The sequence below is a fragment of the Megalobrama amblycephala genome, linkage group LG10 (assembly GCF_018812025.1).
Source record: "Megalobrama amblycephala isolate DHTTF-2021 linkage group LG10, ASM1881202v1, whole genome shotgun sequence".
NCBI classification, from domain to species: domain Eukaryota; kingdom Metazoa; phylum Chordata; class Actinopteri; order Cypriniformes; family Xenocyprididae; genus Megalobrama; species Megalobrama amblycephala.
This window is the reverse complement of record NC_063053.1, coordinates 34,787,504-34,931,682: the sequence shown is the minus strand read 5'-3', so window position 1 is coordinate 34,931,682 and position 144,179 is coordinate 34,787,504. Positions and strand designations below refer to the sequence as shown.

At 39.1% G+C, this 144,179-nt stretch overlaps 5 protein-coding genes and 2 long non-coding RNA genes across 8 annotated transcripts; 4 read left to right on the top strand and 3 right to left on the bottom strand.

The window, feature by feature from the left end:
• Positions 1-14,331: 14,331 nt before the first annotated feature.
• Positions 14,332-22,046, top strand: psmb1 (proteasome 20S subunit beta 1). Its single transcript, XM_048205873.1, has 6 exons — positions 14,332-14,507; positions 15,723-15,830; positions 18,498-18,579; positions 18,671-18,800; positions 19,518-19,624; positions 21,750-22,046. The coding sequence occupies exons 1-6, from the start codon at positions 14,407-14,409 to the stop codon at positions 21,933-21,935; spliced, it is 714 nt and encodes a 237-aa protein (XP_048061830.1). The 5' UTR covers positions 14,332-14,406; the 3' UTR covers positions 21,936-22,046.
• A 5,003-nt stretch (positions 22,047-27,049) lies between these two features.
• Positions 27,050-28,436, bottom strand: LOC125277660 (heat shock protein 30-like). The gene has a single exon (XM_048206123.1). The coding sequence runs from the start codon at positions 28,160-28,162 to the stop codon at positions 27,638-27,640; it is 525 nt and encodes a 174-aa protein (XP_048062080.1). The 5' UTR covers positions 28,163-28,436; the 3' UTR covers positions 27,050-27,637.
• Positions 28,437-47,985: 19,549 nt separating this feature from the next.
• On the top strand, positions 47,986-49,915 carry LOC125277659. Its single transcript, XR_007186961.1, has 3 exons — positions 47,986-48,603; positions 49,196-49,238; positions 49,312-49,915. It is a non-coding gene; the product is annotated as an uncharacterized LOC125277659 (long non-coding RNA).
• A 7,031-nt stretch (positions 49,916-56,946) lies between these two features.
• Positions 56,947-85,704, top strand: LOC125277482. 2 transcript variants are annotated; one of them, XM_048205870.1, is made up of 6 exons: positions 56,947-57,008; positions 57,611-57,718; positions 78,371-78,462; positions 79,753-79,891; positions 83,629-84,674; positions 84,853-85,704. In XM_048205870.1, the coding sequence occupies exons 5-6, from the start codon at positions 83,703-83,705 to the stop codon at positions 85,183-85,185; spliced, it is 1,305 nt and encodes a 434-aa protein (XP_048061827.1). In that variant the 5' UTR covers positions 56,947-57,008; positions 57,611-57,718; positions 78,371-78,462; positions 79,753-79,891; positions 83,629-83,702; the 3' UTR covers positions 85,186-85,704. The 2 variants fall into 2 exon arrangements, with proteins under 2 accessions (XP_048061827.1, XP_048061828.1); XM_048205871.1 differs by lacking the exons at positions 56,947-57,008; positions 57,611-57,718 and adding an exon at positions 77,131-77,241.
• A 5,112-nt stretch (positions 85,705-90,816) lies between these two features.
• LOC125277658 (heat shock protein 30-like) lies at positions 90,817-91,954 on the bottom strand. The gene has a single exon (XM_048206121.1). It carries the CDS (start codon positions 91,664-91,666, stop codon positions 91,142-91,144), a length of 525 nt encoding a protein of 174 aa, XP_048062078.1. The 5' UTR covers positions 91,667-91,954; the 3' UTR covers positions 90,817-91,141.
• A 16,523-nt stretch (positions 91,955-108,477) lies between these two features.
• LOC125277481 lies at positions 108,478-109,888 on the bottom strand. The gene is made up of 2 exons (XR_007186912.1): positions 109,600-109,888; positions 108,478-108,601 (listed from the first exon to the last, which is right to left on the bottom strand). It is a non-coding gene; the product is annotated as an uncharacterized LOC125277481 (long non-coding RNA).
• Positions 109,889-126,571: 16,683 nt separating this feature from the next.
• On the top strand, positions 126,572-130,253 carry LOC125277480. The gene is made up of 2 exons (XM_048205869.1): positions 126,572-129,714; positions 129,912-130,253. Exons 1-2 carry the CDS (start codon positions 129,124-129,126, stop codon positions 130,197-130,199), a joined length of 879 nt encoding a protein of 292 aa, XP_048061826.1. The 5' UTR covers positions 126,572-129,123; the 3' UTR covers positions 130,200-130,253.
• The last annotated feature ends 13,926 nt before the right edge of the window (positions 130,254-144,179 follow it).

Below are 144,179 nucleotides of genomic sequence, written 5' to 3'. Positions count from 1 at the left end.
AAGGAGCTTCTTCCTGGGTTAGTGACATCACTAACACTAAAATTTACATAAACCCCGCCCCCGAGAACACACAACAAAGGGGGCGGGGCCATGTTGGGCTGCTTTAGAGAAGAGGAAGAGTTGTTGTAGTAGAGTGTTGTTGTCATGCCGTCATTTTACGCCGGACTGCTTCACAAACGAGGGTCAATTCAACACAAAAGATGAACATGACGGCACATGCTAGTCGATGAGCTGAATCAACTCCACAGCAACTACATCAATTTATCCACTAACCATTCAGAAACGTCCGGTTTCATTCTAAAAGTTGTAACTTCTTCCTGAGTCTCTCCATCAGTGTCGACTCCGGTTTGAACAATGTAAGGCTGAACACTTTCGTCATTTTGGCTGCGTGAGATTCTCCAGCTTTGTTGTTGTTGAGCTGTTAAAGCTCCACCCTCTTCTGGAAAGGGGGCTGGGTGCAGCAGCTCATTTGCATTTAAAGGGACACACACAAAAATGGCGTGTTTTTGCTCACACCCAAATAGAGACAAATTTGACAAGCTATATTAAATGATCTGTGGGAGATTTTGAGCTGAAACTTTAGACACATTCTGAGGACACCAGAGACTTATATTACATCTTGTGAAAGGGGCATAATAGTTCCCCTTTAATTTAACAGATATTTATTGCAAGACTGCAAGTCTTTCTAAATGCCCGTTCACACTCTACAATATTGTTTGTCGTCTGCAGCTTTGAATGCTCAAACTTTTTAAAGCAAGATGAATTCTGATTGGCTATCAATGTTTTTTATCATTCATCAGTTGGAAAAGAAAACATTCCATGTTGTGGTGTGGACTCTCTTATTCTTTTAGAATGATTTTTAGAACTATATCTTTGTCGTTATCATTTTAGTAGTTATTGTTCAGCTCTTCCCAAAATATAGTCTTTGTAAAAACATGTGCGCTGTGTACAGAACGAACAAACATGACTACGATCTTGTGCATGCTTTCTATTCTGAGACATCTACTAATGTATAATAATCTAGTGAATTTTGCAGTGTTTGCATGAATCAAAGGGCGTACTCATTAAGTCCTGAAACTGCATAATCAGAATAATTCAAGGGAAATCATGTCCACCCTTTTCATACGCCCATGAAGAAACGACAGTGCTGTCTGATCCCCGTGCTCACTATTTCACGTGAATCAGAGATGAGCAGTTTATGGGGTGCATTGTTGGGTGTGTTTTTTCTTAATGCCAGCTGATGAGACACGGCTCTAGACATCAGCTAATTTACAGACTGAATTTTCGAGTGACTCAAGAAACATTACTATTTCAGCAAGGTGGGTGAAGAAACATCGCCTCACACTCCCTGGATGGACAGGTTTTGAAAACACAGGTGCCTGCGGGCAGGGCTGACCCAAGCACGGGGTGGGGCGGGGCACAGTGAGAGTTAGAGGAAGCGGCCCCCCTCGGTCGGGCCCTGCCTGCAGGTGTCCGTCACACCCAACACTGAACTTCACTGCATGTTCACAGGGTGCAATGTGCATATACACTGTAAAAAAAAATCCCGTTGTTTCTACGGAAAAATACCGGCAGCTGTGGTTACCAGAACAATACTGTAAAAATGACATCAAACCGTAAACATACTTACGGAGTTACATGTGAATTTTACATTTTAAATCTGTTAAATTTACGGTAAAATAACGTATTTCATTAACTGATATAATGTTAATTTACTAACCTAATGAAGTACTAATATCTGTTTTGTACCTTTATAATACACTGACAGTCACCAAACACAGTGGTGATGAGAGTCACTGTCACGGGAAATAAAGATAGATGCAATAGCAAGTGGTAATATCTCATTTATTGAGCTTCACTCCAGAAAGTCAGAGAAACATGTGACACAAGCAGGAGAGCGGTGACACAGGGACTTAGATGAGCCGTGACGTGGAGATGATGAAAATCGAGCTGTAGTCCGGGTGAGAGGTGATCGTGTCGGAGTCCAGGTGATCTGTAGTCGTGAAACATCCAACGAGGAACACAAGATAGGGAACACTGAGACGAAGAACTCCAACGAATGCACACACGAGGAACGAGGAACAAAACAGGGAACTCCAACAATGCACACACGAGGAACGAGGAACAAAACAGGGAACTCCAACAACGATCTGACAAACATGAAACGAAAGACAAGGCATTAAATAGGCTGGTAGAGATTAGAAACAGCTGCCGCTGATCAGACAATCAGCGGCGACGCCCACATGAAACAATTAACGTGACAGCACAACGTAAACACAGACAACAGAGTGAGACAGCGGATCCACAACCGTGACAGTACCCCCCCTCCTAGGAACGCCTCTCGGCGTTCCCAGGAGCACCTACCTGTCGATTGTAATCATCGATAAGGGAGTGATCCAGGATGTCCCTGGCAGGAACCCAACTTCTCTCCTCTGGACCGTAACCTTCCCAGTCCACCAAGTACTGAAATCCGCGTCCCCTCCTTCTCGAGTCCAGAATGCGGTTAACCGAATAAGTGGGTTCCCCGTCTACGAGACGCGGCGGTGGAGGAACCGGGGTAGGCGGATTAATGTGTGAATGAAACACAGGCTTGATTTTAGACACATGGAAGGCGGGATGAATTCTCCTGTACGCTGGAGGAAGTTTGAGTCGGACTGCCACCGGACTAATGATCTTGGTGACAGGGAACGGGCCTATGAATTTAGGAGCAAGCTTATTGGAAACGGAACGGAGAGGAATGTTCTTAGTAGAAAGCCACACTTTTTGACCTACGACGTATACGGGAGGCTTCGACCGGTGGCGATCAGTCTTAGCCTTGGTGCGCGCCCCCACTTGGAGAAGAGTCTCGCGGGCTCTAGTCCAAGTGCGGTGACACCTCTGGATGAAGGCGTGAGCGGAGGGGACCGCAACTTCGGATTCCAGACTGGGAAAGATAGGTGGCTGGTACCCTAAACTACATTCGAACGGTGAGAGGCCCGTGGAAGACACTGGTAACGAATTATGTGCGTACTCAATCATAGAGAGTTGCTGGCTCCAGGAGCAAGGATTCTTGGAAACCACACATCGCAACATTCTTTCCAAATCCTGGTTGGCTCTCTCGGTTTGACCATTGCTCTGGGGATGGAACCCAGACGAAAGACTAACGGTCGCCCCCAGCAACTTACAAAACTCTCGCCAAAATTTGGACACAAATTGGGGCCCCCTGTCGGAAACCACGTCCACCGGGAGGCCATGTAACCGAAAGACGTGGTCCACGACAGTTACCGCTGTCTCCTTAGCAGAGGGTAATTTAGGCAAAGGAATAAAATGAGCCGCCTTCGAGAACCGGTCCACTACGGTCAAAACAACCGTGTTACCCTGGGAGGGTGGGAGGGCGGTGACGAAATCTAGCGCGATGTGGGACCAGGGTCTCGAAGGGACAGACAGCGGTCGGAGTAACCCATCTGGGGGTCGATTGGAAGTCTTACCAGTGGCACAAACCGAGCAAGCCAAAACAAAACTGCGAATGTCACGAGCCATGGCAGGCCACCAGAACCGTTGTTTGACCAAAAAACTGGTGCGATTAACCCCTGGATGACAGGCCACGTTGGAACAATGATCCCACTTGATGACATTGGACCTTAACCTCTCCGGCACAAACAATCGATTCGGTGGGCACCCGGGCGGAGGCGTTACCCCTTCTAAGGCCGACTTGACCTTCGATTCGACCTCCCATGTCAGAGTGGAGACCACTAATGTCTCGGGAAGAATACACTCGGGAGTAACCGGGCGTTCGGAAGGATCAAAAATACGAGAAAGGGAATCGGGTTTGATGTTCTTAGAACCCGGGCGGTACGAAAGAGAAAAATCAAAACGTCCGAAAAAAAGTGCCCACCGAGCCTGCCTGGAGTTAAGTCTTTTAGCCGTTCTGATATATTCTAGATTCTTGTGATCAGTCCAAACGATGAAAGGTACCCCCGACCCCTCCAACCAATGACGCCACTCCTCCAACGCTAACTTGACTGCCAGCAACTCTCTGTTACCAATGTCATAATTGCGTTCGGCTGGAGATAAACGATGAGAAAAAAACGCGCAGGGGTGAACCTTATCGTCTGCGGGAGAACGCTGGGATAGAACTGCACCTACCCCCACCTCTGACGCATCGACCTCCACCACGAACTGACATGAAGGATCAGGGGCTATGAGGATAGGAGCCGAAACAAAGCGGCTTTTAAGTTTGGCGAATGCAGCCTCAGCTGCATCGGACCACCTGAACGTCGTTCTGGGGGAGGTCAAGGCGGTCAGAGGCGAGGCTAGTTGGCTGAAATTGCGAATAAACCGCCGGTAGAAATTGGCGAATCCCAGAAACCTCTGTAGGGCCTTACGGGAATCTGGACTTGGCCAATCCACCACAGCCTTAACCTTGTCAGGATCCATGCGAACTCCCTCAGACGAGACGATGTACCCTAGGAAAGAAACAGACTGTGCATGAAAATCGCATTTCTCCGCCTTGACAAAAAGCCCATTCTCTAGCAGACGCTGAAGCACTCGCCTGACGTGTTGAACATGTTCCTGGAGAGATGAGGAGAAAATCAATATGTCGTCCAGGTAGACATATATGAACTGGTCAACCATATCTCTCAACACGTCATTGACGAGTGCCTGGAAGACCGCCGGGGAGTTGGACAGCCCGAAGGGCATGACCAAGTATTCAAAGTGCCCCCTAGGGGTGTTAAAGGCAGTCTTCCACTCATCCCCCTTCCTAATGCGGACCAAATGATAAGCGTTCCTCAAATCCAATTTAGTGAAAATGGATGCTCCCTGCAACCTCTCGAAAGCTGAAGACATCAACGGCAAAGGATAGGTATTCTTTACCGTGATGTTATTCAACCCTCGGTAATCAATGCAAGGTCGCAAGGAGCCATCCTTCTTTCCAACAAAAAAGAACCCCGCCCCCGCTGGAGAAGAGGAAGGGCGAATGAACTTAGCTGCTAGAGAATCAGAAATATATTTCTCCATGGCCTCCCTCTCGGGAACGGACAAAGAGTACAACTTGCCTTTAGGCGGAGACTTACCGGGAACTAAATCTATAGCACAGTCATAGGGACGGTGCGGAGGAAGAGAAGCAGCCCGGGACTTACTGAACACTTCCTTCAGGTCTAGATACTCCGCGGGCACGTTTGACAGATCCGCTGCCTTCTCCTGTAACACAGAAACAGACACAGAAGAACAAGCAGACACAAGACAAGACTCATGACACTGAGTGCTCCATTCCAGGACGGTGTGAAGTCGCCAGTCCACCCTGGGATTGTGCTGTGTGAGCCAGGGGTGCCCGAGTACGATGGGAGCCAGAGGTGAGTCCATGAGAAGGAACTGGATAGATTCAGAGTGATTGCCAGAAGTGACGAGAGTGACAAAGTTGGTGGTGAGAGTGATGTTCGGTAGATTCTGGCCATTGAGAGCGTTGACGGAGATCTGTCTGTTGAGGGGAATGATGGGTAATAGAAACTTCTGTGCAAAATGAGTGTCAATGAAGTTACCTTCAGCTCCTGAGTCCAGTAAGGCTTGACAGGTGAGTGTGTGATTGGCCCATCTCAGTCTTACCGGAAGGAGAGTGGATGTTGAGGACTTCTCAGCGGAGATCCCACCCGATAGTAGCCTCAAACGTACTACCGGGCTCGATCTTTTACTGGACAGGCATTAAGGAAATGGCCCGCCCCTCCGCAGTAAAGGCATAGTCCTTGGGATCTCCGCCGTTCTCTCTCCTCCCGGGAAAGCCGAGCTCTCCCCACCTGCATGGGTTCAGGATCGAAAGAGGGACCGACCGTGTCCCTTGCGTTGACCCCTCGAGCCTCTGCGCCCCGAAATCCCAGGCCTGGTCGAGGGAGATTCTCCAGCTGATTAATACGGGTATCCACCCGCAGGGCCAGGTCAATAAGTCCATTAAGACTCTGTGGTAAATCCAAAACGTAGATTTCTCTTTGGACACGGTCGGCCAACCCATGCAGGAAGACGTCCCACTGCGCCTCCTCGTTCCACTTGCACTCCGCCGCCAGAGTCCGGAACTCAATAGAATAATCCGCCACCGTGCGATCTCCTTGCTTCAACGCCGTCAATCTGCGGGCTGCATCTCTTCCAGAGACCGCACGGTCAAATACTCTTCTCATCTCGGCGGCGAGTGCCAGGAACGAGGAGCAGCATGGATCGCGACCCTCCCACACCGCCGTTCCCCACAATGCCGCCTGTCCGGTGAGCAGAGTCAGCACAAACGCCACCTTGGCCTCCTCTGCTTCAAAGGTGCGTGGCTGGAGAGAAAAGTATAATGAGCACTTGTTCAGAAAAGCTCGACAGAAACTTGGCTCACCGGCATAAGTCTGTGGTGTAGGTAGACGTGGTTCAGGCTGATCCGTCAGCGATGGTAGTGGGGGAGGAACGGGCGGCGTGGGTGGCGCAGCGGGACTACGCAGTTCTTGTAGCTGTTGGGAGAGCTCGGACACCTGTGTCACCAACGCCTGTACGGCGCGACCGGTAGATGAAATGCTCTCCTGCTGTTGATCCATCCGCGCAATGCTGTGGTTGATGAACTCCGTTAATGCTGCGGAACTTGCTGCATCCTTAATGTTGGTCAGATCGTTCTGTCACGGGAAATAAAGATAGATGCAATAGCAAGTGGTAATATCTCATTTATTGAGCTTCACTCCAGAAAGTCAGAGAAACATGTGACACAAGCAGGAGAGCGGTGACACAGGGACTTAGATGAGCCGTGACGTGGAGATGATGAAAATCGAGCTGTAGTCCGGGTGAGAGGTGATCGTGTCGGAGTCCAGGTGATCTGTAGTCGTGAAACATCCAACGAGGAACACAAGATAGGGAACACTGAGACGAAGAACTCCAACGAATGCACACACGAGGAACGAGGAACAAAACAGGGAACTCCAACAATGCACACACGAGGAACGAGGAACAAAACAGGGAACTCCAACAACGATCTGACAAACATGAAACGAAAGACAAGGCATTAAATAGGCTGGTAGAGATTAGAAACAGCTGCCGCTGATCAGACAATCAGCGGCGACGCCCACATGAAACAATTAACGTGACAGCACAACGTAAACACAGACAACAGAGTGAGACAGCGGATCCACAACCGTGACAGTCACATGATGAATCAAAGTTCATCACAAGCAGCTTTTCCACAAGCTAAGGAGGACAATACTAATATATAGAAGGAGCACACAGTGTCATTCACACACACACTAAACACCATCATGGTAACATGCATGAAATTTTAAAAATGCAATAAACATTAATTTAACAACATTAGATGTAACATAAAACCCTAATGTACATAACTGATTAGAAAAAAAATGAGAAAAACTAAGAAGAAACAGAGTTATTTCAACGAAAATATATCAAATGTGAAGTGTCACGCAGGGAATTGTGGGAATGTCAATATACGGTTTTTCACTGTAAATTTTACAATGAATTGTTATTTTTCACTTCCAAAAACTGTGAATTTAACGGTATTTTACCGTAAAATTACATTAAACGTACTATTAGATCTATTACAGTTATTCACCGTATATAGTACGGAAACTTTCTGTAAACCAATTAACAGTTTTTCACCGCAGCATTTTTACAGTCTTTTACTGTTAAAATCACGGTCATTTTTTACAGTGTATGGTTGTTTTCATCAGTATTTAATGCACATTTCAGCACAATCATTAGGTCACGAATGACATACAGCCTTCTTTATCTTACAACAAAGAGGAGACCACGTGTGCTGCGTGTTGATCTGTTCGATGATCATATGGGATATTATCTTCCTCCGATTATAATTGCTTCTGCTTGTGTTCTCTGTTGTGGTTTTGAATAAATGTGTCCGTTAAGTGTCAGTTTCTCTGAAACATTCTCCTGACATGATACCACAACAGTACTAAAATATGTAAAATGAGACGCTAAAATACACTATTTCAATGCTTTTTGCGTTCTCTCGCAAATGTATTTTATTCCCAGAGTAACTTCGAACTCAAAAGTTTTGCGAGCGAACGCAAAGTTGCTCGGGGGAACGCAAAACATTTGCGAGAAAACGCAAAAGCATTGACATTTCCTATGCCATCTCATATTTATTTAAATCACCATGTCCCTTGTGTTTTGTGATTGGTTCAATGTTTTTTCCCCTTAGAAATGTAATGTTTGATTATCCTTTATGTCAGGTAGTAGCATAATAAATAAATGGGGAAGTTGAAGTGGTTACAGTGGAGATCTATTCAATCTGAATAATATAAATAAAGAGTTTATGAATAAAGTTGAGTTGAGTTGTTGATGTTGTTTTAATGATTTAATGTTAAATCAAGTTATTATTATGCAGCTACTTATGCAACACAACAGGCTAGAGTGACTTACTTTGTTTATCACATATCTCACAAGTTCACATAAATATAATCATTAACCAATGGAACAAATGAACATGAATAATTACAGATACATTAATTTATTAAAATGAAGAAAATTAGAAATAGGCCTATATCGACACCCTTTCAAAACGTACACTACTCCTTTGTATATTATTTACCCCTAGGGTATTGTCACGTAAGCACACAGTAAAGATGTAAATCCAGAAAAAAGGCAAGGGTCAAACACCAAGGTAAACGGTCCACAAAAAACAGAAAACCAGGGATACACAGTGCACGTAACACAAAACAACGAACCACAAACAAAGGCAGAAACAACTGAGTATAAATAGACACTAATGAACATAACACAAGACAGCTGGGTGCAATGAAGAGGTGATGAGTCCAGGCAGTGGGTTATGGGAAATGAGTTTCTCAAAAGGGGTGAGGAACAGTCCGGGTTGGAGTGCCCTCTAGAGGCAGACAAGGGCACTCCCAGTAATGATCATGACAGGTATATAGTACCTATGGTAGATATCAGTACCCTTTTTAAAGGCTACCACCCCTGTGACAGCTTTTGTACCTTTCTTTTCGATAAAATTATATTTAGGTGCAATTTTTAATTTTGTTGTAATTCACTGTAAAACCAAACAGTGAATGTAATTAAATGAAATGAGTTTGTTTCACTCAAATAATAATGAAAGTTCATTGTACTTAATAGAAAAAAGTTGCATGATTGTAGTAAACTGAACTTAATATGATTGAGTTTCTTGAATTGAGAATTGAGATTTCTAATTCCCAGCATGCTTTGAAAATAAATGTTGAAATTAAGTTTTATTTTGTGTGTTTTTGCACAAGTTTAACATAGGGAGACATAAGTTAGTGTTTAATGTTGTGTTATGTTAGTTTTGTAGGGTTGTGGTGAAGAGCCTGTGGTTAGGTTGAGGATGCAAATCTTTTAAAACCACATATGTTGTTTGATTATACACATGCAAGTACATAATGACAGTCTTTTTGATAGTTATAATAGTATGTGTTATTTGCTGTCTAACATGATCTGAAGTTTATGTAAATGAACTGTATTCACATTATGATGAGTTGGGCGAGGCTGAGAACTGTGGGAGTGAAGGGATTCTGGTGACGTGATTGTTAATGAGAGACACCTGCGCACCACACTGGCCTTGCTCCGTTTCCAAGGCTCTCGGCCCCGCCCCACTTGTCACAGAAAATGTACGTTCTACTAACTTAAAAACAAAAATGTTATTTTACTTCAGTGTTTTGAGGTAATAAGTTTCCTCAAATGTTTTGAGCATTCTGAACTTACTGAGTTTTACAGTGCTCCTGTTCCGTCATCATTGCTTTGTATCAATGTTAGTTTCTGCTTAGTCTTATGGAACTTTATTACTTTGAGTTTGATGAACTTAAAATTTAAGGCAATAGATTCCTCAAATCATTTAATAGTGGAGTAAGTACATTTTCAAAAACACTGTTTGGAAGTTAGTCAGGCCAAGGTTTTTAGACGCAAAGACACGTTCTGTGTGAATGGCCCCTAAAATGACTGAATTTGCAGCGGCCTTTCTTAAAATCTGCATTTCTTGTTGTTTTGCAGTGAAAATATACTACAGACAACATTCTTTTAACATCATTATTACTTTTCTGACCTCAAAAACCATTGCAGGGCTCCGGATGTCATGATCACAGTCAGTTCCTGGACTCTAATTCCCATAATCCTCCCTGCCAGTCACATGCACATATTCCAAACCAATCACCAATTGCCACACACAGCTGTAGCTCATCACCTGGACTATAAAAGACTCTCACACACACACCACCTCATTGCGAAGTCTTGTTTACCCCGGTTGCAATTCTGAGCATTTGTATCCTGTCTGCCTATTTGTTACCGATCCTGCCTGTTACCTGTTTACGATCCTCTGCTGCCTACCCCTGACCTGTGCTTTGTGTACTGATCTGTGAACGATATCTGCCTGCCCTGATCTACTGCCTGTATCCTGACCACGACTCTGCCTGTCCCTTGCTGTTTGTTCCTGTTTGACCCTGCCTGTACGACCACGCTCACGTTTAATAAAAGCTTTGCATATGGATCCCTGCCTGAGTCTCGCTCTGTTAAACCGGACACATTCACACAGAACGTGTCTGTGCGTCTAAAAACGCGAGACACAGCGCTCAGGAATGGTTTTAAAAAGAGCGCAGCTAAGACGCGAGGGTCTCGAGACGCGCTTTTGAGACATGATGCAATAACGGAAATAATAGAAATAGGCAAACAGCAGAAGTTTTGACATGGAAAAAACGAAAATAAGATAATAATGAGTGCCTCCTCCACCATGTTGCCATCGAATAAAAAAGTTGTCATGCCAACTTGCTACTGTAAACAGAAGCTTGCAACGCTTGCCCTGCCTGTTTCTTAATATTCTCGTTGCTTTATAATATTAATATTGAACCACTGTACTCACATGAACTGATTTAAATATGTTTTTAGTACACTAATGGATCTTGAGAGAGGAAATGTCATTGCTGGCTATAGAGGCCTCACTGAGCCATCGGATTTCAACAAAAATATCTTAATATGTGTTCTGAAGATGAATGAAGGTCTTACGGGTGTGGAACCGCATGAGTGTGAGTAATGACAGAAAAGCACTGAGCTTGAGTTGAGATGCAGATAATATTAACTTTTATTTTATTATTAATAAATATTAAAAATATGAGTGTAGAAATGGCTCATAAGCCAATAAGTGCTCCTCTGCAGCATCTACTAATGTGGTCTTTTATTGTCGTTTTTATTTCTAAATAAGTGTTTGCTTTTCTACATCGTGAAAGTTTTATATGAACTATGAAGGATGAACAAATAATGTTTTGGACATCACATTAAAAATAACATTTAAATTGGGCAATATTGAAATGCTGGGAAAAGTTGTGTGAAGCACTTAAAAGCTCTTGAAAACATTGAGACCATTTCGGCCACAGTTATTTCTGTTAGTGGCACAATGTTTCTCATGGTTTCCAGATTACACAGCGCTTGAATTCACCGCAGAATTAATGACATCGCTGTGAAATCTTGTGATAAGCTTTGCATTCGTCGCAGAACTCTCTGTTAAACCACAGATATCAGATCAAACCGTTTCCACGTCGGCACTGCTGATCTTATTACATTCAGTCAGATAATGGACATTAGCCTATATTTCTGGTAGTGAGTTTGCGCTCTCTGGAGAAATCAAAATAAACGAGTAACCGCACACATACTCACAGAAGACATACTGGGGTAAAAAATTCAAAATTATGCGTTTTTTTTATTTTTATCATATGATTTAAGTGACATAGTGTGCTGTTCTGCTGAATATTATCACGACTGTAAATGTTAGGCCTGCATTGAATTTATAGTTTAATAAACAAGTAGGCCTAGCCTAGTTCATATGAAGTTACTTATATTTTAGACACAATATTGACTGTTTTTGTTGTATTTCACCGTTGAAAATAGTTCAAAAAGAAAAGCAACACTCAGTGCAGTGTTTGTTATTGAATGATTCAGCTTGATTGAACGATTCTGAATGAATCGTTTGAATGAATGACTCAATGACTCACTTATTAACACGGTCACTTGCTGCCACCTATTGGCGGTTTAGTTTCATGTTTAAAAGTATCATTGCATTTTTTTCTTAATTGTATATTTAAATATTTGTTTAAACATCAATCTCATTGCAATATTTATTGCAGTTGTGATTTTTCAGTGTAAATTATTAATTTGATTGGTAACAACAGCCCTTTATAGTGTCTTATTATTAAAACTGAATTTATTGATCAAATGTAAGAATTTGATAGAAATGTAATTGACCCTTCGCAAAGAACCCCTTAGTTACTGTTGCTTTTCCGACAAGCCATGGCGCTGTCACGAAAAATACATCGCGGAGCAAAGAGGACACTGACAACACGTCAACAGACAAGACAGAGCAGGTTACTTATGATATTAAACAAAGTCCCAGCTTTCAAGTTGTGTACTTTTTAAAGATATTCGAACAATAAAAACCATTTTGTAGCTCTTTAATGTGCCGTGACAGATTGCTGTAGCGCCTCAGATCAAGCGGCTCGTGAACCGATCATCTCTTCCTACTAGATAATTTATAGCATCAAATAAACATGAATGAACATGAAAATGAATGTTGTTTCAAATGCGGAAAGATGTAAATACACACCATTTTTCAAGTTCAAGTCCACCGAGGTTAATCTTCTAACTCCTGACTGCTTTGTCGGACAATTATGCTTGGTTAGATCGCTTGTCAATCAAATCCCTGCGAAGGGTCAATTAGCCTGTCATTAAAAATGTATTATAACGTTATTTTTTATTTATTTATTTATTTATTTATTATTAGGAGTCTTCAAAACAGACAACATACGGTGAACACAAAACACAAAAATAACAATAAAACAGCAATGATAGCAACAGCAATGAAAAATAAGCAGAAATGACAAATGGGTAATAGTAGAAATATTTAAGTAGGAATAGCATAATATTAATGATAATAATATTTTGTGATTACGGCAACAGTAATATCAATAATAATATAATAACATTAATAATAATAATAACAATAATACCAATACTAAAGATGGTGATGATATTTTGTGATGATGGCAATAGTAATAATAATAATAATAATAACATTTATATCAACAATAATAATAACAATAGTAATACTAATACTAAAGATGGTGATAATATATTTTGTGATGATGGCAACAGTAATTAATATCAATAACAGTAATAATAACAACAATAGTAATACTAAAGATGGTGATGATGATAATGTTTTGTGATGATGACAACAGTAATATCAATAATAATAACAGTAATAATAATAATAATAACAACAATAGTAATACTAAAGATGGTGATGATGATAATATTTTATAATGATGGCGACAGTAATATCAATAATAATAACAGTAATAATAATAATAATAATAATAATAATAATGACGATGATGATAAAATAACAATAGCAATACTAATAATAATGTAATAATGAAATAATGACACATGCAACACATACCACACCTATCCTAGCTTCTGTGTCAGTATGCATGTTTGTTTATTTATTTATTTATTTATTTATTTATTTATTTTCTCATTCCCAGTACGATTATTATTTGTATATATATGTATGCCTAAGCTGAGGTGGTGCATTAAAATCATGTGTGGTATGTTGGGTGTTGATTTGATTTAGTTATATTTATATATTTTAAATATATATATATTCAATTATTTAAACTATTAAAGATATCCATTAAACCGTTACCATCCTTATACAAAGCAAAATATCATCCCATCAACATCATCGTATCACTGCTCAATGTATTATAATGTTATTATAAAAACTCTCTTATGTGTAATTTAAATGTAAGTAGTCTAAAAATCAATCATTTTAACCTTTAATATTATAAAGATGTACCAACTGGGTTCCTTATAGTGTACAGCATTAGTTGAACAATATTTTTTTCTTTGAGTACATTTGCTATGTACCTGATAAGGCCCCAATTTGTGTCAATGCCCAAGGCCAGATAATTTTTTTTTATTTTTTTTACTTGAAGCAAATGTTGTCTTTTCCCTTTGTTTTCTTGTCAGAGTGCACCAGAATGCTTCATTCACATGTTGAAATTACATGATGAGTGAGAGAATGAAGGGCAGAATTGTCATTTTTGGGTGAACTAACCCTTTAGCTAATAAGCTAACCCAGTTCACCTCAGTGAGTCCAGCCTAACTTTCTCTGTCCTTTTTCACCTGAGCGCGATGAAACACACTGGGAACTTGTTTACGCATAAATAATACAGGTTATACACAACTGACTAAAGTTTATGATGATTACCCAGCACCTGTGAGTAAATGAGGCTACCAGCAGACGGCGGTATAAGCTACCACGTGACTTCAAACTCTGTGACGTGAGCGCACAGGAAACAAAGAACCTGTCAACTTCCGGCGGCCATATTGCGGTGATACAGCGAGTTTTGCTGAGGGAGCTCCATCATGATTTCTTCTCAAGCTTATGGAGATAATGGAAAGATGAAGGAATATCACTACAGCGGTCCAGTGGAGCATAAATTCTCTCCTTATGCCTTCAACGGGGGGTAAGAAGCAGCAGACGCGCGCGAGTTTCTGTCTCTTCATCATCTTCCTCACGCGCCGAACATGACAGTTCATTTCACCGCATAAATTCACTGAGAAACTCTATATAAAGTCTGTTTTCACCGCAATTTCACTGCAGTTTCCACCGTATAATAAGCTAGGCATTCTGGAGTTAAATTCAGCCATAATAGTAGAATAATAAGTTGTTTTGAACGGTGTGTTTTTTTTTTACTTTCACTATCAAAACTGCAGAATATGACGGACAATTAAAGAGACTGATTTACACTTTCTTAAAGTCAAAAATATAAGTCAAAACTGCTGATATCTGCATAATAATATGTGTATATTTCATGGTGTATTGATGTTGCTGCCTGATTTCTGCAGATTCATTTCAAACTTACTATTATGGGCTGTGTGTGTGTGTGTGTGTATATATATATATATATATATATATATATATATATATATATATATATATATATATATATATATATATATATATATATATATATATATATATATATATATATATATATTTATATATATATTATATATATATATATATATATATATATATATATATATATATATTATATTATATTTATTTATATATATATATATATATATATTTATATATTTATATATATATATATATATATATATATATATATATATATATATATATATATATGTGTGTGTGTGTGTGTGTTGGTTACACTAAAAGTATTTAATTACTAGCTACTAATTATATCTTCAACAGTGTAATTCGATTACTGTACTAATTACTCTCTGCTTTACCTTTTATAATAGAAATGAAACTGCTCTTTTAATTTCCAAATAAATAATATACAGTTGCATAAATTATTTTTGAACTGACCAAAGTATATAAGGGAGAAGATCACATTAAAAACATACATTTTAACATTAGACGTTAAATGTTGATGTTAAATACATTATTGTTTTATACAGGATTGTTCTATAGTCTATAAAGTATTAAATTCATTTACATTAGAAGTAACTGTAATAAAATTCAGAGTAATCTCTTCACTTTTTCAAGCGAAAAGTAATTTAATTACAGTATATAATTATTTAGTAATGCATTACACCTAACAGTAACACTATGTATAATTTTAAGTACAGTGTTGAGATCGTCCTGTCTGTTCTCGTCACTATAAATGTTAAAAGGTTAAATATGCATGTTTTACTGTGTTTCTCAGGACTGTGCTGGCGGTGGCTGGGGAAGACTTTGCTCTCGTGGCTTCAGACACCCGTTTAAGTGAGGGATACAGCATCCACAGCAGAGACTCTCCCAAATGCTACAAACTGTGAGTTATCACATCAATCATTCATGTAAAATGAAATCTGTATCTGTATGGTTTAGTGTATATATAATCTGTCATTTATTATATACACCATTATTTTTAACCAGACTTTGCACAGTAAAATAAACTATAGTAATTTAATTAAATATAACCAAGGCATGATAAATGCCACATGGATCCATCTGTGAACATCATATATTTGTGTCAGTGTTTTGGATCTATTTTTTTTAAATGATTGGAAATTAAGGACTGATTCAACCAGCCGACCAAACAAACAAACTTAACACAGGACTCCAGAATGGGCCTAAAACGGTTGCATTTGCAACTAAATATATTCATTTGTGAGTGTTATTTTTGCTGAAAATAGTGACATTTGCATGTTTTTTGCGTGTTCTGTGCCCAGTAGCTTATCGCATCATTTGTTGTAATTAAATGAGATGCAGCTTGTGAAAGTTTCAAAATATGAACGGGTAGGGAAAATATCACATACCAAACAGACGCCAAAGAACTAGCATTGATAAAAGCCGAATGTGTTGTCGCCTGCGTCGCTGCATTTTCGTTCTGCTCCTGCGTAAAGGAGAAACTGCCTATTTCTTCATATAAATTCGTCTATATTCATAATTCAGAATGGGAAACCGGCGCTACAGACTGCAGATACACACACAATGCAGCGCGTGTTTACCGTTTGAATATCAATCATGCTGATCACTTTCATTATTCCACTCCGCTCATGCTCATCAGATCAATTTAAGGTCATTAAAAGTCTTCAGTGCCTTAAACAGTATAACAAGAGTATTAATGATCATTTTAAGACGTCTTATATTTTGTGGAGGGAAAAACTAATCGTGATACTCCCTAATGTGATGATTAACATTAATTTCATTAAATGTGAGTGCTGCATGTTTTAAAGTCAGAAGATGGCGCTGTTGCGCTTTCTTCAGGCTCTTGAAGCAGCGCTTCAGTTCAGAGCAGCTCACAATCAATGATTAGAGAACATTAGTCAAACAATTGCTTATGAATGCTGATCAATAATGACAAAGTTTACTTTATATTATTCATATTGTAATGTGTTGTAATGCTTGTAACAACGTAGTTTTTTTTATCTTCCTCATCTGAACTTGAATGAGCAGCAAAAGTAAAGTATATGCATTTCAAAATAAGAGTCCCGCTGTATTTTGGCCTGTTCATTAAAGTCCACGTGAACTGGAAGTTGCAAACGACTTTTCTCCAGTGTTGTGACGTATTTCCAAGTGAAACGGAATAGGGTTTTACTTTAGCGCTCCTCCTCTCCATCTCTGGCTCATAGCAGACTAACGGTTGCAGAGGAGTGGTCGTTTTCAACCCAAGCCGTCAAACTGACGTCATCAGAGAAGGAACTCCATTCCAGACCGGAAGTAACTTTTCAGATTTTGATTAAAGATTGCCACGACAAACAATTTTTTCTGTGTATTAACTTGCACGGATTAATTGTTCACCACAAGACTATTAATATGCACTAGTAAAGTTAATAGGGTCGATTTTGATTTCATGCCGACTTTAATCAAAGTCATATGTATATCAATTTCCCTTGTTTGTTATTTCGTTACACAAACCAAATTTAATATATTTATATATTTATTTCCATATATTTATATTTATTTTCATTTGATTCAAAATAAACTATTGTAGCTTCAGGAAGGAAAGACTAAGAACATTATTTGATGCATATTATTCAATATAAAGATTATAGTTAATTAGTTATAGTTCATTGCTTGAAATAAATGTTAATACTGAAATAAACATTTATAAAAACTAAACAGCCATGTTTAAAAACAACCAAAAATAAAACTAAAAACAAAACACACAAAAAAAATTAAAACTTTATGAAAAATAAAAGCAGAAAATATAAAAATCTAATAAGATTCAAAATAATAACTGAAACTATAATAGTGAATAAAAGTGAAAATAGTGACATTTCCCAGAAAAATCACAAGATGAAAATGCTGAAATATATATACAGTACAGTCCAAAAGTTTGGAACCACTAAGATTTTTAATGTTTTTAAAAGAAGTTTCGTCTGCTCACCAAGGCTACATTTATTTAATTAAAAATACAGTAAAAAACAGTAATATTGTGAAATATTATTACAATTTAAAATAACTGTTTTCTCTTTGAATATATTTCACAAAGTAATTTATTCCTGTGATGGCAAAGCTGAATTTTCAGCATCATTACTCCAGTCTTCAGTGTCACATGATCCTTCAGAAATCATTCTAATATGCTGATCTGCTGCTCAAGAAACATTTAATGTGTACAATTGTACAAAATATTTGTGTACAATATTTTTTTCAGGATTATTTGATAGTTGGATTATATAGTTTAAATCAGAGATATTTAATAAGCCATCTCTGTCTCAATGTTCTTGTTCCTGCAAGTCACACGACAAGGAACGGTTAAACTAGTGACACTGATTGATTACTCTGCCTTTAGGAAGCAAATATATAGTGAATATTCATATCATCGCTGTCAGGAAAAAATCTCTCATGTCCAAAAACAGGTTTGACTGACAGTTTGGAGATAGCAGGTTTCTGCCCGTCTTCCAGTGCTTTCTGTGAGACTTTGATCTAACTGTAAGTGTTTGGAGAATTTAAAGACGGCTGAACCTGATCTCTCTGGTTCATTCCCATACAGGACAGACACTACAGTGATTGGCTGCAGTGGTTTCCATGGCGACTGCTTGACGCTAACCAAAATCATTGAGGCGAGACTGAAGGTGCGTTTGACAACAGAAGCTAGAAAGGAAAATGTCATAGTATTTTCTGGTCAGATCATGTTCAGTCACATAATGATTCTTTCCCTTATAGATGTACAAGCACTCAAACAATAAGAGCATGACCAGCGGAGCCATCGCAGCCATGCTGTCCACCATCCTGTACGGCAGGCGTTTCTTCCCGTACTACGTGTACAACATCATTGGTGGTCTCGATGAGGAGGGTGAGTTTGTCAACGGGATTGAAGTGTGTCAAAAACATTATCTTGTTTTTCACTAGCTCTGAAATGTGTGATCGACTTTTAAAGCAAGACACCTCAGGTGAACAGGGTAAAAAATTTACTTATAGACATCACCCTACTTCCTTATTTGATTGATTACATTAAGAATTGCAAACATTTTTTGTATTACAAGTTTTCTGAAATGTTATGTTTCAGTATTCAAATGAGGTAAAAACAATTAAATATGCAGACATTTGCATATATTTACAGAACAGAAATCTGAGCGCTGGATAAAGCCAGGATTAATTTGATTTTGTTTGAGTTCAAAGTTTTTACAGAGCAGATTTTGGGTCTCACTTTTTATCACTCCATAAAATCAGAAAGTTCTGTCAGCAGCCAGAAAAGAAATACATTTCCACCATATTTTTAGGAATAAAATATTCTGTAAATCAGGTGAATGATATATGAATGAATCTTCTGAATATAGACAGGAATAAGGCTGAATTTGGTGTGTGTAAGTACACTGACTCAGCCTTTAAAAATGTGCGTTGAAATCAAAATCAACAAATGCAAACATAAAGTGCAGTAAAAAAAATATAACTTGTGTATTTTGGATATTTTTCTTCTAGTAGTCTGAAACAACACATCATGAAAAGCCAAATAGGCCAAAATCATTTCAATCGATTGTTTTTCAGTAGCCAGTCTGTTTTCTCATTCCAGGTCGAGGTGCCGTTTATAGTTTTGATCCGGTTGGCTCTTACCAGAGAGACTCTTACAAAGCAGGTGGATCAGCCAGTGCAATGCTGCAGCCTCTTCTTGACAACCAGGTAAGACAGTCCAGGTTAGGTCAGATGAGATTCTGTCCACCTTATTTTTACTGTAAAAGCGATGCAGCCATTTGAATGTGTGAGTCTTCCAGTTATTTCAGCTGCACATAACAGCTCATTATGCTGCTTGATATAGCAATGCAAACTAGTATTTCTTTTATGTTTTGTAATTAAAAACACACTGGTTTGTTTTTTACCGTTTTCTGCATTTTGTTATTATTTTAGCTCTCTACCTGTAGCTAGTGAATTAGGAAGTGTTGCACATTCACAGAAAATAGCATCTGTGTTTCTAAACAAGATGGATTTAATAGTCGGGTGATTCTTACAACACCTAAATACAGGGAGACATTCTCATTTGCCCCGTGCAGTACATAATTTTATCTTTTAAAAATCATCTTTGATCAAAATGACATATTTAGATGTTCTTACTTGTGGAAATAATTTATTCATGCCTTAAAACAGCTTGAATGTAACTTGACACCCTTGCTTCATTTAGTATATGCAATCCATGAATATGCAAATTAGCCTCCGCCTCCAGTCAATCACAGCAGCTCGGACTGCCTGATCCTCTCGTTCAGCTGTAGTAAACGCTACACAATTCAGACATATGTGTTTGAAGCAGAAACTGATTGAGAAGAGCGAATTACACAGGCTCGTCTACAAGTCAGTGTTTCAGAATGGTGAGGCATTTTATGTATCGCTCTCTACAACATCAGACACATGACGGTAATTGATATGATTAGCCTTTGGCTTGACGAAGTTATCAAACGGCTAATAATGTGTTGCTAATGTTACACAAACCATGTTCCTGTTCGCCATCTCAGAGTCAAACAGTGGCCTCCTTAGAAACGCTTTGAACATCATAGAAAGTCAGTGGAGAAAAGCCCCGCCCACATGCTGATAGGATTGATGTTTGTGACTGCAGGAAACGGGCGGTTTTAGACTCCATTTTTGAGCATATTAAAAACATCACATAGACACAAACAACATTAAAACTTGATACTCACCACTTTGAAGAAAATGAAGGTTGTTTTTAGGACATTATTTTCAACACCACCCCAAATTCTCATTGCTTTTAAAATGGTGAGTGGTCGAAGTTGGGTTCATACTGGTTTGAAATATACTTGCAGTGGTAGCCAGGTGAAAAATCCTCCTATTACCCATGGCAAAAAAAAAACGACCTTCTGCATGTGACAAACAAATAAAGTGTGATTTTTAACAGTATTTTTATTTATTGAAATTAATTTTAATTACATAGCATACCATTACATTTAATTACATACTAATATTATGCATTATTATGCATTGTAAATTATGCAAAATTACAGCATTTAAATGGTTCTCCTTTTCCTATGTTCTCCTTGCTGTCATATAGTGTCTCTCTCAGTGAATGGGACACAGATTTTACTAGTAAAATTTATAAAATGAATAATAATATGTGTAAAATATTGTTCTTAGTCTTTTCTTCCTGTGGGGGAGACTACAATAATTTACTTTGAATTAAATGGAAATCAAATTAAATACAATTTATTGTGCAACCAAAATACCAGTAATGCCCAAAAGAAAAAGAAAAAACTTAGCGTGTGACTTTTAATTATAAACAAGCCTGAAATACACCGGGACTCTTATTTTGAAATGTATACACAATTGCAGGCTGATCCTTCAGATTCTTACAACCGTCTAACATTTTATATAAAGGCCATAAAGTAGACAGTCATAATTCATCAACTCGAGTTCATTAGCAATCGCTTTGCATAAATCAGAAAAATTATATATATATATATATATGTATATGTATATGTGTGTGTGTGTGTGTGTGTATGTATGTGTATGTGTATATATATATATATATATATATATATATATATTTTAGTGTTACTATTTGGAAAATTTGCTTATTTGTCATTTGTCACAATGTCACCATTCAAGAAATCTTAATGGTCTTAAAGGAGGTTTAATTTTTCATTGAGCAAAATTATTGGGTGAAATGTATCCTGGACACATTTGACCTTATTAGTCTATAAAATGAAAGTAATTCTCAAACTCACGATGTAATCACTGTATGACTGGTGTAAGGGAGCTAAACGGGAGGAAGTTTTCTTGAACTAGTTTCTCTTGTGCTCAGATCGGATTCAAGAACATGGAGAACGTGGAGCAGCTGCCCCTGACCCTGGAGAAGGCCGTGCAGCTGGTGAAGGATGTTTTCATCTCAGCCGCTGAGAGGGACGTCTACACAGGAGATGCTCTCAAGATCTGCATCATCACCAAGGAAGGCATTCGAGAAGAGCTCGTGCCACTCAGGAAAGACTGAGACGTCTTCTCTGCCATGCCAAAATTAGCCTGTTTTTGTTTTTCTCCAGTTGAATCCTTCACTCTGCTGTTCTTTTTATATTCCTTCTCAAGAATAAATACATTAACAGTATCAGTATTGTCTTTCTTTTGTCTTTTAATTCAGTGTTTTGTCAGTTTGCGAACAACATTTATGAGACATTTTTTATTGAAACTTCATGTTTGCATATTGATAGTGCAAATGGTAAAGGTTTTGAGTTGACCCACAGGCATGAACAACTGATTTCCATCTGTTACTGTTCCCTGAGTGCTTGTTTTCTCTGTTGAAAACTGATATACGGCTGTTACAGTCATTACTTGAGCAAAAAAATCCTCACTATTTTACAGTTCTCTTCTCCAGTGCATCCAGTGCTTTGTCATTCTATTATTTTTTTATGCTTTAAGGTCACATAAACAGTGTTTTGTTTAAAACAATAACCAATATACACTCAAAAATATTTAGGTAAATTTAAGAATTGCATATAAATTGCATTCAATTGTATTAACCCATTTGTGCCCAAATTTTTCTGAATGGTTTTATGCATATAGTCCTGTTAATAGTGTCCTATGTGAACATGTTCTGCATTTATTTTTCCCAGGTTTTTGTTTTTTTTCTTAAAAAACGTGTTTGAATGTGCGGCAACTATAGTTGCCGGTGGGCAAATATGTTGTATGCACCCCTCAATGTAAAATTTGAATAGGAGGAGAACATTTATGCATCTAACTCAAAATAACTGCTTTCAACAGATCAACAGATCCATCAAAGTTGAAGAACATTCGATGTGAACACAAAAAAGCTGCATCTAGCTTATAATCTCTTGAATATGAAAACACAACAAACAACAAATCCGTTTGTTTTAAAGTGGTGGAACATAGTGCCGAACAAAGTTCAGCCATTAAGTTGCTCCAACAGAGCATTGTGAATTAAAATGTTAAATTACATTGTTCATTAGAAAAAATGACATCTATATGTGACCCTGGATCACAGACCCAGTCATAAACTGCACGGGTATATTTGTAGCAATAGCAAACAATACATTGTATAGGTCAAAATTATTGATTTTTTTTCTTTAATGCCAAAAATCATTAGGATATTAAGTAAAGATCATGTTCAATTAAGATATTTTGTAAATTTTCTACTGTAAATATATAAAAAAATATTTTTGTAAATGGATATACATTGTTAAAAAAGCGTCTGCCAAATGAATAAATGTTAAGGACTTCATTTGGTCAACTTTAAGGCAATTATCTCAATATTTCAATTTTTTTGCACCTTCAGATTCCAGATTTTCAAATAGCTTCAAAGCTTATATATATTCACCTTTCAGATGATGTATAAATCTTCATTTCAAAAAATTGACCCTTATGACTGGTTTTGTAGTCCAGGGTCACATATAACAAACAAACAAAAAATAAATAAATTAAAAAATAAATAAATTAAAAAATAACAATATATAATATATAACAATATAAAATATTATGAAAGCAAAAAAGCACTAAACAAGACCAATAACCTTGATTTATTAACTCATTAAACACAGTATACCCCATTTCCCCATGATATATGTACTTACAAGTCATTTGCCCACCGGCAACTATAGTTGCCGCTTGGACTTTTGACTAAGTATACAAAAAACTATAGATCTCTTGTGAGATTTGTTTTGTTTGGATGATTCTAGAGACCCTCATGATTACGTAGATATATATATGTCAACAAAAAAATTCTAATATTAACATTAAAATTACTTTTCTTTGGGAGGGTTTGCCTTCACTATGCTTCCTGGAAGTAGAGGTAGGAAGTTGACAGCCTCATGTCACAGGAAGGAAGTGAATACCTTTTTTTTGTTCTTGAAATCCTTTATTTGGATGTTTTCTTGCATGTCATTGAGAAATAAAACATGGAAAACATCTAGAAAAAAACCTACAAAAGGAAAATGACAACCATACACTGCGGCAACTATAGTTGCCGGTGGGCTAAAATGGGTTAATTATTTTTTATTTTATTTTTTTTTATGAAAATAGAACAATTAACAAACAGAGCATAGCATAAGACAGTCAGTGCAATACAAAGTGTGACATCAGTTCTTCAGCTCGAGACTCCTGCACTGCGCTATGATGTCATAATGCTCGCTCCACACATCTGCGCGCGCCAGCAGAGTCGCGCGGGTTATCGACCGCTGTAAAGATAGTTTGCGTTTCGATACTCAGATTTCGTTTGGCTATAAACCCGCAGTGCGCTGTCGTAGACATGCAAATAATATCGCATGTCTCTCATGATCTGTGAATTCGTGTGACGCGGTCCTCCGGTCCGAATTTTTTTTTTTTTTTTAGGTGACATTTTATAATGCGTATAGTTCCAAAAGATGGACACTTAGAACATTGAAAGCAGTGTAATCTTGTCCTGCTTGATTTGTGATTATTATTTTTTTCACAGCAAAATCTCTTGTCCATAACCCCTTGGTAAGTTCTCTAGTCAGGAATGTGAGAAATATGCGTTCTTCATGTTTAACATTATAATAAACACATAGACCACTGGAATACAAAATCACTTGTTTTAGATTGAGCCTGGTTTGTGAAATCTTTCACAGTGCAGTGTGGGTCAGTTAACCCTTCCCTGAGTCTTTAACTTCACTATTCTGATTTGTGAAAACTTTCACAGTGCATTTTGGGCAGTTAATCCTTCCTAGAGCCCTTATATCAACTATTGTGATTTTTTTGTTGTGAAAGATTTCACAAATCAGAATAGTGATATTAATGACTTAGGGAAGGGATAACTGACCAAATCTGTACTGTGAAACCTTTCACAAATCACAATAGTGAAGTAAAGGACTCTAGGAATGGTTAAAGGCCAAAAACTGCCCTATAAATTTATATAAATCAGAAAAGTGAGGTTAAACACTAAAGGAAGGGTTAATGGCCCAAAACTGCAATGTGAAAGTTTGCACAAATCACAATAGTGAATTAAAAAACTTGTGTACTGTAAAATGTACTGTAAAAGATTCCACAAATCAGAATTAAAGGGTTAGTTCGCCCAAAAATGAAAATTCTGTCATTAATTACTCATCCTCATGTCGTTCCACACCCGTAAGACCTTCAGGAACACAAATTAAGATATTTTTGATGAAATCCAATGGCTCAGTGAGGCCTCCATTCACAGCAATAACATTCCCTTTTTCAATGCCCATAGAAAGACATATTTAAAACAGCTCATGTGACTACAGTGGTTCAACTTTAATGTTATGAAGTGACGAGAATACTTTTTGTGTGCCAAAAATAACAAAATAGTGATTTATTCAACAATATCTGATGGGCGATTTCAAAACACTGCTTCATGAAGCTTCAAAGCTTTACGAATCGTTTCAAATCAGTGCTTTGGAGCGTGTATCAAACAGCCAAAGTCACGTGAACCATTGAAGTGTCGAAACACTTATGATGTAACGAAGCCTCGTTGACTGAAATCAACTGAAACCACTGATTCGAAACAAAAGATTCATAAAGCTTTGAAATAAAGTCTTTTGTGACTTTGGAATAAAGTCACTATTTTGTTATTTTTGGCGCACAAAAAGTATTCTCGTTGCTTCATAACATTAAGGTTGAACCACTGTAGTCACATGATCTGTTTCAAATATGTCTTTAGTAGCTTTCTGGGCATTGAAAGAGTTAATTATCTTGCTGTCAATAGAGGCCTCACTGAGCCATCAGATTTTATCAAAAATATCTTAATTTGTGTTCTGAAGATGAACGAAGGTCTTACGGGTGTAGAACGACATGAGGGTGAGTAATTAATGACAGAATTTAAATTTTTGGGTGAACTAACCCTTTAAGGACCCAGGAAAGGGTTAACTGACAAAAGTGACACTGAAATATTTCATTAATCACAATAGTCTATTTTAGCCTAGCCTAAGACCTTGCTAGATGACCATGCTTTAAACACATAAGCTGGTTTATATGTCTTGGACTGCTGAACAACACCGTATGACACTATTAAACAAAAAAGGGGACAGAGCAATCAGAAACACTGATATGATTGTGAAAGTTTTCACACACCAGGCTCAATATAAAATAAGTGATTTTGTATTCCAGTGGTCTGTGAAGAGACGTTAACCCTTATAGGGTCTTTGTGGTCTTTTTAGACCCCAAACAACGTTTGCTCAAATAAAAATAAAAAAATGTTCTCTTTGTCCAAATGACATGAAACTTTGTACAGTTGTTAACACTTTCTATATCTACAAAGAAAAAAAATTGGAGCGATAGCTTGTTTTTATGTTAGTGTAAAAAATATATAATCTTATATAGGTCTCCACAGACCCCAGGCAACAAAATGTAATTTTGTAACAAAATAATTGTTTTTTAAAAAACAAATTTAATTTTACTCTGTTTATTAATGGTTGTGCAGTTTTTGGAGGATTTGTCATATCTTTTAAATTTATATAAATAAATAAAAAAAATTAATTTTTATACAAAAACAGCTTTTTATGTAAAATTCACTTCATAAAAGACCCACATTTCTAACTTTCATTCATGGGGATAACATGGATAATTTGACATGGTTTAGTGTAAGATTTTTGCCCATCTTTTGGAAAATGCAGTTTTAAAAGTAAAAAAAAAAAAATCACGTTAACCAGTAGATGGCAGCAGAGCTCCACTATTTGCTTTGTGTTATTTGACTGACTGAAAGTTTTTTTGTTTGTTTGTTTTTGGATTCATATCTAAATGTTATGAAATCACAATTATAACAATAAAAATTACTTTTTGTCAAAGTTTTGCATTTTTTTGTACTGAAAAAAATAAGTTTTTCAAAAATGTTGATTTTGAGGATGAATTTTGTACGATTTCTAAGTGGAGTCTCATCATGTAACAATATTGAAAATATTTGGGTTTTTTTTTTCCATTACAAAAAATACTAAACCCCGGGTAAACGGGCAACTAATAATTGACCACACGTAATAATCAAAGGTAACACATGTCATTGATAGGCATTACAATCATATTTAAAATGCTGCAGCAAAATGTTATTGGCACTAAAATGCCATTAGTGTGAAGGATGAAAATGTGTTTTTAAACACTAGCAGAAGAGAACAACACAAACCATTGAACTTCATTCTTCTAAAAATACCTGTTTCAATTTAATTTTTAGCTGCACCATTTCTTTAAGATGAGTTTCAGTACAAGCTCTAGCATTGATTCATTACATTTGGTTTCTGCACATGATATTTCAGTAACACTTTACAATAAACTCCCATTAGTAAATGTAAGTAAATGCATAACTAATATTAAATGAGCAATACATTTGTCACAAAACAGCGTTTAAAAATACAGAGCAATACAGTTTCATCTTTTAAAATAAATAAAAATACAACTGTTTATTGTTAGCTCATGTTCGCTCAGGTGCATTAAATGATCAGATACAATTTTTTATTTCAATATATTAAGATCAATAAATGCTTTAGAAGTTCAACATTTTTGTTCTTGTTAAAGTTAACAATTGGAGCTTGTGTAAAATGTTACTAATATTTTTCATAGTAAATGTGAGGAAAAGTATCGCACTGTATATCCATGTTAAATAAACTATAGGCTACATGGAGATTAAATAAATAAATGTGATATTTTACTCAAACTGTACAGGATTTATATAAAAACGAAGCATCATTTGAGTCAGTCCAGCAGAGCTGATCAGTCGTGGCTTCATGTTGTGTCTCGACTGTCTTCATCTTCACAGTCAGTGGAAATCTTCCTCTCAGCGTCTTCAGATCTCTGATTCACTGGCGCCTGTATGTAGAGCTTCCCACCATCAGCCATGGAGCAGGACAATCCCTCAGGATTCACTCCTTCAGGCAGGTCAAACACCCGTCTGAACTCCTGGATTCTGCACGAGTACGAGCCTTTCCCAGGATCCTCCTGCTTCTTCTGGGTCTTTCCGCAGACCTGCAGCTTCCTGCCCACCTGCCTGACCGACAGCTCCTCCGGGGAAAAGTCGCGAGTGTCCAGCGTCAAAGCAAAGCGGCTTCCGTCTCTCTCCACTGCGCAGGAGACTGGATAGATCTCCTCAAAGATCTGCTGCTGCAGTTTCTCCAGGCTGCTCCTCTCCTCCTGCAGCACTTCTGCGTGTCTGTGAAGAGCTGTGATCTCCGGACAGAGACTGCGCTGTACTGGCCACTCGGTTCCCATCAGTGAGCTGAAGGAAGGCTGGAATCCATGCGGGATCAACATGTTCAGGGTTTGTGTTCTCGAGTCTCTCTGGTTCGTCCGCTCGTGAGGCGTTTAGATTTGACTCGAGTGCTGCGAGTCGCTCGGCTTTATAGCGCGTGTTCTTCAGCACCAGAGAGTTCATGAACTTTCCAGGCAGTTCCGGATTCGTCCAGTGGGGGCAGAAGAGAGAGGACTGATGACATCATACCTGTCACAGTCTCATTTTAGATGAGGATTGGACATATTAGATATGTTAGACTACTCAGATATAGACAGTGATGGCGTCATTTTCTTTTTAGATTATTAAAGCTTTTGACACATTGGAACACAATTTTTTATTTCTGACTCTACAAAAATTGTCTTTGACAATTCCTTTTGCAGGATGGTCCAAATGCTTTACAGAAACAGAAACAGCAAATTAGGTAATGGTCCTTCACCTAGATTCTTTCTAAAACGAGGAGTTCATCAAGGATGTCCAGTCCTAATTACAACACTGTTCCTCAGCACACACATCAATAATAGTCAGTTAAAGGGTATCACAATTGGCAACACTAAAATAAAAATTAGTCAATTAGCGGACGATACCGCTTTATTAAATGATTCGTCACAAATTCAATTGGCTTTGAGTATTAAATTTAAACTTTAATAAATGCAAATATTGGTAGACTAATTACTAAAGATGAAGTTCAGCAAACTTCAAGGCTATTACCAAAACACAAAAAATGCAATTGCTGGTTTCAAAGGGATTTTTCAATAAAAGGCAGAACACGGCTCACTGAGGCAGAAGGTCTGTCTCGTTTGGGCCTGCAGCTCAGTCTCTTTTTGTGAATAAGCCTATGTCTAAATTAATTAATGAGGTTTTAATAAAATTCCTATTGAAAAATAAATCTTATTATTTGATAAAATAAGTCATATTAAACTCATATAATAATGGCGGTCTGAATTTTATTGATTTTGATTCCTTCAACAATATTAATTGGCTGAACTCTAGCCAAACCATCTTCTATTTGGAATGTTTTTCCTCACCTTGTTTTTTCACAACTTGGTGGCATTCATTTTCTCTTAAACTCCCTATCAAACTCCAACTTTCATCAACAGGTTCTCTTATAGCATGGGCTCTAATTTATAAGCATAACTTTTCACCACAAAGATGTTTAATTTGGAACAATAAGAACATTTTATTCAAGAATAAGTCTCTGTTTTATGATAGTTGGTTCAGTACTGGTTTATTTTTGGTCGAGCTGTTGTTCAATGAGAAAGGTCTTTTGTTCAGAATTTCTTTCCAAATACCAATAACCCCAAAATAATTAGCTGCAGTTATGGGAGCTATTCCCTCTGGGTTATGTATGCTTTTTAAAAACTGTAATGACTCCTCAGTATCTATTGCATCCTTTCCTAAACCTTGTGATATTCCTGTTTGTCAAATTTGTTTCTCAAAAGTCAAAAGCCAAAAATTATAAAATAAGATCTTTATTTCTTATGAATTTGATTTCCGTTCCACCTGTGATTCCTTTTTTGAATAATGTGTTTGTTAACCTTAATTGGAAAAGAAAATCTGGTCATCAATTTGATGAATGACTGCAGAGACCTTCTTTCATCAAATTAAGACCAGGAATGTGTAATAAGAAAAGAAAAATTGTTTCTGATTTCAATTTGACTTAAAGGGGTCCTATAATGCCCCTTTTACAAGATGATAATAAAGTCTCTGGTTTCTCCAGAATGTGTCTGTGAAGTTTCAGCTCAAAATAACCCACATTTTATTTATTATAGCTTGTCAAATTTGCCCCTATTTGGGTGTGAGCAAAAACACACCGTTTTTGTGCGTGTCCCTTTAAATGCAAATGAGCTGCTGCTCCCGCACCCTTTCCAGAAGAGGGCGGGGCTTTAACAGCTCAACAACAACAAAGCTGGAGAATCTCACGCAGCCAAAATGAGGATTGTCAGTAACGGTGTTCAGCCTTACATTGTTCAAACCGGAGTCGACACTGATGGAGAGACTCAGGAAGAAGTTACAACTTTTACAATGAAACTGGACGTTTCTGAATGGTTAGTGGATAAATTTATGTAGTTGCTGTGGAGTTGATTCAACTCATCCACTAGCATGTGCCGTCATGTTCATCTTTTGTGTTGAATTGATCCTCGTTTGTGAAGCAGTCCGGCGTAAAATGACGGCATGACAACAACACTCTACTACAACAACTCTTCCTCTTGTCTAAAGCAGCCCAACATGGCCCCGCCCCCTTTGTTGTGTGTTCTCGGGGCGGGGTTTATGTAAATTTTAGGGTTTGTGAAGTCACCAACCCAGGAAGAAGTTAGTTGTAGTCCCTACCAGCCATTTGTTGTAGTTCTTAAAAAGTGATTTCTGTAAAAAAAAATATCTCCCTTTGCATTGGAGTGTCGTAACTTTGCAGATGTTGTTTATGCTCAAACAGCAACATTACACACTAACTAAAGTTAAAAAAGTCAAATCATAATCAACCACCCCTTTCAATTTAAAGTGAACATTCATCACAGTTGAACTGAAACTTCTTACAGACAATCTTATATATAAAATGTACAAAAATCACACAAATGCTTACTGCCTACTGACTGTTCTGGATCAAATTTAGCACTCTTTCAAGCAGTGACGTCACTTAAACTCAACAGCACCAAGACACAATTGTTAAGACTAGACTGCACCAGCCTGTCACATGACCCACGCAATGTTCCTGGCTGGACCCCTGCGATGAAAGTCCTGTGTTTGACTGATAGTATTTTATTTTCTACTAAATTTACTAAAATGATGCTTTGTTATTCTTATTGAAAAACACCATCATATTAAAAACAGATTTTTTATATCCTATAATTATAACATAATTGAATAAATAAATATTATGTAATTGACCATATGCATGGAACATTCTTAAGAACTTCCGCTATAATATAATCCAGCTGGAAATCTTCCGGTGAAATGTCACTTGTTGGTGTGTCTGTATCTTCAATGACCTGAGGCTTTAACAACATCAATAGTGTAATACTTAGTTTATAATCAGAATATAGTCTTGAATAGTCAGGCCTAGTGTTAAATTAGTTATTTAAATGTAAGACAACATAAAAAAAGAAAGAGTTGTCTCAGTGATTTTCTCCTCAGCAAAATTCATATCTACCATCAGGTTTCATACTTTCTTGTGAAGAAAAGTATCTACATATTGTAAATTAAAGATTTATTGAGCACTTTAGTTAGATTCATTGAATAAAATGTGAGTTTTCACAAGTGTGCTGAAATCATTGAGCTTGTCCTGCACTGACTGACAGCTTCTGAAGGGAGAGCGTGGTGATCGCTTTCTGTGTAATTCATTCACAAGAAAAGTTATTGTTTTTCATGAGATTTTATGAGTACTTCATACTTCACCTTGACATTTTATTTTTAAACCTAGTTTATATTGTTTAATATTTATTCAAAAGCGAAACAGTAAAAAAATTACAGGAAATGGCTAATATGAGCCAATAAATGCTCCTCTGCCACCATCTGATGGTTATAGTGGTGATTAATGTCTTTTTTATTTTTTAAATAAAAGTGTTTCTATTAAATGTTGATAGATTTGTAGGATTTCCTACATCTTGAAATGTTCAGTTTTGAAAAGGATGGATGAACAAATAATGTTTTAGGTCATCACATTAAAAATGACATTTGAAGTGCGGGAAAAATGTTGCATGTTCGTGTCTAATTACAGACGCCATGTTTCTTATTCCAACATTCACAGTAGCTTCAACTCTTTATTGTAATCAATAAAACTGGTTTAATGGCAAATTAGGCAAGTGTAATAACTGCATTAAAATAATAATACAACAATAAAAAGTCGGATGGTTTTGTGCCAGTGTACACCAAATACAGAACAGTTCACCAGAAATACCCAAGCTGGCTTAACGAAAAACAGGAAGTAATCGTGCATATGGTCAATTGCATAACATGTACGAAAAACTTTCATATATGAGTGTTGAAAAAATTGTGGAAGCATTACATTATAAATGTTATTTAAACACCTCCAGATCCCATTTAGTAAACAATATAAATATTCAAAATAATTTTTAACTCTCAGAGAGCTGCACTGAGATGAACGTATATGTGTATATATATATATATATATATATATATATATATACACACCGATCAGGCATAACATTATGAGCACTGACAGGCGAATAACACTGATCATCTTTTCATCACGGCACATATTAGTGGGTTCATATATTAGGCAGCAAGTGAACATTTTGTCCTCAAAGTTGATGTGTTAGAAGCAGGAAAAATGGGCAAGCGTAAGGATTTGAGCGAGTTTGACATGGGCCAAATTGTGATGGCTAGACGACTGGATCAGAGCATCTCCAAAACTGCAGCTCTTGTGGGGTGTTCCCGGTCTGCAGTGGTCAGTATCTATCAAAAGAGGTCCAAGGAAGGAACAGTGGTGAACCAGTGACAGGGTCATGGGTGGCCGAGACTCATTGATGCACGTGGGGAGCGAAGGCTGGCCCGTGTGGTCCGATCCAACAGACGAGCTACTGTAGCTCAAACTGCTCAAGAAGTTAATGCTGGTTCTGATAGAAAGGTGTCAGAATACACAGTGCATCACAGTTTGTTGTGTATGAAGCTGCATCACTGCAGACCAGTCAGAGTGCCCATGCTGACCCCCGTCCACCGCCGAAAGAGCCAACAGTGGACACGTGAGCATCAGAACTGGACCACGGAGCAATGGAAGAAGGTGGCCTGGTCTGATGAATCACGTTTTCTTTTACATCACGTGGATGGCCGGGTGTGTGTGCGTCTCTTACCTGGGGAACACATGGCACCAGGATGCACTATGGGAAGAAGGCAAGCCGGCGGAGGCAGTGTGATGCTTTGACCAATGTTCTGCTGGGAAACCTTGGGTCCTGCCATCCATGTGGATGTTACTTTGACACGTACCACCTGCCTAAGCATTGTTGCAGTCCATGTACACCCTTTCATGGAAACGGTATTCCCTGGTGGCTGTGGCCTCTTTCAGCAGATAATGCGCCCTGACACAAAGCAAAAATGGTTCAGGAATGATTTAAAGAGCACAACAACGAGTTTAAGGTGTTGACTTGGCCTCCAAATCGAGCATCTGTGGGATGTGCTGAACAAACAAGTCCGATCCATGGAGACTCCACCTCACAACTTACAGGACTTAAAGGATCTGCTGCTAACATCTTGGTGTCAGATACCACAGCACACCTTCAGGGGTCTAGTGGAGTCCATGCCTCGACGGGTCAGGGCTGTTTTGGCAGCAAAAGTATCATAAACCAAGATTCCACATACATTACAAAATTCTTTTATTTTGCTTGTTGCTGTTGTTGATGTTGTTTTTAAGTCAAGAGTTCATTAACCATTTAAAAGGCATCTTTACTACCTGATTAAACCTGTGGCTTTCTGAATCAGAAATATACTTAAAGGTCCCATGGCATGAAAATTTCCCTTTATGAGGTTTTTTAACATTAATATGAGTTCCCCTAGCCTGCCTATGGTCTCACAGTGGGTAGAAAAGGCGATAGGTGTAAACCGAGCTCTTGGTATCATACTTCGCCTTTGAGAAAATGAAAGCTCAGATGGCCCAATCTGAAATCTTCCCTATATGTCGTCAGGAAATACAGGAAAGGTTACCTCCCCTTTCTCTGCTTTGCCAGCCCATGAGAAAATGAGCTACTTCAGGTGACTGTAGTCAATGCACAGCCTCAAGCCTCCATCCTTCTTGGCCACGAAGAAGAATCTTGAAGCAGCAGGGGATGTAGATGGTTGAATGAAACACTGTTTTAAAGCCTCCTGTATGTACTCCTCCATGGACTTCTGTTCCAGGATGGACAATTGGTAAACTCTACCCTTAGGTAGAGTAGCCCCAGGCAGCACGTCAATGGCGCAGTCCCATGGCCGATGTGGTGGAAGTTGCGTTGCCAACCGCTTGCTGAACACATCCTGAAAGCCCGGTATTCAGGAGGAATTTCCACTTTGAGGTCAGTTTCAGGGCTTTCGATAGTAGTTGAGAAGACTGAAAGAACATTGGAGTCAGGAGAAGAAGATCAGGAATTTGAAGAAGACTTTCTGACCGAAGATAAACAGTTCTTAAAGCACTCGTTGCTCCATTTGAGGATCTCACCCGTATTCCACTGGATGTCTGGCTGGTGTTGTGTGAGCCAGGGGCATCCCAGGATGATGTCCGCGGTGGATCCTTCCAGCACCATGAATGTGATCTCCTCCATGTGCAGACAGCCGATGCGAAGTGTCAGTGTGGGGGGGAGTGCCGGATGTGACCACGGCCCAGTGGCTTTCCTTGGATGGTTTGTATATGGAGATCCAATTGGCAGCGTTTACGACATACATTTAGTTTCTGGAGAATCTGGTTGCTGATGAAGCTCCCTGCGGAGCCGGAGTCGATGACAGCTTGCACTGAAACACAGACATGAGCATTTAGAATTTGTACAGTAGTTCTAGTAAGGGATGCAATCCGAGGGGCCAGTTGAGACAGGCAGTGATGACATGGTCCTCTCCACCACAGTACAGACAGAGATGTAATTGAATTCTTCTCTGATGCTCTGCACGAGTTAAACTATACACAGTAAAAAATGTTGGGTTATTTTTTTAACCCAACCATTGCGGTTACACTTATTGGGTCACTGTGTTGGGTTATCTCAAAATTTGTTGGGTTATTTTTAGTTATAACCCAATTGTTGGGTTAAATAATATCCACTCCAGTTCAAATTCTAACGGTCGAGTCAGCGACTCAGCGGACATCAGTGGCAGCCTGCCTTGTTATGAAAGGTAGTAGCAAGTAACTGTTAATATAATTTTAATATGTATATATCTGTTATAACATTAAGTAATATGTACCGAAACGTTAATTGAATCCTAAAACTATTTTAAAAACGAGGTTTAGTCAGTTTTTTTTTCTTCCCCAGAGAATCAGATCGATTGTAAACGAATAACGTTACGCTATTCCGTTTGCCTGCTAGCATTAATAAATTAAAATATTAGCTGAAAGACTCGCAAAACAGTTAAGAGAAGAAGTATTACTTAACGTTAATAAAAATGTCTGGTGAAATGTGAAAGATCGCCGAAATCACTAGTATTAGGCTAGAAAAGCCGCACGGACCATTTATAGGATCGGACCAGTGAATGAAGCAGCTCGAGTGACAGACACCAGAATCAGTGATTCAGTCATACGACAGACACCAGATTCAGTGAGAAGCGTTTGAATACGCTTAATTTTCTGTTATGAAAGTTCAAAACCCTGACGAAAGAGCACAGTCGTAAGGCAATCCGCTTTTTCAGCGGAAATTTGTACCAGCTCCCCAAACTTACATATGCCTAACAGACGTATAAAAGGGGAGCGTAAAACAGAAGCTATTCGTCTTATTAGAAGTCAGTGTATCAGAATGTTTTGAAAGTGATTTTAAGGTAAAAAAAAAAAAAGCTTTCATGCATACAGTTGTTTTAATATAGCCATGTATTGTATTAAATCCATTGCAGGAATAGGCCTAATGGAATAGCCTGTAATTATGGTCATTTTTTTCTTATGAAGCTATAACAATTTTGCATTCATATTAAATGTGTTATACTAACCACGTTTATACTTATGTTTTAGATAAATGGATTCCTTTGTAAAGGAAAGATTACAACAGTGGAACCTCTGCGATTTAATAGAAACATTTCAAGGTAAGTAATTATTTAATTTAGTGATGTATAAGAGTTTTTTTTAAGACTTTTGTTTGTTAAAGGTAATGAACTGCCTCCTCTGGTGTAGCCTGGTTTCTCCCTAGACTTTTTTCTCCCTCTACCACCAAAAAAGATTTCTTTGCCTCAGTTGCATGTGACTTGCTCAAAGGATCAAAGCATTAAAGGGTCTGTTCACCCAAAAATAAAATTTCTGTCATTAAAGGGATAGTTCACCCAAAAATGAAAATTTGATGTTTATCTGCTTACCCCCAGGACTTCCAAGATGTAGGTGACTTTGTTTCAACTGAAGTGATGTCTCACACTCATTGAAGCAAAGCGCGAGACATCACTTCAGTTGTCTCATTCGGTTACCTCACTAACCGAGTGCTGAACGTGTCAGGTTTGGTGGTGGTGAAAGGAGCGAGGACTCAATTGCAGGAAGAAAGGGCTTTTTATTAATAATAAAAATAAAACAAAAACACAACAAAAACAACCCCAAGGGGGAAAACAGACTAGAACACTTGACTTGACTTGACTTGACAACACACAAGGAGAAATACAACAACGAACCAGCCCAGGACTGCAAACACAAGGAGAATAAATAGGAGAGCAAATAAGGCAGGTAACGAGGGAGGACAGGTGGGACAAATCAACCAATAATGAGGTAACAAGGTGGGCGGGGTCAAGACAATAGACATGAGAGCACATGGCACAAGAAACACATGACAAGCCATGTGTTCACACCAAACAAAACAAAGACACAAGCACATGGCCAATGAAGACAAAATCACAAGCCATGTGCTTACACAAGACGAGACACGAACACGTGACTATGAAAACTCATAAGCCACGTGTTCACACAAAACAAGACAACATGAGAGCACGCAGCCCGTGAAACACAGACTGCGTGCTAACACAACATGAAAGCACGCGGCAGGTGGAAATAACCACGTGCTACACAAAACATGAGACAAGAGCGCACGGCAAGTGAAAGTACACACAAACCGTGCGCTCACAATTAAGACAGGACTGCGAGCGCGAGTATCCGAATCCCGACACGAAACCGAAACCAAACTAGACACGAGTGCCGGGATCCGAACGCCACGCTCCCAACATGAAACAAGGCACGCAGACAAGAGCGCACAGCCCCGAGAACACTCGAGACTGTACGCTCACACAAAAACACGACAAGAACGGGAGTGTCAGAGCTCTGTCACAAAACCAAGAAATAAACTAGACCGAAGTGACAGAACCCTGACACTACCCCCCCTCTAAAGGGACGCCACCTGGCGTCCCTTACGAGGGACACAAGACATGACAAAGCAAGACCAACATACACGACAACACAAGACAAAACACACCGGCAACACAACAGAACATCAATACACAAAGACAAAGAGGGGAGGGAGGGAGGGAGGGAGGGGAGCCAAGTCAGTCAGCAAAACAAAACAACAGGATCAAAATGTCTTTAAAAGAAACAAGGGAGGGACGGGAGGGTTGAGCCAGGGAGGCTCAGGCAGGTCTGGGGTCCCAGCTGAGGGCCAGGGAGGAGCCGGAGGGACAGACCAGGGCGGGACCGGCGGGACAGACCAGGGCGGGACTGGCGGGACAGACCAGGGCGGGACCGGCGGGACAGACCAGGGCGGGACAGACCAGGGGGGCTTCAGCTGGTCTGGGGTCCTGGCTGAGGACCAGGGCGGTACTGGAGGGACCATCCAGGCAGGCTCCAGCAGGGCAGACAGCTTGGCAGGCGGCGGCAGGGCAAGGCGCTCGGGTGGCGCCGGCAGGGCAGACAGCTTGGCAGGCGGCGGCAGGGCAAGGCGCTCGGGTGGCGCCGGCAGGGCAGACAGCTTGGCAGGCGGCGGCAGGGCAAGGCGCTCGGGTGGCGCCGGCAGGGCAGACGGCTTGTCTGGCGCCGGCAGGGCAAGGCGCTCGGGTGGCGCCGGCAGGGCAAGGCGCTCGGGTGGCGCCGGCAGGGCAAGGCGCTCGGGTGGCGCCAGCAGGGCAAGGCGCTGGGGACGCGCCGGCAGGGCAGACGGCTTGTCAGGTGGCGCCGGCAGGGCAAGGCGCTCGGGTGGCGCCGGCAGGGCAAGGCGCTCGGGTGGCGCCGGCAGGGCAAGGCGCTCGGGTGGCGCCGGCAGGGCAAGGCGCTCGGGTGGCGCCGGCAGGGCAAGGCGCTCGGGTGGCGCCGGCAGGGCAAGGCGCTCGGGTGGCGCCGGCAGGGCAAGGCGCTCGGGTGGCGCCGGCAGGGCAAGGCGCTCGGGTGGCGCCGGCAGGGCAAGGCGCTCGGGTGGCGCCGGCAGGGCAAGGCGGCTTGACTGGCGCCGGCAGGGCAAGGCGCTGGGGAGGCGCCGGCAGGGCAAGGCGCTGGGGTGGCGCCGGCAGGGCAAGGCACTTGGGCGGCACAAGAATGGCCTCTGGGGTTGGAGCGGGCTCACGGGCTGGAGCGGGCTCTGGGAAGGCCAGCCTCTCTGAGTCGGAGGAAGCCTTCCTTCTCTTCCTCCGCTTACGTCGACGAGGTGATGGCTTGGAAATCTCTACCTCTGTGGGAACAGCAGCATCTTCAGCTGCCAACGGGAACACTGCAGTCTCCTCAGCCGCCAACGAAAGTGCTGCAGCTTCTTTGAACACCTTTGGGGAAGCTTCAACAGGAGGATTCCCATTCCAATCAAGGAATTCCACAAATTCCCCAAAAGTCAGGTTCTGTCAGGTTTGGTGGTGGTGAAAGGAGCGAGGACTCAATTGCAGGAAGAAAGGGCTTTTTATTAATAATAAAAATAAAACAAAAACACAACAAAAACAACCCCGAGGGGGAAAACAGACTAGAACTTAAACTTGACTTGACTAGACTAGACTAGACTAGACTAGACTAGACTAGACTAGACTAGACTAGACGACACACAAGGAGAAATACAACAACGAACCAGCCCAGGACTGCAAACACAAGGAGAATAAATAGGAGAGCAAATAAGGCAGGTAACGAGGGAGGACAGGTGGGACAAATCAACCAATAATGAGGTAACAAGGTGGGCGGGGTCAAGACAATAGACATGAGAGCACATGGCACAAGAAACACATGACAAGCCATGTGCTCACACCAAACAAAACAAAGACACAAGCACATGGCCAATGAAGACAAATCACAAGCCATGTGCTTACACAAGACGAGACACGAACACGTGACTATGAAAACTCATAAGCCACGTGTTCACACAAAACAAGACAACATGAGAGCACGCAGCCCGTGAAACACAGACTGCGTGCTAACACAACACAAGACAAAAACACAACATGAAAGCACGCGGCAGGTGGAAATAACCGCGTGCTACACAAAACATGAGACAAGAGCGCACGGCAAGTGAAAGTACACACAAACCGTGCGCTCACAATTAAGACAGGACTGGGAGCGCGAGTGTCTGAATCCCGACACGAAACCGAAACCAAACTAGACACGAGTGCCGGGATCCGAACGCCACGCTCCCAACATGAAACAAGGCACGCAGACAAGAGCGCACAGCCCCGAGAACACTCGAGACTGTACGCTCACACAAAAACACGACAAGAACAGGAGTGTCAGAGCTCTGTCACAAAACCAAGAAATAAACTAGACCGAAGTGACAGAACCCTGACAGAACGCAGTTGGATATAGTGGTGTATTAGAGGTAAAAATTATATAAATACTGTTTGGTTTCTCGCACAAACCGATCGTTTTGCGTTTTAGGACATCAGTGTGCCGTCATGAGCTGCAGGGTTTAATTTGGATTTGTCTATGCATGTTTTTTGACTCTTATAAATTGTGTTACCATTGACACGCATTATAAGACTGACAGACGGCAATGGTTGAAGTTGAAAATCATCATTTGTGTTCTACTGAAGAAACAAAGTCACCTACATCTTGGATGCCCTGGGGGTAAGCAGATAAACATCAAATTTTCATTTTAGGGTGAACTATCCCTTAAGTACTCACCCTCATCCCAAACCTATAAAATAGTCAACATGACTACAGTGGTTCAAACTTAAAGCTGCAATATATGATATTTTTGCAGTAAAATATCCAAAAACCACTAGGCCAGTGTTATATATTTTGTTCAGTTGAGTACTTAAATATCCCAAATGTTTCCATAAATTTGTTGCTCATTCTCGGTGGGAAAGTGCCCAAGCAACATTGCCCGGCAACATTGCTCAAAATGTTGCCACGTGTATCATCACCTTTAGACATGTGCCCAAGTCATTGATATATATTCTAGACAACACTAAAAATATTAGCTAGTTCTAAATCCAGAGGATATTGTCATATCGTTAACTTAATTTGACTATTTTAATTATCTTAAAATAAGAGTAGTTTACTTTATTATGGTGTAAATGTTTCTTTTTCTGCTTCATCTTATCACAGAGGAAGGAGTGGATGAGGAGAGCTTTCATGCTATTGGATGAAGTCAGCATTGCTGCTTTAATTCCAAGAATTGGTCTCAGGGTTAAATTCAGCAAATTTCATTCTGAACTTTTGGGAGTAAGTTTGCACTAGATAAATTGATGATTACATTTTTGCTCACTTGTTTGTTAACATGTTTCAAGTGCAGTCAGGAAATTTCAGGGGAAACAAAACAACTTTTTGCACATCTAAATTTGATTCATGGCATTAACAGTGCTAGCACTTACTTCAGATGTTGTGAAAAAGGCTGTAACAGAACATTCAATTACTTATGGTCATATAAGAGACACATATTAAAAGAACATATTTGTCAAACCAGTATCATCCACAACAGATACAGATTTGCACAGCCAACATGTTCCAACACAGTCACGATTAGAAAACATGACAATATTGACAACACTTACAGATGACTCTGGGGGTAACGAAGACACAGAGGATTGGGAAGATTTAACAGAGGAAGATATAACATACAGAGTGGCATGCTTCCTTGCAAAGCTTAAAGCCCAATCGAATCAGACCTATTCTGCAATTAATTACATGGTCAAGCAAACATCCTCTTTGATCAGTGATATTGTAGGTAACTTGCAGACTAAGACAATGGCTCTGTTGCATCGGCTTGGTCACTCAGATCACCCTGATGTCAGTACCTTAAAGAATCACTTTAACAGAGCAGCTGAACCGTTAATGAACTTGGATTCTGACTATAAACAGATGAAGTATTTTTCTGAAACAGGGTTTTTCATTAAGCCAGAGACTAAGCAGTTTCCAGGCACTTCATATGTCCAGCGTTTGGATGCACTGACTGGCAGCGTGAAGCAGGTAGCAGTCCAGGACACTTTTCAGTATGTTCCGTTACACCCTGTCCTTAAAAAAATACTAGAAAGTCCAGGTACCATTGACAAAATTCTCTCTCAGGAGCAAAATAAAGACGGTGCCCTCATTGATTACATTGATGGAGAGCAGTACAAAAGCAGCCACCTGTTCTCCAAAGAAATCTCTGTTCCGCTGACGCTCTATAATGATGATTGTGAAATTGTAAATCCCATCGGTTCCAAGACTTCAATCCACAAACTGGGGGTAATTTACTTTCAAATTAAATGCTTACCAACCTGAGCTGCTTTCTTCATTGTCAGCATGTTTTTTGTTGGCTCAGTACAAGTCAGACGACATCAAGACTTACGGCATGGACTCGGTTCTAGAATGTATAGTTCATGATTTGAGGGATTTGGAAAATAATGGCATTCAAATTGAGACTGAACAATTCAATGGTACCATTAAGTTTGGAGTTGCACAGGATGTGTGGGGACAATCTTGCTCTGAATTCTCTTCTTGGCTTTTCAGAGAGTTTCTCAGCAAACAGCGTCTGTCGCTTGTGCAAAATTAACAAACAAGTCCTCCACAGCCAGACAGCAGAGGACCCAAATTTGCTGCGCAATGCACTGAATTATAGTCAGGATTTACAGAGTAACAATCCCACAGAAACAGGACATAAAACGGAGATGTGTCCTGGACAAGCTTGCATTCTTCAGTGTTGTTGACAATGTTACACCTGATATCATGCATGATATTTTAGAGGGTGTTGGCCCTCTGGAGGTGAAACTAGTGCTGTCTGAACTTATAGCTGAAGGTCATGTTAGCCTGGAAACTCTAAACTACAGGATAACAAGCTTTGATTATGGTTTTGTTGATAGGTGCAATAAGCCATCAGTCCTGTCAAGTCATGAACTCAGAAACCCCAGCAGGTGCCATGCGTCAGACTGCAGCACAAATGTGGTGTTTTGTTACGATTTCTTCCGCTTCTAATAGGTGACTTAATTCCACATGACAACAAGTACTGGGAACTGCTGCTTCTACTGTTGTCTTGTATGGAAATGATCTTTTCCCCATCCATGACTCCTGATGCCACAATATACCTCCAAAGTCTCATTCAGGACCATCACACACTCTTCCTAGAGTTGTTCCCTAATTTGAACTTTAAGACCGAAACACCATTTCATGGTTCACTATCCTTCTGCTTTTAGAAAGATAGGCCAACTTGTCAACTTCTGGACAATGCGATTCGAGGCTAAAACATCGCTTTTTTAAAAGACTAAGCCACGTCACTTGTAATTTTAAAAATGTCACAAAGACTATGGCATACGGGCACCAAATGATGCTGTGCTTTCAGCTGTTAACAGACGGGTTGTTCAAGAAGGAAACTGAGATCGGATCAGGTCAAAACTCTGTTCTTCATTCAGTTGAGGGATTTCAAAATATTACTGGTAGCTTGGATGATTTTCCCCGTTCCAGTGAGGTTTATATCCCCTCATGGGTCAAGATTAATGGCACTGTATATAGACCAGGGATGACTGTTTTCATGTCCTGCAATACTGATGGGAGATACCCAGTTTGGCTGTATTAAGAAAATTGTCACTCTTGGTGACAAAGTGAAACTGATAGTTCAGAGATGGACAACAGTTTGTTTCAGTCATCATTACTTTGCCTACACTGTTGTTCCTGACCAAGTTTTGGAAGCACGTAGTGTCAGTGAACTGTATGATTTTCACCCGTTACATGCAGTCAAGTCACTTGACTGTCATGATGACCATTACTACATTCCATTGCGGTATCGGCGGTTTTAAGTGTTCCAGGCACTAAAACTCATATTTGTTTGTTTGTTTGTTTTACTATTTATTTATTTATTTGGCAATACTGATATATTCACTTCCTCTGTAGGCTTCCTTTCCCCCAGACTCATGTACCACAAAATGTGCTTGCAACATCTCAGTCATAACATTTTCACAAATTAGACACAGTGGGTAGGGTAGGGTAGAAAAATACACATGTATGAGAATTGGAAAGGGTGAGACCAATTCTCCACAGCTGCAGTAGAATACAGCTGCAGTGCATAGAATCTTCTGTACAGGTACAGTTAAGTCACTGGTAGGTGATTGCTGGTACTGTAGGATATTTACTACTACTTCTTTCTCTTTTTTTTTTAAAATAGTCTCTGGATCATAGACCTGTTAACAATCAGTCATGTCGCAATCAGTCACCTATAAGGAATGACCCACCAACCCCAACTCAGACAGCAGTGGAAAGCTGCCAGGCGAGAACAACAAACAATCTTTGTAATGACATGTCTTTTGATACTCTTGAACTTGAATTTTTGGCAATATTTGTATTATTTTTAAGAATTAATTGAATGAAAATTTTTAGTGTGCATTTTTGCTTTTCACAGGATATACGAGAAAACTCATAAAATCTGGAGGATTGGCATTAACAAACTAGACGGAGACGGACACCTTGACGTAAGATGGTGCGGTTGTTGGTTTCTCATTTGATAAGGTTTGGGAAAGAGTGAGTAAAAGTAAAATAACTTGACAAATGCATTTGACATGTCTTTTGATACTCTTGAACTTGAATTTTTGGCAATATTTGTATTATTTTTAAGTCCCCATCTTTTTTTTAATAAAAATTAATTGAATGAAAACCCTGCAACAGGTTTTTAGTGTGCATTTTTGCTTTTCACAGGATATACGAGAAATACTCATAAAATCTGGAGGATTGGCATTAACAACATCCTTAGACGGAGACGGACACCTGAAGCGACAAGAAAGCCTTAAGGAGTGTTTCCGTGTTTACATCCGAATGCTGATTGGCTGGCTCCTGCGTAAGATGGTGCGGTTGTTGGTTAGAACACGGAAGCGCTCTCATTTGATGGAAAGGTTTGGGTATTCTCTTCACGAAAAGTGAGTAAAAGTAAAATAACTTGACAAATGCTTAATATAATGAGAATGATGTCTCTTTGAATAAGTAAACATGAAAGATTTAGTTATTTAAAAAAATCCATATTTGAAATGGGTGGCGCCATTGTTTGCATTCTTCGATGACGTCAAATGTGAACTTCTGCCATATTGCATTTTTAACACAAAACACTTGGAATATAATATACTGCCACATTGTGCAGCTTTTGCAACTTCCCATTCTCTTCTCCTCTTATCGCTAGTAAAGCAATAAAGACTTACATTGCTTCTCTTGTGGCTCATCGACTGAAAATTACAACCAAAAGCTGTTGTGTTGTGTTAAAAATAGCAATAGTGTGTGGTTCAGAAACCCTCGGATTTCATCAAAAATATCTTAATTTGTGTTCTAAAGATGAACAAAGGTTTTACGGGTGTGGAACGACATGAGGGTGCCCAGTATTAAATGACAGAAATTTCATTTTTGGGTGAACTAACTCTTTAAAGGGGCAAGGGAAACAGATTTGTACTTGCCCGACTGGAAAAGTAGCCAGTACAGGGCTCGACAATAAGTGTTTCCGGCAGTGTTTCCCATACATTAACTAGACTGTGGCAGTTCTAACTGTCCACATTCTAATTTGTCCTACCACAGTAGTTTGAATTCTCCGCTGTAATCAAGGGTTGAATCCGAAATCGCCCCCTATAACCTCAAATAGGGCATTATTTGAGGCGACAGCCATTTGTAGTGGTGTCCGAAACCATAGTGGACGTTATTGAGTGCACTCATTCAATCTCACATTGCACCGCAATAACGAGTGCAGGCTACAGCCGAATACACACAACGGCTATTCGAATTCACTCACTCGTTTTCATTCACTCTGTCAAGTGAACAATATAAGTGGATAACGTCGGGAATAGTGAATGAGGCTTTAGGGGGTGATTTCGGACTTACCATAGGCTGTGATGCGATTTCAGCTGTGCTCTCACTACAATACAACAGTGAAACGGGACGCTCTCAAACAGTGACGGGCTGCGCCGCATTTCGAACGCTGGTTAAGCGACACATACCGGTATTGCGGTATCATCAAAATTCATATCATAACAAAAATAAATACCGGTATTCGGTGTGAACCGGTATACCGCCCAGCACTAATTGTCATTTATTACTTACCCTCATGCCGTTCCACACCCATTAGACCTTCATTAATCTTCAGAACACAAATTAAGATATTTTAGTTGGAATACGATGGCTCCGTGAGGCCTTCATTGGGAGCAATGTCACTTCCTCTGTCAAGATCCATTAATGTACTAAAAACATATTTAAATCAGTTCATGTGAGTACAGTGGTTCAATATTAATAAAGTTTCGTCTGCTCACCAAGGCTGCATTTATTTAAATAAAAATACAGCAAAATTAGTAATATTGTGAAATATTATACTTGTAACGGGGCAGCAGACTCAGTGGGATCCATATGCAGCTTTATTAAGTAATCGTAGTCGTACAGGCAATGGTCAGAAAACAGCAACAGGAACAACGGAGAACAGACTGAGACAGGGTCAATACCAGGCAGTGGGTCAGGACAGGCGGCAGACAGTGCAGAATAGTCCAGAGAACAGGCAGGGGTAATACAAGGCAGGCGGCAAACGGTAAACGAGGTAGTCAGGCAGTCCAAGATCATACACAGGATATCAACACACAGGGAAAACGCTCAGTAATGAATGCAATGCAAAACAAGACTTCGCGAAGCATGATGGGTTATGGAAGTCCTTTTATAGTCCAGAGAATGCACTGCAGGTGGGAGGAGGAATCAGTCCAGGTGTGTGTGTGGGAGTTGTAGTTCTTAGGTGGGTTAGTATTCCGGTGACGGCGCCCTCAGGTGGCGATCGGAGGGGACCACAGAGACCGTCTCTGTGACAACACTATTTAAAATAATATATTTTATAAAGTAATTTATTCCAGTGATCAAAGCTGAATTTTCAGCATATAGTCTTCAGTTAGATTAGATTAGAATATCATGTAAAAGTTTTTTTTTCTGTAATAATTCAAAAAGTAATACTTAATTCAAAAAGTAAAACTTAAATATATTCTAGATTTATTAGACATAAAGTAAAATATTTTCAGACTTTTCAGACATTTTTTGTTTTCATTTTGATGATTACAGCTTGCTGTTCATCAAAATCTAAAAATCAGTATCTCAAATTATTAGAATATTTAATTTCAAGTTCTATTAAATTACCATTCTCAGGGTATAAATACTGGGTTTAGGTCAGTAATCCCAACAGCAGTCACTTGACAGTTGTCCAGAAGACGATCATCAAGACCCTCTACAATGAGGGTAAGCCACAGAGGGTCACTGCTGAAAGAGCTGGCTGTTCGCAGAGTGCTGTGCCAAAGAATATTCATGGAAAGCTGACTGGAAGGAAAAAGTGTGGTAGGAAAAGGTGTACAAATGAAAGGAATGACTGCAGGCTTGTGAAGATTGTCAGGCGAAGCCTATTTAAGAAGCTGGAATCAGTGCATCAAGAGCCACCGCACACAGACGTCTTCAGGAAACCAAGCCACTTCTGAACCAAAGACAACGTCAGAAACGTCTTACCTGGGCTAAGGACAAAAAGGACTGGACTGCTGCTGAGTGGTCCAAAGTTTTGTTCTCTGATGAAAGTAAATTTTGCATGTACTTTGGAAATCAGGGTTCCAGAGTCTGGAGGAAGAGAGGAGAGGCACACAATCCACGTTGCTTGAGGTCCAATGTAAAGTTTCCACAGTCAGTGATGGTTTGGGGTGCCATGTCATCTGCTGGTGTTGGTCCACTGTGTTTTCTGAGGTCCAAGGTCAACGCAGCCGTATACCAGGAAGTTTTAGAGCACTTCATGCTTCCTGCTGCTGATCAACTTTATGGAGATGCAGATTTCATTTTCAAACAAGACTTGGCACCTGCACACAGTGCCAAAGCTACCAGTACCTGGTTTAAGGACCATGGTATCCCTGTTCTTAATTGACCAGCAAACTCGCCTGACCTTAACCCCATAGAAAATCTATGGGGTATTGTGAAGAGGAAGATGAGATATGCCAGACCCAACAATGCAGAAGAGCTGAAGGCCACTATCAGAGCTCTCATAACACCTGAGCAGTGCCACAGACTGATTGACTCCATGCCACGCCGCATTGCTGCAGTAATTCAGGCAAAAGGAGCCCCAACTAAGTATTGAGTGCTGTACATGCTCATACTTTTCATGTTCATACTTTTCAGTTGGCCAAGATTTCTAAAAATCCTTTCTTTGTATTGGTCTTAAGTAATATTCTAATTTTCTGAGATACTGAATTTGGGATTTTCCTTATTTGTCAGTTATAATCATCAAAATTAAAAGAAATAAACATTTGAAATATATCAGTCTGTGTGTAATGAATGAATATAATATACAAGTTTCACTTTTTGAATGGAATTTGTGAAATAAATCAACTTTTTGATGATATTCTAATTATATGACCAGCACCTGTAAACCCAATTGAGCATCTCTGGAGAGACCTAAAAATTGCTGTCCACCAACGTTTACCATCCAACCTGACAGAACTGGAGAGGATCTGCAAGGAGGAATGGCAGAGGATTCCCAAATCCAGGTGTGAAAAACTTGTTGCATCTTTCCCAAAAAGACTCATGGCTGTATTACACTGTTAAAAATAAATGTAAATTTACAGGTAATGGTCTGTATTTTTTTACAGATTTTTCCCGTTTTGTCATTATACACTGAAATGCCTGTTGTTTTACAGATATTTCCTGTAATTTAATTTTCCACTATTAAATTTACAGGGAATTGCATGTATTTTAGTATTACATTAAATTTCTGTTTTTTAAAATAAATGTTCTGTATTTTTACAGAAAAATTTGTAAATTTACATAAAATGTTGATTAATATTTTACAGATTTTTTCTATAAAAATAGAAAAAAGGGAAAAAATTTATAACTACAGAAATCAACAGTCATTCAACATGTTTTTTCTTCCTCCATTTAAGATAATGTGTTGGTGAAAGTTAGTTTTTAAAGGTTCAATTATAGTATTGGTACATATAGTATGTGTGTAGGCCTTCTATATATTATGCATTGTTTATTTTACTAATATTTTAACCTCAACTTGCACATTATGCTTATTTTGAAACTGCTGATTGGCCTTGACTTATTCTCCTCTAAATTTCCTGAACACTATTTTTGATATGTACATTTTATGTTTTTCCAAATCGAGCTGCAAATGCGTAGCTGTGTGTGTGTGTGTGTGTGTGTGTGTGTGTGTGCGCGACGCAGATTCAAATTTGCCGCCGATTACTTTTCCGTTAGTCCCGCCCACAACAGTTCCAGGTCGGAGCCGTACAGTGATGGAAGGGCGACTGCGAGCGCCGCGGGTAATTTGAATTTATTTCAGGCTATGCTTGTGGGTCGTGAGATTAACAGTAGTGTAAAGCAATCGTAAAGAGCAGTCTGACTGGGCAGGAGAATTTATTTGAACACATCCGTCTATCCATTCTTCGGAACAGTGTGAGGAAAAACGAAAAACTAACGTCCTTTCAGCGAGAAGACCACAGCGGACATCATACCAACCGATCACTGGCAGAGGTAAGAGTTAAATTCTACATGTGTGTGATATTTTATATCGTGTGGCTACACATTTATATTGTTTATAGTTTTGAAAAAGCTAATGTTAGTATTTCTAAACGGTGTTCAGACACATAACTTAAGGTAACTGCCGTTGAAAGCAAAACTGCAGCAGGTATCTTTCAATTTTCCATCTGTTTTAAACCAAGAAAGATTAGTTATTCATAAAGTCCAATCAAGTGTTTATGTCTTCGTTCAGATGTGGTAGTATTTCAATCTGCAGCCTGCCCTGTACAACTCATACTACAGGCAAAATGAAAGCAGATGAGAGTACAATATGAACAACATTATAAATTAAATATTCTGAGCGCATCTGCTTGCAAACACGAGTAGTATGCATATATTAGTGTTATAATAAATACTAATAATAGAAAAAAATATTACATGACCTGAGTAAATTGTCAATACTGAATCATAAGATACATTGGATAGTTGGATATAAAAATTCCAGACCAAAGAAGGTTGAGGCTTTGCATTGTCTCAGTAAAACATATGCTGGCATGTTTGAATTAATGTAATAGCCAACTAATTTTTATTTCTTTATGATTTCAAGTCATGTGGAAAGACTGGAGATCTACAGCAGCATTGCAGTCCAGGTGTGGAAAGATTCAGAAACATGGCTTTTCCTATCACTGCTATCCTGACACACATCTCTACTTTTCATTTCAGCCAGATGATCAACCAGTAGCTGCTCGCATCTCAGCCTGCTTGATGGAAATTTCCGACTTTCACCTGGATGACCTTTACCTTCAACTCCACCTTGCTAAGACAGAAGTGCTCATGGTTTCAGCCACCCATCCTTTGTGTTATAATCAATCAGTTAAACTTCACAGACTACAGTGCTGGAACTGCCCGATCTTGCAGATTTGCCCAGTACAACATTGGGAAGACCAGGCCATTCCTATCGGAAAATGCTACACAACAGAACAACAACTGGCTCTGCAAGCCTGTACCTATACACCCTCCAGAAGCTTGCGCTCTGAAAGTGAACAGCATCTTGTGGTGCCATCCCAAAGGGGCACAAACCCACTTTAACTGACCTTTACCTGGACTGTTCCCTGCTGGTGGAATAACCTGACTAACTCAAACCATTTTCAAGAGATTGCTAAAGATGCATTTTTTTGTGTGTGAACAATTGTCCTGATGATACTATCTGTTTAACTGGAAGAAAGAAAAAAAATTCTATGCATACTGTGCTAGACTAACTGGAAGTTGTCATTGTACTTATTGTTGCATCCATTCCCAGGTGAAAAAAGTACATTTCTATAATATACTTAAAGTGCTCTTTTTTTCATGCACTAATTTTGTACTTAATATACTAAAAATTAATCTTTAGTACTTCTTAAGATCATCTTAAGAACATCTAAAGGCATCTTTACACAGCCGATTTATGGCTGTTCTGAAACGGGTCTGTACCTGCTCAGAATTCAGTGTAAAGACGCAATGCCGTGTTAAAGAAAACCTAAAATACGCCGGGTCTGACCCACCTCAGCCCCTAGTATCAAAGGCGAGTCTGATACTGTTCTGGTTCAGTGTAAATGAACATGGAATATAGCCGTCTAAACTACGTCATTGTCATGACAACCAAAAGCATTCCAGTCAGCTCAGGCGGCGCGAGATTCAAGAAGCAGGAGACGAAACATATAACTTACGGCAAATAATAAAAATAATGTCTTCCAACAAGGGGCATTGAAGTAAAAGAGTCCTGTACTCACATCGTGAAGCAAAACCACCAAAATAACAGCAGAGAATCGTCGTGTGTCATCAATTGGCTTTCGCCGTTTGTAATCTTCCCATGAAGAAACTGTCAGATCAACGCGCTGCTACATTTTTCTCAGATAAGGTAAATGCTTAACACAATCGGCGTCACTGTGATTGTGTACTGTTATATTATATTCCAAAAATCATCTCCTTGAGGACGATATTTATCTATCTATTTATTATCTATTTATCTATCTGGTGATCTGCTGCTGCCTGATACACGCAAATGCTAGCATCATTTGTTGTTTCTGTCTCTTTGAAAAAAAAAAAAAATGTTCGACCTCTTTTAACCCTGTTGTGAACTACCCGGTGTAATAATGTATAATTTTTTGTTACATCGTTCAATTTTTATTACGACAAACATCAAAGCGTGAGATATAGCACGCAGTTTACTACTTTAATTTTTGTATTTTTTTTATTTTGAGTTATATTTCATTGTTTATTATTTAATTATTTTTAAATTAATTTTGTTAAAACTTAGTTTTGAAATACTTATGTTCAAAGCATTGTTTCCCGCCATTTTAATTCCTGTGTAAATGCATTTATGCCGCTTCAGAACAGCATTAAACGTTCTGTGTAAATGCACATTTTTGTGGTATTATGCCGCTTCAGAGCTTTTTCTGTGTAAAGATGCCTTAAGTGTACTCAACTGTGCTATTTTGAGACACCATTAAATATGAACTAAAATGTGCTTTTAATATACTATCTGTATTTAAAAATATATTTAATTACCACTTGTAGTACACTATGGATTCAAATGTACTATAAGTGGCATCTAAATACATTTTTTTTTTAAATACAGAGATAGTATATTAAAAGCACATTTTAGTTTATATTCATACTGTCTCAAAATAGCACAGTCAAGTACACTTAGATGTTCTTAAGATTATCTTAAGTACTAAAGATGATTTTTTTAGTATATTAAAAAACAAAATTAGTGCACGAAAATAGAGCACTTTAAGTATATTACAGAAATGTACTTTTTTTTTCACCTGGGTTGTACTCCTTGTAGTCACTTTGGATAAAATGTAATCATATGTATAAAATAACAGCAATATTACAGTATAAAAGTATACAGAAATTGTCTTTTAATGTAGATGTTCTATATACTAAGCTTGTATTTCCTATAATTTAAGTAACTTGACATACAATGTCTTACATACAATGACTAATACCGTGCATGTGCATGTTCCTTTGATTAAATGTATTCGGTACTATATTTTGTTAATTTAACAGAAATTGGTCATAAAGGTTTTTATTTTTATGCGTTTCTAAGTAATTTATAGACTGATTGAAGTTGTGAGTGGTTCTGTAAAAATAAAAATTAATACTGTAAAATGCAAACATTTGTTTTTGAATTTATGTGCTAATTGCATTTTTATAAATAATTTTTTAGTTATTGTACATGGAAAAATCTATATTTTAAAAGTAAATAACTGTAGATTGACAGAGCAGCTTGATAAAATAACTCATAAAAACCTTCAATTTGCAGAGATTAACCTGAAAGTTAGTCGTTTTCTATGTAATCTGACATAATTTATCAGTTTTTCCACGTTTTAATAAATTATTATCAACAGTAATATACTGTAATTTAATGAATTTTGACTGTAAAGTCTGTTCTGTATTTTTACAGTTTTTGCATGTAATTTTGTGAAATGGTTATTTGCTGTAATTTAATGGGATTTCTCTGGAAACTCTGCTGCCAGACTTTTTACCGTTTTTTTTACAGGATTTTTTTTTTACAGTGTAGATCAAAAGGGTGCTTCTACTAAATACTGAGCAAAGGGTCTGAATACTTAGGACCATGTGATATTTCAGTTTTTCTTTTTTAATAAATCTGCAAAAATGTAAAAAAAATTCTGTGTTTTTCTGTCAATATGGGGTGCTGTGTGTACATTAATGAGGAAAAAAATGAACTTAAATGATTTTAGCAAATGGCTGCAATATAACAAAGAGTGAAAAATTTAAGGGGCTCTGAATACTTTCTGTACCCACTGTATAAGCTTGTAGCGGGAATCTCATAAGTGAGAACGAGAACTTTAAAGCTTGCAGGCTTCCGTATGTCGGACCGCCCGCAGCGTCTTCTGGGATTTTATGGTTAATGGTTCGATTCTCTCAAGTCTGCATTCGATGCATCCTCAATATCAAGGACACATCCGGGTACTTTCATGCGTCCTCTGTTTTTTGCGTTCTTGAGTATTGGAACTGAACTTCGACAGTTGATGATGATGTAGAGCAAGAGCACTTAGGATCGCTTAGGAATGCATATTGAGAAACAGCCATAGTAACGTTGTAAAGTCACAGAAGTAATGGCAGGACTACAAATAATAAATTTCAGGCAGTTCAAGTTGGATAGAAAGACCTTTGGTTTATACTTTGTAGCCTAAAGGAAAAGTAAAATTCAAAAAAGGATAATATAGGCCCATTAACCCTTGTGCGGTCTTCGTTTGGGGACTACACTCTGGAGACCCCAGGCAACAAAATGTAATTTTGTAACAATATAATATATTTTTTAAAAACCAATGTAATTTTACTCTGTTTATTAATGTTTTTACTCAACATTTGTGCAGTTTTTGTAGGATTTGTGAGATCTTTAAAATTTTTATAAATAAATAAAAAAAAAAAAAAGTTTTATGCAAAAGCAGCTTTTTATGTAAATTTCACTTTATAAAAGGCCCAGATTTCTAACTTTCATTCATGGGGATAACATGGATAATTTGTCATGGTTTAGTGTAAGATTTTTGCCCATCTTTTGGAAAATGCAGTTAAAAAAGTAAAAAAAAACCTATCACTTTTACCAGTAGATGGCTGCAGAGCTCCACTATTTGCTATGTGCCATGTGACTGACTGAGAGATGTCTTTTCACAAGTTTTTTTCAGTTGGATTCATATCTAAATGTTATAAAATCACAATTATAACAATATAAATTATTTTTGTCAAAGTTTAGCATTTTTGTACTGAAAAAAAATCAGTTTTTCAATAATGTAATAATGTAATCTCCAGAGACCCCGCTTTGGGGACAAAATCCATTCTCAAAATCAGAAACAACGCGGAACACACACAGACAGAAATGAGGTGGCACACTTCCAAAAATGCAAAACAACATCCTCAGTACAAAATGGACATGCTCACACACACACACACGCGTGCACACAAAAATAAAAATTATTTATTTTATTATTTTTATTATAAAATTATTGAAAAACTCCTTCAGTCAGTCAAATGGCAAATAGTGGAGCTCTGCAGCATCTACTGGATAAAGTGATAATTTTTTATTTTTAAAACTGCATTTTTCAAAAGATGGGCAAAAATCTTACACTAAACCATGTCAAATTATCCATGTCATCCCCATGAATGAAAGTTAGAAATGTGGGTCTTTTATAAAGTGAATTTTACATAAAAAGCTGTTTATGCATAAAACCTATTTAAAAAAAATATTTTAATTTATTTATATAAATTTAAAAGATATCACAAATCCTCCAAAAACTGCACAAATGTTGAGAAAAAACACTAATAAACAGAGTAAAATTACATTGGTTTTTAAAAAATATATTGTTACAAAATTAGATTTTGTTGCCTGGGGTCTCCAGAGACCCTGAAACCATTTGGACAAAGAGAACTTTTTTTTTTTTTTAATTTGAGCAAACGTCCTTTGGGGTCTCAAAAGCCCCCTAAGACCGCACAAGGGTTAAATTACACTGCTCTGTACATGAACTCTTTCCTTCAGTGATTCTGCTTGTTATCCACAGGTGTCATGACTGTTGGTCATTCATCACTTTTAGAGTTAACCTATTTTAATTCACTACAACACTGCTTCAGTTTTACTTTTACACAGTTACACTTTAACTTGATTAATTTGTAAACATGTATTGAATCCCTAGAATGTTTGTCATATATGCCAACTAAAGTTTATTTATTTGTTCAAGGTTGGTACTAATATGGTGCAATACCTCCACAATGAGACAAGCCAGGATCCACATGTCTTGGTGCTTGGAGACAAAGGAAATTCCTCCCAAGTTTTTATCATTTTCAATGGAGAGGCAGTTGAAAAGGAGACCTTACTTCAAGCTGTTGATGTATGCTTCAAAATGTTCTATATCTATGATATAAACTTCCCAAAGCCCTCTGCTCCCATTTGGGAGTTCTTGCAGCATGCAGTCTATAATATTCCTGGAGGAGTTCCTTCTACACATTGCCGCCTCCTAAAAAACTTTGTATTCAATGTTACTGATCATCAGTAGATCCAGTAGCCAAAACACACATCAAGGTGTTTATAACACAATGCATATGGTGTACACTGTAGCCTTTTATTAAGGATATGTTTAGTTCTTTAAGTATTATAAAGGTATGTTCTTGGTGTACACATTTGCGTAGTTTTTGAATTGGTATACTGAATTCCTGATTTTAATTTGTATACCGTATGTGCACAAATGTTTAGATTGTACATTTCTGTACTGTATGTGCACATCTGTGTTTTAAATGCATACTATATGTGCACCTGTGTAGGTTATGAATTAGTATACTATATATATGTGCACAAATGTTTAGATTGTATATTTCTGTACTGTATGTGCACATGTGTTTTAAATGTGTATTTATGCACCTGTGTAGGTTTTGGATCGGTAAACCGTATGTGCACATTTGTTTGAATATGTATACCGTATATGCACATTTGGTTTGAATTGGAATATGTGCCTTTTTTTTTTTTTTTTTTTTTTTTTTGTGTGTGTGTGTGTGTGTGTGTGTGTGTGTGTGTGTGTATACCACACATTTTGAATTTGAGATTTAAGATACATTTAAAAATGTCATGTAAAAGTTAAAACCTGTTTTTTAAAAATAGAATTTTCACTTGAATAAACAGTCTGTATTTGAAAACAGTGTATTTTATCCATTAAATTAATCTCACTAGTAAAAGTAAATAGTTAACCCAACAGTTGGGTTAACATAGCACCTTCCCAACTGTGGGTTATTTTTAACCCAACTGCTGGGTTATTATTTAACCCAACTGGCTTTTAACCCAACCATTGGGTTAAAAATAACTCACTATGTTAACCCATAGTTGGGTTATCTGTTGTGTTATTTTTAACCCAACATTTTTTAGTGAGTAGGAATCCACTTGCATGCATTCAGGTGCTTGAAAGGGTGACAGATTGTGTGGCAGGCAGAGGATTGGCAGTGGGAGTGTGGAGCACACATGCTGACAAGCATTGAGCCACATGGATGTTTTTTTGAATTAAGCTTTCCAACCCCATTGTGTCATTGTACACGACAATTAACTGCTTTACGTGAGGATTCAAACCCTGGTGGAAAGCTGTTATCAGGGCCGTTTCGTTCCAGCCACTAGCGACTGCTAGTGTACGAAATTGGAGGGCATACATACTCACAGTTTCATCACCTTCACATAAGTTGAAGATCTGGTCGTGTACTGATAGATTGGTGGTACTCTGACTGAATACCTCTCGGAAATGGCTGAAGAAGGTGGCGATAGTGGCTGTTCCTGGGCATCGGTTTCCCAGAGGGGTTGAGCCCATTGTAGTGCTTGTCCTGAAAATAGGGAGATGACGACTGCCACCCGGGCGCGCTCAGAAGTGAAGAGTTGAGACTGGGCTTCTAGATAGAGCGAGCACTACCAAGGTGGCAAACGGGTCTGTGTCCGAGGTGCTCTGCATGAGGTCTGGTCTTCTGTCACTCTTCTGACTCTGTGACAGACAGATAGGATATTTGGCCTATAATTGTACTTAATCTTTTGATCGAGGTATACTTAAAAATATAATTAAGTATTGTATGCAAGTAAACTGGCTTGTACTTCAGTTTACTCTTTTGATTGAGTATGCAGCTTAAAAAAGTACAAATGCACTATAAAACTTTAATTAAAGTAATCCATCCTATTTGTGTGCTATATAGCACATCAAAAATATGACTGCTCGCTGTGATGGAGATAATAATTTAACTGTTTTCTTTATGCACTGATAATCATATCAAAACTGCACTTAAATTCTGCAGTTTGCATTCATTTAAACAGTACAAATTGTCGCCTCAAGAAGTGTTATGACACAAGCTTGACATCATATTAGTAATGGCAAATGCCATTGGTTTTTGTGTGGCGTGACAGAGGGGATCAGGAGATGTTTTTCTGCAATTAAATTTAATTTTATTCTCTTTTTGGATAGAGTATCCCTTGACAACAGTTGAAATCCTCAGAATCTAAGCAGCACCAAAGGCCCACTTTAAAGGCTTGCCTGATTCTGCCTGTGGATCTGTATATTTGTATTGATGGTGATTATTTGGCAAAAAATATTGTAAGACTTTACAACAAGATTACATTAGTTGAAATGGGACCTTATGTTACTAAAAATATTATAATGTGTGTTCCACTGAGATTTTCTGTTTGCATTGATGGATGTGAAGATTTCATGCCCATGAAAAGTGGCACTGAATCAATCCAACATCAGGCTGTGCCAATGTGACTGCAAAAAGAAAGGAGGAGCAGTTTGAAAGGATGTGGTTTAACATTTTCATAAAAGATAATATGTAGCTACATGTAAAGAGCTGTGCTGCAGAATCTGAAAGTTGCATACATTGAAGTGAATTCAAACCGGTTGAAGGTAGGCTGTTATTCAAGATTTCATATTGCATATTGGCATATTGCAAAAATACTGTTATAGTAAATACTATAGTGCTTTTGAACTATACTATAGTAAAGTACTTGAATACATTTGTTGTGGTAATTCTGTAGTTGTGGTAGTATAACAACTATAGTAATATAAACAAATTTCTTTACCCAATACTGTACTAGCCTAAGTTTTCTACAACTATAGGGTATAATATACTACAATGCACTACAGTTTAGTAACAACTAAAGTATACTACAGTATTACAGTTTATCAGTTATGCTGTAAGTATGCTGCAGCATTCGTTAACAAAGTGTTTTTATGCTCATCAGAGTGCCCCCCATAGATGTAGAAGACTTATGCTAATACAGTATTGGGTAATTTGTTTATATTGCTATAGTTGTTATATTACCACGTCATTCTGTGCCAGACTCTACATCTGGGTTCATTCGCGACAAAATGTTGCAACGGAAATGCTCTTGCGTTGAACACCCTTTTCTGATGATGCAAGAGTTGCAACTATGGCTTTTTTTCAGAGCCTGCTAAAATCAGTATAAAGACGTGTTTAATACTGCAAAATACACTCAATATTACAGTCACTGCCCTTGCTGTCCAGAATAAAAGAGAACATCCCAATCGAGTGAAGGGATTTGTGGAAACTGTGGTTCCTAATTATTGTGATCCAACATTTCCTCATATTTCAGGTGAAGTATAATCCACTTCTTACCTCAGAGACGGTGCTATGATCTATATGACCTTATTATTTTTTATTGTCAGTATTAGGCTTATCATTATTGCTGATGACTGTTGTTGTGTTATGATATTGTAATATTTACCATTATCTTACCATATATTACCATATCCATCAGAGGAGTCTAGAAAGGTTTATGAAAGTGTCACTCCACAATACAATAGCAATATATATATATATATATATATATATATATATATATATATGTGTGTGTGTGTGTGTGTGTGTGTATATTTAATTACCATTGTGTATGAAATTTGGTATATAAATAAACTTGCCTTGCAATGAAGCTAAAAATATAAACTACATCATCATCTTGATTTTATATTTTTACTATAAAACTCTTACGACAAACATGTCTAATAATATCTTCAGATGTTGCGTATACCGAGGTGCAGCATCTCTTAATCTCTTTAGTCTCTTTAATACCGCGTGGTTTATATGTTTACATGTTGCTGCTGATTGGGCTGACATTTTTGACACACCCACCAAACAAGAGATAATGTATCTCAAACCCTGTTGGAAACCATTTCCAGGAAATATGTCGTTCAACCTGGAAACCGTGGCAAAATGTTGTGCACTGGTTTGAGCTTGAACGTGCCCCAGGTGCTGTGCCAAATCTTAACCCGCTACTGCACAAATATTGATGGCATATGAAAAAAAAATCCACATAATTTTTGGTTCATTTGGGGAAATTTTATTGCTAAAATATTTTTTTCACCCCCCACCCCAAAATATTTTTTCGTTGCCTCAGGGCAACATTGTGCAACAATGGTACAGAATCATAGAGAAAATTATCCAAAGACAATGCTCAAAGAGTAATGCATAATCAATATTTTTTTTAATTGTCAAGAAATCATTAAGTAAAAAGGGAAAAACATGTGAAAGACATTGATATACTGAATTTGATACATGTATAGGTTTGTATCATGTAGTGTGTCATGTCATATAATGTACTTCATGTAATAAGATTTCACTCCATACAAAACTTCAAAAAGCAGTTCTTCTCTGCTGTGAAATAGTGGTGTACGTTACACTTTTTGCACATCGCACATTCGCACACAGGAAGCCACACATTATTGCCAGTGTGAGGTACTGTCAAAAACATCCTCGTAAAGTACCCCTTATCGCACAATGTTGCTCTGAGGAAACGAAAAGAAAAACTGAATTTCTGAACATGCAAAATGAATATAAAAAAAATAATAAAACCTGACAGAAGGCTTCTCTACACCTTCATACACACACACATATTTTTTTTATGTACAGTTCATGTCATTTTAAATAAGATTACTAAAGCAAATTATCTTGCCTTCTCACATCATTGGACACACAGTGTTGCCCTCAGGCAACGGAAATTTTTCTTAAGCCCTGTGTTTAGTACATTTTTCTTTAAATGATTACAATCAATTAGAAAGGTCGAGAAAGTACCAAAGAACAGTCCAGTAAGGTGTTGGAGTCAATATCAAGCACCATTTAAAGGTGGGACGTCCTGTTCTGACACATGGTCACAGGAGCACATGGTGTGAGAAGAAGGCAAGATAATTTGCTTTAGTAATCTTATTTAAAATGACATGAACTGTACATAAAAAAATATGTGTGCTTGTATGAAGGTGTAGAGAAGCCTTTTGTCAGGTCTTACTAAGATTTATTTATTTATTTATTTTATTTTTTGCATGTTCAGAAATTCAGTTTTTCTTTTCGTTGCCTCAGAGCAATATTGTGCGATAAGGGGTACATTTCGAGGATGTTTTTGATAGTACCTCACATTGGCCACAATGTGTTACAAGAAGGGAAGATGCAGCTTCCTGTGTGAGCAGGAACAACCAAAGTGATGTGCAAAAAGTAACGTACACCACTATTTCACAGCAGAGAAGAACTGTGTAGTAGTATTAAAGTTTGTGTGTGTGGGAAGGAAGCGGTCGGGGACGGCGAACAACTGCTGACTGAGCTTTTATTGAGAATAAAGTTCAACAGAAAGACTGTTGAACGCACAACAGCATCAACAGAAATAATCCACAAAGGGCTTCACTCCAGATTCGGTAGACACAATCCACAAGGGCTTCACTCCAAGTAACGCGCTGTGCCTCAGTCAGCAGTTCCCCTCTCTCTCACCAACTCCTGCTTCTCACGGCGTCTTATCCCATCTCCGCGCCAATCACTAGAACGAGACACAGGTGTTTGTGATTTGTATTCAACCCACTCACTTACCAAGTGTCTCCCGCTATTCTCTCCGGTTGCAGACCTCGCTGAACCACGCCCCCCTCGCCACAAACTGCTTCTTGAAGTTTCATACGGAGTGAAATCTCATTACATGAAATACATTATATGACATGACACACTACATGATACAAACCTATACATGTATCAATTTCAATAGATCAATGTCTTTCAAGTGTTGATGATATCTTGACATTTAAAAAAAAATTGATTTTGCATTGCTCTTTGAACATTGTCTTATGATCATTTTCTCTATGATTCTGTACCATTGTTGCACAACATTGCCCTGAGGCAACGAAAAAATATTTTTGGGGGAGGGGGGGGGGGGGGGGGGGAAGTTATCAATACAATGTTCCCAAATAAACCAAAAAATGATTTTTTTTTATGTGCCATCAGCATGTGTTCAGTTGAGGGTTAAGCTAGAGCTTTTTTTTTATATTATTATTTTATTTGATTTTATTTACTTGAACAAAATTTATTTACATTTACAATTCACAGTCATTTACAGTGTGTTTACACCGCAAAACAAATTCTCTCCTTGCCATTTGCACACTCTTGGATTCTCCGACTTGCTGTAGAGTCCTCAAACCCAGTAGAGGAGACACAAAGGTGTCCAGCCAGGGGGATGATTTGAACAATAAATAAAAAAGTTATGCATGGTCCACCGACTATAAATTCAAACGGTTATTAGTTTTATTTCGGCCAATCTCTATTCTGGACTTGCAAACAAACTGCTTTATAGTCATTTCCCAAACTGTAATTTGAAAATATTACAAAGTCTGTAAACAGGATGTTAACACAGCCACATGCTGAATATGGACACAAAGAGAAGAACACAGATGTGCCAGGAGAGCAAATACTGTACCAAGCCAAGCTAACTATTCGTGAAATATAGGAAGAAAAATATAAATACTGAAATGGGTTTTATATGAATGTATCTTAAAAAGGAACTGTCTTCAGAAATGTTTCGATCTCCGTATAAAGGATTAGTCCACTTTTAAATAAACTTTTCCTGATAATTTACTCACCCCCATGTCATCCAAGATGTCCATGTCTTTCTTTCTTCAGTCGAAAAGAAATAAAAGTTTTGGATGAAAACATTCCAGGATTATTCTCCTTATAGTGGACTTCAATGGGCACCAAACAGTTGAAGGTCATAATTAGTTTCACTGCAGCTTCAAATTGTTCAACATGATCCCGGATGAGAAATAAGGGTCTTATCTACTGAAACCGTCTACACTGGTGGAATTTTAAAGGTCCCGTTTTTCGTGGTTTCTTGAAGCTTTGATTGTGTTTATAGTGTGCAATATAACATGTGTTCATGTTTCGCGTGTAAAAAAACACAGTATTTTTCACATAATTTACTTATCTGTATACCGCTGTTTCCACTGTCATAAAAACGGGCTGATGACTTCCTTGTTCTATGAAGTCCCTCCTTCAGAAATACGTAACGAGTTCTGATTGTGCCAGCGGTTCCTGTGTTGTGATTCGACAGCAGCTTAGCGGATCTTGCCCGGAAAGGTCACGCCTCTTACCATAACGTGGAGATGCACGCGCTCAGTGTTATTGTAAACATGTCTTTAATTTTACCCTATCAATCTGAGCCGGTATCAGACCCGGTGATTGGACTGCGGGATGAAAATAACAGCGTTTCGACGACATGGCGACAAACACACTCTACAAACGCAACTCTTGTGTATTCCTGTGGGCGGAGGTTAGTCAAAAAACTGTTTTAGTGACGTCATTAAAGAAGGAAGTAGAGGGATGTAGTCCAAACTGGCCGTTCGATGTAGGCGACTTCTGTTACATAAAATATCTCGCTTGACATTGAACTTTGAGCTTTAAAATTTTACAGATTTTATTTATACTCTAACAACAACATTACACACTAACTAAAGTTTGAAACATGGGATCACGAAGAACGGGACCTTTAATAGAGGAGAAGAAGAAGAGAGCTAGTTCAAGATGAGCATTTCTGGTTAAAACTAATCATTTTCTATTTTTTTTTCAGAAAATGAGCGATGGTTTCACTAGATAAGACCCTTATTTCTCATCTGGGATCGTGTTGAACAATTAATTAATTAATTAATTGTTACAATAATTAATTTCTTTTTGACTGATGAAAGAAAGACATGCACATCTTGGATGACATGGGGCTGAGAAAATTATCAGGAAAAGTTTATTTAAAAGTGGACTAATCCTATAAGTAGCCTATTTTATAAGCGCAGCGCTGCTTTGTGTACAGCGCTAACCAAGGAAACGCTATATTGCTGCTGTTCCACAAGTGTCACCTACTGACAGAGAGTGAATTTGCATTTTCTTTCATTCCATCTGCTATTTTTGTTTTGTGCAGGTGTCTTTTGTAGCATAATTTCACAAAGCTGTTAAGTCAGACCATGCTGTTTTTGCAATCTTGAAATTATACAATCTAATTTAAATCAAAAACAACTGATCATGCTGAAAATGCAATGGTAGCTGTATACTAAATGGCTAGACATATTTTTTGTTTTAAGTCAGTTTGGTCTGATATAGAACTAATTAATTAATTAATTAATTAATTAATTAATTAATGGAAATGACATACAGTGGGTACAGAAAGTATTCAGAACCCCTTAAATTTTTCACTCTTTGTTATATTGCAGCCATTTGCTAAAATCATTTAAGTTACATTTTTTCCTCATTAATGTACACACAGCACCCCATATTGACAGAAAAACACAGAATTGTTGACATTTTTGCAGATTTATTAAAAAAGAAAAACTGAAATATCACATGGTCCTAAGTATTCAGACCCTTTGCTCAGTATTTAGTAGAAGCACCCTTTTGATCTAATACAGCCATGAGTCTTTTTGGGAAAGATGCAACAAGTTTTTCACACCTGGATTTGGGGATCCTCTGCCATTCCTCCTTGCAGATCCTCTCCATTTCTGTCAGGTTGGATGGTAAACGTTGGTGGACAGCCATTTTTAGGTCTCTCCAGAGGTGCTCAATTGGGTTTAAGTCAGGGCTCTGGCTGGGCCATTCAAGAACAGTCACGGAGCTGTTGTGAAGTCACTCCTTCGTTATTTTAGCTGTGTGCTTAGGGTCATTGTCTTATTGGAAGGTAAACCTTCGGCCCAGTCTAAGGTCCTGAGCACTCTGGAGAAGGTTTTCGTCCAGGATATCCCTGTACTTGGCCGCATTCATCTTTCCTTTGATTGCAACCAGTCCTGTCCCTGCAGCTGAAAAACACCCCCACAGCATGATGCTGCCACCACCATGCTTCACTGTTGGGACTGTATTGGACAGGTGATGAGCAGTGACTGGTTTTCTCCACACATACCGCTTAGAATTAAGGCCAAAAAGTTCTATCTTGGTCTCATCAGACCAGAGAATCTTATTTCTCACAATCTTGGCAAGCTCCATGCGGGCTTTCATGTGTCTTGCACTGAGGACAGGCTTCCGTCGGGCCACTCTGCCATAAAGCCCCGACTGGTGGAGGGCTGCAGTGATGGTTGACTTTCTACAACTTTCTCCCATCTCCCGACTGCATCTCTGGAGCTCAGCCACAGTGATCTTTGGGTTCTTCTTTACCTCTCTCACCAAGGCTCTTCTCCCCCGATAGCTCAGTTTGGCCGGACGGCCAGCTCTAGGAAGGGTTCTGGTCGTCCCAAACGTCTTCCATTTAAGGATTATGGAGGCCACTGTGCTCTTAGGATCCTTAAGTGCAGCAGAAATGTTTTTGTAACCTTGGCCAGATCTGTGCCTTGCCACAATTCTGTCTCTGAGCTCTTCAGGCAGTTCCTTTGACCTCATGATTCTCATTTGCTCTGACATGCACTGTGAGCTGTAAGGTCTTATATAGACAGGTGTGTGGCTTTCCTAATCAAGTCCAATCAGTATAATCAAACACAGCTGGACTCAAATGAAGGTGCAGAACCATCTCAAGGATGATCAGAAGAAATGGACAGCACCTGAGTTAAATATAAGAGTGTCACAGCAAAGGGTCTGAATACTTAGGACCATGTGATATTTCAGTTTTTCTTTTTTAATAAATCTGCAAAAATGTCAACAATTCTGTGTTTTTCTGTCAATATGGGGTGCTGTGTGTACATTAATGAGGAAAAAAATGAACTTAAATGATTTTAGCAAATGGCTGCAATATAACAAAGAGTGAAAAATTTAAGGGAGTCTGAATACTTTCCGTACCCACTCTACAGTGAGTCTCAAACTCCATTGTTTCCTCATTCTTATGTAAATTTGATTTGTGAAAAAGACCTCAGAAGAACAGGCGAATCTCAACATAACACCAACTGTGACTCAACAGTCTGGATCATTTATATGTGTTATTTGCATATGCCAGCCCATGTTCAAGGCATTAGACAAGCCAGTATTAACGTGTGGAGCTGCACAGCCGAATCAACAGACTTTATGCAGGTAAGCAAGCAAGGACAACAGCGAAAAATGGCAGATGGATCTATAATAGTTCATTATGCATGATGTCATATTTTTAGTGATATTTGTGAATTGTCTTTCTAAATGTTTCGTTAGCATGTTGCTAATGTACTGTTAAATGTGGTTAAAGTTACCATCGTTTCTTACTGTATTCACGGAGACAAGAGAGCCGTCGCTATTTTCATTTTTAAACACTTGCAGTCTGTATAATTCATAAACACAACTTCATTCTTTATAAATCTCTCCAACAGTGTAGCATTAGCCGTTAGCCACAGAATTGGATACTATCAAACTCATTCAGAATCAAATGTAAACATCCAAATAAATACCATACTTACATGATCGGTTATGCTACATGATGAACACTTTGTAAAGATCCATTTTGAGGGTCATATTAGCAGTTTGAACTTTGTTTATGCAATGTATTATAGAGTTGCGAGCTTGTGGGCAGGGAGCGCGAGCATTTAAAGGCCAATTCACACTGCACCGACAACAGCCAACAAACGGTGTGATACCCCTATTGGCGTTTGTTGGGGTTGGTCGGAGTCGGTTTTCACCCAACTGAACATGTTTAATCGGTGTTTGTTGGGTCGTGGAATGTCTGCACAGTGTGAACAGTTTTCCAACAAACGGCAACCAACTTTGACGTAATCTGACCTGACTACGAACCGTTGCCATGATGATGATGCAAGTCCTGCAAATACGTACAGTTGTTTGATCGCGCCCAGGCCGCGCCTCACGCACACACAACAAAGCAGTGGAAATGTTACATCGCAGCTTGTTCATTATAAAAAATAAAATACAGTTAAAAAAAAAAAAAAAAAAAAAAAAAATATATATATATATATATATATATATATATATATATACACACACAAAAGGTACAATAGTCCATAGTGCAATCCGTGCCATTCAGTATTTCTCCGAAAGAGAGAGGTAACGTTATAACCACCATGAGAGCAACACAGGTTTACCTTCAGTTTTTTTAATAATTTGTTTTGACTTGTTTAGCTACATGGTTGTATATGCTTATGGGTCTCATTAATAAAAAGGGTCGCGCCTTTTTACAAGTTTAAAAAAAATGGTGTAAACCAACCACAGCGCAATAAGTTATGATCAGATCGATGGTGGATTTCAGATTAGTATTTTTGTTTTGCCTCAATACTTTAATACAATGAAAATATATATGATACTATATTATTAATATAATAAATTTGCCTGACAATATTGTTAGCATGGTTACATATGTAGTTGTAGAATTTTCCAAGTCAGACTCTGACTCGTTTGTTGGTGTTTGTTGGTGCAGTGTGAACATGACAGTTTTTTCTCATAGAATTCTAAATCCAACGGCCAACTTGTTCGTTGGCGTTTGTCAGTGCAGTGTGAATTGGCCTTAAAGGGGACGCGCGTTGAATCGGCGCATTTATAATTATGCACCAAAATAGGCAGTTAAAAAACTGAATAAAAAAAATCTATGGGGTATTTTGAGCTGAAATTTTGCAGACACATTCAGGGGACACCTTAGACTTATATTACATCTTGTGAAAAGCGTTCTATGGCACCTTTAATAATAAAAAAGGCAACCAGTATCACATTTACTCAACCCAACAAAAAACAAACAAACAAAAAAACCTGGAATTGGCCATAAAAAAAAAAATCTAAATTGGTGCTTAACTATCACTAAATCAAACATTATTTTAAATGTCTTATAAAGTCTTTTCACAGTAAAAACAAATGTTGTTTTCAAAGAGTAGTGTTTTTTTTTTTTTTTTTTTTTGCAAATTAATGTATAGTTTGTATGGTTAATATTAATGAAATGGTCAACTTACTACGGTTAAAAACAACAACAACAACAACAACAAAAAACAGCCCGCACATGGTTAAATTTTTTCCCATCCAGCCCTCAACCTAAAATGAGTTTGACACCCCTGTGTTTGAGTCTATGGTCACAGCAGCTACAACTACCAGAGGAAGGTCAACGAAACACTCCCAGAAGGTTCACAACAAGGTTAAAATATGCCTGGAATATGTTGTGCTGTTAGCTGTAATAACAGTTGTCAGAGAAACTATGAACTACAATTTTATTCGATCCCTAAGATGTTAGATCGGCGGAATTGTTGGCTTCAATCAGAAGGGACCACTGGCCCCCAAACAGCAATGCACAACATTAAAGGTGCCCTAGAATTAAAATTTGAATTTACCTTGGCATAGTTAAATAACAAGAGTTAAGTACATGGAAATGACATACAGTGAGTCTCAAACGCCATTGTTTCCTCCTTCTTATATAAATCTCATTTGTTTAAAAGACCTCCGAAGAACAGGCGAATCTCAACATAACACCGACTGTTACGTAACAGTCGGGATCATTAATATGTACGCCCCCAATATTCGCATATGCCAGCCCATGATCAAGGCATTACACAAGGGCAAAACGTTTGGATCTGTGCACAGCTGAATCATCAGACTAGGTAAGCAAGCAAGAACAATAGCGAAAAATGGCAGATGGAGCGATAATAACTGATATTTGTAAATTGTCTTTCTAAATGTTTTGTTAGCATGTTGCTAATGTACTATTAAATGTGGTTAAAGTTACCATCGTTTCTTACTGTATTCACGGAGAGAAGAGCCGTCGTTATTTTCATTTTTAAACACTTGCAGTCTGTATAATGCATAAACACAACTTCATTCTTTATAAATCTCTCCAACAGTGTAGCATTAGCCGTTAGCCACGGAGCACTATCAAACTCACTCAGAATCAAATGTAAACATCCAAATAAACACTGTACTTACGCAATTAGACATGTTGCATGACGAACACTTTGTAAAGATCCATTTTGAGGGTTATATTAGCTGTGTGAACTTTGTTTATGCTGTTTAAAGCAAGCGCGAGCTCCGTGGGTGGTGAGCAGGAGAATTTAAAGGGGCCGCAGCCTGAATTGGCACATATTTAATGATGCCCCAAAATAGGCAGTTAAAAAAATTAATTAAAAAAAATCTATGGGGTATTTTGAGCTGAAACTTCACAGACACATACAGGGGACACCTTAGACTTATATTACATCTTTTAAAAAGACGTTCTACGGCACCTTTAATAACTACTGGGACTGTCATTTACATAACTTTATAATGAGAACTCTATTGTAATAAAATGTTGTAAATTCTCTGTGTTGTTTCAGCACGTTGTTGTGGGAAGTGTGCGTCTACAGGAGATTAACATTCTGATTAGCACATAACTTAGTTCAAGCTTCACTTGTGCAATCGCATAATTTTGTGCAGATGTAACCCCTCTACCCACGTCCTACTCGCCCCACTCTAAGCGGGCCTCGAACCTGGGTCTCAAACCTCACTCCCATCCGGGTCATGGCACCAATGTAACCCCTCACCCCTCGCCCCGCTCTGCGCGGGCCTCAAACCTGGGTCTCCGGTGTGGCAGTCGGGCGCTCTAACAAGGAGGCTAAAGGCTGCAACCCCTAATGTCAGTCGCTAGAGCATCTGTTGAGATCAGAGGAGTGAGGTTTACTCGCACAGCAACTACTAGCTTGCCTCCGTTACACTCACCCCCCTAAACCTCGCTCCCATCTGGGTCACGGCACCAATGTAACCCCTCTATCCAGGACCTACTTGCCCTGCTCTTCGCAGGCCTCAAAACCTGGGTTTTCGGCGTGGGACTCGTAAGCTCTAACAGGAAGGCTAAAGTCTGCAACCTCTAGCATCAGTCGCTAGAGAATCTCTTGAGATCAGAAGGGTGAGGTTTACTTGCACAGCAACTACTAGCTGGCCTCTGTTACACAGATAAAAGTTGTAATATTAAATTTATGTAGAATAAATATCTGATTAATCTCACAGAGGATGCGTTTCGTGGAGGTAAATAACCTGCAGTGCTTTATTGAAAGTGATGATAATTTTTAGCTGAAGCGCGAGCACTCAAACAGCAACGCAAAACATTAATAACTATGATTGGGGCTGTCATATACATAACATTATAATTGTATACACTATTGTAATAAAACGTTGTGAATTCTTCTTTGGTTGAAACACTGGTTAAGAGACTGGATACAGATTTTGTTAAGTTATACTGTATCTGTATCTATGAGACGACAAAAGGGGGTACACGAACAAAATGCTGAGTAGTTCATTCCTCTACCATACCATAAATAATGCCGTAAATCCATTACATTCAATCAAATTACCTCATCTTTTGCAGTCAAAATGACTGCATCCACAGGAGCAGCATGCACATGAAAGATTGCGTGCAGAGTCTGCAGCCTCAAATCATGCTAAATTACTGCCATTCTTGACAATGCACCTTTGTAAAAGTGTGGATTTAGCAGACCTACTCGCATGAAGAACAAATAGACACAGATGTGGACTGATATTGATTTAAGACTCAAACTTTCTTCGATACAAAAACATACCTTGTGTGAGTTCTTGTATTTAATGTTGATAACGAGCAAGAATGCAATTGTTCCCAAATATCCACATGACTGCAAACGTGACATTATTGTACAACAGGTCAAAAAATAAAACATATTGTTTTAGTTTAATATTTAAAAGTATCACTTAGTTTTACCATTATTGCACATTTTTCTTTTGAACATTTATTTTCTAAAGTTATTCATAAAGGTAAAAATACGCACTGGAAAATCAATTTAGGCGGCGAAAAAAACATACTGTGCCTTTAACGTGGAATATTGCTTTAAAGGGGAGGTATAATGCTATTTCATGCATTCTGACTTATTTAGGCTGTTAAAGAGTTGCATTCTCATGTTAAACATGGCCAAAGTTTCAAAACACGACTTTGATGTATGACAGAGTATTTCTGTGCCAAATACACTACTTCCAGACAGTTGTGGACCGGGGTTCGTATGATGTGGCCTGTATGACGTCATGAAGGGAGAAGTGCCTATACAAGGAATTTTCCTCATTCCTTTTTTATTATTATTATTATTATTTTTATTTATGTATTTATTTTTTGTTTGTTTTCTCCATTGTTCATATATTTATTTATTTTCTCGTTCGTTTCCTTACTGTTTTTGTGTTTGCTTATAATTCTATTGTTGTTAAATTCTTTGAACTGTAATTTTTGTCTTTATATGTCAATAAAAAAAAAAAAAAAAAAAAAAAAAAAGGAATTTTCCTCATTCCTTGTATGGGTACTTCTCCCTGATAAGCATGCACACGCACACATCACCCAGAGCAAGAGCAAGAGCACAGCCATCAACACGCTTCGTTCAGGATACGGTAGCCGAACGGCTTTGTCTCAATTCAGGGGCTGCACCCTTTGAAGGCTGCATGCATCATCGAGTCATTTAAGAAAAATAACCGTTAGATTGCAAAGTAAGAAAGAAATTACAGTATTTTACACCTCACAATGAATATCAGTCAGTTTTATTATAGTTATTTTCTTAAGCCTTAAATGCATACCTCGGGTCTTTAGCGTTATTCATTACCCTCCTCTTCATTCATTCATTTTTTTTTAAGTTAGACGACCTTCTTAGTAATCCTTAATCAATTCATTATAAACAATATAATAAGAAAAACATAATAAAAGTATAAAAGAATACTTGTTAAAGAATACCTGTTCCCTTTCAGTCGGTCACGTTCGACGTACGTCAGTAGTGACCGACGAATTGGGATATCGCTTAGAGAGCCCTATCATCTTCGTGTAAACTAAAACAAGCCAATGGAATTGGCGTGCAATATTTGCATAATGCGCACCGCCCCCGACAGGTGTATATAAATAGGAAGCGGATGCAATCGCACTCTGTCTTTCGCTTCGGAGCCATTCACTGGTGTCCTGTTTGAAGACTCCTTTCTTCGTTTGTTTTTTGAATTAAAACATTGCCTCAAGAAGAGGGTTACAGCGAGCTTCAGTGCTGGTGAAGAGGGCACGTTCAGCGAGGTCGCGAGTGTCCGAGGAGCTGAGCTATAAGCTCTAAAACTGCTGTTTTCACAGCAACACAAAGAGTGTGTGTGTGAGCGATTTGGGCCGGTTCCTCGGTGTGTCAGGGAGTGGTGTACCTGACACATCGCGTCGCTCCCTGGGTGCTTCAGCACGAGTGAGTTGACTTCCCCTTCTAAAAGAGCTTTACAGACGAACCCTGACAGTATGTCATTTCGTCTGTGCGTTACTGGGTGCGGTCGTTCCCTGGTCCCTGCTGATGGGCACAATCGCTGCATCTCGTGTTTGGGCGTTCAGCACGCTGAGGCAGCTTTTGTGGATGGTTCATGTTCCCATTGCGGGAACATGACCATCGCGGTGCTGAGGTCGAGGCTCTCCTTCCTGAAGTCTCAGGAAGCGGGAGTCCCCTCTCCTATGCCGCGTACGACCGTTTTTTCCGGCCCTGGGAACCGGAAGGACGGTACGGCGCTGTATAGGGAGGGCGGCCTGAGGATAACGGTCAGGGCTCCCCCGCCGAGCGGAAACGCTACTCGGGCCCCTGCCCCCTCGCCAGCACCGCAACCCATCTTTCGCCCGTTGGTTTCCGCTGGGCCCTCTTCGGACTGTCCAGCCGTTACCTTTGGTGCGCCGGCGGAGGATCAGATGTCGGTCGCTGCGTCGGAAGGCGAGTTTGAGAATTCGGGGGAGGAAGATCCGGACGCGCTGCCGCCCTCCGGGACGGTAGCGGTGGCCGAGTCGGATCCCGAACTCTCGGCTGTGCTCTCTCGGGCAGCCTTGTGCGTCGGGCTCGAGTGGAACCCTCCACCCTGTCCCGGCCCATCTCGGCTGGATGATTGGTACTTGGGGGGGGTCGCGCTGGGCAGCCCCAGCGTCCCGCCCCAATGCCTTTCTTCCCGGAGGTGCATGATGAGGTGACCAGGTCTTGGCAGACACCGTATAGTGCCCGTACCAGGCCTGGCCCCCCGTCCGCCTTCACCTCCCTGGACGGCGGGGTAGCCAGGGGGTACGCGAGGATCCCGCCAGTCGAGCGGTCTGTTGCGATGCAGTTGTGTCCAACAGCCACCGGCTGGCGTGGTGAGCCGCGTCTCCCGTCCCGGGCCTGTAAGTTCTCAGCCGGTCTGACTGAGAAAGCTTACAGTTCCTGTGGGCAGGCTGCCTCCGCCCTGCACGCGATGGCCCTCTTGCAGGTTCACCAAGCAAAGGCGCTGTCGGAGATGCCCCAGGAAGGTCCTGACCAACAGCTGCTGGGGGAGCTGCGCGCTGCCACTGACCTTGCCCTCCGGGCAACGAAGGTGACAGCACGCGCTGTTGGTCACGCGATGTCTACCTTGGTAGTCCAGCAGCGCCACCTCTGGCTGACCCTCGCGGACATGCGGGATGCCGACAAGCAGCGGTTCCTAAATTCCCCCGTGTCCCCGGTCGGCCTATTCGGCGACGCGGTGGAGAGCTTCGCCCAACAGTTCTCCGCTGCACAGAAGCAGGCTGAGGCTATCAGTCACGTCATGCCACGGCGGTCCGCTGCTGCCTCCACCCAGCCGCCCGTGGCTCAGCCTCAGCCCGCTCGTCGCCGAGGGCGCCCGCCTGCATCGTCCTCCGCCCCTGCTAAGACGGCAAAGCAGCAGCCTGCACCAGCCAGACAGCAGGGTGCCGGTCGCGGGCGTGGTGCCCAGCCCGTCTCCGCTAAGCCCGGTGGTAAACGCAAGAGCAAGACACGGCACTGAGACGGGCAACCTGGAGGGGAAGGATCTTGCTCTTCGGGAGAGTTTTCCACCATCTCTCCCACCCCCGGAGGAGGGCCGGGGGGAATTTGTGTTTGTCTGTCCACCGCCGCTGGCTCTCCGGAGTCCAGCGGTACCCACTTTTTCACAAAAAGAGCAGTTTCCTCAAACTCCAGGTCACAACAAGGGGTGTCTGCCAGTGTGCCAGGCTCCGCCTCGCTGCTGACAGCTCCCTCCCCATTCGCCAGCAGGTGGCAGTGTGTTGGTGCAGACCGTGCCCCGTGCGCTGTCTCCCATGCACACTGCTGCCTCGCAGAGTCCGACCCCACTCCGGGCCGCCCCCAAGCCGTCCGGGTCGGGTCCCTCTCTGCCTTGCTGCCCCACCCCCGGTGCGTCTGTGGTGCCTTTGGTCCCGCTGGCTCAGTGTCTGGAAGCGTGGATCACGCTCCCCAGCCTGTCCAGTTGGCTCATTCGTACTATCAGACTCGGCTATGCGATTCAGTTCGCCCGGCGTCCCCCGGTCTTCAGGGCTGTCCACTTCACTCCGGTGTCGTTGGACAGTGCACCTGTTCTCCGGGTGGAGATTGCTGTCCTCCTGGCGAAGGATACAATCAAGCCGGTCCCTCCAGCCGACATGAAGTCGGGGTTCTACAGCCCCTACTTCATTGTACCAGAAAAGGGCGGTGGGCTACGGCCAATCCTGGACCGTCCCCAGGATTGGTTTGCAGCAATGGACCTGAAGGACGCGTGCTTTCATGTCTCGATTCTGCCTCGACACAGACCCTTCCTAGGTCGTTCTGCGTTCGAGGGTCGGGCATGTCAGTACAAAGTCCTACCCGACATGGTTGTAGCTCCCAGCCGGTTGGGTCTTCAGGTCAACTGGGACAAGAGCAAACTCGCCCCCGGGTAGAGGATCTCTTGTCTCGGTCTCGAGCTAGACTCGGTCGCACGGACTGCGCGTCTCACCGAGGCGCGCGTCCAGTTGGTGTTGAACTGCCTGAGCTCGCTCAAGCGCAGGACAGCGGCTCCACTGAAAGATTTTCAGAGGCTCCTGGGGCATATGGCATCTGCAGCCGCGGTATCGCTGCTCGGATTGCTTCATATGAGACCGCTTCAACACTGGCTCCGCGGCCGGGTCCCGAGATGGGCGTGGCAGTGCGGCACGCTCCGTGTCCCCGTGACACCGAGCTGCCGTCGCACCCTTGTCCGGTGGTCGGACCCTTCGTTCCTGCGGGCCGGAGTACCCCTCGAACGAGTGTCCAGGCACGCTGTGGTCTCCACAGATGCCTCTGCCACGGGATAGGGGGCCACGTACAACGGGCATGCAGTGACAGGTCTTTGGACGGGGCCTCAGCTGCATTGGCATATCAATTGCCTCGAGTTGCTAGCGGTTCGTCTTGCGCTGGCCCGCTTCAAGAAGCTGTTGTCAGGCAAGCACGTTCTAGTCCGCTCACACAGCACTGCGGCCGTTGCGTACATCGACCGTCAAGGTGGTCTACGCTTCCGTCGCATGTCGCAACTCGCCCGCCATCTCTTGTTGTGGAGTCAGAAGGTTCTGAGGTCCCTTCGGGCCACTCGTGTCTCAGGTGTGCTCAACCGTGCAGCCGACGAGCTGTCACGGCAGCATCTACTTGCGGGCGAGTGGCGGCTCCACCCCCAGGCGGTCCAGCTGATTTGGCAGCGTTTCGGCGAGGCCCAGGTTGTCCTGTTTGCCTCCCCGGAAACTGCCCTCTGCCAGTGGTTTTATTCCCTGTCCGGCGGCACGCTCGGCACGGATGCCCTGGCACACAGCTGGCCCCCGGGTCTGCGCAAACATGCGTCTCCCCCAGTGAGCCTTCTCGCACAACTCATGTGCAAGGTCAGGGAGGACGGGGAGCAGGTTCTGTTAGTGGCTCCGTACTGGCCCACTCGGACCTGGTTCTCAGACCTCATTCTCCTCGCGACAGCATCTCCCTGGCCGATTCCTCTGAGGAAGGACCCCCTGACTCAGAGACGGGGCACCCTGTGGCACCCGCGTCCCGATCTATGGAACCTCCACGTGTGGTCCCTGGACGGGATGCGGAGGTTCTGAGTGATCTCCCGCAAGCGGTTGTAGACACCATCACTTCCGCTAGAGCTCCTTCCACTAGGAATCTCTATGCGTTGAAGTGGAACCTGTTCGTCGAATGGTGCGCCTCTCGCCGAGAGGACCCCCGATCATGTTCGGTCGGATCCGTGCTTTCCTTTCTGCAAGATGGGTTGGAGCGAAGGCTGTCTCCCTCCACCCTCAAGGTGTATGTTGCCGCTATCGCCGCACATCACCACGCAGTTGAGGGTAAGTCCCTGGGGAAACACGATCTGATCGTCAGATTCCTGAGGGGAGCGAGGAGATTAAATCCTCCTCGCCCTTCCTCCGTACCCTCTTGGGATTTGACCCTGGTTCTCACAGCTCTCCGGGGTCATCCCTTTGAGCCTTTGCAATCAGTCGACCTGAAACTATTGTCTCTTAAGACGGTTCTTCTGGTTGCATTGGCTTCCCTGAAGAGGGTAGGGGATCTGCATGCATTTTCGGTCGACGAAACGTGCCTAGAATTCGGGCCCGGTGATTCTCACGTCATCCTGAGACCCCGGCCTGGATACGTGCCCAAGGTTCCTACCACTCCCTTCAGAGATCAGGTAGTGAACCTGCAAGCGCTGCCCTCGGAGGAGGCAGACCCAGCCCTAGCTTTGCTCTGTCCCGTCCGCGCTCTGCGCGTTTACGTGGATAGAACGCGAAGCTTCAGGACCTCAGATCAGCTCTTCATCTGTTACGGAGGCCAGCAGAAGGGAAAGGCTGTCTCCAAGCAGAGGATGGCCCACTGGATAGTGGATGCCATCGCCTTGGCGTATGAATCCCAGGGCGTGCCTTGCCCGCTCGGGTTGAGAGCCCACTCCACCAGAGGGGTGGCCTCTTCCTGGGCGCTGGCTCATGGCGCCTCGCTGACAGATATTTGTAGAGCTGCGGGCTGGGCGACACCTAACACGTTCGCTAGGTTTTATAGCCTACGTGTAGAGCCAGTATCTTCACGTGTACTCGCATCCACTAGTCGGTAGACGTGTTGTACCTGCTCTAAGTGTCGGCTTGCAATGCCATTCCCGCCACTGGCCGGATACGTGCATACTTCACTCCAGTCGAGTTCCCCGCTTGGCGAACCCTGTCGAGTTCCTCCGCCTCCCCCTTCGGCTCGGACATTGCGGAGTGTCTGATGCCAGGCCTACATCCGTCGCTGACGCTGTCTGTTGGCTGGGGCCCATATGTCGTGACCCCTCTACGTGAGCGGTCCCATATGTGTATTTTCCACGGTTTAAAACTCCCTACGGGCCGAGTCCGTGTCTTTCCCTTAGCAGAGCCAGCTCTGCTGTCACCTGTCAGATGAGTCTCCCCCTACCAGGTGGAGCCATCCCAGGGACTCCATATGCGTACTGCCCCCCGGGCCAGTCCATGTGTGTATTCCCACGTAAACTCCTCCCCCATTGGGTAGGTAGTGGTCTCCGCAGCGTCCCTTACGGGTTCGCTTCCCCAGTGTAGTCTAGTTTACTTAGTGGGTATTGGTTAGACAGCAGTAGACTCTCTCGGTGTAAGCTCGCCCCCTTCACCGCCAGCCGGTGCTATGGGCGGCTGAGCTTGCGCTGGGCACTGGAAGGGGTTTCGTAACTGTGGCGCTTTAGTTGGGATCCCAATTCGTCGGTCACTACTGACGTACGTCGAACGTGACCGACTGAAAGGGAACGTCTCGGTTACGTATGTAACCCTCGTTCCCTGAAGGAGGGAACGGAGACGTACGTCCCGTCGCCACAGTTTCTGTACCCTCGCTGTAGCGCGGACACCAGTTGTCTCCTCAGCGAAAAACAGAGTGCGATTGCATCCGCTTCCTATTTATATACACCTGTCGGGGGCGGTGCGCATTATGCAAATATCGCACGCCAATTCCATTGGCTTGTTTTAGTTTACACGAAGATGATAGGGCTCTCTAAGCGATATCCCAATTCGTCGGTCACTACTGACGTACGTCTCCGTTCCCTCCTTCAGGGAACGAGGGTTACATACGTAACCGAGACGTTTTCCCATTCTTTTTTTTTTTTTTGAAACTTGACTGAATAACTGACTGAATAAGTGCAATTCACCTTTATTCCACAAGGTGGCAATGTCTGATACACAATGATAAAGTGACGTTTCACTCATAATGCAGGCAGAAAACAAAAGAATAGGAAGTATCACTAGCAAAACTTGAAATGCCCCAGTGATCTGCCGCAGATACATTTTAAGGCTTCAGTCATTTTTGACCATGAAGAAGCCAAATGTGACTCCTAAACGAAGAGGACCAGAAGGTTAATGCGTGTCAGCGTGTGACGTTAACTTAACGCCTGACAGCGTGTTGAAAACGGCGTTTTAATAGGCTTGTTTGAGATGAGCAAATTCTGCGCAGAACCGATCACCGGTGATCACCGCGAGATGCATGCCGGTTAGAAATGTGTCCGAGGGTGGGCCGCCTTGCTCTGATGTCATGCCGACGTGTGTCAAAAACCTCTCGCGAGGGCGAGGCGGCCTCATCGGATTCTGCAGTCGAGCGCAGTTGCTCTCCACCGACTGCGCTGACCAAAAGCACGATGGGAAACGACTTGCTGACGACACAGCTTAAAGCTTATTGGTTTAAACAACCGTGATGTATTGATCTCTTTTAAAATGTTTGATTTTAAAACTCTAATACCATTATTTTATGTGTATAAATTATGTGTGAATATTCCTAAAGTCTCTGACACTGCGATCTCTCTATGGGTTATGTGATTGTTGTCAGATTTATAAAAATATATAAAAACATGTCTATAATTAAAGTAAAAATGAGTGATACACACATCTTTTGAATGGAAATAAACAAGTACTTTGGGTGTATTGTTCATTATGTTTATTTTCATATAAAAGCAACAGAACTAAAATTACATCCAGTTTATCAGCAAAAAAGCGCGAGTGTGAATCCCGCGATATCCGCCTTTGATCTCGTAGGTGTCTGTCCACTACGAGAACAGAGAACTGTCCGTCTTGCCTGCACTTTTTTCACTCCTCCCCTCACTGCAGCCGCCTACTCTCGGCTGAACTTCAGGCGAGGCTAGGCGCATCTCAAACAAGCCTAATATTTATATGGCGGTCAAAAGCATGCAAATTCTGACTGGCTTGGCTTTCCATAATAGGTAGGCTACGGCGGTTGTTCCTTTTTATAGCCTCTGAACAGTGGTAGCTTATTTAATGTATAAATTTATATATGTGTCCAAAAAAATGCGATATACTTTGTAGTGGTGTTATCGTGGTGTAATAATCTGTTTGTTTGTAAAATGTAGGCTACTGGCTGTATGGATTGTAATCATTGTTAAATCAATACCTGTGGAATTATCACAGACAGCATTTCAACAATTCAACTAATCGCTGGGAAACAATAGGATGCATTTGCTGGTCACTGCCACTTCGCCCAACGCTCCGAGTGAGAAACCGCTTGAGACGATTCAGTGCGTGCAGGAACTGAACAAATCATTCAAACTGATTCGCAAACCAATTTCAGTTTTGCCAACTTGTTTGTTGAAGTCTTTGAACAGAATCGACTCAAAAGACTGATTCATTTGTGAATGGGGCATCGTTCATGAAAAAAATGAAAAAAAGAGACAGCACACTTGGTATAGTAAACTACGCATTTCTAAACATGTACAGTATTGCATTAAAAAAAGTAACGAGAAGAACTTTCAATATTCCCTTTCACTTGGAAATACGTCACAACACTTGAGAAAAGTCGTTTGCAACTTCCGGTTCACGGGGACTTTAAAGTCTGGTCTCAGAGGTGCCGATTCATGTGTGAAAATGAATCTTCATGCTCCCTCCCAACCATTCTTTCACAACTTGAGCCTGATCAATCTAGACATTGTCATTCTGGAATATGGTCATGATGGGTATTAAACATGGTTGTTTAAGAAAAGAAAAGCTACACACTCCATCTGTTAAGGTTAAAAGAACTGTTCCCAAACATATATAACATGCTAGAAACATAATAATCAGTGCAATAATGAACCAATAATAGACTCTTAACATTTGCCTGTTTAAATTCAAACAGTGACTTTTGCAAACTTTTGACTGTTTTTCTTTTTAGTCCGTGCAGTGTATTATATTTGTGCAAGAACTAAGTCAATAGCTGCACTAACTGTATCAAGTTTTATCTGCCTATAGCAATAGAGAAACTGCTTATATATAAAAGGGATAGAATCAATCACAGTGTCATATGCTAACTTTGGCCACGCTTTATTCAACAGTATATAAACTTGTGTGATTCTTCAGGTCGGTGAGATTCTCTGCTGTGAAGAGGCTCCTGGCTGTGAACAAACATAAAGCAAAGGATACGCTGGAATCTGTTTCTGCTGTGCAGCAAGGTAGGGCACTGGAGATTCTTGGTTGAAGTGATCCATAGGGGACGGGATGCCGTCTGACTGTGGGTGAATCCCACAAATTAAGCTAAGCATGTTAACTAAGTGAGGTTTGTGGATGTACATTTACCTATGTTTGCATAGACATTGAAACATGTTGACATTTATGAAATTAATCAGTTGTTTCTGTTATTATGTGTGATTATGTTTTCAGTGCCATCACATTTATTTAGAACAGGTCACACATTCACTTACTTTGAAATTAACGTTTTGTTCTGTTCTGTATGAATTATGGTGCCATATTAGCCTGGATGCCAGCCGAACACGTCAGGCTAGTGCCATATGCAACTCATTTCATATGAGTAAAAGATTAAAAAGACTATAAAAAGACTTTTCTGAATAAGCTGTGGCAAAAAAAAAAAAAAAAAGATCATAAAATACACCACAAATGCACCATTAAATGTTCAAAAACACAATCAGTTCTTCTAATCCAAATCTTCCAGATGATTGCTTTGAGGAACAGAGCCCATTTGAAGTCTTTATTGAGTAATCTCTGTTTCCATCCTCATGACTGTAACCAAATCCTTCACTCATTAAAAACTCAAATTTGGCACCTCAAGAAGCTTTACAACAAAGTTTTACAACAGTGAAGTAAGATGCTTATTTGTGTGTCTCTAAAAAATGCTGGGTTTAAAAACATCCATTTCTGGATTATTTGGCAACCCAGCAGCCAGGTAAATATTGGACAGAACACATGCATGGTTATTTTAACTCAGCTTGTTGTTTTTACACATTAACCCATTTGCCGAGCACATTGTGCTTGGTCAGTCAACCTGATACTGAAGGTTTTTCATTTTAAATAATTAACAATTACCGTCGCACACCTGTAGGTAATGGATAGGTTTTCCTATTTGTACAGTAATCATCTGAAAGGCATACAATGTAATACCAACCTTAATTGACCCAGCAGGTGAGTTACAGAAAAACCTCACAGGACCAGGACAAAAATATTAAAAGCCCAATAAAATGACAAAACATGCTGAACCCAGCATTTGGGTTGACAAAATAACTCAGCATTTTTAGTGCAGGATAAGATAAAAGTGGATCTTCACCAAGTAGATTGAAACTGAACATAACCAATGGGGCACATCTCTGCTGGGACTACTTCTTTACTTTTGAACATTTTTGGATTTGTGATTACACCTGTTGGCCTGCTATATTTTTTCTTTATGTTTTTATATAGCCTATTTTTATGTTTTGTTTTAGTCTTTGTTTGGTAACTTTTTTTTTGTGCAGCTCTGGTTCACTGTAACTCAAGGATTTTGCTAAAGGACTTTCTGTATGCTGAAAATCACTTCCTGTCTCCTCCTTTCTGTTGCTGGAGAAGCAAAAAGAAATAATTGTCCAATACTTTAGAAGAGACAAAAAGACAAGGGTAAGTACAACAAGGGTATGTAAAACAGCATGGTCACCACTGCATAATTTGAGTTTAAAATATAAATATATTTTTTTTATTTTCTCAATAGATTTGACTCTTTTCTTCAAATGAATGTAGTTACTCTTAAAACAATTAACACAGAAAACTAAACACTCTTATGTTCAATATTCACATAATGAAGCACTGCAATTTATTCTAGTAATGCATTTATTAAAAGTAAATGCTATTATCAAAACTACAGGTGATGTTATAACATTCAGCTATAAACACACAAATACACCAGTGAAAATACATATTTATCATCAAGTTCTTCAATGAGGGATTTTGTTATATGTTTTCCCCCATCCCAAAAAATTACACAAACATGCAGAAAATGTTTTCTGTTTACAGTACCGCAATCAATTAACTTTATTGATCATGTCTCTAATTTTCAACTGGCCAGAGAATTTTATCTACATCACAAAATATATGCTTATCGTGTATTATGGGAGATTGAAACAACAACAACAAAATTCTAAAGAAAAAATTATTACAAAACAACAACAACAACCACCAATAATTAAAAAAAAAAAATCAAAAACTAGTATAATGACATATGTGCAGTATTGGAGTGGCAGCTGTGCCAGGAGGCCTTTCTGTATGGAGTTTGTATGTTCTCTCCATTTTCCTCTGGGTTTATACCACAATCCAAAGACATAAATTGAACCAAAAAAAAAAAAAAAAGTAAACTTTTGGTTGGCTGTGTGAACTGTCGGGAACATTTTGAGAATGTTGACAATTTTGTACACAATGCTTTGAGAAAATTATGCACATGATTTGTAATTTGAATGAAATTAATGGAAACTTACAATCTGTTTAAGACAATTATAAAGAAATCAGATCTCTTTGTTAAAGCAGTTATTCGAGTTTAGAGAAATGTGTCAAATCTATTGAGAAATACTGTAAGAAACATTATTCACCTTATCTTTTTGTTTGTTTTGTTCTATAAAAGCATTTTCCATGTTGTTCAAATTGTTGATGTTAAAAATTCTGAAATTATGTTTGCTATGGTGCCCTGGAGGGGGCAGGTTCAGTTCACTATGGTTAATCTATACAGTATTAATGAAATGTGATAATGTAAAAATAAAATGCATGTAGAAAAAAAGTTATTTCCTTAAAAACAGAACTTGTGGCCATGCAGAGATGGGCACTTAAGTTAGTGATTCAGACTCAAGTCACATTTTACTTGACCTCAGACTTCACTCTGACTAGTCAGAAAGGACTTAAGTCTTAAAGGATTAGTTCACTTTCTAATGAAAATTCGCCCAATCTTTACTCAACCTCAAGCCATCCTAGGTGTATATGACTCTCTTCTTTCTGATGAAAACAATCAGAGAAATATTAATAAATATCCTGACGCATCCAAGCTTTATAATGGCAATTTAATAATTAATCAAAAAGGTGGAGGCGCCATCTACTGGCAAGAGACCGTCACAGTGCATTATGGGTATTCTCTAGACTTTGAGTGCGGTTGAGAGTACATTGGTTGTACACTCTTTATTGCAGTGCATTATGGGATTGAATGAAAGCACTCGATAATGTTTCAGATGCCACTACAAATGACTGTCCCTTCAAATAGTGCCCTGTTTAAGGGTATGGGGGCAATTTTGGACACAGCCTCTGTTCTGTCTTCTGCTCAGTAGAGATACACTGGGTCATCGACCAGTATTAAATCATGAAAAGCGTGAAAAGCATCACAAGAGACCGCTTTAAATGACCCTGTCTCAAACATAACAATACAATAATAATGAACATAAACAATTTAAAGGGTTAGTTCACCCAAAAATGAAAATGATGTCATTAATGACTCACCCTCATGTTGTTCCAAACCCGTAAGACCTTCATCTTCAGAACACAGTTTAAGATACTTTAGATTTAGTCCGAGAGTTTTCTGTCCCTCCATTGAAAATGTGTGTACGGTAGACTGTCCATGTCCAGAAAGGTAATAAAACATCATCAAAGTACTCCATGTGACATCAGTGGGTTAGTTAGAAGTTTTTGAAGCATCGAAAATACATTTTGGTCTAAAAATAACAAAAACTACGACTTTATTCAGCATTGTCTTCTCTTCAGGAATCCTTTCCATTGAATCCTTTCATCTGTCGGTGTTGGTAATGCACTTTTACGTCGCCGTGGTTGTTTTTCGCGATTAGGACATCCGCGACATGCACACTTACGCACCATTTTAAAAAATATAGCAATACCAAAATACAAACAATGTAGAATAGCTTGACTACAGCGTGCGTCTCCCTCAGACTGTAAACGAAGCTCTGGCGCACCGGATAACACGTCATCAGCGTCTTACATCAGCAGCGTCACTGAGGAGTCTTGAACCACACTCCGGAGCAGAAGGGGGCGGTAATGCACCAATAAGCTGGATGCCAACTGCTGTAAAAAGAAGAAGAAGAAGCGGAGTCGTGAACACGAATTGACAACAGACCCAGAAGAGAAGACAATGCTGAATAAAGTCATAGTTTTTGTTATTTTTGGACCAAAATGTATTTTCGATGCTTCAAAAACTTCTAACTAACCCTCTGATGTCACATGGAGTACTTTGATGATGTTTTATTACCTTTCTGGACATGGACAGTATACCGTACATACATTTTCAATGGAGGGACAGAAAGCTCTCAGACTAAATCTAAAATATCTTAAACTGTGTTCTGAAAATGAACGGAGGTCTTACGGGTTTGGAACGACATGAGGGTGAGTCATTAATGACATAATTTTCATTTTTGGGTGAACTAACCCTTTAAAGAGCTCTGACATGTACCACCTGACTCCTGATTGATTGTATGAGCATTGGCTTGATTAGCATGAAAAACAAGCTTTTTTAAACACTATTTGAGCATAAGAAACAAACTATATGAGATTGTTGTGAGATTTTATTGGTGTTTTTAAAAAATTAAATTTAATTGTAAGCTTAGTGAACAGTTTTGGAGAATTTAATGTTTCCCCGTTCAAAATGATAGGACTTGGACGCCTGAGAGGCATTTCAAATATGGCCGCCGAGTGAAATTACTTGTTTTAAAGGGACTTTGATACAACTCTGCATAATTGAACTCGATGATGTCTGCATGAGCAGGGTGTGCAGTGTATGAAAATACATGTTGACAAGCAGGACATTGTATCATTGCATTTGGATTGAACATACTTTTCTGGTCCTAAACTATATGAATATTTTTTTAATATTTAGACCACTTCTTTTATTGATTGGTATCAGGATGTGATACTTTAATTATGGGGTCCTCCTTTGTTTTTAATTTGTAGAATGGTATCTTGGTAAATATTATCAGTAATATTTCAAGATGTTACAGTGATGAAATTACAGAGAAGAAATGTAAATTCTTAGGCATGAAATTAAATCAAAAACTAGTAATTTTATTCATATTAAATTGTCCTCCTCCCATTTTCCACTTCAAAATTTTTGTGAAAATTGTGCCTCTCTTGCCTCCCATGATGAGCTGCCACTGATGTTTACTGACTTGAGACTTGACAATTAACTCAGACTCCAGGGTTACAAACTTCAGACTTGACCTGCACTCCAGTTTAGGACTTGACTCAGACTTCAGGTGAAAAAAAGAAAAAGTCTGAACTTGTCCCCTCCCAAGTTGGCTGATATTCAAAGATTCATTACAGGGATCTGAGCAATATTTTATTAACTCTTTTTCTTTTTTGTGAATCTTATTGACCAGACCAAATACCTTCCAAACCGGAGAAATAAAAAAGTTCATCAGATCAACTTACTGTGCAGTACAGACCTCAGAAGATGCCGTCTCTTCAGTTTTTAAATATGTTTGGCAGACAGCTGACCCAATTGAGTATTGTGACCTCAGTTCCACTTGGCTTTTCGTTAGTGGGTTTGCAGGCAATTATGGAAGTAAAATTTTCATGCCCATGCAAAGCTGGCTGGAACACAGCTATATCAGCTCTCGTCTTCTGCGCTCCAGCTCTCTTTGCTTTTGTTATAATGTTTGTATTGTTAAGGCCTATTCCATTTAAATATAGCTGTTGTCAAAAACAAAACAACATTGAAGACTCAAGGAAATCTCAAGCACAGGACAACAAAGAAACATCTCAAGCACAGGACAACAAAGAAACATCTCAAGCACAGGACAACAAAAAAACATCTCAAGCACAGGACAACAAAAAAACATCTCAAGCACAGGACAACAAAGAAACATCTCAAGCACAGGACAACAAAGAAACATCTCAAGCACAGGACAACAAAGAAACATCTCAAGCACAGGACAACAAAGAAACATCTCAAGCACAGGACAACAAAGAAACATCTCAAGCACAGGACAACAAAGAAACATCTCAAGCACAGGACAACAAAGAAACATCTCAAGCACAGGACAACAAAGAAACATCTCAAGCACAGGACAACAAAGAAACATCTCAAGCACAGGACAACAAAAAAACATCTCAAGCACAGGACAACAAAGAAACATCTCAAGGAAAAAACGAAGAAACACCTCAAGAACATCTCAAGCAGTGTATAAAATGTCGTTATACAACTTTTTTTGTTTGTTTGATTCCTAGTCTTGTGTGGATCTGTATATGTTTCATTGATGGTGATTATCTTGCATGTGGATTCACAACCTGTAATGGACGCTATGCCTGTGATAAAGAACTGCATCCAAATTGTTTGAATTGGTGCAAACCCACTGAATTAAGCCCAGAAAAAAATGAGACTGAATGTTATGAGAGAACACGGAAGTTAATATATATATCAAAGGTAAGCATCATAGGATTTTTACCCAATGGTCTCTTATGAAAGGTTAAGACTGCATTATCCTGTTTTACAACTATTTTTATTGCTTTACATACTTTTTTTCTGAATTTCTTAAAGAAAGTTACAAACATAAGACTAGTCTTAGCAGTTTATGCAATTTTTCTTTCTTTTTTTTTTCAAGATTACAGGATATGTTCTGGTGCTTATCTTCTGTATCATAGCAATTATTTTGGTGACTTTTGACTGGGACGGAAGTCTACCAAAGTGCAGCAATACTGAAAGCAGCACCCCAGCAGAGCCAAAGCCAGACAAGAGCAACGAGGGAAGATCAGACAACCTTCAGATGAGAAGCATTGGAAGCACACCTGAGGAAAGGAAGTCCCTTCTTTCCTGCCAACAAGGAGGAAGAGGAGAGGCCGAGAAAGAGGAAGAGGAGGAAGACAAGGAGCAGGAAGAGGTAAAGAAAGAAGGAGGAGGGCAAGAAAGAGGAGGAAGAAAAACAAAAAAATGCTAAGAGCAAAGCAGAGTATCAATTTCTGATCAGTTTTGAGCTACTATGATAGAACATGTTTTCGTTCATCAAAAGACAATGACGAAGAAATATTACATTTGTTTTTAGATTAAAAATGTACTTCTCCCTGAGAACTATATGTTTTGAACAATGTGCTTGATAGTGTATATCATTTTGATCACTTTGTTTATGATTTGAGAGCAGTGCACACAGGTAAAACTGTTTTGAGGCAAAAGTTTCATTTTTTTAAGAGGAGTCAGAGGTTTTGTAAATAGTGCTTGAAGATAATGTTAGTGTTTAATGGTTTCAGAAAATGGAGCAAGGTTTTAGAAATTGTGTTTTAACAGTTGAAAAAAACTGTAATGAAATATGATAATGTAAAAATAAATTGCCCATAGAAAAAAAAAGAAAGTTGTTTCCTTCAAAATAAAACTTGTGGCCATGCAGAGATGGGCACTTAAATTAGTGATTCAGTAGTTCACATTCTAATGAAAATTAGCCCAAGCTTTACTCACACTCAAGCCATCCTACACTGTAAAAAATGTCCGTAAAAACACGGTACAATGTACTGTATTAATCTGAAGGAATTTTCCGTATTTGAGTTGTACAGGGCTTTATCCGTATTTTGAATTACGCATTGCATTGTGGGAACAAGAGCCTTGTCGGCACGAAACGTTCAAGACGCAACCATTACACACGCAGATGTTCTCGGTCAAATTTTTTTTTAAAGTCGTATTTCGAATTTGTGGAAGCAGTTCAACTACTGTGAAAATATGAGAATTATGTTTATGTCAAATAAGCTGTTTACGTAAATAGAGGTCCAATCCATTAGGTAAAAGCTCTTCTGTGTTTAAAGAACAGATCTAGCCAGGTCTTACTAGGCTCAAATACACTATCCTGATTTGTGAAAACTTTCACAGTGTAATTTTGGTCAGTTAACCCTTCCTAGAGTCGACTTCACCATTGTGATTTGAGAAATCTTTTACAGTACTGTGTGGGTCAGTTAACCCTTCCCTGAATGTTTAACTTTAGTGCACTTTTGGTCAGTTATCCCTTCCCTGAGTCATTATCATCAGTTTTCTGATTTGTGAAAACTTTCACAGTGCATTTTTGGGCAGTTAATCCTTCCTAGACCACTTATATTAACTATTGTGATTTGTGAAAGATTTCCCCTATGTGATATATGACCTAGGGAAGGGTTAACCGACCAAAATTGCACTGTGAAATATTTCACTAGTCTATTTTAGCCTAGTATGACCTGGCTAGATGACCATTCTTTAAACACATAAGCTGATTTATATAATGTCTTGGACCGCTATTCATTGGAACAGCACCGTATGACACTATTGCACAAAAAAGGGGGAAAAAGCAACGCTATAAAATATGATTGTGAAAGTTTTCACAAATCACTAGGCTCAATCTAAAACAAGTGATTTCGTGTGTTTATTGTAAATAGATGTTAAACATGAATTACAACTATTTTTCACATTCCTGACTACTTACCAAGGGGTTACGGACAAGAGCTTTGCTGTGAAAAAATTCACAAATCAAGCAGGTCAAGATTACAATGGATTCAGTGTTCCAAGTGTCCAACATTTTGAGCTATACACATTATACAATTAAAGGTGCCTTAGAATTGAAAATTGAATTTACCTTGGCATAGTTAAATAATTAGAGCTCTTTACATGGAAATGACATACATTGAGTCTCAAACTCCATTGTTTCCTCCTTCTTATGTAAATTTGATTTGTGCAAAAGACCTCCGAAGAACAGGCGAATCTCAATATAACACTGACTGTTACGTAACAGTCGGGATCATTAATATGTACGCCCCCAATATTTGCATATGCCAGCCCATGATCAAGGCATTAGACAAGCCAGTATTAATGTCTGGATCTGTGCACAGCTGAATCAACAGACTTTATGCAGGTAAGCAAGCAAGGACAATAGTGAAAAATGGCAGATGGAGTGATAATAACTGACATGATCTATGATATCATGATATTTTTGTGATATTTGTAAATTGTCTTTTTAAATGTTTTGTTAGCATGTTGCTAATGCAGGGGCGCAGGAGACATTTTCAAAGTGAGGCGGACCAAACTGCATTCCGGGGGGTGGGGTGGTGGGGAAGGGTTGTTATGACAATGGGCGGTGCACATGCGCCGAACGTGTCTTTCCCATGGTCTTTCCGCGCTCATGGGCAAAGGAGTTTCTCTGAAAGGCCCGTGCGAGACTGAACGGAACGCATGAAATGACGTATACATGGACTGGAGCTCACGTTCACATAGGGAACATGGGAGCACCACGATGCGACCGCAAAAGGCACTTTCACTTTCACGATCAAAGTGCACACCACTGATAAGCATTGTAAATGCAATATTACAGTATACACATACCAATTAAACGCACAGATCTCCTCTCGTGCGTCCTCCACTGGATGAGACAATATCACTTTCGTTTCTATTTCAGATATCTCTTTTATAGATGCCATCGATGCTTTTGCCTTTCAAGATGTAATTACCAAAATCAAAACAGTCCATAAACTATAAATCCTCATGAAAACTTAAGTCAAGCCAGCTCGCGCGTCAATCTGAGAGATCAGCCTCCTTACCTTAAAGTGTCAAATTCTCGGTTTCTGAATGGACGGTTTGGCTTGATTGACAGACGCTAACGTTCGGGCATGTTTATATACCATCGACCTGTCCTAAAACGTTAGCACGCTTTGATCGACTGTTTGGAGATCGCGTGTTTCTCCGTTCGAGAGCGCATTTCCTGTTCACATCCGCGAAACAACAGCTGATTATTTATGAACGGATCGCTTACAGAAACGTGAAAATGGTCTCATTTGAAAGAAAATATCCGAAGCTAAAAGATGATATAGTGTGACTAATTGAAGCAGCCCTTATCAAAAGTGTGGGGGTTGACTTCTATCTTTTCAAAACTGCGGGGGTCCTGACCCCCCTGTCCCCCGTGCCAACGGCGCCCCTGTGCTAATGTACTGTTAAATGTGGTTAAAGTTACCATTGTTTCTTACTGTATTCACGGAGACCCAATCCATGTCGTTAATTTCATTATTAAACACTTGCAGTCTGTATAATTCATAAACAACTTGTTTATGAATTACATGATATTTGTAAATTGTCTTTCTAAATGTTTCGTTAGCATGTTGCTAATGTACTGTTAAATGTGGTTAAAGTTACCATCGTTTCTTACTGTATTCATGGAGACAAGAGCCGTTGCTATTTTCATTATTAAACACTTGCAGTCTGTATAATTCATAAACACAACTTCATTCTTTATAAATCTCTCCGACAGTGTAGCATTAGCCGTTAGCCACGGAGCACTATCAAACTCATTCAGAATCAAATGTATACATCCAAAAAGATATTATACTTACATGATCTGATAAGCTGCATGACGAACACTTTGTAAAGATCCATTTTGAGGGTTATATTAGCTGTGTGAACTTTGTTTATGCAATGTATTATAGAGTCACGAGCTTGGGGGCGGGGAGCACAAGCATTTAAAGGGGATGCATGCTGAATCGGCACATTTATAATTATGCCTCAAAATAGGCAGTTAAAAAAATGAATAATAAAAAATCTATGGGGTATTTTGAGCTGAAACTTCACAGACACATTCAGGAGACACCTTAGACTTATATTACATCTTGTGAAAAAGGGTTCTAGGGCACCTTTAAGGATCACATATGAAAAAAACAGATTTCAGACCAGAGGACCACGTCACCTGAATTCACAAATCATAAAGAATGACATGTGAAATTATTTGCACATCTACGACAGCACACTGTGGGTTTATAGCCAAAAGAAATCTGAATATCAACCTGCAAACTTTCGTTACTGCAGTGGGTTTCTGTCATTCTAAACACCGCTTTTAACCACAGCTAAAGGAACGTTTCATACTTGTAATTAATGCTGCCTTCACGTGCTATCAGAAATGTGATAATTCCCACTTCTGAAGTCATGATTACAAGCTCATCACATTCAAATTTCTTGTGCACTTTTTTACTTGGGAAACTCGTAACGATAATTCCAAGAGCACGTGAAGGCAGCGTTAGAAGAGGGGTTAGCACAGCTTTTTACCTGGGGTTATGAAACCCTGCTCCAGAGCAGTGTTAGCACCGCTTTTGCAGTGTTAACCCCACAGTGTGGTCCCAATCTTGTACAGAAACGATGTGGTGTTAGAATGTTACATATGCTTAAGTGTAGTGTGAAAAGCCCTAATGACACAGTGTTAAAGGCACACTATGTAAATTTTCTCCGCTAGAGGTCGCCTTTTCAAAACAAAGCCGTAACTTGATGAAACAGAGATTGAGCATCGTATCATGGGAAATATCGTCATCACCTCACAGCTGGTGGAAAGCAGTCTGACAGGACTCAGGCAGAAGTCATGTTCATGTATAAGATTATTAACGTTACTGTAGTATGAAGCAGAGCAGGGCGAGTGATGTTGGAGCTGAACGAGGAGCTGGAGCGATTGCTAATGAGAGACGAGCGCGACACACGCCTCGTGAGCAGCGGGACTTTTATTATGCCACAGTCGCCTCTTCCGCTTCTTCCAGTCAAGTGTATGTGGGGTAAAGCAGCGCTGTTTATCATATTAGATACATTTGAGAGTGTTGAAAATGATAAAGTTACTCTGTGCGTTTGCTCGGCGGCTGCTGTGAGACACTGTTACACACTGCAGTAAGCTGGATCGATATTAAAATATCATTAATAAATTCTGGATGGCTTGTTAAATGGCATTCAATTAATTTTAAAACATATTGTATGATGAAGAAAATGCTGTTAATGTTACTAAAAATAAATCTGCATCTGATTATGCTATGTTAAAGGATTAGTTCACTTTCAAATTAAAATTTCCTGATAATTTACTCACCCCCATGTCATCCAAGATGTTCATGTCTTTCTTTCTTCAGTCGAAAAGAAATTAAGGTATTTGATGAAAACATTCCAGGATTTTTCTCCTTATAGTGGACTTCACTGGACTCCAGATGGTTGAAGGTCAGAATTACAGTTTCACTGCAGCTTCAAATCGTTCTACACGATCCCAGACGAGAAATAAGGGTCTTATCTAGAGAAACCATCACTCATTTTCTTAAAAAAAAAAATAAAAAATAAATATATATATATATATATATATATATATATATATATATATATATAATGAAATAAAACAAAAAACACTTAAAACAATTTAGGAATTAAGTTCAAAATCAACTGCCAACTAAAACTAACAAACAAAATTTAAACACTAAGGAAGTTTTAAAAACTTTTTAAAAAGATAAGTTTTTAGGTCCTTTTTAAAACCATTAGTCGTTTGTGGAGCCCTCAAGTTTTCAGGGAGAGCACAACACAAAGAGAACATAAACCATTGAACTTCATTCTTCAAAAAATACCTGTTTCATTTTAATTTTTAGCTGCACCATTTCTTTAAGATGAGTTTCAGTACAAGCTCTAGCATTGATTCATTGCATTTGGTTTCTGCACATGATATTTCAGTAACACTTTACAATAAAGTCCCATTAGTAAACGTAAGTAAATGCATAACTAATATTAAATGAGCAATACATTTGTCACAAAACAGTGTTTAATAATACAGAGCAATACAGTATCATCTTTTAAAATAAATAAATATACAACTGTTTATTGTTAGTTCATGTTCGCTCAGGTGCATTAAATGATATTATCAGATACAATTTTGGATTTCAATATATTACATCAACTAAGATTAAGAAATGCTTTAGAAGTTCAACATTTTTGTTCTTGTTAAAGTTAACAAATGGAGCTTGTGTAAAATGTTACAAATATTTTTCATAGTAAATGTGAGGAAAAGTATCACACTGTATATATTATGTGATATTTTACTCAAAGTACAGGATTTATATAAAAACGAAGCATCATTTGAGTCAGTCCATCAGAGCTGATCAGTCGTGGCTTCATGTTGTGTCTCGACTGTCTTCATCTTCACAGTCAGTGGAAATCTTCCTCTCAGCGTCTTCAGATCTCTGATTCACTGGCGCCTGTATGTAGAGCTTCCCATCATCAGCCATGGAGCAGGACAATCCCTCAGGATTCACTCCTTCAGGCAGGTCAAACTCCCGTCTGAACTCCTGGATTCTGCACGAGTACGAGCCTTTCCCAGGATCCTCCTGCTTCTTCTGGGTCTTTCCGCAGACCTGCAGCTTCCTGCCCACCTGCCTGACCGACAGCTCCTCCGGGGAAAAGTCGCGAGTGTCCAGCGTCAAAGCAAAGCGGCTTCCGTCTCTCTCCACTGCGCAGGAGACTGGATAGATCTCCTCAAAGATCTGCTGCTGCAGTTTCTCCAGGCTGCTCCTCTCCTCCTGCAGCACTTCTGCGTGTCTGTGAAGAGCTGTGATCTCCGGACAGAGACTGCGCTGCACTGGCCACTCGGTTCCCATCAGTGATCTGAAGGAAGGCTGGAATCCATGCGGGATCAACATGTTCAGGGTTTGTGTTCTCGAGTCTCTCTGGTTCGTCCGCTCGTGAGGCGTTTAGATTTGACTCGAGTGCTGCGAGTCGCTCGGCTTTATAGCGCGTGTTCTTCAGCACCAGAGAGTTCATGAACTTTCCAGGCAGTTCCGGATTCGTCCAGTGGGGGCAGAAGAGAGAGGACTGATGACGTCACACCTGTCACAGTCTTATTTTAGATGAGGATTGGACATACTCGATATGTTAGACTACTCAGATTTAATAGACAGTGATGGCGTCATTTTCTTTTTAGATTATTAAAGCTTTTGACACATTGGAACACAATTTTTTATTTCTGACTCTACAAAAATGGACTAGGCCTATATGCACGGGTTACTTCCTGGTTGTGGTTAAGCCAGCTCGAGCACTTCCGGTGAACTGTTAGCTGTTCATTCTGTAGTCGTTGTACATCGACACAAAACCATCTATGGTTGACTTTTTAATGTTGTATTTATATTTTAATGCAGTTATTACATTTACCCAATTTGCCAATAAACCAGTTTTATTGATTGCAATAAAGACGAAGCTATTCAGACCGTTTAAAAACGCCGTGTCTGTAATTAGACACGCACACACATTTTTTCCCCAGCACTTCAAATGTTATTTTTAATGCGATGACCACAAACATAATTTGTTCATCCTTCGGAGATTGTCCCCATTGTAAAACCGAACGTTTAAAAATGTAGGAAATTCAACATTTGATAAAAAAACACTTATTTAAAAATAAAAAAGACAGTAATTAGCACTTTAACCAGCAGGTGGCGGCAAAGTAGCATTTGCGCACATATCAGCCATTTCCTCTAAACGTTTTTCACTTCGTTTTTGACTAAATGTTAAACATTATAAAATAACTAGGTTTGAAAAAAACATTTTGTCAATGTGAAGTATGAAATATTCACAAAATCTTATGAAAAACAATAACTTTTATTGTGAATTACACAGAAAGCGAGCACTGTGCTCTCCCTTTGTAATTACAGCAGCTGTCAGTCAGTGCAGCGCAAGATCAATGATTTCAGCACACTTGTGAAAACACACATTTTATTCAATTAATCTAACTAAAGTGCACAATAAATATTTAAATTTTGAAGCTTTTTTTCACATAAAAGTGTGAAAACTAATGGTCGAATTGAATTTAGCCGAGGAGGAACATTTTGGTACGTCTTTATTTTTTTATTTTCTAAGCCGTCTTACGTTTGAATAACTAAATTAATGCTTTGCCTGACTATTTAAGTGACTATATTCTGATTATAAACTAAGTATTACACTACTGATGCTCAACACACCAGCAAATGACATCTCACCTGAAGTTATCGAGCTGGCTTATATTAATGCGGAAGTTCTAAAGAACGCTCCGTGCATATAGTCCATTGTCTTTGGCAATTCCTTTTGCAGGATGGTCCAAATGCTTTACAGAAACAGAAACAGCAAATTAGGTAATGGTCCTTCACCTAGATTCTTTCTAAAACGAGGAGTTCATCAAGGATGTCCAGTCCTAATTACAACACTGTTCCTCAGCACACACATCAATAACAGTCAGTTAAAGGGTATCACAATTGGCAACACTAAAATAAAAATTAGTCAATTAGCGGACGATACCGCTTTATTAAATGATTCGTCACAAATTCAATTGGCTTTGGGTATTAAATTTAAACTTTAATAAATGCAAATATTGGTAGACTAATTACTAAAGATGAAGTTCAGCAAACTTCAAGGCTATTACCAAAACACAAAAAATGCAATTGCTGGTTTCAAAGGGATTTTTCAATAAAAGGCAGAACACGGCTCACTGAGGCAGAAGGTCTGTCTCGTTTGGGCCTGCAGCTCAGTCTCTTTTTGTGAATAAGCCTATGTCTAAATTAATTAATGAGGTTTTAGTAAAATTCCTATTGAAAAATAAATCTTATTATTTGATAAAATAAGTCATATTAAACTCATATAATAATGGCGATCTGAATTTTATTGATTTTGATTCCTTCAACAATATTAATTGGCTGAACTCTAGCCAAACCATCTTCTATTTGGAATGTTTTTCCTCACCTTGTTTTTTCACAACTTGGTGGCATTCATTTTCTCTTAAACTCCCTATCAAACTCCAACTTTCATCAACAGGTTCTCTTATAGCATGGGCTCTAATTTATAAGCATAACTTTTCACCACAAAGATTAATTTGGAACAATAAGAACATTTTATTCAAGAATAAGTCTCTGTTTTATGATAGTTGGTTCAGTACTGGTTTATTTTTGGTCGAGCAGTTGTTCAATGAGAAAGGTCTTTTGTTCAGAATTTCTTTCCAAATACCAAATACCAATAACCCCAAAAGAATTAGCTGCAGTTATGGGAGCTATTCTCTCTGGGTTATGTATGCTTTTTAAAAACTGTAATGACTCCTCAGTATCTATTGCATCCTTTCCTAAACCTTGTGATATTCCTTTTTGTCAAATTTGTTTCTCAAAAGTCAAAAGCCAAAAATTATAAAATAAGATCTTTATTTCTTATGAATTTGATTTCCGTTCCACCTGTGATTCCTTTTTTGAATAATGTGTTTGTTAACCTTAATTGGAAAAGAAAATCTGGTCATCAATTTGATGAATGACTGCAGAGACCTTCTTTCATCAAATTAAGACCAGGAATGTGTAATAAGAAAAGAAAAATTGTTTCTGATTTCAATTTGACTTAAAGGGGTCCTATAATGCCCCTTTTACAAGATGATAATAAAGTCTCTGGTTTCTCCAGAATGTGTCTGTGAAGTTTCAGCTCAAAATAACCCACATTTTATTTATTATAGCTTGTCAAATTTGCCCCTATTTGGGTGTGAGCAAAAACACACCGTTTTTGTGCGTGTCCCTTTAAATGCAAATGAGCTGCTGCTCCCGCCCCCTTTCCAGAAGAGGGCGGAGCTTTAACAGCTCAACAACAACAAAGCTGGTGAATCTCACGCAGCCAAAATGAGGATTGTCAGTAACGGTGTTCAGCCTTACATTGTTCAAACCGGAGTCGACACTGATGGAGAGACTCAGGAAGAAGTTACAACTTTTAGAATGAAACTGGACGTTTCTGAACGGTTAGTGGATAAATTTATGTAGTTGCTGTGGAGTTGATTCAACTCATCCACTAGCATGTGCCGTCATGTTCATCTTTTGTGTTGAATTGATCCTCGTTTGTGAAGCAGTCCAGCGTAAAATGACGGCATGACAACAACACTCTACTACAACAACTCTTCCTCTTGTTTAAAGCAGCCCAACATGGCCCCGCCTCCTTTGTTGTGTGTTCTCAGGGGCGGGGTTTATGTAAATTTTAGGGTTTGTGAAGTCACCAACCCAGGAAGAAGTTAGTTGTAGTCCCTACCAGCCATTTGTTGTAGTTCTTAAAAAGTGATTTCTGTAAAAAAAAATATCTCCCTTTGCATTGAACTTTGAGTGTCGTAACTTTGCAGATGTTGTTTATGCTCAAACAGCAACATTACACACTAACTAAAGTTAAAAAAGTCAAATCAAAATCAACCACCCCTTTCAATTTAAAGTGAACATTCATCACAGTTGAACTGAAACTTCTTACAGACAATCTTATATATAAAATGTACAAAAATCACACAAATGCTTACTGCCTACTGACTGTTCTGGATCAAATTTAGCACTCTTTCAAGCAGTGACGTCACTTAAACTCAACAGCACCAAGACACAATTGTTAAGACTAGACTGCACCAGCCTGTCACATGACCCACGGAAATGTTCCTGGCTGGACCCCTGCGATGAAAGTCTTGTGTTTGACTGATAGTATTTTATTTTCTAATAAATTTACTAAAATGATGCTTTGTTATTCTTATTGAAAAACACCATCATATTAAAAACAGATTTTTTATATCCTATAATTATAACGTAATTGAATAAATAAATATTATGTAATTGACCATATGCATGGAACATTCTTAAGAACTTCCACTATAATATAATCCAGCTGGAAATCTTCCAGTGAAATGTCACTTGTTGGTGTGTCTGTATCTTCAATGACCTGAGGCTTTAACAACATCAATAGTGTAATACTTAGTTTATAATCAGAATATAGTCTTGAATAGTCAGGCCTAGTGTTAAATTAGTTATTTAAATGTAAGACAACATAAAAAAAGAAAGAGTTGTCTCAGTGATTTTCTCCTCAGCAAAATTCATATCTACCATCAGGTTTCATACTTTCTTGTGAAGAAAAGTATCTACATATTGTAAATTAAAGATTTATTGAGCACTTTAGTTAGATTCATTGAATAAAATGTGAGTTTTCACAAGTGTGCTGAAATCATTGAGCTTGTGCTGCACTGACTGACAGCTTCTGAAGGGAGAGCGTGGTGATCGCTTTCTGTGTAATTCATTCACAAGAAAAGTTATTGTTTTTCATGAGATTTTGTGAGTACTTCATACTTCACCTTGACATTTTATTTTTAAACCTAGTTTATATTGTTTAATATTTATTCAAAAGCGAAACAGTAAAAAAATTACAGGAAATGGCTAATATGAGCCAATAAATGCTCCTCTGCCACCATCTGATGGTTATAGTGGTGATTAATGTCTTTTTTATTTTTTAAATAAAAGTGTTTCTATTAAATGTTGATAGATTTGTAGGATTTCCTACATCTTGAAATGTTCAGTTTTGAAAAGGATGGATGAACAAATAATGTTTTTGATCATCACATTAAAAATGATATTTGAAGTTCTGGAAAAATTTGTGTTTTTGTCTAATTACAGACGCCATGTTTCTTATTCCAACATTCACAGTAGCTTCAACTCTTTATTGTAATCAATAAAACTGGTTTACTGGCAAATTAGGCAAGTGTGATACCTGTATTAAAATAATAATACAACATTTAAAAGTCAACGATTGACGGTTTTGTGTCGATGTACCTTGAAAGTTCACCTTAAAAAACAGGAATATCATCAATTGCATAACATGTATGAAAAACTTTCTTAAATGAGTGTTGCAAAAATGTGGAAGCATTACATTATAAATGTTATTTAAACACCTCCAGGTCCCATTTAGTAAACCATATATATATATATATATATATATATATATATATATATATATATATATATATATATATATATATATATATATATATATATATATATATATATATATATATATATATATATACACACCAATCAGGCATAACATTATGAGCACTGACAGGTAAAGTGAATAACACTGATTATCTCTTCATCACGGCACCTGTTAGTGGATGGGATATACAGTATTGGGCAGTAAGTGAACAGGAAGCAGGAAAAATGGGCAAGCGTAAGGATTTGAGTGACAAGGGCCAAATTGTGATGGCTAGACGACTGGGTCAGAGCATCTCCAAAACTGCAGCTCTTGTGGGGTGTTCCCGGTCTGCAGTGGTCAGTATCTATCAAAAGTGCTCCAAGGAAGGAACAGTGGTGAACCGGAGACAGGGTCATGGACGACCAAGACTCATTGATGCATGTGGGGAGTGAAGGCTGGCCCGTGTGGTCCGATCCAACAGACGAGCTACTGTAGCTCAAACTGCTCAAGAAGTTAATGCTGGTTCTGATAGAAAGGTGTCACAGTAGATCACAGTTTGTTGCGTATGGAGCTGCATAGCTGCAGACCAGTCAGGATGCCCATGCTGACCCCCGTCCACCGCCGAAAGAGCCAACAGTGGACACGTGAGCATCAGAACTGGACCACGGAGCAATGGAAGAAGGTGGTCTGGTCTGATGAATCACGTTTTCTTTAACATCACGTGGATGGCCGGGTGCATGTGCGTCTCTTACCTGGGGAACACATGGCACCAGAATGCACTATGGGAAAAAGGCAAGCCGGCGGAGGCAGTGTGATGCTTTGGGCAATGTTCTGCTGGGAAACCTTGGGTACTGCCATCCATGTGGATGTTACTTTGACACGTACCACCTACCTAAGCATTGTTGCAGACCATGTACACCCTTTCATGGAAACAGTATTCCCTGGTGGCTGTGGCCTCTTTCAGCAGGATAATGCTCCTGCCACAAAGCAAAAATGGTTCAGGAATGGTTTGAGGAGCACAGCAATGAGTTTGAGGTGTTGACTTGGCCTCCAAATCCCCCAGATCTCAATCCAATCGAGCATCTGTGGGATGTGCTGAACAAACAAGTCCGATCCATGGAGGCTCCACCTCTCAACTTAAAGGACTTAAAGGATCTGCTGCTAACATCTGGTGCAGATACCACAGCACACCTTTAGGGGTCTAGAGGAGTCCATGCCTCGATGGGTCAGGGCTGTTTTGGCAGCAAAAGGGGGACGAACAAAATTACTGCTCTAGGCAACCATAACCTTATTTCATGCTTTGTTGGGTAACGCTTTAGATTACAGCCCGGAAGGCGAACAACCAGGAAAATAACAAATTATTTATACTGTAAGTATTTTAGAACTAGGGGGTACTTATAATATTATGATAGACAACAATCTTACGTTTGGGAGCAATTTAGCGAGAAAGTGCACTGATTAAGTTGTTTCAAGTAGAAAGAACTATTGCAGTCTTTTTTACATGGGGAAATATGCTTTTGTTTCATGTAGTTACAGGGTAAGTATGACATTACGGGCTGTAAATTAAAGTGGTGCTTGTTACAATCTTGTTTCATGTATATACAAGGTAAATAGGCAATCAATCTGTTATCACTCAGAAACCTTTATTTGAAAAACAACTTATTTCAAAACATTTAAACTTACAACACTTGTTATTCGTTTCGCTTGCTTGGCTTCCTCTTCTTGTTCCTCTTCTTCTTTTTCTTTCTTTCTGCTGATGAATCTTAGGGAATCCCATGTCATTTGCTATTCTGTATTAAAAGAAAATACAGTACACCTGGGAAATGTGCTCACCGTTTACTCATCTTTTACCCTCATGCCATCTGAGATGTATCCGACTTTCCTTCTTCAGGTGAACACAAACAAAGATTTTTAGAAAAATAAATCATCTGGGAACGCTTTATAATGCAAGCTCATGTGTTCCTAAAAGTTGAAGCATCAAACAGCACAAACAGCAATAACTACAGTAATCCATACAACCTCAATGGATGAATCAATGTCTTCTGAAGTGAAGCCCTCAATGTCATACTTACCCTGTAACTACATGAAACAAGAGTGTAACAAGCACCACTTTAATTTACGGCCCTCAATGTCATACTCACCCTGTAACTATGAAACAAAAGCATATTTTCCCATGTATTAAAAAAGATTGCAATAGTTCTTTCTAATTGCCTTGAAACAACTTAATCCTGAGCGAGTTCTTAATGCATTATAGTCCTTCTTCACGTTTATTGCGATCTCAGAATTCAGGCCAGCTGATAATACCTAGAATATCAAAATCAACCGCAGGCGGTAGATCCTTCTCCTATTTGGCACCTAAACTCTGGAACAATCTTCCTAGCATTGTTCGGGAAGCAGACACACTCTGTCAGTTTAAATCTAGACTAAAAACACATCTCTTTAACCTGGCATACACATAACACATTATCAATTTATATTTTCAAATCCGTTAAAGGATTATTAGGCTGCATAAATTAGGTCAGCCGGAACCGGGAACACTTCCTATAACACCAGATGTACTTGTTACATCAGAAGAAGAATGGCATCTACGCTAATATTAGTCTTTCTGTTTATCCTGAGGTTTACGGTAGTCAACCGGCTCCGGGCCGTATCCAGCTGAGACCAAGGACCTGCGCCTTGACATGACCACAACGCAGCCCTGAAGTATCAGCAGAGATCGAGTCGACTAGATCATCCACTGTGAAGACATCATCAACACGACAGCCAGTAGCACAGTTCCTCAACAGACCGTCCATACCGGCGTGATGAATACGATCCTCAACTGGACACGACCACAACGCAGCCCTGAAGTATCAGCAGAGATCGAGTCAACTGGATCATCCACTGTGAAGGCCTCATAGACACGACAGCCAGTAGCACAGTTCCTCAACAGACCGTCCATACCGGCGTGATGAATACGATCCTCAACTGGATGGAACTGAAATAAATACTTTGATTGTTGCGATCCTATCATATTCATGGTAGCAACCTGATTCGTAACAAAGCACTGTTCGCCAGAGGAGAACTGGCCCCCCGACTAAGCCTGGTTTCTCCCAAGGTTTTTTTTTTTCTCCATTTTAACACCTATTTGCCACTTGTTTGCCACCTGATGTCACCTGTTGGAGTTTGGGTTCCTTGCCGCTGTCGCCTTTGGCTTGCTTAGTTGGGGACACTTGACATTTGACTTGACATTTGATATTCAACAGTATTCTTGACATTTATTCAACAGTGCTTTGATCTGCCTGCATTGACACTATTCTTGAAGAGCTGCTGTGCAGCAAAAATTATGCACCAGTTATCAATGTAAAGCTGCTTTGATACAATCTGCATTGTAAAAAGCGCTATATAAATAAAGGTGACTTGACTTGACTTGACTAATCAGTGCACTTTCTCGGTAAATTGCTCCCAAACGTAAGATTGTTGTCTATCATAATAGTATAAGTACCCCTTAGTTCTAAAATACTTACAGTATAAATAATTTGTTATTTTCCTGGTTGTTAATCTTTTATTCCCCAGACTTTACATATTGTTCCCCTATACTTACATGTACTTACTTTACAGGTACACTATATTACCGAAAGTTACACTGTAAATTAGTTGTAATTATATAGTACTTTCCGGACTGTAATCTAAAGCGTTACCAAAAGTTGCATCGTATAAGTAAGTGTACTCCGGCCCGGAACGTTAAAGAGTAATGTGAGTGCGGGCCAGCAGGGGAGGAGGGACAATTGCGCTTGGGTTCGGTTCAAGGCAACCATGCCTAGTGTGAGTACACCCTTAATTTTTGGATAGAGTATCCCTTGACAACAATTTAAAACCTCAGAATCTAAGCAGCACCAAAGGCCCACTTTAAAGGCTTGCCTGATTCTGCCTGTGGATCTGTATATTTATATTCATGGTGATTATTAGGCAAAAAATATTGTAAGACTTTACAACAAGTTTCCATTTGTTGTCATTAGTTGACATTAACAAATGAGACTTTGTTACTAAAAATATTACAATGTCTGGTCCACTGAGATTCCCTGTTTGCATTGATGGATGTGAAGATTTCATTCCCATGAAAAGTGGCACAGAATCAATCCAACATCAGGCCTGTGCCAATGTGTCTGCAAAAAGAAAGGAGGAGCAGTTTGCAAGGATGTGGTTTAATATTTTCATAAAAGAGAACATAGCTACACGTCTAGAGCTGTGCACAGTCACTATAAATGACTGTGCAGACTCTGAAAGCTGCATACATCGAAGTGAATTCAAACCGGTTGCAGGTAGGCTGTTATTCCTGATTTTATGGTGTGATTCAAGAAAAGTAAAAAGTTCAGCAAGTCTTTGTCTTTATTCATGTGCCACAGATTCCTTGACTTGGAAATGTTTTATATGTTGTGTTTTAATGCTCTCTGAGGTAGACCTCTAACAAGTTGAGGGTGGTGAAAGCTTACATTTGTTTAAACTAACAGTTGGACAATTACATTTCAAGCTATAAATTACATCAAATAATTCAAGCTAACATAATAAAATGAATAAAGGAAGTTATGAAAGAAGAGTGAATGCTTGAGAAAGGATCTGGAGATGTCGGTGAAAGCAGCAGAGATGGAGAGAGTGAAATAAAAATAAAACGGTGTTAATGGACATTTTGAACTATGTAGATGTTTTAAATGGAGAGATACTATACAACTATAATTGCACATTTAGATTCACATTGTTAATGTTTGTTCTGTACACTCTTAAAAATAAAAGTTACAAAAGGGCAGTTTTTCATAGCAATACAATAAAACCATTTTTGGTAAAGAACCTTTCAGTCAACGGTTCTTAAAATAACTACCTTTTTTTTTTCTTTATGCAAAGAATATTTTAATAATCTAAAGCATTTTTCCACTCAGCTATAAAGAATATTTAGTGCAATGGAAAAGTTCCATGATTGTAAAAGGTTCTTCATAGATCCATCAATCCCCCTATAGGGCCGTTTTCTGGTTGCATTTGCACCGCCAGTAGGAACTCTGTAGTTACGTAAGCCGTGCTTGATGTTGTGAGTTTTATTTTGACATTTTTATTTAATGGAGCTGAGCAGTGGCGAGCACAAGGGGTTGGTCTTGAGCCCCTGCCCCTTTGATCTTAAAAGTGAAAGTGCCCTTTGTGGTTGCACCACATTACCATTTCACCAGTTCCTGCAGTGCAAACAGTCTGTTTATTTGTCTGTAAAACTTCAGCTAGTACAGTAGCCTATTGGATAAAGTAATTTGTTTATATTGCTATAGTGTTATATTACCACATGTCATTCTGTGCCAGACTCTACATCTGGGCTGCTTCAACTCCAACAAAATGTTGCACAATGTCTTTTAAATGGAAACGGTGGTGCGTTGAACACCCTGTTCTGATGATGCAAGAGTTGCAACTATGGCAGCTGAGAAGGCCATTCTTTGTGTTCTTTTGGAAAGAATTTTCAGAGCCTGATGAAATCAGTATAAATACGTGTTTAATACTACAAAATACACTCAATATTACAGTCACTGCCCTTGCCGTCCAGAATAAAAGAGAACATCCCAATCGATTGAAGGGATTTGTGGAAACTGTGGTTCCTAATTATTGTGATCCAACATTTGCCTCGCATTTCAGGATGAAAAGACAAACATTTCAGGTGAAGGATAATCCACTTCTTACCTCCGAGACTGTGTTATGATCTATATGACCTTATTATTTTTTATTGTCAGTATTAGGCTTATCATTATTGCGATCACTGTCACTGAGCTTTCTCTTTAATACCACGTGGTTTATATACATGTTGCTGCTGATTGGGCTGACATTTTTGACACACCCACCAAACAAGAGAAAACGTATCTCAAACCCCGATGCACGTCGTTCAACCTGGAAACCGTATAGCAAAATGTTGCGCATCGGTTTGAGCTTGAACGTGTTTCTGGTGCTGCGCCAAATCTTATCCCTCTACAGCACAGTGTTGCCCTCAGGCAACGGAAAGCTTTCTTAAGCCCTATATTTAGTACATTTTTCTTTTTTCTTTTTTTTTTTACATTTTTCTTTAACAATTACAACCGATTAGAAAGGTCCGGAAAGTACCAATGAACAGTCCAGTAAGGTGTTGGAGTCAATATCAAGCACCATTAAGAGGTGGGACGTCCTGTTCTGACACATGGTCACAGGAGCACATGGTGTGAGAAGAAGGCAAAATTAATTGCTTTAGTAATCTTATTTAAAATGACATGAACTGTACATAAAAATGTGTGTGTGTGTGTGTATGAAGGTGTAGAGAAGCCTTTTGTCATTTTTTTTATTTATTTATTTTCCATGTTCAGAAATTCTTTTCGTTCCCTCAGAGCAACGTTGTGCGATAAGGGGTACTTTTCAAGGATGTTTTAGACAATACCTCACGCTAGCAATAATGTGTTACAAGAAGGGAAGATGCAAGCTTCCTGTGTGGTCAGGAACGCCCAAAGTGATGTGCAAAAAATGTAACATTCACCCTTATTTTACAGCAGAGAAGAAATGCTTTTTGAAGTTTCGTATGGAGTGAAGTCTCATTACATGAAGTTCATTATATGACATGACACATACATGATACAAACCGATGCATGTATCAAATCCAATATATCAATGTCTTTCACATTTTTCCCTTTTTACTTAATGATTTCTTGACATTTTTTTTTTTTTTAAATTGAATTTGCATTGCATCTCTGAGCATTGTCTTATGATAATTTTCTCTATGATTCTGTACAATTGATGCACAAAGTTACCCTGAGGCAACGAAAAAATATTTTGGGGTGGGGGGGGGGGGGTCAAAAAAATGTTTTATCAACAAAATGTTCCCAAATGAACCAAAAAATTATGTGGAATTTTTTTTTTCATGTGCCATCAACGTGTGCAGTAGAGGGTTTTATCTGCACAAAATGACACAAATGCACAAGTGAAGCTTGAACTAAATTATGTGCTAATCAGGATGTTTAACTCCAGTAGTAGACGTGCACTTCCCACAACAACGCGCTGAAACAACACAGAGAATTCACAACATTTTATTACAATAGAGTTCTCATTATAAAGTTATGTAAATGACAGTTCCAGCAGTTAAAGTTGTGCATTGCTGCCAGTGGTGTGGTCCCTTCTGATTGAAGCCAACCATTTATTCCGCCGATCTAACTGTCATGATCATTACTGGGAGTGCCCTTGGATTTTGACCCTTGCCTGTTTCTGGACTACGATTTTGGATTTCTCATTAAATTAACCCTGCACTTGGATCTGTCTGTTCGTCTCTGTGATTTGCCGTGACACTAACTCCTTAGGGATCGAATAAAATTGTAGTTCGGGATTTCTCTGATGACTGTTATTACAGCTAACAGCACAACATATTTCAGGCATATTGTAACCTTGTTGTGAACCTTCTGGGAGTGTTTCATTGACCTTCCTCTGGTATTTGTAGCTGCTGTGGCCATAGACTGAAACAGGTCGCGTAGCTCTGACCAGGCACAAAAATGGCGGCGATAAAGCACAGTGACGTCACATGAAACCCATGAATAGAGTTCTAGCTTATAAATTATCTAGTGCTTTTAGACATAAATACTTATTTTTATTGAGTTGTGGATTTGAATTTATACTTAGACATTCTCAAAAACTACTTTTTGTCAAGGTTTAGATTTTTTTTGTTTGAAATGTTGATTTGAAGTGTCAGTTTTTGCATTAATTTTACTACAGTCAAACCTGAACACAGAGGACATTTTGTTACACAACAGCAAAATTCAATAAAAAAATGTAACAAAAATGAGCAGGTATGTTTTATCACAGCTTTGATCTCATTTCAACCTCTTATTTGAGTTTTGGCTCATTTTGACCATATTGTTACACACATAGCTAATGCGACAAAAGTTTCATCCCATTCCGATGAAGCAAATACAATTAAAAATGTCAAAATGTTAAAGTTTTCAGTCATTTTTGACCGAAGAGGACCAGAGGGTTAAAATAACGTCACTCACCGAAAGACGTTGATGCCACACGCCACTCAAAATGCAGATTTATGGCCGCTCCTCTACCGGGTTTGAGGACTCTATGGCAAGTCGGAGAATCCAGTTTGCAAGAGCGCGAAAATGTACTTACCTTTCTGCGTGAATTAAACTGGTCGACAGCTGATGACGTAACACCCAGGTAGGCACAACCTGACGGTATAATGATTGGCTGATTGATAAGCTTCAATCTGATTGGCTGAATAGTACGAATGATCCAGATGCGGTGGCAGGGGAGTCTCAGAAATACACACACAAATCCAAGTCAATTCACATGTAAATGTGAGGATAAACTCGTAAGTTTTAAACACTCAAATCTTTTTGTGCACAGTTGTATATCCAGGGGTTAAATTGGGCCGGGGCCGTCCGGGGCTGAGCCCCGGCACATAGGTTTACCATTGTCCGGGACTGCAGGACAAGTGGATTTTTTGATGTGAAAGAGAATTTTACTTGCCTGACCAGATAAGTAGCGTGATTAAAATGACAATAACAACCAAAACGCAAGAATGATTCATTTAGCTTAAGTGGCGATAGTGGTAGGCTAGTGGATAATATATGTAACGTAATGTATATTGGCGTTGATATCCTATTGCGCTGTTAAGGCGCACATAACCTCTCGAGGAGATAAGCTCTGCTCACACAAAGAAACTCAGTTATCATGCTGAAATAAAAATTCAATATGGGGGGTTTTTATAGCTTGCTATTTACGACATATGATAAAGTTAAGCATCACACGACTGAAAGTGTTGAATCCCTGAATATCACCTTGATTGAAATTGACAATAATTTCATACAACAGTTCAAGTAATTAATATTAATCACTTACGTTTTAGGTGCAATATTGCCTGTTTTTGTTCTATTGCAGCAGCGAAAATAGTTCCAAACAAGGCAGAACCAGTGCATCTCGGAGCTATACGCTCAGCCGTTTCGAATGATTCAGCGTTTTGAACGAATCGGTTGAGTGAAGATTCAATGGCCCAATTATAAACAACTGCTTCATTCTTGATTCAGCCTTTTGAATGAATGAATCGTTTGAATAAATGACTCAGTGGCTCACTCATTAAGACGGTCACTTGCCGCCATCTACTGGCGGTTTAATTTCATGTTTAAAAGTATAAATTTCCCACCAACATTTCTTATTTGTATATTCAAAAATATTTAAAGAATCTCATAACATTATCGAATGCAGTTGTACTTTTTCAGTGTAAATTATTTAATTTGGTAACAGCCCTATAGTGTCTTACTATTTTAATTTATCAAATGTAAGAATTTGAAATAAAAGATTAAACATACATTTAATTAGATTGGGGGGGAAATGCCCTTTATAAAAGGTTAATAAAATACCCCCAGGGTAAATAACATAAATATGCAGATTTAAATATATCACTGCTGATAAAATTGATGAGAATGTTGCTTGTTTCAGAATAAATTATATTTACAACACACAAAAAATCCTATTTTTTTCCAGATAAGCTATTTTTACTCTGACAAGTAAATGACCATTTTAGTTGTCCAAGGGACAAGCACAAAACAAGGCTTAATGTCGAGCGCTGTATTTTGTATTTATATTCTCTCCTTTAATGGCAGCATCACTCTTATATTTGAAACTGACACAAAGGAGAAGGCACAGGCCTACAGAAAGATTTTATTGTCATCAGATATAGCTTTGCACACTACCAGCATCTATAGAATGATTTTGATCAGCATTTTAGTGTTCATAGCAGAGGACTCTCTTAACTTGTTATATTTTAGTTTGTGAATTGTTACAATTTTGTAGTCTTCGCATACACATGCACCCCTGAAACCACAGAGCCCCGTGATATTGATACACGTGAATATCGCGATTTTATGTTTGGCGATACTGTTTCGATTCTCAAAAACACTGTATCGATATTTATTTATTTATTTATTTACATCCAAGATTTGTGGCTTTGTGTTCAGTTTAAACTTTAAACCACAGGCTATATAAAACCGAACCGCTAGATGGCAGTGTTATCTCAGAGTGTAAACAGACGCATAGCCAGATAAGCGCAAGCTGAAGGTGCGTGCATCGCTAGCGTTAGCATTAGCAAACCCAGTTCACAAGATGATAGAATTATTCCGCTCCCGCGGCATACAGAGCTGAAGTGTGGACTCATTTTGGCTTCAGCTATAAAGAAGCCACTAAGGAAATCGACAAGAGTCATTTTGTTTGCAAAATAGACCATGTTAAAATCCAAATACTCGGGAAACAAATTGAATCTGAGAGCTCACTTAACATCCCGATTATAACTTTCAACACACTCAAATGCAGTTTAGTATAATGTGAGACCAAGTGAAACTTTGCTGCATTACCTCACAATTTTAACTGTCAAATAAACTGACCTGTATTAGTATTATTTCAGCTTTGCGAGTAGTTCGGTTGAATGAAATGTCCTCTTTCCTTCATATCCCCTGGGACTCGCGTGTGGCACTGATATCTCTCTCTCACTAGCAATCGCGCCCGTGATTCTCGTCCACGCCGTGTTTTATACCACAGTCATGTTAAAAACATGAAAACATGTAGGCCTATCCCAGAGCGACACCCTATAAGCACCTCCACACTCAGTAATGCATATAGTAGGCTAGGCTTTCTTCATTAGGGCATTAGGGCGACGCACCACCAAAGTGAGAAAGGGGCGGATTTTTCAATCACATTCAACCACAGAGCTGTCACTGCTAGCTGTTTGTTCTGCCTCTGGATATAGTCCAATCAGCGTCGAGTCACGCTCTGTGGTGTACCGCCTCTTTTTGGGCATTTCAGTCTGGCGGAGATCAGAGCCATAGAGAGACAGAGTTGCGACAACGGAAGTTCAAAACGCTTGATCGTCACGTGATTCGTGTAGCCTTCAGATAGTTCCAGGAAGTGCTTCGGCGGCAATTCAAATGATAGGGTTAGAGAGACAGAACCGTGATTTTTGGTAATTTGTAGTCAATAAATGCATCGGTTTACAATATTTATGTAATACACCGACATGTGAATGTAGCATGTGTTTGTAGTTACAGCAATGTTGTTTTTAAAAGATAAAAACCTGCTAATATTTGAGGATTAGTGTTGTCAACCAGCGTTGCCTGCCTTGTTAACATATTTCTGGCTAACATTACCTTGTTTAAAGATCGCGTTGCAGTTGTTTTGAAGTATTTTTTATGTTTTTAAACTTGTATGTTAGTTAAGGGCAATCATGTCATGTTCACTATGGTTTTACAGGGACAGGGGACCTGCAGGTGACAGGTTGTCTTAAAAAACCCATTGCAAATAAGTGAAATGTAAAATTTAATTAAGTGAAATTTAATTAATCTTAATGTTAACAATTCTTATGCACCCCATTCACTTATTATATATACATTAATACACAATATATTCAATTCTAAAATAAAACATTATACACACATTGACTTTTGCACTGATTTAGTGCAATGGATTTATACATTTATAATAAACTGCATGTCAAGCATTTCGTCTGTCCTTTCCTACATGTTCTTGTAGTCTCCCCGCTATGGTTTGCAGTGTTGCATGAGGATGATCCAGTCACTCAGAGAAAGCAGTATGAATGCATGGTTTCCCCACTGACACAGAAAGGAGAAAGTTATGTTCTAGTCAGCAGGAGCAATCTAAATAGAACTAAAGATTGTGCGCCAAGTTGTGTATTAATCATATACAGGTGTATCTGCCTTTTTTCACAAAAACCAACACTGGGAACTTTTATGTTTATTAAAGGTTTATTAAAAATAAGGAGCAAGGAAAAGCTTGCAAAATCCAAGGAGCAGAGACTGGCGGTGATAGCATCATTGCATGGAGTCTTCAGGATCTGAATCCCCTTTGTGCTTGTATTGAAAGCAAGATAAAAGGAAACAAAATGGGAGAAATTAAATACAGTAGTAGTATATAATATACAGTTTTGGTATTTAGTATGATTTCCCATTTAGCCTAGTGTAATATGTATATATATATATATATATATATATATATATATATATATATATATATTTATTATATTTATTTATTTATTTTGCTGCTTTTAAGCATTGTTTTTTTTAATCTCACTTATAAACTTCCCTCTCCCCATCAATCCAAAAATAGACACATAATAGACAGACAACAGAATCACAATACATTCTCGAATATAAATTCTAAATTAAGGATTTTTTTTCTTTATTACCAGGTGAAAAAAATACTATAGTAATTTATAGTAAATACCATAGTGTTTTTGAACCATACTATAGTAAAGTACTTGAATTAATTTGTTGTGGTAATTCTATAGTTGCTGTGATAATAGAACAACTATAGTAATATAAACAAATTAAGTTACCCAATACTGTACTAAGTTTTCTACAACTTTAGGGTATATTATACTACAATAAAAAACTACAGTAAAACAGTACTGCAGTAAAAAACTAAAGTATACTACAGTATTTATTACAGTTTATCAGTTCACTATATTGCAGTATGCTGTAGCATTCATTAACAACGTGTTGTAAATACTATAATATAGTATACTACAATTTACTATAGTATGGTTCAAAAACACTATACTATTTACTATAGTATTTTTTCACCTGGGTTGTACATTTAATATGGAATAAGGATATTCTCATTTTACCACTTTCACCCACCACAAGCCCCAAAGTTATATTTAACCCCGTTTAGAATCCTTTTTCTCTAATTACACAACGATGAATAAATTGTTTTAATCTATTATCTAATCTACTATCCCCTGGAACTATTTATTTAGTGAGCAATATCAGCTAGCATGCTTTAATACACAAGTTAATTTGATTCAGATGTACTGATACTATAAAATCTTATAATTTAAACGGCTTACCTTTTAAAAGTACATCACAAACGGTCTGTTCTGCTGTAACTCTACGGCGCGGCTGCTACTTCCGGGACCTATTGAGAGGCTCCACGAGCCGCCATTGCTGTAAAAAACCGTTCCATTGGAGTCTATGGAGTTGTCGCAACTCTCTCTCTCTATGGCTCTGGCGGAGATTTGCCCCGACTGCTCCCATAGACTTCCAGTCAAAGATTTTTTTTTCGAACTGCAGGCGCTGCAATCTGTCTATGGCTGCAATGCAATCTCTATGGGTTCCGGGAGGGCTCGCACTAACGTGCTTTCGTCATCATACGTAGGCTAACCTTAATTTGTGCAGCGATTGGTGGAAACAAACATACCTCTATTAATATATATATATATATATATATATATTAAGCTGAAGTGACATTTAATCATTTCCTCAGTGCATAATTTACATTTCACAGACATATTCTCCATCTGTAAAAGAAAGTCGAGAAAAAATTATTTCCATTTTGCAGTCAGGCGTGGACGAGCCTTCAGCAAGCACAAACTTCCGTGAACGAGCGCCGCCGCGCGCCGAACAGACGGAGTTCAATCTGAGTAAAATACATTTTGCTCAAAATATTTGTTGAAAATTTGTCATATGTAGAATTTCGAACCTACAACTAAGTGTATTTGTACGATAGCAGTAACTGTGTAAAGTGACTATTGTAGGGTTATCAAAATAATAATAATTATTAGTCTGTTCTTTTGTTTTTATTTATTTTCGTTTTTAGTTTAGTGTATTTAATTTCTGCTTCAAAAAACATTTTGTTTTTAGATTGTAAAGGTACAATTTTAGAATGTAGCCTAGGCCTAATGTGATTTGACCCCTTTTTTGCACAGAATTTATAGCATATACTACAGTTACATTCATGTTTGTTTTTATAGCCTTCAGTATGAACATTGTTTCTAGGACAATATTGGGCAGGATCTTAAATAATTTTTTTTTTTAATTAAATACAGATTTTTTTTTAGATCTCAGCCCTATGGCATGCTTTAAATACCGAATTTCCCATGTTTTAGATAGATATATTATTATATCACTTGTTAAATGCCTATTCATTCCTGCATTTCTAAATTGTTTTTTTTTTTTTTTTTTTTGTGCCCCCCCAAATATTTTTTTCACCAGCCGCCACTGGGCTAGCCTATGCATCTGATCTAGGCTACATGTAATAGCATTCTGAAAGACTGCTTATGTGTGTGTTATTAACATGTCAATTTATTATAAGCAACACAACACTTTAACAGCCAATGACATTTATAGCTGAAGACACTGCTACTCTGTGCATTCACTCGGCAGCTGCTATGAGACACTTGTTACAAACCCGATTCCAAAAAAGTTGGGACACTGCACAAATTGTGAATAAAAAAGGAATGCAATAAGTTACAAATCTCATAAACTTATATTTTATTCACAATAGAATATAGATAACATATCAAATGTTGAAAGTGAGACATTTTGAAATGTCATGCCAAATATTGGCTCATTTTGGATTTCATGAGAGCTACACATTCCAAAAAAGTTGGGACAGGTAGCAATAAGAGGCCGGAAAAGTTAAATGTACATATAAGGAACAGCTGGAGGACCAATTTGCAACTTATTAGGTCAATTGGCAACATGATTGGGTATAAAAAGAGCCTCTCAGAGTGGCAGTGTCTCTCAGAAGTCAAGATGGGCAGAGGATCACCAATTCCCCCAATGCTGCGGCGAAAAATAGTGTAGCAATATCAGAAAGGAGTTTCTCAGAGAAAAATGGCAAAGAGTTTGAAGTTATCATCATCTACAGTGCATAATATCATCCAAAGATTCAAAGAATCTGGAACAATCTCTGTGCGTAAGGGTCAAGGCCAGAAAATCATACTGGATGCCCGTGATCTTCGGGCCCTTAGATGGCACTGCATCACATACAGGAATGCTACTGTAATGGAAATCACAACATGGGCTCAGGAATACTTCCAGAAAACATTGATCATCTTTAGATATGGCTAATACAGTTAGCTAATAGAGTTTTAGCTGGCAACGGCGAATGGCAAGGTGGATTGCTTCGTGTACAACATGCATCCACAACTCACGACTTTGTAGGGTTCCAGGCAAGTCACGCCAAACTGCCTGAGTGTATACAAACCAGCATGGCTGACCATATGGGCTTATGCTCATTTACAATCATTTCTATCGCCAAAGGTGCTTACTCCTTGCTTATTTGAGGGAAACAGGAGGAAAAATGGCGCATAAGGCAAGAGAAGCTGTTATACCTTTTATTTTACGTTATTTTACTGTGCACTTGCATAAACACCACATCCGCAGGGGCTGCCATTGTTGTTTCGCGGGCTATGTGATGTCAGAACCTGTAACTGGGGGTACATCGATCTAGTACGAGTTCACGGGTGGGAAGTCACAGGTTTGACTGCCGTTCCAGTGCACTTTCACGGGTAGAAGGTTGGAAAATCACAGGTTATGGGTTGCCTGGAACACGGCATACACCACTGCATTCACTCATCGATAAACATTATTAGGTCGGCATGACGACAAGTTCCATGAGTCCACGCTCATTCATCAGTCTTCGCCTTTGTTATTGTTTTGAAGAGTTTAGTGACCCCTAGTGGCGAAAAAAACATACTGTGCCTTTAACATGAATACTGCTTTAATTGAAAAGTAATTTTAAAAAATATTAGAAAAAAATTGTGTATTTTTTTTAATGAGGACAAATAGCTAATAGAAATTGTATAAATAATGCATAGTATTATAAAATATCCTCAAAATTCTAAATAATAATCAAAAAATATTATTGAACAAAATGGGGGGATGGGGGGGGGTACATTTTAAGGCTTCGGACATTTTTGACCATAAAGAAGCCAAATGTGACTCCTAAACAAAGAGGACCAGAGGGTTAATGCGTGGCGGCATGTGACGTTAAATTAATGCCTGACGGCATTACCCACATGGAAAACACCTATATAAACATATATGTTTCAATATAGGTTTTGATATAGGTTTTACATATATGTGACATATATAAAATTGGCCGTTTTCCTATATTATATGTACATATATGTACATATATGCACACATATATGCACACATATATGTACATATATGTACACATAATATAGGAAAACGGCCAATTTTATATATGTCACATATATTAAAAACCTATATCAAACCTATATTGAAACATATATGTTTATATAGGTTTTTTCCATGTGGGACCAATTTCACATGTTCGTGTAGCGGTGTGTTTTCTGCGTTGTGTCGTAATCAAAGACAGACTGCGAAAAATCTTGCCATCAGGTCCTCACTTTATTCTGTATAACACAAATGGCAATATATGAGGACTTGTGCAGCATACAAACAGCATGCGGCAGCAACGCACAACGCTGAGAAAGAGAGATATTAAAAGTAACTTAAGTAAAGAAAAATAATCAACGAAACATCTGAATGTACATCACAGAGGTGTTTTGGATTACAATCATACAAATATATCATGTGAATTCAGCTGTTACATGAAACATGGCCTTAATTGAATCACCGCAAAAACTTTGTGCGACCTACCGCTGTGATGTCTCATGCAGACTGGGAAGCAGCAAAGTGCGTCAACACCCCAAGTCAGCATGGCGGCAGGAAACCCCAAATATGGTCATGGCAAGTGGAATCACAAAATAATTGTCTAAATACATAACTGCTACATTCGCACATACATAAGTTATTGCATAATTTTTTTCGTTAATTCTTAGTTTTTGCCTTGATAATAGAAAATATGAGCTAGGCATCATGTATGACAGTCAAAAATGAGATATGAGCTACAAAATGACCAGATCCTGCCATTAGCTATATAGAAGACATATCTTGTATGTATAGGGCATATATATGGATATGAAGAAGCAATACAGGAGACCTATATTTCCTGTATATGCACATATATGCACCTCAATTTTGCCTATATGTGGCATATATACACATATATGCAGTATATATACGCATATATGCAGCATATATATAGCATATATGCAGTATATATGCGCATATATGCAGCATATATATAGCATATATGCAGTATATATGTGCATATATGCAGCATATATATTATCATATATGTGCATATATGCAGCATATATGTACATATACACTGCATATAGGTTTCATATATGCGCATATATCCACATATAGGTTCTTTCCATTTGGGTATGAAAACGGTGTTTTAATATTTATACGGCGGTCAAAAGAACACAAATTCTGACTGGCTTGGCTGTCCATAATAGGTAGGCTACCCATGAATTACCGTGGGACGGCATGTGTTCCTTTTTAATTAAAAAATTAAATGAAAACGATTCCTGTGGAATTGTTCACAGACAGCATACGCAGTTCAACTAATAAAGATATTCATTGCTGGCAAACAATAGGATGCATTTGCAGATTTGCTTTTAATTGACTGTAGGTCACTGCCACTTCATCCAACGCTCCAAGTGAGAATAAGAACCCGCTTCAGACGATTCAGTGCATGCAGGGAACTGAATAAATCATTCAAACTGATTCGCAAACCAATTTAGACAGTTTTGCCAACTTGATCAAGTATTTGAACAGAATCGACTCAAAAGAGTGATTCATTTGTGAATGGGGCATCGTTCATGAAAAAAAAAAGAAAAAAAGAGACAGCACACTTGGAATAAACTACGCATTTCTTACCATGTACAATATTGCATTAAAAAAAAAGTAACGAGAGGAACGTCGCCCAGCATAGCGAAGTAAAAGTACAGATTTTTCATTAGAAATGTACTCAAGTAAAACGCACATTTAAATCTACTCTTAAAAGTAAACATTTTTCAAAAAGATACTCAAGTAAATGTAATGAAGTTAATATACTTTGTTCGTTACTACTTCTTCTAGGAACTATGAAAGGAACTAAGTTTACTCCGGTGCAAAAGCACCTAATATGTTGTGATGTTATTTCCTCCAAGAGGTGCATCAATTTTTGGCCAAGATCTTGTACTGACAATGCAGGAGGTGAGCACTCTGTAAAGTCTCCTCCAGCACATCCCAAAGACTTTCAATAAATTTAAGGTCTGGACTCAGAGGTGCCGATTCATGTGTGAAAATGATTCTTCATGCTCCCTCCCAACCATTCTTTCACAATTTGAGCCTGATGAATCTTGACATTGTCATTCTGGAATATGGCCATGATGTGTTTTCCTACATGGTTGTTTAAGAAATGAAAAGCTACACACTCCATCAATTAGGGTTAAATTAACTGTTTCCAAACATATAACATGCTAGAAACATAATAATCAGTGCAATAATGATCCAATAAAAGACTCTTCACTTTTGCCTGTAAAAATTTAAACAGTGACTTTTAGCTGCTCTAACTGTATCAAATTTTTATCTGCCTATAGCAATAGACAAACTGCTTATATATAAAAAGGATAGAATCAATCACAGTGTTATATGCTAACTTTGGCCACGCTTTATTCTACAGTATATAAACTTGTGTGATTCTTCAGGTGGGTGAGTTTCTCTGCTGTGAAGAGGCTCCTGGCTGTGAACAAACATAAACCAAAGGATACGCTGGAATCTGTTTCTGCTGTGCAGCAAGGTAGGGCACTGAAGATTCTTGGTTGAAGTGATCCATAGGGGACGGGATGCCGTCTGACTGTGGGTGAATCCCACAAATGAAGCTATGCATTTTAACTAAGTGAGGTTTGTGGATGTACATTTACATATGTTTGCATAGACATTGAAACATATGTTGACATTTAACATTTAAATTAAGAAAGAATTAACATAAGAATTAACATATTAACATCCTCATGAATCTATGAATATATAATTTATGAAATTAATTAGGTGATTCTGTTGTATTTATAATCAATAAGATAAATTATGTTTTCAGTGCCATCACATTTATTTAGGGCAGGTCACACATTCACTTACTTCGAAATTCACATTTCATTCTTCTGTATGAATTATGGTGCCATACTCTACTCATTTCACAGGATTCCATAATTTTAAGCAAGGCTAAATTTGTTAAAGCAAATACAATTTCTGTATTTAACAATTATTTAACCACTTAACCATTATTATCATGTAAATTTTATTTTGTTTACTGTGGGACATAAAACTTTTCCGTTTTTAGGCTAAAAAAAATAATAATCATAAAATACACCACAAATGCACCATTAAATGTTCAATAACACAATCAGTCCTATTAATCCAAATCTTCCAGACGATTGCTTTGAGGAATAGAGCCCATTTGAAGTCTTTATTGAGTAATCTGTTTCCATCATCATGACTGTAACCAAATCCTTCACTCATTAAACACTCAAAAATGCCTCTATGTATGTGAGACTAAATACAATTTTCCATTTGTAAAGTTATAATTTGTTAGGAATACATTGTAATATAAACCTTAATTTCATCCAGGAAATCAACAGTAGATCAACAGCGATCCAATGGTAGTCAGTGGAGCGCACTGAAACGTCATGACAGCGATGCCGGGTGTGTTTCAGCCCTCGTCGCGCATTCGTTCGCTTTGAGTGTAGATCCAGTCTATGCTGCGTTTGTAGAAGGTTAGCGTTTCAAGCAAGCAGATGTTAGCATGTAATGAAAAAAAATCAAAATGTGAGACTACAGACGTTTTCCTATTTGTACAGTAATAAACTGAAAGAAATGCAATGTAATACAAACCTTAATTGACCCAGCAGCTGAGTTACAGAAAAACCTCCCAGGACCTGTGTAAAAATATTAAAAGCCCAATAAAATGACAAAACAGGCTGAACCCAGCCTTTGGGTTGACAAAATAACCCAGCATTTTTAGTGCAGGATAAGATAAAAGTAGATTTTCACCAAGTAGATTGAAACATTACCAGTGGGGCACATCTCTGTTGGGAGTACTTCTTTACTTTTGAACATTTCTGGAATTGTGATTACACTTGTTGGCCTGCTATATTTTCTTCTTTGTTTTTAGCCTATTTTTAAAGAAATGTTTGTTACAATTTTTCATGTTTTGTTTTAGTTTTTGTTTGGTAACTTTTTTTGTGCAGCTTCTGTAACCTCAAGGATTTTACTAAAGGACATTCTGTATGTTGAAAATCACTTCCTGTCACATCCTTTCTGTTGCTGGAGAAGCAAAAATAAATAATTTCCCAATACTTTAAAAGAGACAAAAAGACAAGGGTAAGTACAACAAGGGTACGTAAAACAGCATGGTCATCACTGCATAATTTTGAGTTTAAAAATATTTTTTTATTTTCTCAGTAGATTTGATTCTTTTCTTCAAATGAATGTAGTTACTCTTAAAACAATTAACACAGAAAACTAAACACTCTTATGTTGACAAAACACATTTCAATATTCACTGCATAATGAAGCACTGCAATTTAGTAATGCAGTTTTTAAAAGTAAATGCTATTATCAAATTTACAGGTGATGTTGTATCATTCAGCTATAAACACACAAATGACAAATGTTTCTTCCTGATATATTACTTTTATTTTTCAGTTGCTAACAAGCATTATTCAATACTGAAGCCACAAAACTCTTCATATAGTCTTCATTACCAAAATGACTCTTGGCCAAACAGTTAATCTCACCTCCAAAACTCACTCTGACCAACAAGACACTTCACACAAAATATAAAAAATAAACTCGTTCCACCATAACACTGGCAACAAATATCATTCAGAAAACATGCATTTGTTTTTTGTATATCTTTACAGATAGAACTGTAATCTACATGCAAAATAATAAAAAGTTGAAACAACAACAACAAAATCCTAAAGAAATAATAATCACAAAACAACAACAATAACCAATCATTTAAAAAACAAACAAACAAACAAACAAAAAAACTTCAAAAACTAGTATAATGACATATGTGCATATGTCAGCTGTGCCAGGAGGCCTTTCTGTATGGAGTTTGTATGTTCTCTCCGGTTTCCTCTGGGTTTATACCACAATCCGAAGACATAAAGGACAGGTGAATTGGAAACATCTCAGGTTATGGTTACCTGAGAAGGGAAAGAGATGCTGTGTCTTTGACACTGTGGGAATACCTCTGAGTGATTGCGTCATGAAGCACGTGTGAAATCAGTCCAATGGCGTGACAGAAAATCATAGGCGGGTGACGTCATGACCAGGAGGGTACAAAGCACCCTGAGACCAAACAATGTTAGCTTCTGACAGGCCGAAGCAAGTCGGTCACAGGTATACAGGAAGTATACCAAAGCGACACAGTGTCTCGTTCCCTTCTCAGGGAACCATGGTTACATGCATAACCTGAGACGTTCCTTTGACGCTGTGGGAATGTTTATACCCACTCCTCCATACTTACAAGTGCCCCAGTCTGGTTCGACACACCAATGAGGAAACCAGATACCAAAGGGTCTCTCCCTAATGACACACCACCCAAAAGAATGTGGTAAGCAGCCACAAACAGCTAAAAGGTGGAGGGGGCCAACTCTGCAGAGAACTGCTCCTGCAGGAACTTAGGACTGCACCAAGGGGGCAGTCAACTGGGTCCAGCAGGCGATTTCTGCACCATGTAGTGAATCAAGGCATACTTTAAGGCATACTGTTTCCTCGTGAAGGGAGCTCTGGAATGAAGTATGGCCTCAACAACCTCAGTTGAAAGACCTGAACCTATGAGCTGGGCTATCAGAGACCAAGCCCACCATTTTCATAGTTTCAGGTGAGGGAGAAGAATTGAGACCTCTGCCTGAGAGAGAGGGTCCCCCCTGACCCTCCCAAGGAAAGCCAAACGAGAAGGGACAAGAGGCCCATGAGAAAACTTTGCCTGGCCAGAATTGGGCTACTAACAGAAGACGGGCCCCATCCTGGCGCACTCTCTCAAAACTCTTGGGAGTAGAGCAATTGCATACAGATGAAACCTTGTCTGTACCATGGGGGCTGGATGCCTGAGCAGGACATCTGCTCCCTGTTTTTGGCAACCAGGAATATAAGTTTTCTTAGGCCCACAGGAGGATCTGGTGTGCCACTTCGCAAAGTTGGTGCGACCGCAGCCCCCCTGATGATTTATATAGGTGACCACCGATGTGTTGTCTGTACGAACAAGAACATGGTCACCCCTGAGGTCTGGGAGGAAGTGTTTCAATGCTAGAAAGATGGCTATCATTTCCAAGTCATTTATGCACCAGGAGAGATGATGCCACTTCACAGACCTTGAATTGAGTGAACTTCCAGAATCGCTCCCCAGCCCATGAGGGAAGCATCCGTCGTTAGCATTATGTGATGACAAGGAGCTCTAAACACAGGACCCTGGGACAAGAACCAAGGCTTCTTCCACTTAACCAAGGTACAAAGCATCTGCGTGTAACCTTGGTCATGTGAAAAGGGTTAGCCCTCAGGGAAAACCCCTTGGTCTTGAGCCACCACTGCAAAGGTGAGTTGAGAAAAGAAGGAAATATGGAAATATGTATCCTAAGAGCTATCATGACAAACTAGTCCTCGGATCTGAATGTGTCATAATCCGCCTCAGCACAAATCTAGAATTGGGATGCAACCCCTAATCCTATATCAGAATGATACTGGCTATAGAACCTGGGCTCTTTTTTGGGAGGAGTAGTACAGTTGATGTCTCGTTTACCAGAGCCTGCTTGGAACCTACCACAGTGGGTAGGATCCCATTGAAGTGGAAGACTGGCAGGGAATACCCAGACTAGCTTATCTAAAGTCCTCCTCAGAGGAGGCGATTCTCCCAGTGCCGCAACATCACCAGGCGGACACTGAGACCTGAAATTGTGGAAGATGACTGCACAGTGAAGCACCAGAGGTAGCAGGGTTAGTAAACTGGTCTCCTGAGGGCACCAAAGAGAATTGGGCACTGTATGATGAGGTGTGAGCCACTTACTCTCTGGAGGCCAAAAGAGCCAGTCTCTCAAGACTGGTCTCCGGTATAACTCAAGCGACCAATTAGGTGCTCTGAAGTGGCAAACCAACAGGGAACAGCCGAACTGATTGCTCTGGGACCCTCCGAGCATCCCAGTGCCACTATGTTTCCGGGCTCATTTCCGGGCTTCCTCAGAAATAAATGCAGCCAAAGATCAACCATACAAGTAAACACGGTCTGGATGAAAGGCTGAACATTGTAAATCTAACTTCTCAAAGTCAGATAGCATTTATCATTTAATTCTTCAGAATTAAATACAGCCGAAGATCAGCCAGACAAGTTAATGGCCTGGATGAAAGGCTGAACATTTTATATTAACAGACATCTAACTTCTCAAAGTCAGATAGCATTTATCATTTAATTCCTCAGAATTAGATGCAGCCGAAGATCAACCAGGCAAGTAAGCATGGTCTGGATGAAAAGCTAAACATAGTATATTAATACTAGACCAAGCTCATGTACTTGTGCAACAAGTTTATTTAATTTGTATCTCTATAGTATTTGTTGTATTGTTTGTAATTTGTTTGTAAATTTCTTTTTATATAACAACAATTATATATATTGGTAATTATGCCCTTTGAAGGTTATTGGACACTGTGAAATTTTTGTTCTTTACGTTTGTGACAAGCACATAAAAAATTATTACTTTTTTCATTAGAGTAATAATAAAGAAGCTGTCCTACGTCCATTAGTCTCACTGTGTTGTGCTTGGAAAACTGCAACATCACCCCAAAAAAAAAAAAAAAAGAGAGAGAGAGAGAGAAATTAATAAATGTATAGGTATCGGTATTGGTAAGTACTAGAAAAAAGTATCGGTACTCGTACTCGGTCCTTAAAAAATGGTATCGGTGCATCCCTAGTTAATACAGACATCTACTTCTCAAAGTCAGATAGTATTTATTATTTAAATGATGCTTGCTAGCAATTAAAAAAATGTTACATTTTGGTTGGCTGTGTGAACTGTTGGGAACATTTTGAGAATGTTGAGAATTTTGTGCGTACAGAATTCAGAATTAAATACAGCCGAAGAGAAAATTATACACATGATTTGTAATTTGTATGAAATGAATAAAAACGTACAATCTATTTAAGACAATTATAAAGTAATCAGATCTCTTTGTTAAAGCAGTTATTCAAGTTTAGAGAAATGTATCAAATCTATTGAGAAATACTGTAAGAAACATTATTCACCTTATCTTTTTGTTTGTTTTGTTCTATAAAAGCATTTTCCATGTTGTTCAAATTGTTGATGTTAAAAATTCTGAAATTATGTTTGCTATGGTGCCCTGGAGGGGGCAGGTTCAGTTCAATACGGTTAATCTATACATTATTAATGAAATATGATAATGTAAAAATAAAATACCCATAGAAAAAAAAGTTGTTTCCTTCAAAATAACACTTGTGGCCATGCAGAGATGGGCACTTAAGTTAGTGATTCAGACTCAAGTCACATTTTAATTGACCTCAGACTTCACTCAGACTCATCAGAAAGGACTTAAGTCTTAACCTTAAAGGATTAGTTCACTTTCAAATGAAAATTAGCCCAAGCTTTACTCACCTTCAAGCCATCCTAGGTGTATATGACTCTCTTCTTTCTGATGAAAACAATCAGAGAAATATTAATAAATATCCTGACACTTCCCAGCATCCCTCTGGTTCCTCACCTGCACTCCATTTCTCATCACTGATCACTACCAGCTGCCACTCATCTTCTGCACCATTCATAAGGTCCTCTCTGTCGTGTCTCTCAAATAATGATTCTGGATTCGAACTGTATTAACGTGTTTTCGTTTACTTTCTTTAGGCAACGTTATACATACATACAACTCACTGGCGCTTCCTAGTTGCCCTCTCGTGACATCCTAGAACATCATAGCAACATCACCACATCCTCCCTTTCTAGAGATCAAAGGGTAGACTACCTTTGTCTCAACAGACCTTAGAGGATTATTCTGCCTCTTTTGCTGGAAGGTCTGCGCCTATCTAATTCTTAAACAAAACAGGCAATTATAACGTTTGTCTTTGCATTTTGAACAATTTCTCTTTTTTTTTCTTCAAATATGTACATACGGTGGTAGTGCATTCGTAACAATAATGCAATAGTAAAACAATTTGTTTACAGGTTCAGCCTTTCAGGTTTCACAATCCGTCTCCCACATTTAGTTCTAGATGTAGACAACAACTCAGGAAAGTCATGCTTCTCTGATTCCTGAGAGAAAGGATGTGGCTCAGTGAATGTTTCCAAGGACTGATCTTGTGTATCGCTGTTTTCATCCATAGTTACTGCTTGCATAGGGACCAGATGTTGACGGTTACGTCTCACAGTCCCATGCTGCGTATTCACAATGTACGACCATGGAGCAAAGTGACTAGCCACAATCGTTCCTGATTCTTTAGCATCAGACACCCAGACTTGTTCTCCTGGCTGTAGTGTGCTGAGTTTTTTAGCTCTGTGATGTTTATTAAAGTGCTCTGCATCTGCACTCTTTCTTTCCTTCTCTTTTGAGAAAACTGCAACAGGATCGGGGAGTGCTGGGTCTAGCAATGATGAGAGTATGGGCACAGTCGTTCGCAACCTTCTGCCCATAAGAAACTGAGCTGGGCTGTACCCATTCTGCAAGGGGGTAGCTCGATATGCTAATAGAGCAAGGTAAGGGTCACTGGCTTTCTTGAGAATAGCCTTTATGGTCTTGACTGCACGTTCAGCCTCTCCATTGCTCTGGGGAAACTTTGGGCTGCTAGTAACATGCATAAATCCATACAAAGCAGCAAAGGATTCAAACAAGCGCCCAGAGAATTGTGGCCCATTGTTTGTTATCAAAGTCTCTGGAACTCCATGACGTGCGAATATGGACTTCATGTGGACAATGATGTCAGTGGACCTGGTGGGTGATAACTGGGCAATCTCCACATACCTAGAATAGTAATCAACAACCAGCAGATACGTTTTAGTTCCCAGCATGAATAAATCTGCCCCTAGCCTTTGCCAGGGCCTGTCAGGGAGCTGAGTGGGCATGAGAGGTTCTTTTGGGTTTTGTCTCTCCTTGAGGCATGTTCTGCAGTTGAGCACCACTTCCTTCAGCTGATGACTTAACCCTGGCCACCATACCGATTGTCTTGCTTGCTCTCTGCATTTCACAAGTCCTAAGTGCCCCTCATGCAACTTGCTAAGGACGCTGTTTCTCATGGTGGCTGGAATGACCAGCCTCGTGCCTCTCAGCAACAGGTCATCCTGCACAGTTGGGAGAGCAAATTCTGCCCAGTATCGTTTCAGTACTGGGTCACTCTTGCTGTGCTCTTACCACCCTTCAACACACAGTTTCATCACACTAGAACATACGTTGTCACTCTTTAGCTTTTTTCTCAGCTGTCCTAGGTACGTTGTGCTTGCTGGCAAATTTCCCATGATAGAGTCTACATATATGTTAGTGTCCTCCCAAAACTCTCTCTCTTCTTCTTGTAGCTCACACCGCTTCACCGGAGCATGTGAGAGGGTGTCAGCCACCCACAAACTCTTTCCTGGCCCATGAATGATGCAGTAGGAGTAATGCATTAGTCGCATTTTTAACCTCTGGATACGAGGAGGAAGAGCATCCAAAGCTTGTGATCCCAAGAGACTCAGTAGTGGCTTGTGGTTGGTTTCCAATTCAAAATGCTTGCCAATGAGAAAATCCTTGAATCTTTCAAATCCCCATGTGAGACCCAAGGCCTCTTTTCCCACTTGTGCATATCTCTGCTCGTTCTGAGTAAGAGATCTTGATGCTTAAGCTATTGGCTTCCAACCTTCATGCCACCTCTGCATAAGGACGGACCCCAGTCCATAGGACGAAGCATCGGCTGACACTTTACAGTCTCTGTTTGAGTCATAGATGGCTAGAACAGGATGGGACACCAGTACATCTTTCAGAGCTTGAAACGCCTTAGCTTGTTCAACACCCCAAATCCAAAGGTTCTTTTTCGAAAACAGGTTGCGGAGAGCTTTGTCTTTGTCCGCCAATTGGGGAATAAACTTCACAAGATGATTTACCATCCCCAGGAAGCTCCGCAGTTCACTCACATTTGAAGGCTCTGTCATATCCCTGATGGCTGCTGTTTTCATTGGGTCAGGACTAATGCCATCAGCAGAGATAATGTGGCCTAAAAAGTGTACTTTCTGCTATGACAACTCTCTCAACATTGAGGGTCATGCCTGCCTTTTGCATTTTCCCCAGCACTGCATGCAGACGAATGTCATGCTCCTCCTTGGTTCTCCCCCACACCAGAACATCATTAATATGACACACCGTGTCTTCCAGCCCTTCAGTGACCTCTGTAGCCATTCTATTCTGAAAGTGTTCTGGAGCGGAGGTTATTCCAAAAGGAAGCCGTTTGAAGAAGTAATGGCCAAATGAGATTATGAATGTTGTGTACCTTGTAGAATCCTCTGACAATGGTATCTGCCAGAATCCCATATTGGCATCTAACTTACTGAAACTGTCTGTTCAACAGATGGCAGGATGTATTTTTCCCTGCAAACTGACTCATTCAACTCAGAGAGGTCTACACATATCAGAACAGCACCTGACTTCTTTGGGACTACCACCATGCCAGCACACCAGTCTGTTGGTTCCTCCACCCTAATTACCCCCAATGTCTCCATATGACCCAGCTCCTCTTTAATTTTAACCATTAAAGGTAACGGGATTTGTCTTGGGATTTTAAGTGAGAATGGAGTAGCCCCCGGGTTAAGCCTGATAACATATTGCTGTCGTACCGCTGCACAATTTTGGATAACTTGACTTTAGTGTTTCCATATCAATGTTATCTAATCGTGCCACAAGCTTGAGCTTCGCAATAGCCGGTCTGCCCAGAAGTGCAGTGTGCAGATTTCTGATGACGTACACATCTTCCTCAGACTGTTTGTCACCTCTCTTTAACAGCAGATTTGTAACGCCGACAACATATAAGGGGGTTTGCACTGGACCAAGCAATGGCCTTGTCGCATCCCTGAGGGCAGGTAAGTCTTTTTTGAAAATCTCCTCAAACACATCTACTGGAATGACAGTGACATCCGCGCCGGTATTAATCTTAAACGGCACGCATTTGTGTCCAATGTCCAAGTCCACCATCCATGGTTCGCCAGTTCCTGTGATGCTGCCAAGAAATATAGGGTCACCCTCACACACTTCGCGCACAGTTTTAGATGATGCACACGTCCGCTTATAGTGGCCTTTTTTCCCACAGGAGTGACATTTTACATCATTTGCTGGACAGTCACGCTTTGCATGTGCTGGGGAGCTACCACACTTATGGCACTGGTTGCTATTCGTCTTACTAAAGTGTGGTACATGTGATTTTTTGTTTAGAATAATTCCCTTTTTGGGCTCTCCCCACATTACGCTTTCCTTTTGTACAGTCTATCGACAGAACCAGCATCTGTAACCACAGCGTCTCTCACACTTCTCAGCGCAGTCGTTTCACCTCCTTGCTTTGCCTTGCCATTGCAATTGCTTTTTCCAAGGTCAGTTCATGATCCAACTGCATATGCTCAGAAAGCCATCTGTTGGCCAACCCCACGATGAGTCTGTCTTGAATCAGCTCATCATGCAATGCTGAATAATTACAATGTCCAGCCAGAGCATACAAAGCTGTCACAAATGAATCAACAGTCTCATTTTCTTCCTGTTTACGCATATTGAAACGTGCACGTTCGTATATTACATTTCTCTTCCCAACGAAATGTGCTTTAAAACCTGCTTTTACTGCGTCATACTTTGTTTTGTCGGCGTCTGCCAGTGGTAACCCACGGAGAATATCATCGGCCTCATCTCCCATGCAGTAAATGAAAGTATTCACCTGATTTTCGTCGGAGTTTTCATGCAAGTTGCTCGCCAATTGGAACCGTTCAAAACCACTTTCTTCGTAACTTGAATACGGAAGGGGGTCTGGCGGAAGCTTGATATTTGATTTCATAACTTCATAACATATGGATTTTTTTTTTGCACAAACGCATAATTTAGCTTCAGAAGGCCTATTATATATATATATATATATATATATATATATATATATATATATATATATATATTGTTGTGGAAATTTTAATTTTTCATATGATTTTTACCTGTATTCTTGTGAAATATGATGCTTATGGAACATGGTATGATGTTGGCTTAAGTGGTAATGTTTAACATAGTGTTAACATAGATGTTAGAAATAGAAAGAGCAAGACATGGTATGGGGACATGCAAGATGTATGTTAAAAGCATGTCTGTGCTAACAATGTGTGGAAAGTTACAGCCGCTAAGAGATGTTCCTAATATGGTAAAAGGACAGAGGCTTTGGCCTTGGAAGTTAGAGATATAAAAGTGAGGGGAAGCTTTCGTTCTTGGTCTTACACTCTGCAGCTACTTGTGTTTCTGTATGACCTGTCTGACCATTCTAGCAAGAAATAAAACCTTTAAAGACAATTGGACGTGTTTATCTCTTATGCAGTAGAGTCGGGTTGATTTTTTGCCACAACAATATATATATATATATATATATATATATATATATATATATAGTCGCTGCCCGATGAAACTCACGTATGTCCAAAACGGTTACTTTTCAGGAAGTGAAAAAAACACCGTATTTCAAAAGCAGTTGAATGTACCGTTGTCATACTTGGTACGGCATCTTTACATGTAACCAAATGGATATACGTGAAAATCAGATGACATGATTTCACAACTTTTCATTGGCCATTTAGATATGTGAAGCATACTGTATACGGAAATGAACCTGGACATTCAATCCGTCGAAAAATCTCAAAATCGGCAAAATGGACATACGTGGTTTTCATCGGACAGCGACGATATATATATATATATATATATATATATATATATATATATATATATATATATATATATATATATGATGGATGATTGTGGATGGAATCACTTTCTTCAGCTCATACTAGTGACCCCCATTCACTGCCATTATAAAGTTTGGCTGCGTCAGGATATATATTAATGTTTTTTTGATTATGTTCATCAGAAAGAAGAAAGTCATATACACCTAGGATGGCTTGAGGGTGAGTAAAGCTTGGGCTAATTTTCATTTGAAAGTGAACTAATCCTTTAACTATTGAGGAAGATTTTTTTCTTTCTTTTTTTTTTTTTCTTAAAGTGAGCTAGTTAGGGTGGCTATCTCTCACAGTATCAGCAACTCAGCATTATCCAGCAGCTCACAGTACCGCATCGTGAATTATTCTTGCTTACTGGCAGCTCTCATAAAAAGCCAGCACTCTGGCTGTGTTCAAAATCACCCTCTATACCCTCATTTTCTATTCCCTACATTAGTCCACTGATATAGATCACTTGATGGAGTGAATAGAAAAATGAATGAGTGAATTCGGACACTGAGCACGCCAAAAGGGCTGCTGCAGTTTGTGCTCGCTGTTTAATAATCATTTGAAACTAAGCAAACTAGCAGCACCAGCAGTAAGATTAAAAGATTTATCTTGAACTCTGTCATGGAAATGATGTACAAACCCTAATTAAACAATTTAATAATTAATCAAAAAGCAATTTATATCCGTGTAATATTATGCTGTAGCCACACTGAACCAGTGGTTTGGAAAATGGATGGATGATTCAGGTGCGGGCGCCATCTACTGGCAAGAGACCGTCACAGTGCATTATGGGTATTCTCTAGCCTTTGAGTGCAGTTGAGTGTACATAGGTTGTACACTCTTTATTGCAGTGCATTATGGGAATGAGTGAATGCACTCAATAATGTCCACTAATGTTTCAGACACCCCTACAAATGACTGTCCTTTCAAATAGTGCCCTATTTAAGGGTATGTGGCCGATTTCGGACACAGCCTCTGTTCTGTCTTCTGCTCAGTATAGATACACTGGGCCATCGACCAGTATTAAATCATGAAAAGTGTGAAAAGCATCACGAGAGACCACTTTAAATGACTTGGTCTCAAACATAACATTACAATAATAAAGAACATAAACAATTTAAAGAGCTCTGACATGTACCACCTGACTGCTGCAGATTCATTTAGGCGTTGATAGTGATGCCAGAAAAACACATCTATTTGAGTCTGAGGATGTGAACAGCTCCGAGAAGAACGACACGGTTTGCCATCTCGTAATTATGGTTACAACATGGCGTGAACACAGTGTAAGCTCATTGTTTTGGTTCACGAGTGGCACTCTGCGACTATACATCTCTGCACAGCAACTGTACAACCAAACATTTAGGAAGACGGTGCACTCAATATGGTGAATAAGCCTCGCCTTCTAAGTGAATGAGCCAATCTTTGATTAGTAAAGTCATCGTGTCACTGCAGCTGCCATTGGAAGCTCCGGTTACTATAGAAACAGGCAGCGTTCTCAGGCTCACGCTCATGACTGTGCATGCGTATTGGCTGGTTTAGCATGAAAAATAAACTTTTTTAAACAATATTTAAATATAAGAAACAAGCTTTACGAGATTGTTGTCAGATTTCATTGGTGTTTTTAAAAATGAAATTTAATCGTAAGCTTAGTGAACAGTTTTGGAAAATTTGATGTTTCCCCGTTCAAAAAAAAATAGGAGCTGCACTTGGACGCCCGAGGGGCATTTCAAATATGGCCGCCGAGTGAAATGACTTGTCTTAAAGGGACATTGATACAACTCTGCATAATGGAACTCGATGATGTCTGCATGAGCAGGGTGCGCAGTGAATGAAAATACATGTTAACAAGCAGGACTTTGTATCATTACATTTGGATTGAACATAGTTTTTCTGGTCCTAAACTATATGAATATTTTTTAATATTTAGACCACTTCTTTTATTGACTGGTATCAGGATGTGATACTTTAATTACGGGGTCCTCCTTTGTTTTTAATTTGTAGAATAGTATCTTGGTAAATTTGTTGGTGATCTAATAGTCAGTATCTCTACAATATTTCTACTCTTCAAACTTGCAAAATAGCAGTTCAAACTAATATCTTAAGTCTCTGTGATGATTGGTTGTTATACCAAGGGAGTATAACACTCTAACCACAGAAAGTACGAAGTACTTTTAACCAAAGGAGGCTAAGTCTTTCCAGTTTTCCGAATGGCAAATTTGGCACACTCGGGGAAGAGCAGTGGTGGTTTAGATTCAGTAATATTTCATGATGTTACAGTGATGAAATTACAGAGAAGAAATGTAAATTCTTAGGCATGAAATGAAATCAAAAACTAGTAATTTTATTAATATTAAATCATCCTCCTCCCATTTTCCACCTCAAAATTTTGAGTAGACTGTGCCTCTCTTGCCTCCCATGATGAGCTGCCACTGATGTTTACTGACTTGAGACTAAAAGACTTGACACTTAACTCAGACTCCAGGGTTACAAACTTTAGACTTGACTTGCACTCCAGCTTAGGGCTTGATTCAGACTTAAGGTGAAAAAAAGAACATTTCTGAACTTGTCCCCTCCCAGGTTTGCTGATATTCGAAGATTCATTACAGGGATCTGAGCAATATTTTATTAACTCTTTCTCTTTTTTGTGAATCTTGTGGACCAGACCAAATACCTTCCAAACCGGAGAAACCAAAAAGGTCATCAGATCAACATACAGTGCAGTACAGACCTCAGAAGATGCCTTCTTTACCGTTTTTAAATATATTTGGCAGACAGCTGACCCAAATGAGTATTGTGACCTCAGTTCCAATGACCTTTTCATTAGTGGGTTTGCAGGCAGTTATGGATGTAAAATTTTCATGCCCATGCAAAGCTTACTGGAACATGCCTATAACAGCTTTCATCTTCATCGTTCCAGCTTTCTTTGCTTTCATTATAATGTTCATATTGTTAAGGCCTATTCCATTTAAATATAGCTGTTCTCAAAAACAAAACAACATTGAAGCATCTCGAAGAAATAAAGACTGTGAAGAAACATCTCAAGGACATGACAACAAAGAAACACCTCAAGAACATCTCAAGTACTGTATAAAATGTCGTGTTAAAACTTTTTTAGTTTGTTTGATTCCTAGTCTTGTGTGGATCTGTATATTTTTAATTGATGGTGATTATATTGCATGTGGATTCACAAACTGGAATGGACGCTATGCCTGTGATAAAGAACTGCATCCATATTGTCTGAATTGGTGCAAACCCACTGAATTAAGCTCAGAAAAAAATGAGACTAAATGTTACGAGAGAACACGGGAGTTGATATATATATCAAAGGTAAGCAAACAAAGGTAACCATAGGATTTTTACCCAAATTTCCCTTATATGTGAAAGATTAAGACTGCATTATCCTGTTTCATTACCATATTTATTGCTCTACATACTTTTTTCCCCCTGAATTTCTTAAAGAAAGCTACAAATATAAGACTAGTCTTAGCAGTTTATGCATTTTTTTTTCTTCTTTTTTTTTCAAGATTTCAGGATATGTTCTGGCACTTATCTTCTGTATCATAACAATTATTTTGGTGACTTTTGACTGGGACGGAAGTCTAATATCAAAGAGCAGCAGTACTGGAAGCAGCACCTCAGCAGAGCCAAACACAGATAAGAGCAACAAGGACAAGTCAGACAACCTTCCGATGAGAAGCATTGGAAGCACACCTGAGCAAAGCAAGTCCCTTATTCCCCGCCAAGGAGGAAGAGGAGAGGGCAAGAAAGAGGAAGAGGAGGAAGAGGAGGAGGAGGGAAATAAAGAGGAATAGGAGGAAGAGGAGGAGGAGGAAGGAAAGAAAGAGGAGGATGAGGAGAGCAAAAAAGAAGAGAATGAGGAGGGCAAGAAAGAGGAAGAAGAGGAGAAGGAAAAGAAAAAAGGAGGAGAAGGAGGAGGAGGAGGAGGAGGAGGAGGGCAAGAAAGTGGAGGAAGAAGAAAAAATAATTTGCAAAGAGCAAAGCAGAGTATCAATTTCGGATCAATTTTGAGCTACTATGATAGAACATGTTTTCGTTCAAAAGACAATGACAGAGAAATATTACATTTGTTTTGAGATTAAAAATGTATTTCTCCCTGCGAACTATATGTTTTGAACAATGTGTTTTTTGCTTAATAGTGTATATCATTTTGATTACTTTGTTTATGATTTGAGAGCAGTGCTTGATTTTTGTAACCGGGTGACGTATGGGTTTGGTACTACATCTCCCATAAGTCTTTGGGACAATTATAAGACTTGCGTCATTACGTAGTTGGCACTCTATAGAGAATACGATTCTGACGTCACGCTGCATTGAGTTCTGGGTAACTTCTTTGTTTATACGCCATCTTGACAGGATCGCACAGCCTTTCCGTCATTGAGTTTAGTTCAGTAATTTGTTTTCTGTCATGATTGTGAAAAATGTCACCATTGTATGTCATTAATGCTGCATCGATAATGGCGATAGTAACTCTGATAATCGTTCTGAGAGAGAACTGGACAACGAGCAACGTTTTTTGCCTTTTCTACGTGTAAAAACAGCAAGGGAAACAGGTCGAGGAGATGACGAGAAGACGCCGGATGGCAAATCTTTTAGTAATGGCACTGATTAAACCCACTGCATATCACTCAATAAAAGAATCACATTGCTGAGTGTTTTTTGAAATTTTTGGTTTAATAATTAAAGGTCCCGTTTTTCGTGTTTTTTTTAAGCTTTGATTGTGTTTATACAACATGTGTTCATGTTTCGCGTGTAAAAAAACACAGTATTTTTCACATAATTTACTTATCTGTATACCGCTGTTTCCACTGTCATAAAAACGGGCTGATGACTTCCTTGTTCTATGAAGTCCCTCCTTCAGAAATACGTAACGAGTTCTGATTGTGCCAGCGGTTCCTGTGTTGTGATTCGACAGCTCTGAGCGCACCGTGCCCGGAAAGGTCACGCCTCTTACCATAACGTGGAGATGCACACGCTCAGTTATTGTAAACATGTCTTTAATTTTACCCTATCAATTTGAGCCGGAATCAGACCCGTGATTGGACTGCGGGATGAAAATAACAGCGTTTCGACGACATGGCGACAAACACACTCTACAAACGCAACTGATTTTGTTTGTCATCTGTTGAAATAAATATAAAAATACAGTGTGTTCGTGTCCGTCTGTCCGCTGACTGACCCATAATCTCTGATTCTCTGGGATCGTGGAAAGGAATATTTACAATGACAACAGTTGTAGGCCTACTCAATATGCTCGTTTAAAAACGTTTCCAACAAATAAATGAATCGACTTTTCTCAGCGTGTTGAACACATACTTTTATTTGGATATTCATATGATGGCTGAAGCAGCAGCGAGCGTCCAGTGTGCGACACGGTAAACAGATGAACATTGTAAACGAAATTCTACAAACTTCAGTGAAAAAATAAATAAAATTATCATGCGATGCTATAAAATAGCTTCTGTTCCCTGCAAAAGATACCCTTAAAAATGTGAATGTTCCACTTAATGGCAGAAACAAAACAAAAGGTAAGCAAGTATCTGTATTCATTTCAGTGCAAGTAGTAGGGGGCGATCCTGTCAAAATGGCGGCGCCGCCCCGGCATGCAACACGGCATGACGTCGGTTCGTATTCTCTATAAATAGAGGCAGGAAGTATAGCCAAAGCCACTGGAAGGCAAGCCTGCAACCTTTAGCCAAAAAAGCGTAACGGCTAAATCTAATGCTCCGCCCCCCGCGGTACGCAGGTAATGAGACCAGACTGAGGCTGTTTTTTGAATGGAAGTCAATGGATGAGAGGCTTCACTATGCTGATTAAACAGCTTTTGTGGGGAAATAGCTAATCATTTAATTAATGGACAGCCTATTCGCTAATCTTCAGAATGTTTTACACTAAACAATACTTTCGTTGGGAACTATGTGTAGATTTTAGCTTGATAAAAATTTATTTTTTTAAGAGAAGGCAGACTAGGGAATGTTGCGACTGACGTCACTGCCATTACATGATAGGCTGAGAGGTGCCACACGTGATTAAGTTAGCCGTTACGCTTTCTCTAATGGTAAGAGATACAGACCCTCTTATGGTATAGCGCGTCCTCGTTTCATTAATTTATTGACTCTGGAAACAAGTGAGAGTTTGTATCAGGTAATTTTGTTCTTAATAGTTATTTGCTTGTTCCTGTTTTGAGCAATCAGACACTTATATTGCTTCATGCTGCTCATGCTTACAATTGTTTGTCTCTAGGTCACCTTTATACGGTGGCCGAGAGAGCTCAACGCGCTGCAAATGAAGAAAACACATGCAAATAAAGAAAACATCATCAGTTTGACATGCGCTGCAAATTCCACAACACTTACAAATAGTGAAACGCGCTGCAAATAAAGAAAACATCTTCATCAGTTTGACAACACATGCGCTGCAAATTCCACAACACTTACAAATAGTGAAACGCGCTGCAAAAGCCCACAACACTTACAAACAGACAAACGTGCTGCAAATAGGACTGCTCATAATCAGAATGTTAACAAACAAAACGAAAAAACTTACCTTTCAGGTGCACACCACCTAAGAGTAAACATGAACAGTCCCAGACAGGTACGTCAATGTGTTCCCTATAACATTTTCGTTGTGGTCTGTGCCAGTCTCGGCGCCAGGACAAACGATTTGGGGGATATTATTTTGCGTTAAAATATTATTAATAAATGATTAATAATAAATAATATATATATTTTAATAATTTACTTGATTTTATGTCTCAAATCCCAGTCAATTATTCACTGCAGAAAGTGAAAGTAAAAACTCAGTGATGAGAGCTCTACTTCAACATGTTCTGATAACTATTTAACCTTAATTTATTTTTTTTAAGTAACATCTATATCTCTTCTCTTTTTTTTTTTTTTTTTTTTTTTCTCAATAAGTGGGCCACAAGAGAAATATTAAGAAATAAATTAAGGTTAAATAGTTATCAGAACATGTTGAAGTAGAGCTCTCATCGCTGAGTTTTTACTTTCACTTTAGCTGAGTTTTTCTAATTAGCTAATCTCATCGCGTCGGTTATGCATGATGCACTATAAATTATTGCGGGGCAAATTAAATTATTATTTTAATTCTAAAAGTAGCCTAATCATTATCGTCACCATCATCATCATCATCATCATCATTCAGATCATCGCAGAAGGACTTGAGATCGCTGGGCCTGGTATGTACTATTTGCAGCGCGTTTCACTATTTGTAAGTGTTGTGGAATTTGCAGCGCATGTGTTGTCAAACTGATGAAGATGTTTTCTTTATTTGCATGTGTTTTCTTCATTTGCAGCGCGTTGAGCTCTCTCGGCCACCGTACCTTTATGTGATTTGAACGCAGGGCATAAGGCAGTTGTATGTATTTGTTTTATCGAGGTAATGGGTTTATGCAAGGATAAACAGTAGGTTAATTTGGGTGGGCAGAAAGTTTTGTAGGTTCCTTTTTAAAGAAGAGCCGTCTGGTTGATTTATCCTCCCCTTTTCTTTAATCCAGTTAATTTAAAGGTATTTGATTAGATTAAATAATTTGATTTAGGCAAATGTATATTTCAGTCATTAATAAAAGGTTTTTATTTTGCAGGACTAGCACGACTATTGTTACTATTTGATTTCCTTTATTTTTGGTAAATTGCCCTCATTTTCCTTTGGATGTTGTGTATTCATATTATTGTACACTTTCGACTGATACTGTTTTCTTTTCTTCTTTTTAGTTTTTCATCTTATGTCCATGGCAGCTGCAGGGTCTCCAAGGGTGTGACTGGTACTAGTGTGGTGGTGGGCATTACTTGGGTAAAGTTGGTTTTATATTCGCACATTCGGACATCCGTATTCAATAGCCTTGTTAATCACACTACATTGGACATTCAGTGGACATTCACAAGTAAATATGCCATTAAAACAATACTTGCCTATTTTGATCGACTGTGAAAAATGTTGTAAGTTGACAGTCGTTGGTTGTCAATATCATGTCGCTGCTTAAAATTCGCAAACATTAATTTATTGCACATTTATTGGAAAGTCTGAATTTATCAAAAGTCTGAATGTGCGAATATAAAACCAACTTTACCAAAGTGTGGGCATTCTTCTGTGGTTCCTGGTGATTTATTTATCCTTTTGCCGTGGATTTTGTGCTGTATTTGGAGTGTGCATTGCAAGTGGCTATATTTTTCTACACGCGTATGGTTGTGCCCTGTTGGAGCCCTGCGGTTTGTCATAAATTTGTTGTTTTTGTTTTTCTCCTTGCTGAATGATGTGTATCAGTGTTTTAAACATTTGTTTTTATACAAAATTTGGTATTAATGTGAATAAAAGCTTGTACAAGCAATACATTTTCACTACAGCCTGTGGTCATTTATTCACCCACTTGTGGGTTACAATCTGAACACATGTAAAACTGTTTTGAGGTGAAAGTTTCATTTTGCAAGAGGAGTCTGAGGTTTTGTAAATAGTGCTTGATGTTTTGTGTTTAATGGTTTCAGAAAATGGAGCAAGGTTTCAGAAATTGTTTTAGCAATTGAGAAACTGTAATGAAATATATTGTAAATAAAATGGCCATAGGAAAAAGTTGTTTCCTTCAAAATAAAACTTGTGGCCATGCAAAGATGGGCACTTAAGTTAGTGATTCAGACTCGAGTCACATTTTAATTGACCTCAGACTTCACTCTGACTCATCAGAAAGGACTTAAGTCTTAAAGGATTAGTTCACTTTCAAATGAAAATTAGCCCAAGCTTTACTCAACCTCAAGCCATCCTAGGTGTATATGACTCTCTTCTTTCTGATGAAAACCATCAGAAATATTAATATCCTGACGCATCCAAGCTTTATAATGGCAATTTAATCATCAAAAAGCAATTTATATCTTATAATATTATGCTGTAGCCACATTGGACCAGTGGTTTGGAAAATGGATGGATTCAGGTGGAGGCACCATCTACTGGCAAGAGACCGTCACAGTGCATTATGGGTATTCTCTAGACTTTGAGTGCAGTTGAGTGTACATTGGTTGTACACTCTTTATTGCAGTGCATTATGGGATTGAATGAAAGCACTCAAAGATATCACTAAAAATGACTGTCCCTTCAAACAGTGCCCTATATATTTAAGAGTATGGGCCAATTTTGGACACAGTCTCTGTTCTGTCTTCTGCTCAGTAGAGTTACACTGGGTCATCGACCAGTATTAAATCATGAAAGGTGTGAAAAGCATCACAAGAGACCACTTTAAATGACCTTGTCTCAAACATAATAATAATGAACAAACAATTTAAAGAGCTCTGACATGCACCACCTGACTGCTGTTTTGGCAGTGAATGAGGGTTACTAGTATGAGCTGAAGAAAGTCCATCCATCATAAACATGTGTTTCACATGGGTTAATAAAGGCCTTCTGAAGCAAAACGATGCATTTGTGCCAGACCGCCCTCCGTATTCAACGTACGAAGAAAGTGTAAAACTCTTGCAGTTCACAAAGCTTATGCTACGTCCTATGCCTTCCCTATTCAACTTACGGAAAAAGTGTAATTGACGCGACACCAGTTTACACTTTCTTCGAAACTTGAATACGGAAGGGGGTCTGGCGAAAGCTCGATATTTGACTTCATAACCTCATAACTTCATAACTGTTATAATACAGCCCATACGGAAATGTAACATATGTACATGTATGAAATTTACATATATAAAATATATCACACATACAGTGAAAACATATGAAACCTATTCGAAAATGGAAAAATTTATATATTGACATATAAAACTATCCCATATAAATATATATGTTTATGTATGTATAAAACAGTCTTTATATATATATATATATATATATATATATATATATATATATATATATATGTCACATATAAAGTGAAAACATATTGTAGCCGCCATCAGAGGCAACTCATATATTTCAATTCATAATATGCACTCAACAGTTAAAAGGTCAATAAATAGTTAAAATCTTCAGAATAATAATTAGAATAAATAAGTAATATATTTTTTTGTTAATACATGTCAATTCATTTCATATTATTCAGCTAAAACCATAGAAAAAGGGGGGAACCTATTTTTCTTTTTTGTTCCGCTTGGGAATTATTTAATTGATGCTATCAGGATATTTTTTCCGGTGCACTACATGTAAAAGCCACACGAGGTGCTGCACTGTTAACATGTCTCTAAGAGTTACGCTTGCAAGAAGTGCTAAGAAGCTATATTGTCTTTTTGTTTAAAGAAGAAGAAACTGTAACCCTCCAATTTTATTCCTCTTGAGTTAGAGAGGCCAATGAGGTATGTGTTTTATCGTGTCAATTGCTTTGCCGTATGTGAACACGTGTGTTATGTGACTGTGTGTTAATGTATAATTAGCCAATTAAGTGTATTTTCTTACATTTTGAATGTGCACTTTATTTATTTGTTTTGTATGTATTTTTCGTTTATTATTATGTGTAAAACACCACTTTTAGAGAGTTAATTTAAGTTTTACATATTTCCTTTCTTAGTTCTGACGGCATTGTTGGGACATAAAAGGGCTGCAAGAGTAGAATGAACAAGACATGTTGAAGACTTGTGTCCGAATAAATGTTTGTTAAAACCAAGAATGACCTGAGCCTTTGATTCAACTCGAGGGGAGTAACAGTCAGAACTCAGCCTGTGTCGTGCTGGAGGAGAGGAGAGCGGTGCCAGTCGCAGTGGAGCCGTAAACGAGCAGCTCGTTAAAGGTGATAAAGAGGATCTTTTCGTCGACTGAGAAACCAAAGACTGTTAGTGAGTTTTTGAAATGAGCGCATGGGTAAGAACAACCCCCCTCCTTTCGAGGGAACGCCTCCCAAAACTCGTGCACGAGTATTGGAACACGAGTGTTTACCACCGGCATTCGCTGTGTTGTGTTAGTGGATTCATTATGTCAGACTCACCGCAGGCAGAGGTGGGACCAAGTCATTGTTTTGCAAGTCACAAGTAAGTCTCGAGTCTTTGCATTCAAGTCCCAAGTCAAGTCCCGAGTCAAGACAGGCAAGTCCAAGTCAAGTTGCAAGTCCTCGAGTTTAAAGGTCCCGTTTTTCGTGTTTTTTTTGAAGCTTTGATTGTGTTTATAGTGTGCAATATAACATGTGTTCATGTTTCGCGTGTAAAAAAACACAGTATTTTTCACATAATTTACTTATCTGTATACCGCTGTTTCCACTGTCATAAAAACGGGCTGATGACTTCCTTGTTCTATGAAGTCCCTCCTTCATAAATACGTAACGAGTTCTGATTGTGCCAGCGGTTCCTGTGTTGTGATTCGACAGCAGCTTAGCGAACCTTGCCCGGAAAGGTCACGCCTCTTACCATAACGTGTGCTGCACATAGTTTTACATGTGGATTATTGTGGTGTCGTGCCGAATGAACACAAAAGACAATAATTCCCGAGAGACTGAACTCTTTAATCTCCACAAGCAGCGACAGAAAATGTACAACGTTAGCACTCACTCAGAAGAGTACCTCATACGGAAAACAGCCATATACATAAACATAGTCCCCTCTTGTGGCCATTATGTGCACTGCAGTCCAACATTAACTATTGCAGTAAGGATACCACAATTATAATTTTCGGGAACCGAGTTAAACATAAATTGTAATCATTGATCTCTAAGTACAGTGTCCCTGGGAAGGCCAAACAAAGGTGATTGGACTGCGGGATGAAAATAACAGCGCTTCGACGACATGGCGACAAACACACTCTACAAACGCAACTCTTGCTCTTCTCCGTGGGAGCGCAACAAGACCACGCCCCCTTTTTTGTGTATTCCTGTGGGCGGAGGTTAGTCAAAAAACTGTTTTAGTGACGTCATTAAAGAAGGAAGTAGAGGGATGTAGTCCAAACAGGCCATTCGTTGTAGGCGACTTCTGTTAAATAAAATATCTCGCTTGGCATTGAACTTTGAGCTTTAAAATTTTACAGATTTTATTTATACTCTAACAGCAACATTACACACTAACTAAAGTTCGAAACATGGGATCACGAAGAACGGGACCTTTAAGATTCAAGTCTTAAACAAGTCATTAGTGCTTTTTGTACAAATTAGTGTCTCAGTGTTAATTACTATATGAAATGTATACTAATTTATATCAGGAAGGCTTTTAAAATATGTTCATGACTTAGCAGTTCAATTTCATATTTATTGCAATAAAATTTTCACTAAGGGCACCTATCTATCTCAGTTCAATTTAGGGATTGTTCTTACGTGTGACAAAATAAGGAAAAGGCAGTGAAAAAATAAAACTATTTTATTGGTAACCTATTAACAATGGCAAAATCAATGAGAGAGGAAACATGCAACATGGATGCAGACAAACTCATGAAGACAGTCATTTAAAAATGCTGTGCTACCATACTTAACACTAAGAGAGAGTCAATGTGAGTGTCTTTTACTGTCTATGAGTAATTGTAGAACATTTCTATTTCTATTTCCATGGCGACGTATCAAGCGTCAAAACGTAAATCCATCCATTTCTCCCGAAAGACATGAAAGTGAGTGGCTGGTGAACAGGGAGAAGACTTTACAGTTACCTATAGGCTAAAATGTGCGTTTGTTGTGGGGAAAAAAAAAACATGTCTCAAAATTATATATGAAAGGTTTATTATTTCCGCTTACTTAGACATCAGTGTGTTTTTTTTTTTTTTTTTTCTCAAATTATAAATGGTTCGCTAGTACTTGTGCATTTAAATGCCTGAAAAAGAAGAAAAAACATTATTTGGTTGAAAACTGTCTGAACGTGTGATAAATGACAACTGACACGCGCTGCTGAACGCACTCTATCGAACGCTCTCTGGCTCAGTGCCAAACGTGCGAAAGCAGCGCTAATCAGCACTGTGATCATGCGTCAATGATACAGTGCTATACTACAGTGATTATTACAACTCTGATCTGTGGTTTTAGAAGGTAGGTCAAGTCTTTCCAAGTCACAGGGCTCAAGTCCGAGTCGCGTTGCGAGTCGTTGTCAAAGTCTAAGTCGAGTCGCAAGTCATCTTTGATTATGTCAAGTCGAGTCGCAAGTCATCAAATTTGAGACTCGAGTCCAAGTCAAGTCCAAGTCATGCGACTCGAGTCCACAACCCTGACCGCAGGTGATAATCTGCAGTTGTTACTCCTGACAAAAACATTGCATGCGGCGCCTGTGGAGTGTGGAAAGTTACTGGAGCGCGCAGCTGTGCTCGTCTCTCACAAGGAACGTCATGGCAGTGATTGACAAGCCAGAGGGCCAATCGTTTACGCGATGATCGCGTAAACAATTGGCTGATGTTTTTAAGGCCCTACCTCGTGCACAGATGATGTATATTAATATTATTCCTTTCAGTGCACCTAATAAATAGTCTTTTATCAGTTAGTAAAGACAGTTTGAAGTAATATTGCAAAAATGTATAAAACAAAGCATCCTCTTTAGCACCTTTAAGTGGTGACGTCGCTCATATGAGGGGAGATTTCAATAAAATTTGATGATTGCTAAGCAAACAGAGGAGAACTAGACCATTTCAAGGAAGTAAACAAAAACAAACGCGCTGCAATGCTACTGCGCATGTCTGGTCCTTAACCATTTCCGGTGGCGCCATTTTTAAATCACAAAGCTGTCAAAACAAAATGACTAGCGCATATTTTTTAAGTCTAGCTAAAACAGAACAGTTAAGATATTTACAAAAACTAAAAATAGATGATAACGTGGAATTACCGGACCCTTTAAATCAAACACTGAGGCGACAACTTTTCACTCAGAACGTTAAACGTTTACCTGAAGTAACTTATCCAGACGTGTATCATTATCTAGTTGAGACAGAGTGCGTCTACACGAAAGAAGCAGTAAAAGCATATCGTAGTCTGGATGCTTACAATTACTTCCTTAGCGGAAAAGTTGGAAACATTTGTTCCTACAATGTGGACGATATTTGTCTTGTGTTTGGTGAAGTCGGGGCAAGTCAAACATTGTCGAAAACATACTCTGCGTGGTTCGTTGCTAAGGTGACCGGGGAGGTTATTAGTGGGCATTGCACTTGCATGGCCGGGTAAGTTTGTACGTCTATGCAAACAAGACGTACTGAATTCTAGTAGTAAACTAATTGTTGTGTTCCATTATTACCTATTACATACGTAATTATTTCATACGTTTCGTAAATGTTTGTGGTTAGGTTAGGTAAAGTGTGTAGCCATGTTGCTGCGATTCTCATTGCTGTGGAACAGTGCGTGAGAGAGGGTTTTAATGCTCCATCTGTGACATCTGAGCCCTGCATGTGGTCACGAATAAACAAGAAGGTGCATGCAATTCAATGCTGGCTATTCTAAGTTTTTTATTCTAATTTTTATTAAATTCTAATTCATCACATCCTTTGCGAAAATTAACCATGGTTTTACTACAACAGCAAAAAAGTATAATCCCACTTTGTTTTAGATTGATCCAAAACCAGTGGCAGACATTGACTTTTCCAAGCCTGTCAGACAAAGGCCAGTTCAGAGTAGGGAGCCCGTCACATCTACCACTTCGGTAAAGTTGGTTTTATATTCGCACATTCGGACTTCTGATAAATTCAGACTTTCCAATAAATGTGCAATAAATTATTGTTTGCGAATTTTAAGCAGCGACATGACATCGACAACCAACGATTGTCAACTTACAACATTTTTCACAGTCGATCAAAATAGGCAAGTATTGTTTTAATGGCATATTTACTTGTGAATGTCCACTGAATGTCCAATGTAGTGTGATTAACAAGGCTATTGAATACGGATGTCCGAATGTGCGAATATAAAACCAACTTTACCGAAGTACATCTACCGTAGTCACACCAGTCTCACCAAGCATGTTTTTTAGGTCCTTGAAGGTAAGGAAACATTTGCAGAAACCTGACAAATTACAATATGTGCAAAACACACGACACTAGTACCGTCTGCGTTAATTGTTGTTTATCATATGCGATCTGAAATTATCGAGTATTAAAAAAAACACACACACACACACACACACACTACGTGATGTAACGTTAGTCTAGTAGGTTAGACTAGTGCGCTTTTATTGTATATTGTTGTATATATCTTTATTGAAAATTGTCTTTAGAGTGCATGCTTTTTGTGATATAGTCCATTTAAACATTTATAATGCACCCCAATATTCAAGATAAGGGGGTAATAATAGTACATCTGTATGTCTTTTATATTTATAGAATTAATATCACATGAATGCCGTTTTCTCCAAAAAAATAACATGATTGCAAATGTGATATTAATTGTATGCAAGTTCAAAAACAAGAAGTTAATATTTAGTGACTTACATTTTAGATACAGTATTCCCTATTTTCGCTCCATTTCGCCAAAGAAAGCAGCAGGAGACAGGAAATCTAAACGCTTTAATTTCAGAAAGCAAGTAGTTCCCGGCCTGAGAGAACATCCAACCACCGAACAATATGGTCCTAATTTTAATTTGGACATTTTATTATCTGTAAATTGTCGCAGTATCACCGAACTGAAGCGCCTCCCACCAGGGGGTGCGTGGGGGCCCCCACCCTATGATGGGCCCCGTCGCAGATTCACTTATTTACTACATATCCTTTGATTTTTTTTTTAGAACTGAACTCAATTGACTAAAGATTAAAATAAAGCATCCAACTGAAGCCCAAAAATGCAAGCAGAAGATCATAGAAAATAGTGCTAAATTACCACAAAAGGGGGGAAAATGTATCACTGTTGTTTCCATCGCCATTTGTAGGTAGCAACAGCAAGCTTTGATGCGCTATGTTAGCCTGTTAGCGGACGTGAGCCGAGACAAATAAATATGTGTTCGGTCTTTGCTGAGACGTTGTTGTTGTTGTTGTTGTTGTTGTTATTATTGTATATTGTCCAAACGTATTTACCCCATCGTCAGCTCTGCTCAGCTACCGGAATGTCTGAAGTTATTTTCTAAATGTAGCTATCCAATAAGTCTAGAGTTATTTCTTTATTCTTGTACTTTAAATACAAATTTAGTATTTAGTTTACTTCCGAGGACCAAAGACGTCACTTCCTTACTTCGACGAATAGCAGTTGAAATGGTCTATACGCACGCCAGCCGTCTGGCCAAAATCCTATAGGCGTCAGACATAAGATATGAGACGTTAGACATCACGCGTTGGAGCTGCGCTCAAAGTGCGTGGCGGTATGGCGCTCGCTTTGTGTCATTTCTTTCCTAACCTATGGCGTTCGGGCTAGCTCATTAATATGACGTTGCTATGGCACGGACTCCATGCCAAAATCAAGCTTCCGAACGACCGACCGACCGATCGAACGTCAAACCGAACGTCTATCCAAACGTCTTGTACTTTGAACGTCTAACTGAGCGTGTCGACCTGACGTGACGCCAGCGTCTTGAAATTAACTGTTTTTTAACCATGTAATGTGCCAAGCTGATGTGTAAAGACTATAAATGGACATTACAGGCATGAAAGTGTGTGTTTTACTAGCATGTAACTGTAAAAACATCCTAGTCTTAATTTGACCTGTACAATCATGTTAACTGTTAGCTTTATTGCCTACTGTACAATATAGCCTATACCAGTCCATCAGACCTCTTTATCCTATTCCCAGGAAATCTACAGAATACCAATCAGCAGGGCCGCGTTATCCTAATGGGCAACATGGGCTGCAGCCCAGGGCCCCGAACGCTGGGGGGGCCCCGAGACAATCCTCTTTTGCGTTTTAAAACGAATCGTCGTCACACACCTGAATCAAGAGTCACGGGCGCAGCGGACACGCACGCAGGAATACAACCAGGACAGTGTCGTGGTGTCTGGGTATGCACGTGCATATGGGCCTGGGTGGATTGGTGCCCCGCTATTACAGGCTTAACACCAAGGTATACTTCGGGCGTTCGCATCGCGTAATTTTCGTCATCAGGAGAGTTCGTGGTCGTCCGAACTCCCCGTCCGCGTGCAGCCCAATTTTCGTGATGGCACGGACCGTGTGTGTACACTACAACAGCCCATGCGAGAGTGAATTGAGTGATTGAAAACAAAAGTCCACTAGACAGTGCGCAGAGTACACGCCGAACGCATCTTTCCGCAGCCACATACTTTTAAAGGCTCGCACGCGCGTCTGTGCGCGACACAGAAGCCGTGTGCATGTTCATAAAAATGAAGCATAATATAAATAATGTTGTCAATAACTTGCTAAAGCCTATCTATGTTACTACTAAAATCATTAAGAAGCTGAATAAATTGACAAAGAAAGGGTCCATACAATGTCTTAACGATGATCTATTGCATGACCGTCATTTTTAAAGTGGGTTTCTGAAACTTATGCATGCAGTAATGTAAGTAGTACAGAATTTTAAATGAGTCATATTGATTTTCATAAAAAGAAAAAGAAAAAGAAAAGAAAAAACGCTACATCTGCACATTTTAAGATACTGCACAAGATGTGAATAAATGTAACTTGTACACTCGTTGGGGTGGATACGTTTTATTCAACGAAATAAAATGCACATAAAATGTGATGGAAACATATTTAGAGAAGAAACTAACAGTACATTTATTAGGTATAAAACGTGCATTAAAAAAAGTCTGTGACAATAATTAATCAACTAGAATAATCTTCAGACACATCGCATCTGAAATGATGATATGACCATTCTGAAATTCCAAAGCCAGAGTCGAATCGGTCGAATTTAAACTTGGACTTGTTAAAAAGCCTTTTTTAATTTTAATTTTATTTTTTTACATTTTTAGATCAGCAATGCAAAGTCATAATGATGGAGGAG

What these genes read in the sequence shown, in the direction of transcription:
- psmb1 (XM_048205873.1), top strand. Translation starts at nt 14,407, where the DNA reads ATGATTTCTTCTCAAGCTTATGGAGATAATGGAAAGATGAAGGAATAT. An exon ending in TCTCCCAAATGCTACAAACT is followed by an intron (nt 15,831 to 18,497) that starts GTGAGTTATCAC and finishes ATTCCCATACAG; the next exon opens with GACAGACACTACAGTGATTG. An exon ending in AGCCTCTTCTTGACAACCAG is followed by an intron (nt 19,625 to 21,749) that starts GTAAGACAGTCC and finishes TCTTGTGCTCAG; the next exon opens with ATCGGATTCAAGAACATGGA.
- LOC125277660 (XM_048206123.1), bottom strand. Translation starts at nt 28,162, where the DNA reads ATGTTGATCCCGCATGGATTCCAGCCTTCCTTCAGCTCACTGATGGGA.
- LOC125277482 (XM_048205870.1), top strand. Translation starts at nt 83,703, where the DNA reads ATGCCGTCTCTTCAGTTTTTAAATATGTTTGGCAGACAGCTGACCCAA. An exon ending in AGTTAATATATATATCAAAG is followed by an intron (nt 84,675 to 84,852) that starts GTAAGCATCATA and finishes TTTTTTTTCAAG; the next exon opens with ATTACAGGATATGTTCTGGT.
- LOC125277658 (XM_048206121.1), bottom strand. Translation starts at nt 91,666, where the DNA reads ATGTTGATCCCGCATGGATTCCAGCCTTCCTTCAGATCACTGATGGGA.
- LOC125277480 (XM_048205869.1), top strand. Translation starts at nt 129,124, where the DNA reads ATGCCTTCTTTACCGTTTTTAAATATATTTGGCAGACAGCTGACCCAA. An exon ending in AGTTGATATATATATCAAAG is followed by an intron (nt 129,715 to 129,911) that starts GTAAGCAAACAA and finishes TTTTTTTTCAAG; the next exon opens with ATTTCAGGATATGTTCTGGC.